This window comes from Anolis carolinensis, chromosome 4 (genome assembly GCF_035594765.1).
Source record: "Anolis carolinensis isolate JA03-04 chromosome 4, rAnoCar3.1.pri, whole genome shotgun sequence".
In the NCBI taxonomy this organism is placed as follows: domain Eukaryota; kingdom Metazoa; phylum Chordata; class Lepidosauria; order Squamata; family Dactyloidae; genus Anolis; species Anolis carolinensis.
In genome coordinates, this window is record NC_085844.1 from 48,003,135 (window position 1) to 48,147,313 (window position 144,179).

The window sequence follows — 144,179 nt, forward strand, 5'->3', positions numbered from 1 at the left end:
TGTTACAGTTTTTCAAAGAATATCACATAGAGTCTCAACAAATTCAACATGGAGACATACAGACTTTGAGCATGATAAGGAATGCAATATCTTTAGCTGGGAAAGCCATTTTGTCTCTGTGTGTGGCTATCTATGACAGGCAAGGGAAGAGAAGCTTTCTCCAGAATCTGTTAAAGAGAAATGGGGAGAGCAGAATATAAACCTGCCTCACAAGGCCTCCCCAGCATGTCAGAGAAGCACAGATCTTTAACTTTGGGCACCAAAATAGAAATAATAAGAAATGAGGAAGCTAGTGGAAGAAAGTAATTGTTGGATGCACTTTGGGAAGAATAGGGACCACCATCCAGAACAATAACAAGACAAATAGAGTTGAACACATGAAACCTTTTATTTAAAGCAACATGCATATATTCAAAGCAATACGCCAATATGCACACTGGCAACTGGCATAGTTAAAGCAACGGTATTCCCCGTAGTAACCTATGGATGTGAGAGCTGGACCATAAGGAAGGCTGAGCGAAGGAAGATAGATGCTTTTGAACTTTGGTGCTGGAGGAAAATCCTGAGAGTTCATTGGACGGCAAGAAGATCAAACCAGTCCATGCTCCAGGAAATAATGCCTGGCTGCTCACTGGAGGGTAGGATATTAGAGGCAAAGATGAAGCTCTCTCTGGAGAACATAGTATTATATATTTTTAAAAAACACCACAGACACTGTTTGCAGCTACTGTGAAACAGATTGAAGAGTGAGCTTTTGGAAGAAATGAAGGTTTGTGTTACTTAGAGACTTAACACTGAAGGGACAGTTGAGTCTGTGGTGCTAAAACATTTTCATATTCCAAATCAACAGACCCCAGACATTTGTTTGCATAACTCGCTTTAAGTTTCATTCCAAAGAAATGTGGCTTTTGTTTCCTCTTTTGTGTCCATCTGTTCACAGAAGGAGCTCAGCAGGAATCTGGCAGGAAGCCATTATTTAAAGTGCTGAATGGAATGCAAATAAATAGCTTACAGGAGTTTCTAACAACTTTATGATTCCATCCCGCTTACTGAGCATAAGATGCTGCTTCAGCAATTAAATCTATTGGTTGCTCCATCACTACCGAATCACCTTTTTAGGGCCAGGATGGGGCAGCCTTAGTGGATCTGGCAGCTAAATTTTGGGCCCCTGATCTTTTCATAAGCCACACCTGATCAGACAAATCTTCCAAAACCACACCAAAGCAGAAAGGAAAATCTCCCATGGAAGCTGAAGGCTTGATCTCTATTTTTTTAGATGTTTGTAGGTGTGATTCCAAGAGCTTTTCCAGATTACAGTGCAGTTTACAGGGTGTAGGTGCCATTTTCACATATATTTAATGTAAGCTAGTAGGACTAATTCATGCCAAAATAAAACATTGGATGCCTATGTCTAACAGTTCAACAAACTGAAATTCTTGTCCCACGAGCATTACATCTTCTGCTTCAAACAAGAGCTGTATCCTCATATCAAATAAAAAAGGATCAAGAATGAATGTATTATAAATTATCTCTAGTAAAACAAGGCAACACTATAAGTGACAAAGAAAAATTAAAGAGGAAAGAAACTCTGTCATAGTCATAATATATTTTAGAAAAGAAAATGTTGAATAATTGAGACAAATGACTCCAGAAATCCTTTCCTTATGTGGAATGCATAAAACTATGCATAGATTTCTTAGCTATTATTAAATAACAGAAGTGCTGTGAAATAGCATATGTTTCCTGGAATTATTGTTTGTTTGTTATGTGTTAGTTTTTTAACTTTATATTCAGACTTTAGAAATTGGACTACAAAATCTAGAATGCTTTATCCAGCATGGTCAGGAGGATTCTAAGATCTGTGGGTGGAAAAGTAGTATTTCCAATTCTATTTGTATCTCATTTTTCCGCAAAACAGTTTCAGATGTATAGACTCACTGTAAGCTTGAATTATTCACATTTGATTTCTACTTTAATTTTAACTCTTACACAAATATGGAGCAGTAGGAAGAAACACTTAAGGCGGTATTCCTTCACCTACAAATTACAGGAAAGGAGCTTCCACTTGAACATGAGGATGAACTTCCTGCCTGTAATTGCTGTTCAGCAGGGGAACTCTCTGCCTCAGAGTACAGTGAAAGCTCCTTCCTTGGAGGCTTTTAAGCAGAGGCTGGATGGCCATCTGTCAGGGGTGTTTTGATTGTGCTTTTCCTGCATGACAGGGTGTTGAACTAGATGGCCCATGTGGTCTCTTCTAACCATATTATTCTATTATTCAACTTTGTACTGTTGCAACAAATTCCTATACAACATCCCGAGAAGTAGGCTCCGTTTAACATTTTACAGGTGTATCAATCGTGCTGTGAAAGTCAAGTGTCATAAAGTTGTTTTATATTAAACAACAAATGAAGAAAACATGAGGAGAAAATGAAATGAGGAAGAAAATCCAGGGAAAGAACAGCCTGCTTTCCCTTTCCACTCCAGTCAAGTCTACTTACCATAGGTATTGTTTACTAGTATTCTTTACTTATTCTATCTAGCCAGATCATACTAGACTATATACTTGAAACTTTTGAAGAGATGAAGCTCTTTTTTGCAAAGTGTCATGTCTAGTTTGTTGTTTGTTATTTGTAGAGAATGTTGTCAAACTCCAAAACATCTAACTTGAATCAAGTACATTCTGTCAGGTAACTGAGATAAAGTGATTGTAAAACAGCTACCTTTATCTCAGTGGTTTTCAACATGGGGTCCCCAGATGTTTTTGGCTTTCAATTCCCAGAAATCCTATGTTCTTGATATCTTCTTCAACCATAGGTATTTCACAATAGGTCCATGAAATGAAATCTGAAGTGAAGGAGAATAAAAAACTATCAGGGCACATCAAATTGTATTTGTTGACCCTATTATCGGAATGATCACTGCCTGGCCCTTCAGAATAAAATATTCTTATGAAACTGTAGTCATTAAAGAAATAACAATTACCAAGATGCAGTGTTGTTAATCTTGGCTGTGAGTCATTGGCCATTATCTATGGCATCACAATTTGAAAATCAAAATGAAATAAAGCAAATAAGAGTTTGTGTAAAGCACCGAATGTTCTTTTGAAGTTTTAAAAGTCAGTATAGCATTTGTATTTCATTCTAGATGTTATTAAGGAATACAGTGGCCTGTGAATTGCTTATGGTGCTGTGTAAAAAAAGTAGCTGTCTGTGGAGATAGTCAGTGTTCTCTCACATTTATCTTTGTTTACTCTTTCTGGTTTCAAATATATTGAACTCCCAAGACAGAGGACAATTGCATGCCTTTTCCTAAATAATAGTGTTGAAGACTCACTTTGTTCATTTCTCTCATCTCTGCATAGTGGGCAATAGGTATAGATTTCATGAAAGAAACATGTGTATATTATAAGTGAAAGTATATACATATATATACTATAGTTGTCTGTTGTACTACACAAATCCACATGCATGACCACAGAATCTTCAAACTTGATCTAATAGGTCCAAAACTACTTTGGATTTCTATTTTTCCCCTCCAGAATGCAATTTATGAACTGATTTTGACCAAAATTGAAACATTTACATTGACATCCCAGGCTTGGCAGGGGGTTGGACTGGATGGCCCATGCGGTCTCTTCCAACTCTACTATTCTATGATTCTACGATTTTCCTGCAAATTCATGATCAATCATGTCAACTTAGGTTTTTCTCTATTTTGCAGGGAGGCAAATTTCTGATTTGGGTTTATGGCTTAGGTGTTCCCAACACCAGAGTGTGACGATTTTCCAGCTGTTGCTCCAAAATTGACTTCAGAAATGCCATGCATGACGTAAGGCTGGTTCCAAACATTAGTGCTTTTTTGTAGTCTCATTATTCTATGGGCTGACCCTAGACTCACCATTCTTTGTCTTCCATCTTATAGTTTGAGCTATATTACAATTTCTCTCTATTATTCCCCTGCCTTGACAACTCAGGAAAGTTTGTGTTGCATAATCCTTCCCTTCTGCGCAGGTGAGTAAGACAGGCAAACATGTACCATCACCCCTCTACTTCCACCTTCTCCACTTCCATCTCTAGAATTTCACACGCAGGTTTCTTGGTGAATGCAGGCAGTCCTCCAAATGGAATCTTGGGGTGAAAGCCCCTGCCTACTGCAAGCCTTTAGTGTGGTCTTTAGTGTGGCAGTAGTAGTGAGAGACTTCCTTTCTCCCTTTTCCCTACACTTTCATCTTTTCTTTTCAGCTAGAGAAGCTGCTATTTTCCCATGCTCCCACTAGATGAGGAAGTGCAGCCCAATAGATTTCCTTCCTTGGACCTTTTCCATCCACGTCTAGCTTTGACACTGCCTCTCACTGTTACTCTGCTTTCTCCAACTACCTCTTCCTTTCTTATTCACTCTTCCCCTTTGTCTCGTATCTTCCCCAGAGCTTTCTGCCTCATCTCCCTAAGCCTGTCTGTCACCGGCTTTCATGCTTGCATCTCTGGACCTCTCAGTAGACACACATCTTCTTTGCCATCCATCACCTTTCACCTTCTTCATTTCCTTGTTATCATCCTCACTTGCTCCTTGCTATGATCCTTCCTCCTCTGATCAGTTTTTCTTTCCCTCTTTCTAACTGCCAGCTTTTTCCTTCTGTCCCTTTTTAAACTCTTTGCCATTCAAATCCATTACTTCTCATTTTCCTGGAGTCTCACTTTCATTTTTGAGGGGCTGGGAAGACAAGGGAAAAGCCATGGGTTTTATTTCTGGATTCTGTTCCTCTCACTATAAACTCATGCCCTTCTGAAAGCAGTAGCCCTTTCATACTGCCATGAGCCCTCCACATTAGCTGGGGGTTAGGAGACCAGGACCCACACAAAAGTAGAAAAATCACTAATGAAAATGCTTTTTTTTAACCTGAGAGAAAATATCTCATTGAATCTTAGGTCTTTCAGCCTGACTCTATGGTCAACTTCCATTGGAACACCTACAGATTCCTAGAGAAAACATATTAATAAAATCTGTAATCAAATTTGCAAAACTCAAATCCACAAATGTGTATGGCTGACTGTACACTACTATATATGTGATTATACTTTACCTGCCATGGCCGTGTCTTATGGAGTTCTGAGGTTTGTAATTTGGTCATAAGGGTGCCCTGCTAGTGAATTCTGAATGCTCCTTCCTCCATTGCAAATCTCAGAGCTCCAGTCTGGAGTAATCAGATTCCCCTCTTTTCCCCACACTATCATATTTAGTCCATTTTGCATGGTGGTGGCACAGTGTGTTAAACACAGTGTGTTAAAGTGCTGAGCTGCTGAACTTGCAGACCAAAAGGTCCCAGGTTCAAATCCCGAGGGGAGCGGAATGAGCGCCCGCTGTTAGCCCCAGCTCCTGCCAACCTAGCTGTTTGAAAACATACCAATGTGAGTAGATCAATAGGTACCGCTCCAGCGGGAAGGTAACGGAGCTCCATGTAATCATGCCGGCCACATGACCTTGGAGGTGTCTATGGACAACGCCGGCTCTTCGGCTTAGAAATGGAGATGAGCACCAACCCCCAGAGTCAGTCACAACTGGACTTAACATCAGGGGAAAACCTTTACCTTTACCTCTGCATGGAATTTGGTGTTAAAAGAAATCAATGACATTTAAAGATTAAATCACAAGGAAAATAATCAACTATTTATTTATTATTTATTTCCAGCATTTATATCCCGTACTTCTCACCCGAAGGGACTTAGGGCGGCTTACAACAGTTGCCTACAACAATGCCTACAACAAATTATAAATCAAAAATAGTACATACAATCAATTAAAAATTATTAAAATATAATTTAAAAATTTAAAACATAATTAGATCAATTCGTCCAGAAACCTCATGCTTCAGCCTTAAATCGGACCATGTCAACTTTGCCATTTATTCATTAAAAGCCTGAGCACATAACCATGTTTTTACAGCTTTTCTGAAGCCCAGAAGGGTTTGGGCTTGTTGAACATCTCTGGGGAGAGTGTTCCACAGCCAGGGAGCCACCACCGAGAAGGCCCTGTCCCTTGTTCCCACCAGCCTCACTTGCGAGGTAGGTGGGACCGAGAGCAGGGCCTCACCAGATGATCTTAGGGATCTTGCTGGCTCATAGGAGGAGATATGTTCGGATAAGTAGATTGGGCCAGAACCGTTTAGGGCTTTATAGGTCAAGACCAGCACTTTGAATTGGGCTCGGTAGCATATCAGCAGCCAGTGGAGCTGGCTTAGCAGGGGGGTGGTACGCTCCCTGTATGCTGCCCCGGTTATTAATCTGGCTGCCACCCATTGTACTAATTGAAGCTTCTGGGCCGTCTTCAAAGGCAACCCCACGTAGAGAGCGTTGCAGTAATCCAAATGGGATGTAACCAGAGCGTGGACCACCGTGGCCAAATCAGACTTCCCAAGGTATGGGCACAGCTGGTGCACAAGTCTTAGTTTTGCGAATGCTCCCCTGGCCACCGCTGAGACCTGGGGCTCCAGGCTCAGCAGTGAGTCCAGGAGAACACCCAGACTGCGAACCTGTGTCTTCAGGGGGACCCCGTCCAACACAGGCTGTAACCCTATACCCTGTTCAGCCCTACGACTGACCAGGAGGACCTCTGTCTTGTCTGGATTCAATTTCAATTTGTTCGCCCTCATCCAGTCCAACACAGCGGCCAAGCACCGGTTCAGGACCTACACAGCCTCCTTAGTGATGGGTGGGAAGGAGTGACAGAGCTGGACATCATCTGCGTACAGATGACACCACACCCATGATCAAGTCAATGCCTAGAAAATTTCCTAGTGGTATATATACACAGGTTAATTGCCCTACCTGACTCAACACTGTGACAAGGTAATCATTACACTTGAATGAATAGTATGCTAGCTCTTAGGAGGAGGTATAGGTTGGGGAAAATGTGATGCTGCAAGGTCTCCCAGTCTCTCCTAAAAATGATACTTGCCCAAGCATTTAAAACAAACAGATGTTCTATTTAACTTTGGTAAAAATCAAGGATTCATAGTGAAAAAGTTGTAAAATATAATTTGAAAACTTTTTTTGAGAAAGCTCAAATGATGACACCTTTTCCTCCAGATCTACAGTTGTAAATATCTATTACTAAGGTGTGTAATCTAATGTGATCTATATATATTTCTTGTGATTTGTTGCTTTCTGGGCCATTTGTTTCCAGCTCCTAAATCATAACTTTCAGAGTTGAATACATAAATGTATTTTCAAAGTGAGAAACTGAAAACAACTTTCATATCAAAGAGAGGCAGCTGTCAATTTACCTCAGCATATATTTCCTCTTATAAAAAATGAGTCTGAGACTGTGACAAATATTTGTTGATTAAAGAACCACACAAAGAATGGCAAGTACATCTAATAGTCTTTTGTTCTTTTAAAATATAAGGTGCCTTGAGAATGCTGGCAGTTTTATATTTGGAACATACCGTCTGTTTGTTTCTTTATATATATATATATTTCTAATGAATACCAATACATTTAAAAACTGTACTAGATGGACTCGTAATTTGATATAGAACATGTCCATCCCATGATTTTTCCTTCAAATATGTGCTAGGCAACCAAAAGTGTTTCCAAAGGAGCAAGACCTGCAATGTTGCTCATTTCCAATGGGAAGCAAGTAAAATGCACTGCTGGCAATGAAGTTGAACTACTAAGCATGTGACCTGCCCTTCAAAAGCAATGGCCTCCATGCCATCGGGATCATGATTCCACTCCAAGCTATAGTCTGAATTTTAAAAGACCAGTCTGAAGTGCTAGCCCAAACTTCAAAATAGGTTCAGCATGTAGAACAGCCTCTTCAACTCTGACTAAAATTTGAAACAGATTCCCTGTCTCATTAAAATGTACCCACTTCGTTAAAGACCAACCCAGAATACTGTGTCGAATTTTGGGCATCACAATTTAAGGGAGATGTTGACAAGCTGGAATGTGTCCAGAGGAGGGCAACTAAATTGAGCAAAGGTCTGGGGAACAAGCACTATGAGGAGTGGCTTAAAGAGCTGGATATGTTTATCCTGCAGAAGAGAAGGCTGAGAGGAGACATGATAGCCATGTATATATATATATATATGTGAGGGGAAGTCATAGGGAGGCGGGAGCAAGCTTGTTTTCTGCTGCCTTGGAGACTAGGATGTGGAACAATGATTTCAAATTATAGGAAAGGAGATTCCACCTGAACATTAGGAATAACTTTTTAACTGTGAGAGCTGTTCAGCAGTGGAACTCTCTCCCCCGGAGTGTGGTGGAGGCTCCAGAGGCTTTTAAACAGAGGCTGGATGGCCATCTGTCAGGGGTGCTTTGAATGTGATTTTCTTGCTTCTTGGGAGGGGGTTGGACTGGATGGCCCAAGAGGTCTCTTCCAACTTTGTGATTCTATTATTTTGACTGACTGCAAAAGATACCATAGCCTGAATATGTGCATCATTTTATCGCCCTGCATTCTCTCTCGCCCCCAACCCCCCAGTAGTTTACCACTGAATATGAGTAAAAAAACAAACAAACACTTATTTCCATGTTTTCTTCACCTGAAGGACACATAATGACATTCAGAAGTACAGAACAAGTGACAGTGAATTAATTTAGGAGATTAGAAGAAGAAAAACAACAACAATGGAATGCAGGATCTCCTTGACAACAAGAACCATTTGAAAAAGGCAGAGTGATCTTAACACTTCATATAAAAAACAACAACATAATACATCAAATTCACACCTAAATTGGGATAAGAAGAGTTAGTTGTGTATTCTTTATTTGCTGTCAAGTCAACTTTGACTCATGATGGTCTTATCATTAAGAGACCTTTAAGATGCCTGGTCAGCAGTTGTCCTGTTGCAGTCTTGTAAATTAAGGGCTGTGACCAGGGCCAGCCTTAGGTAATTTTCAAGTGTAAGCGAACAGAATTTTGCCCCCCCCCACCAATCACTGAAAAATAAAAGTGTTGGATAAGCGAAAATGTTGGATAATAAGGAGGGATTAAGGAAAAGCCTATTAAACATCCCATTACATTATGATTTTACAAATTAATCACCAAAACATCATGTTTTACAACAAACTAGCTGTGCTCAGCCATGCGTTCCTGTGGCGTATGTAGAGGGTGGATGGCCATCTGTCAAGAGTGCTTGGATTGTGTCCTGGATGGTAGAAGGGTTGGACTGGATGGCCCTTTGGGGTCTCTCCAAACTCTTGGATTGTATGGTTGTATTATATTATTACTGTTTTTACTATCTTTATGATTATTATCATTATTATGTAGAGGTTGGATGGCCATCTGTTAGGAGTGTTTGGATTGGTAGAAGGAAGTTGAACTGGATGATCCTTAGGGGTCTCTCCTAACCTTAGGATTCCATGATATTGTTATTATTATTGTTATTATTATTATTATTATTATTATTATTATTATTTACAGGCTAGATGGCCATCTGTTGGTTGTGCTTGGATTGTGTCCTCTATTGCAGAAATTGTTTAGGCTGGATGGGGTTTAGGGGCCTGTCATAACTGTATGATTGTCTGCTGGGATTATTGTTATTGGATGGGCATCTGCAAGGAGTGTTTGGATTGTGTCCTCCATGGGAGAATTTGTTGGACTGGATGGTCTTTAGGGGTCTGTCTTAACTGTTTGATTCTGTGATGCGATGTTGATTATTATTATTATCATTATTATTATTATTGTTATTATTATTATTATGGAGAGGCTGAATGGACATCTGTCAGGAGTGTTTGGATTGTGTCCTCTTGTATGGTTGAAGGAAGTTGAACTGGATGTTTCTGAGGGGTGTCTCCAAACTTTAGGATGTTATGATATTATAGAGGTTGGATGGCCATCTGTGAGGAGTGCTTGAATTGTGTCCTGTTTTATGGTAGAAGGAAGTTGAAGTGGTTGTTGCTGAGGGGTCTCTGTGGACCCTTGGATTTTATGATATTAGAGCGGTTGGATGGCCATCTGTCTGGACTGTTTGAATTGTGTCCTGTTTTATGGTAGGAAGAACTTGAGTGGGAAAGGAAGCGGGTGGGTGTTCCAGCGGTGGCGGCGCAGCATTTTAAAATCTTTGGCATTCCCCTTTGGGGGTGAGCTCCGCCACCACCATTAGGCCATTTTCCCCCCTCCCCCCTCCAGGGTCAATAGGTGTCCAAAGTCAAGGAGGGAAAAAAGCGGCGGTTTCGCCATTCTCCTTCTTTCCTTCCTGATACCTCTTCAGATGTGAAACCCACCTAGCTCTTGGCTGTTTGTGTGAAGAGAAGGAGAGAAGAAACCGCCGCTTTTGTCTTCCTCCTTCCCTCCTTGTTGGTAGCTTCGCAGGTGGGGAAGGCACCTCGCTCATGCCCGTTTGCCGGATCTGTAGGATAGTGAAAAGCGTGCAGGGAAGTTGTGAGATGGAGAGCAGCGGTGTGCAGGGGATGTGGCCAAGATGGTGGTGGTAGCGGTAGCCGGTGAATGAGGGTGCGAGGGAGCATGGAGGAGGGGGGTGGGGTGGGTGAGTTTTGCACGCTGGACCTGTCCTGCACAAGCGCACATGGTTTTTGTGGGTTTCTGGGTTTGTGTAGCGGCAGCGGCAGCGGCGACCATTGGGTTGCTCCCCATGGAACAAGGAAGCATTTTGTAATCTCGCAAAATCTCGCGAGAATACAAAATACTTGCTTGTTCTGCGGTGAGCGACCCAATGGTCGCCGCCGCTGCCGGAAAGTTTGGGGTGGGGGGCACAGTTTCGGGTGGGGGACGCGTGGCCCTAGGTTGGCTTACATCCTGAAAAAACCTAGGGCTCCTCCTGACTGGGATATAGGGCAGTGTGGACTCAGATAACCCAGTTCAAAGAAGGTATTTTGGGTTATTCAGCCTTGATATTCTGGTTGATATGGCTGTGTGGAAGAGCCCTGAGGGTCCTTCCACACAGCTACATAACCCAGAATATCAAGGCAGATAATCCACATTATCTGCTTTGAACTGGATTATATAGAAGTGTGGGCTCAGATAACCCAGATCAAGGCAGATATTGTGGGTAATTCTGCTTTGATATTCTGGGTTATAGTTATTTATTTATTTACAGCATTTATATTCTGCCCTTCTCACCCCGAAGGGGACTCAGGGCGGATCACATTGCACACATAAAGGCAAACATTCAATGCCATAACATAGAACAGAAACAGAGACAAGACGCAGGCACGGGCTGCCCTCGAACTCATGACCTCTTGGTCAGAGTGATTTGTTGCAGCTGGCTTGCTTTCCAGCCTGCGCCACAGCCCATGTGGAAGAGCCCCAAGGGTCCTTAGGAATCAAAAGGCCACCAAAAGGGAATCTGGCCCCCGGTTTTAAAAAAAAACCTTCTAAAATCAGGACAGTAAAGAAAGAACAACACTCTGAAAACAGGGGAAATCCAGACAGGAAACAATCAGGGCCAACTGACAACTCCCAACCAAGGATGCCCCCAGGGAGGCAGCAGCCAGGCTTTGAAGCTGCAAGGCCATTAAATGCTAATCAAGCTGGCCAATTGCAACATTCACACTAGCCTCAAACAGACAAGAGCTCTTTCTCCCACCCTGGACTTTCCACAGATATATAAACCCCATTTACCTAGCTTCCAACAGACCTCCCAACCTCTGAGGATACCTGCCATAGGTGTGGGTTTACCGTCAGAAGAGAAAGCTTCTGGAACATGGGCAGGCAGCCTGGAGACCTGCCTCAAAGGCGAAGGCCAGGCCGCGGCCACAGAGGCAAGCCAGGCTGCGGAGGCAGGAAGGCCATGCCTGGGCAGAGGTGCCTCAACGGTGCTTCCTAGGCGCCCCCTAGAGGATGGGGCCTTCAGCAATTGCTTACTTTGCCTGACTGTGACTACCATTACTAAATTAATTCATCTGTAATGTTCTCTTGCTCTTTTCATAATGCCTCCCACTATATCAAGTACTGTCATATTCTCTAATGAAGCACATAACCTCTTCATGTATCCAAAGCAGAATTGCCCCATTTTTGTCATCTTGGCTTCTAGTATAAGTTCAAATCTGATTTCAATTCCATATATCTTTAAATAATATTATATGGTAGCCATAAACTGGCATGATTTTATATGGCCCCAAAAGTCATCTTCAGTTTTCTTCTCTTCTTTTGTACAATTCATTTGATTTAGAAAAGTTTGAGTCAACTCATTTTTAGGTACCATATTATTTCCAATCCCTTCAGTATGCAGTTGTGACAATATGAAATTGTCATTTCTAAGACCACCACCATACAAATTCTCAGAAGACATTGTCTTTAAATTAAAATTCTGCTAGGCTCTCTGTAGAGTTGTGCAGTCTTTTGACAGGGCAGCTAACAATCATGCCAACCTTATAAATAAGGCTGTGAAAAGAAAGGAATTAAGCCTGCAATTCTTTTTAGGTGGGAGTGAGTTGCATAGAACACAGTGAGATACTGGTAATCCTACTAAAAACCAACTGTTTTCTACAGTACTTCAGTGGAACAAAGCCATCAATGGAAGGTAATTCTGAATAGTCATGTATGGGATTGCATTGTTAGCCAATTAATTGTATGATTTTTAGTGAGTAAACCTATACTGATGATTTAACCATGTGTTTACATGGAATCTCTCCTACACAAGAATATTGCAAGATGTATCCCCCCATGATAAATATGATAAATATATTTATATACATTTTCATTTGTATTTGTTTCACTTGTGCTATCAGTATGCAAGAAGCTGTAGACTACTATGTTACTACTGACAGTTTATCTATACACTTAAAAAAAGCTATACCAAGAATTCTTTGACTGTTCTTTAGACTGTGATATTCCATTCCAGAACAGAGTTGAGCCAAATCATTCTGATTCAGAGTTCATTCATATGGCTAAATTAGTCCATTTTACTTTTTTATTTGGGATTTTGCCAAATGGTTTCTATTGCTTTAGTACTAAAGCGGAAGACTAAGGACATTATCAGTTGAAGTCAAACCACATTAATTCTACAGTTTAAATGTACTTGTAGCTTTAGGATATGTAAAACAAGGGTTTGTTCATAATTTCACAATAAAACTTACTTTTATACATCCGGAGCTATAGTCTTTCCCTTACTTTGGACTGTCCTTATACTGTCTGCCTTTGTGCTTCCACCCACAAATGTGCTTGAAGGGATAAAGTCAATTATGTTTGTTTATCTGGAACATTTATTTAGTTCACATACAGGCTGCTAACTAGTGGAGTGCTTATTACTCTGGTAGACAGAATTCACTGGAGCTCTTAACAATTCACAATGATGGCCAAATCCATTAAAGAGTGGCACTTGCATATTGTCTCTGCTTCAGTTAGGAAACAATGTCTCTGGTTGCTGAGCAGTCCTGGCTCCATCCTACTTGAGAATGAAGTAATAATACGAAGAGTCATTATCTTTGATTGACAGCTTTCCTTAATTAAGTCTGCAAGGACATTTAGGGACACGGCATCACAAGCAACAGCAAAAGCCCTGGTAGCTTTTAAGGCAAGCTTGTGCAATTCCTTTGAAATACCCCACACCTGTGATTTTAATTGAAACGTATCAATCCCATATTTCTTTTTTGTGTTTTATGCAGTCTCTATGATATTGTTCATTATGTGGCATTATGCACTGTTCCTTCACCAAGGCAATATAATATGATGAATTCTGGATCAGAGTATTTTGGAAGAATAAATTACATTCCACTCAAAAAATTCATTTAGAGTACTTTTGAAGTGTGACGGCGCGAGTGGCGCCATCTATATGTTGGAACTATAAGTTTCAAGATTTGAATTGTTGTATCATGCCTGATTTTGCCCTTACCCTGTAAATGTAGTTGGATTGGTTATTTATATCTGTCAATCAATGTTGTTTGTACCTGTTACATTGCTCACTCAGCAAAACTGTTTGGCTCCACCTCTTCCTGGAGTAGGACTGTGTTTCCTCCTTTTCATTCCATCAGCAAGTCCTCTATCGGATGGACGTGAAAGAGAGGCTTGGCTCAAAAAGCCCTTCAAAAGTTACCTCTCAGCACCAATTCTGAGGTTCTTACCCTTGGGACTCACACTTCATGTTCAGGGCCAACCTGAACAACGTTGAGGAGTCTCAAGCGCCTTCACATCAGTCCTTTGGCAACAGAGGAAGACTCTTGTCTTCAGATATAGGCCATTGGACTGAGGCTGAGTTTGCTCCGGCATTCACAGCCAGAGAAAGAGGGATCTGGACAAGCTTCATGGACTTAAACAATCAAAGACTGTAATGTATATTTTCTTTTACCCCCTTTGTGAAGAATAAACCCAGTTTTTGAGTTAACTTCAGTGTTTTGGTCCTTGGGAGTTCCAGTTTCCCTAAAGGAGGGCAAGAAGCAATCCCCTGGGGAAAGATGTCACGTCCATGCCTCTTTCACTAAGAGTACAGCCCCAGGCGCGACGGCACAGTGCTGAGAGGAGCCTTCTTTTCCAGAAGTACTGAGAGAGGAGCCTTCTTTTCCAGAACTGCTGAAAGAAGCCTTCCAGAAGTGCTAAGAAGGGGAAAGAAGGAGTGGAAGGGCCTTGAATTTGCCAAGCCCATAGTCTCCTAAAGATAAAGAAGTCAAAAGAAGCCTGCCTTTGCCTCCAGAGGGAAGCCCTGCCTTCACAAAATTGAGACATTTGCAAGCTTTCCCGCTCTTTTTGCATCTCAAGCCACCAGCAAATTGCTACATTCAGCTCTTGCAGCTGCAGAAAGTTCAAGCCTTCTGCAAAGTTGATACATTTTGCTAGTTTTCCCGCCCTTTTTGCATCTGAAGCAAGCCTTTGCAAATTGAGACATTTGCAGCAAGATCAAGCTTTCTGCAAAGTGGATACATTTGCTAGAAGCCTAGCCTTTGCAAAATTGAGACATTTACAAGCTTTCCCGCTCTTTTGCATCTCAAGCCACCAGCAAATTGCTACATTCAGCTCTTGCAGCTGCAGCAAGTTCAAGCCTTCTGCAAAGTTGATACATTTTGCTAGTTTTCCCGCCCTTTTTGCATCTGAAGCAAGCCTTTGCAAATTGAGACATTTGCAGCAAGATCAAGCTTTCTGCAAAGTGGATACATTTTGCTAGAAGCCAAGCCTTTGCAAAATTGAAACATTGGCTAGGTTTCCCGCCTTTTCTGTTTCCCAAGCTAGCCAGCTAATTGCTACATTCAGCTCTTCAACTGCAGCAAAATCCAGGTTTCTGCAAAGTAGATACATTTCTCCAGAAGCCAGCCTTTACAGCAACCAAGCCTCTTCCAGAAACCAGTTTGCAAAGCAATAAATTCCAACCTTCTGCAGTTCCTGCCATTTTCTTCAAAGCCTGCTGCAAGTTTATGAAAGCCCAAGCTTAACTTCTCAGTTAAGCAGCTGTTTTAATTGTCTTGTTTAAAATATTGCATTGCCCTTTTGTGTGCCTTTAATTGTATAGTTATATAGTATTGCATTTTGTACTGTTTGAAACTTGGGATAAGTTTCCTTTTGAATTACAGAATGTCAAGTCATAGCAATGAGATTTTGCAGACAAGGGTCAAATCCCCCCTTGTAGAAGGTGCAGAAGAAAGGGTTCAAGGCTCCCCATGTGTAAGCCTTAGATCCAGTCTGCTCAAGATTCCATCTAATGCTAGCCTTAAATCCAAGCATTCATCTAGGCATAGCAGTTCCTCCCAATCCACACACTCATTCATCAGTACTTCTTCCAAAGCAGCCCACTACAACAGAGAGGCTGTCCGTTTGAAAATTAGAAAAGAGGTTTTAGAAGCAGAGGCGTCTGCAGAAATGGCTAGGCAAGACTTTGCCTTCAATGAAGAGGAACTCCTCCTTCAACAGGCTAAAGCCAAGCAGAAACTGCTTCTAGCACAGGCCAGGGCCCAGAGAGAAATAGAGCTTGCAATGGCTGAAGCCAAGCAAGATGAACTGCAACGGGATCTAGATCTGCTTCAAGTAAAAAGAGACACAGCACAAAAGATAGTCAGAGCTAACATTCTAGCCAAAGCTCTATCACAGGAACTAACCCAAGAAAACCTTAGTTTCCTGCCAACACAAGAGCCTACAGCAAAGGTTTCAGCACATCTGCAACTGGAATCACCTGTAGTGCAGAGTCATATCTCCTTTCGCCACCTTGAAGATCGCTCACCTGTTCCAGTGTTTGCAACTTCAAGGCCAGCCCATTCCTCAGAAGTACAGCAAAGCACGGCCGGGAGAGTGCCATCTCTGTCAGAGTCCATCCCTGTACTTAGGCCTCAGAGATACCACCTGTCTACTTGGGAACGAAAGGATGACATCTTTCAACAACATCCAGATGTCCATTCAGATTGGCAAGGCATGGCCGGGAGTGAACCACCACATTCATCCCTGCATATCAAGTCAATTCTCCCATCGCTGAAGATGAAGGCTTCAGAGGTGCTGCCTGCCAGCAATCTGCTGAACCCAGCATCGCCTACCATCGCGAAAAGATGTGTTCAACCGAAGAACATTGAGTTTGTCACGCCACATCACACTCCTCAGATGTACCCTTACACACTGGAGTCTCAATTGGGTTCCCTCTTGAGAAATCCAAGAAGAGACATCAGAGACAAAGGCGTCCAGAAATTCACTGACCGACCGGATGACTACCTTCTGTGGAAAATCACCTTCATGAGGGCCATTCGAGATTTCAAGCTAGAAGCAGATGAAGAACTGTCCCTTCTTATGGCGTGGCTTGGACCCAGCTCAGCCGAGCAAGTAAAAAGACTTTACGCTGCTCATGTAGCAGACCCCCAAAGAGCTTTGTCCACAGCGTGGTCTCGCTTGGACCAGCGCTTCGGTGCGAGCACTGAGATAGAAGCATCCCTCATGGATCGACTCAACAGGTTCCCATCACTGAAGATGAAAGATTGCAAACAGCTTTGGGACTTTAGTGATCTTTTACTAGAGCTAGCTTCAGCCAAAGGAAATCCAGAGCTGCCAGGTTTAGCATGTCTGGACCAGCACACGTCGCAGAGTGCCATCCTCTGCAAACTTCCTTTTCCTCTTCGAGAAGCTTGGGGGAAACAGGTGTTCAAGTACAAAGAGGAGAATGCAAATGTATACCCGCCCTTCACCTTTTTGGTGGATTTCGTCACTAGAGCAGCCCGTGAGAGGAATGACCCTCAAACAGGTCTTCTCGCTTTGTACCAAGACCTAAAGCCTGAAAAGACCTCCAAAGAAGACAAAGCCCAGGGCAAAGATCTTAGTAGGAACCTAAGTGTCAAGATGACAGACACAACTCCTGCAACTTCTGCTCAACCAGTCAGCAACAACACCATATCCTGTCCCATTCATCAAAGGCCACACAGCCTAGCTGAATGCAGAGAGTTCGCAAAGAAGCCTTACAAAGAACGACTCCAAATAGTTCAAAAGGCCAAGGTGTGCTTTAGATGCTGCGGCGCCACTATTCACTTCTCCAAAGACTGCAAAGAAAAGGTTAAATGCCAACACTGCAACAGCATCAAGCATTGCTCTGCAATGCACAACTTCGATTCCCCTCAATTCAAAGCAAAGTCAAATTCTCCTGCCAAAGAAGAAACCAAAGAAGACCAAAAGCCTACAGAACCTCAGGTAGCCCTCAAGGCTCCTGCGGTTGCCTGCACCAAGCTTTGTCAAAATAGCCACAAGCCCAGGATTTGCCACCCAATCTGCCTGGCAGAGGTGTATCCAGACAAGCAGCCGTGGAATAAGAAAAGGGTCTACGTCGCCTTGGATGCCCAAAGTGACGCATCTCTTGCAACCCCAGAGTTCTTCGACATGTTCGACCTTCATACCGAGACAATAGAATACACCATATCCACTTGTTCTGGAAAGAATAAGATGAATGGCAGAGTTGCAACAAAGTTCAAAATCTCGCCTGTCGGACAAAAGGTCAGGTACGATCTTCCTGACCTTATAGAATGCAGCCTGATTCCCAGGAACAAAGAACAGATAGCCACGAAAGAGGTGGTACAAGCCCATCCTCATCTCAAAGGTATTCAAGATCTAATTCCAGCTTTGGACTTGGAAACAGACATCGTCATGCTTATCGGTGCAGATTGTCCCACACTGTTCCGTGTTAGCAACCAGATTGAAGGTCCTAAGGGATCACCCATGGCCCAGCAGTTGCCTTTAGGATGGACGGTGTTAGGCCCAGTCTGCCTGAACAAGATGTTCCAGCCTGTCACTAAAAGGCCTTCACTAATGCAAGGATGTGCCAGCCACATCTCAGTTTGCTGCCAGGGAGTAATGCCCGATTACTCTTCCATCTTTGAAGTCACAGAGAGAGATGAGCAAACAGCCTTCTCTAAAAATGAACAGAAGTTTCTTGAGATGATGAACAACCAAGTCACTCAAGACCCTGAAGGTAATTGGATAGCACCTTTACCTTTCAAGCCGGTAAGACCATCTCTACCCAACAACAGAGATGTTGCCCATCATCATCTCCTGTCCTTAAGAAGAAGGATGCTAAAGGATCCGAAGGTGAAGACCCAGATCACCCAGTTTGTGGAAGACCTCTTCAAAAGCAACTACGCTGAACCAGCCAGCATGTGTGTGAAGAGAGAAGAGCAGTGGTTCCTGCCGTACCACAAAGTGACTCATCCTCAGAAACCTGACGAAGTCCATATTGTTTTTGACGCTAGTGCAGATGGCCAAGACTTATCAAGGCAAGGTTTAAATCCAGCCAAGTTTGAAAGATTTTCAAAATGGACTAGACTTCAGGCAGCCATTGCCAGGCTCATACATTACATCACTACAAAAAACAGTGGTGCAATTCAGCCCCAAGATCTTTCGAAAGCCTCAACAGTCATCCTGAGATCCACTCAAAGACAGTGTTTTTCAGAAGAAATAGCTTGTCTAGAAAGAAAAGCATCCTTGCCCAAAAATAGTTGTTTAAAGGACTTGAACCCCTTCCTGGACAATGAGGGTCTCTTTAGGGTTGGAGGTAGACTAAAAAGAGCAAAGATTAGATCCTGTGTTAAAAATCCTGTTATTTTGCCACACCATAGCCACATAGCTCTGCTGTTGACACAGCATTTCCACACAAAAGTCAAACACCAAGGAAGGACATTTGCTGAATCTGCCCTAAGAAACAATGGGTTTTGGTTTGTTAAGTGCCAACGTAAAGGTTGGGGATTTGATGTTACTTGAACAAAGGATGCTCCTAGATACCAATGGGCTAAGGGTATTGTGTCAAAATTATATCCTAGCTCTGACAATAGAGTGCGCAAGGCCCAGGTTAAGGTCGTCTCTAAGGAAAAGGTTTTTTTTGTTTGACAGGCCTATTAGCGACATGGTCGTATTATTTTCACAAGACATACAGTCAAAGTTATTAGAGTTAAAGGTATTTAACTCCATTTTGTTTAGATTTCCGAAAGTCCGGAAATCTAGGCCGGGAGTGTGACGGCGCGAGTGGCGCCATCTATATGTTGGAACTATAAGTTTCAAGATTTGAATTGTTGTATCATGCCTGATTTTGCCCTTACCCTGTAAATGTAGTTGGATTGGTTATTTATATCTGTCAATCAATGTTGTTTGTACCTGTTACATTGCTCACTCAGCAAAACTGTTTGGCTCCACCTCTTCCTGGAGTAGGACTGTGTTTCCTCCTTTTCATTCCATCAGCAAGTCCTCTATCGGATGGACGTGAAAGAGAGGCTTGGCTCAAAAAGCCCTTCAAAAGTTACCTCTCAGCACCAATTCTGAGGTTCTTACCCTTGGGACTCACACTTCATGTTCAGGGCCAACCTGAACAACGTTGAGGAGTCTCAAGCGCCTTCACATCAGTCCTTTGGCAACAGAGGAAGACTCTTGTCTTCAGATATAGGCCATTGGACTGAGGCTGAGTTTGCTCCGGCATTCACAGCCAGAGAAAGAGGGATCTGGACAAGCTTCATGGACTTAAACAATCAAAGACTGTAATGTATATTTTCTTTTACCCCCTTTGTGAAGAATAAACCCAGTTTTTGAGTTAACTTCAGTGTTTTGGTCCTTGGGAGTTCCAGTTTCCCTAAAGGAGGGCAAGAAGCAATCCCCTGGGGAAAGATGTCACGTCCATGCCTCTTTCACTAAGAGTACAGCCCCAGGCGCGACGGCACATGAAGCACCACATAGAACTTGAAATATGAACAGACATTGGGTCAGAAAAGACATGAACCAATGAATAATACATGTGTTTGGTTACTACGGACTTCAGTATCAGCCAAATCCATAACAACTAGAGGATTTGTGAACATGTTGATTGTTCCTCTCTCAACACCTTCCTATTAATGACTCATATGCCTGTAATGGCCACTAAAAACACTGGGGGAAACTTGTTTTGTTGCTGTTGTTTTTAAAAGATTCAGAGAGTGACAAGCTAGTCTGCCTAACCTTAATACCAAGAGAAATATTACAATATAGGAGTCTGCAAGCATTTTGACAACAATGCCGTGATTAGTAAGAGCCAAGATATGTCTGTCAAGGACAAACTACCTTACACTTTTAAAAAATCGGATCATGAATTTAGTAGATGATAGAAATGCTGTGGAGGTCATTTATCTGGATTTCAGTAAAACATTTGATAAGATCTCCCGCAATATTTGAGTATTGTCAATTTAGACTCTGAATATATAAAAACACTCTACTAAACTGTTTGCCTGTTCTTGAGTTTTTCCCCTTTTGGTGGCTATTAGTTTCTGATAGGTTCAGGTGAACACTGAGATTATCTGAGTTACATATTTTGAGAGATTTAGGATATCGGGAAGTAAAAAAAAGAGGACACTTTCTTGCTGTTGTTCTTGTAGTCATCATAAGTGATGAATTTGGCTTTTCCATCTTAAAGAATAATCTTGAGTTTCAGTTCTAGAGAAAATTGGTGTATAAATAAAGATAATAAATATATATACAGTACGAAAAAATATAGCACACCATCTATTGAATTAAGAAACATTCCAATGTTTGTTGTGACTTTTCTTTTTCTGTCTATGTATATAGATTGCAGCACATCAACATAGATTTGGAATAAGAAGCAAATAATATCTTTTATACATTTTGCTTTGTTCTGCAACTACTGTAGGATGAAGATTATTGCCTTTAGCTATCCAACCTCAGTAAGGTCAGATATTCATTCCCTAATATAAGTCAAATATCCTGGCACGATATTATATCCTGAGGCCCTTCCTAATCTCATATCTACATTTGCTTTCAAAATATGAAAGAAGTTACAGCAAGCATGTCAAAGAATAAGGATCATTAGAGTCTTCCCTGAAAGAATGAAATAGAAATGCACAAAATATAGTATTGCTGCTAGACTAAAATAACAGCAAATGTCAGAGAACAGAAATCTCATCTTCCCACTTAATTATAACACCGAGAGTTGACTTCCATTGCTAGTAAGGGTAAAGGTTTCCCCTGACGTTAAGTCCAGTCATATCTGACTCTGGGGGTTGGTGCTCATCTCCATTTCTAAGCCGAAGAGCCGGCGTTGACACTTCTAAGGTCACATGACCGGCATGACTGCATGGAGTGCCGTTACCTTCCCGCCCGAGCGGTACCTATTGATCTACTCACATTGGCATGTTTTTGAACTGCTATAGACCTTAAAATGATCAGATGCCACCTAATCCAAACCAACCAGGGAAACTTTCTCACTGAATGAGCAGACAAATATAGGAGTGCACTGTTGAATGCCCTTTGCTTATTTCTCTCAAACGCCGAAATGGACAAATGGAAGAAAAATCTATGATGCTATTTCAAGAAAGTTGGGGGGGGGGGGAGCATGCAGTCTACTCATTCTTGGAGTTCAGTGTGCTTGGTGCCATTCATGCTGCTTCCTGGTCAATATTGTAAACTTGCATTTGGTTACTTCAGAATGATTCTTTAGATTTTTTTTTACAGTTGTTGCCATTATGTTAGACTTTAATGCTTTCCCTGAAAGAACAGGAAAAGCATAGAGGAAATCACAGATCTTATATAGCTAGGAAGTAAGACCAGTTCAAGACCTTTTTGATGGTAAGAGCAGTTTGAAAGTTGAATATGTTGCCTCAAAGTGTGGTGAAGTCTCCTTCTCTAGAGGTTCTGGAAGTCTCTTTTAACTTATGATTCTAAGGATGGTTGGGAAACTTCAGCAATTTCATCACCTTTGTTTTGGTGTGAAAGCTCTGCTGCTGTAGTCCCAGCTTTGTGCTACAGAACATCAAGATCCCATTGCAGAACTTAGTCACAAGACTCCATTTCCAGGGCAACAACCAGTCCTTTTCAGACCCAAGGATGTGGGTGGTTTGGGGCTAGTAGTCTCCAAACTTTGGTCCTCCAGATGTTTTGGACTTCAGCGCTAGTAATTCCTGCTGGCTAAACTTCACGGGGTTTCTGGGCATTGAACTTTAAAAAACCTGGAGGGCCAAAGTCTGGGAATCATTCCCTCTATCTGTGTTCCAAATAGATTGAATGATGCTAGAGCTTCAAAACCTGTAACCTCAAACATGCTGCCACCACTTTATTCTCCATAGCTAGAAAATGAAGCTGGGGCAACTGGTAAACATTATTGAATCTTATGAAGGATTTGAAGAGATCCTCAGGTGCCTCATGCCAGCAGTATTTTGGTTCTGACAGAATCACAAGACAAACAACATCTGTTTGTGGCACCTGCAGCAATACAGGGGCACTGGCCACTAACAGCAATTCAGAATTTGCTTCATCACTAAGATTTATCAGGAAGGCTGTCTTCTGTTTGTATATCCACCATGTCACAGATGGAAACCAGGACACATGTGGCCAAACAACATCAAGATGGCAAAGTTATTAATGAGAAAGAACAGTCTGAAGTGCTCTTTTTTTACCAGTAAGGGCAAGATTCCTCCTTCCATTCCCTGCTCCTGAGTTAACCACATGCAAACTCCTTTTTTACTTTGAACTCAGTTTGAAATAACTGAAGTAAGCTGAGGATAAAGGGGACAAGTAGAATGGAGAGAGAGAAACCAAGACAGTTTAAATAGATCTAAAAATTGGGAGCACAGATGATTAATTGGGACACTACATGCCAAATTGGGATGGTTGGAGGGTATGTGTTCAGTCCTTCTCTTCTCAACACAGATAAAACTACAGTAAATGTTCCCAATCTCCTAAACAATACAGAAAAGGTCAGGTATGCCCTTTTGTCAGCAAATTCACTAGTTAGTCACACAATGTTATTTTTAGTGGAAATGTGAGATGTAAAAACATTTTAGAAGAAATGTAGGATGTCAAACAGAAGCAATCCAGGAGCAACAATTTGGGATCTGCCGGGCTGTGGCGCAGCTGTTGAGCAGCTGCCTTAAATCACTCTGACCATGAGGTCATGAGTTCGAGGCCAGCCCGTGGCGGGGTGAGCACCCGTCAATTAAAAATAAAAAATAGCCCCTGCTCGTTGCTGACCTAGCAATCCGAAAGATAGTTGCATCTATCAAGTAGGAGATAAGGTACCACTTATAAAGTGGGGAGGCAAGATTAACTAATTTACGACCTGGAATGAGGAAGAGCCGTCAGTGTGGATGATGAAGCAGCTGCTCCCCCCTGTGGCCAGAATCGAACATCCCCTCAGAAGAAGGTTACCTTGCCTCTGCGTGTGTCTCTCAGTCTCTGTTTGATGTGTTTATGGGCATTGAATGATTGCCCTATGTGTGTTATAATGTGATCCGCCCTGAGTCCCCTTCGGGGTGAGAAGGGCGGAATATAAATACTGTAAATAAATAAATAAATAAATCTGCGGGGATAGAAACAGTATGCATGTAGTTTGTCATATGAATCTAGATCACAGCTCCCACCATTCTGCATCACTGACTCCAATGACTAAGGAAAATGTTTGAAAGACCAAAGAAAAATAGGATCTCTATGCTGTCTTTGTTCTCTATGAATGTAATTTCTCATTAATTAATTTCCTTCTAATATGAAGCAATGATTAATTTTAGCAATTTTTTTCTTGCTGGGAGAAATTATTTGAAAACTGTAATGTTGTATGTGGCTGTTTCATTAAAAAAAAACCACTTCCAGTGTTTTCTGCAGAAAACAATCATTTACACATATTGCACATCATAAGTATTGGACACATGAGTTGTGGATTTTTCTTGTGAGTTTCCTGGTGCTTAAAAATGTTTTGTTCAGTGTTAAAAACTATTTTTAATATTATTTCCACCTCTACTGTCTCCACAGGATGATTCACAATCCTTCCTATCCAACATCAGAGAAGGGGATTGGGCCATGGCATAGGGAGGTCAGGCAAGGCTTTGGATCTGTAGGCACCATACCTTCCTAGCCTTTGATCTCTCCAATATCCGTCTCCATCAAAGATGCCCATTAAGTGGGAAAAAGACCACAAATCTCAAGCTGACGACAGCAGCCTGAAAAAAAAATCATATAACAGGAGATAGTCCTTAGATTTTCCTGGTCCTAAACCATTTTAGAACTTTAAACTTACTGTCATCTTAAATTATACCCTAAAATAAACCAATTAAATCACAAATTGGGAAAAATATCCAAGGTTATTATGAAATACCACCTCATCAGATTCTTATTAAAAGCCCACAGTCATTTTTGGCCACTAATATTTTGAAAAATATGAACACACTGTGATATGGAGAATACTTAGATAGTGATGAAAGAGACTCATACTACAGTAACTTCTTACATAAGTTGCACACTATGAGATACGGTATTTGTTAGCATCACTGTGTTCAACAGAACTTTGTTCCAATTTTAGTGTATTTATGATGTGCAGTGGGGGTGTGAGGTGTCCTCTTTCATTAAATCATACAGCAAAGAAAAAGACAACTTATTATCTTGAGAAAAAATGTCATTTTTTCACAAAGGAAAAAAAAACCCAGAATAGTTCAAAATGCAAAATATGGCTTGAAGTGCCCTCTAGTGGCGATTTAAAGATCTTGCACTTTCCCATTGTTGAAAATAAGGTTATGAAACAACTGGACTTTATATAAAACAACTTGTAAGGAGGCAACCAACTCATGAACAATGTTTTATTAATTCACTGCATATGATAAGACAGCATGTTCAGATAAAAGGAAAGCCACAGTTTGAATTGCCATATTTCACAGCAAGTAGAGAAATGTATGAAAAATTGGCTGCCACTATTGCTTGTCTCAATAGTTGAAGTACACACAATGTGAGAAATAATACCATTTTCTACAGAACATAAGATGGCTGTAATTGCACTTATATCCTGGTCATGGGCTTCTCATGGGGATTTTGTTAGCCATGATGAAGACAAACTGTACAACTGTGTAGGTCTTTTGATCTGATAAAATATATTGTGGTTTTATAGGACACAGCTACACTGACTACTTAGGTTGGTTCCGAACTGGAATAGCAGAAACCAGTTTTACTGTGAAGATGGCTAGATTGATTTCTATGGAACCTGTTCAAGGACCAAATGGCGATGACACGGCCACAGAGGGTGGCCTCAAATTATTTCCAGGACCTGTAGTATCTGCAGGTTGACAACTGTTGAGAATGCAGGGTTTTCTTCCAACTTCCACAGGAATGTGCCTGTGCAAATCAGTGGAGCACTTTGGGTGGCTGCCCAGCAATTAGTATTCTGTAGAATTGCTTTCGCTGTACACTTAAGTACAGTACTCCATTTTAGTACACCATCCATCTTTGCTTACTGTTTAAAGAGCTTAAAATATGCAGCAGTGCACTTTTGCAGCATGGATTGTATAGCCGCTACACTCTGAATGTCGCATTAAATAGTCAGTGTATATGTGGCCATAGAAACCACAAGCCCACGTCACACTTCATATACTACTTATGTAAAGTGAAGAACTGCTGAAAGGGGTTGTATCCTAACCTTCCAAGAATCAGCATAGATATGGGGAAAACCTTTCATGCACATGTCTATGCATAAACATTTACAGGTCTGGAGTTCTGATGGTATCAGGTTGCAGAACCCAGAGATGCCTCCAGACATGGGGCGAAGAACATGTAGTCTACCAAATATTGCTGAATAGCAACTTCCACCAGGCCTAGGAAGTACAGCCAATGGTGAGAAATTACTGGAACCATAGTCCAGCAATATCTGGCGAACTACAAATATTGGCACCACTGCCAGATATGGCTAGAAACAATTACTAGTATTATACTGCCAACATTCATCTGAAGCATATACTTTTGTCTCAAAATACAAATAAATGGTGTTCAACATTTGTAAAACATCATTTTTTGCTGAAACAAATGTAAAGAAAGTGTGGATATTGAAGCAAGAGCAGTTTCCATCGTTATTTGTATTGTACGATCTAATCTTGCATTTCTGGTTTCTCTTTCTTGCAAATAACATTGGGAGAAGGTTGTGGTTTTCAGATGATCATTTGAACTAGAACAGGTCTATAGCAGTCTCGAAGATATGTAGACAGGGGCGGTTCACCCCCTAGGCCAACTAGGCATTTGCCTGTGGCGCCATCTTGTTGGGGGTGCCGTTCAGGCAAATCCTGGCTCCAGAAGGAAGGCCTCGCCAGGAAGGCGTTCTGCGCTTCTCTCTTCAGCAAAGCACCCAGGAATGTTTTCCTTCTCGCCAGGAAGACATTCCTGGGCGCTTTGCTGAGGAGAGAAGCAGGCGCCGCTTTTCTCCTCAGCAAAGCCCCAGGAACATCTTCCTGGCGAGAAGGCAAACGTTCCTGGGCACTTTGCAGAAGAGAGAAGCGGGCACCGCTTTTCTCCCCAGCAAAGCCCCAGGAACATCTTCCTGGCGAGAAGGCAATCATTCCTGGGTGCTTTGCTGAAGAGAGAAGCGGGCGCCGCTTTTCTCCTCAGCAAAATGCCGAGGAATGTCTTCCATCCTGCACTGTGCGGCCCCGCCTCCCGCCCCACGTAGCCCCGCCTCTCGGGGGGGGGGCGCCAAAATTCCATTTGCCTACTCCAGAAAATTACTTAAGGACAGCCCTGTATGTAGAACATAGTCAGCAGCCAAGAATATAAATAATAACATCATTCTGGAAACTATTAGGAAAAAAGGTGCCATTGGATCTTATCCAAGTAGGCCACAAGCTGAAAGGCAAGGAGATCTTGAACACTTTAGTCAACAAAAGAATAATCTGGAAATGAGATCTTTACCAGCCAGGACGGGATGAAGAATAGATGGAATATTTATTCCCTTAATATTTGTATTCCTACTGAACAGAAAACTGGATAAAGAGAAAATCGAAAATATTGTGACAGAACTGGCAAGTAGCATGAACAAAACAAAGCATGCTAGAGAATGACTGGCATGGGCAAGATGGCTTTTATGTTGACTGTGTCAGCGAACATACTTCATTTGGCAACTGCAAACAATTCATCCAAGAACTCTGTTGTGTAAGCTTTAGATATTTTGTAGCTCATCTAATCGAATTGCATTTGGTGACTCTTCCATTGTCAGGCATATGGGACACTGCCAGAAGATTTGGTCTCTATATCAAAAGCAGGATGCAGTGTGACCAGTACTATATATAAGGTAGGAAACAAGGGAGAAAATGCACACAATATTCTGTAAGGTTTAAAATAAGTAAAACTTACATTTATTGTTTTAGTAAATCCATCTTGCATAGAAAAGTAGATAAAAATACTTTATATTTGGTACAAAAGCTCTTAAATGCTGGCTTTTCTGCAAGCTATCATGAGTAATATAATAATAATAATAATAATAATAATAATAATAATAATAATAATAATAATAATAATAACTTTATTTTTATACCCCGCCCCAGCTCCCCGAAGGGACTCGGGGCGGCTTACATGGGGCCTTGCCCGATAAAACAATCAAATATCAAAACACAGCAATAAAACAATTATCCAATAAAAACATCAATTACAGTAAAAACAATAGTTAAAATCAACATAAAACATACAATATTAACACAGGAGACTAATTCATAAAACCCAGGCAAAGTGCAGAATGTGCCGAAATGGGGAAGGTAATTTCACAGTTGTAATGGACAAAAGTGCAATATAGTAAGGACATTTGTGGCTTTCTTCCTTTCTAGACAAATGATCATAAAACACTAACTTTTGAGAAGAAAGGGAAAGTTACTTCTGTTGGGAGGGAAGAAACAGGAAAGAACTTTGCTACACAGGTAAATAATAACTGAAAAAGATGAGCCGACATGCAATCTGGAACCCCATCAATCTCTCAATATTGATGCCTCTTTGATTTCAACATGAACACAATGTTCAAGGGTTCACTGTAGCTTGTTGTTAGAATCACTCTGACCAGGAGGTCATGAGTTCGAGGACCGCACGGAGCCTATGTTTGTCTTGTCTTTGTTCTATGTTAAAAGGCATTGAATGTTTGCCTATATGTGTAATGTGATCCGCCCTGAGTCCCCTTCGGGGTGAGAAGGGTGGAATATAAATGCTGTAAATAAATGAATAAATAATACTCAAGTCCTCCTATATACAATAGTATAGTAAAATGGTGTCCCTTATATAAAATGGGAAAATCAAGGTTTGCTTCTGGAATTTTTGCTTTGAATAAATTTGAAGCCATTGATGGTTGTATTTGTGGATAATGGAATCCATGCCTAACTGAACCTGCTTCCATGTAATCTATGCATATTGCACAATATCCCTGCAATGAAATTGAGCAATTTAAAATGACTCCAGCCACGTTAACTCAGGGAATGCCTTGCTGCAGCATAACATTGGTCAACTTTAATATTTTAAATGGGGGGGGGGGCGCTTCGTCATTTGATAACAGCAACACTTTTAATTCACTGTGAGAATTAGCACCATCTACTTCTGCATCTTTTCATACAATTTTGAACACAACCTGATTACTTCTCCTTCAAGGAATTTCCCCCAAAGGGAAAGTACCTATCAGACTAAACCCCCAGAACCCCCCAGGGTTCATTCACAGGACTGTTATTCCACTATAGGTGCCATAACTGTATGCTGCAAAATCCTGAGGTTCGGAGTTCTTTAGGTAAAGGTAAAGTTTTTTGCCCTGACATTAAGTCCAGTCGTGTCCGACTCTGGGGGTTGGTGCTCATCTCCATTTCTCAGCCAAAGAGCTGGCATCCATAGACACCTCCAAGGTCATGTGGCCAGCATGACTGCATGGAGCGCCGTTACCTTCCTGTCGAAGCAGTGCCTATTGATCTACTCACATTTGCATGTTTTTGAACTGCTAGGTTCCCAAAAAAGGGAAACACTAAAGAATGCTCAAACTTTAGTACAGTGGTACTTACTTCAAATGCCAGTAAGGCAATGCAAGGTAGAATCCAGCAAAACATGGAGTGAGAGTTGCCAGATGTACAAACTGGGCTTAGAAAAGGCAGAGGAATGAGAGACCAAATTGCCCATATCAGCTGGATAATGGAGGAAGCCAGGGAGTTTCAGAAAAACATCTATTTCTGTTTTATTCTAAAGCCTTTGACTGTGTGGATTATAATAAACTATGGCATGTGCTTGGTGGTATGGGGATACCAAGTCACCTTGTCTGTCTCCTGAGAAATCTGTATAAAGACCAAGTAGCCACAGTAAGCACAGACCACATAACAACAGACTGGTTCAAGATTGGAAAAGGAGTACAGCAGGGCTGTATACTCTCACCCTACCAATTCAACTTGTATGCAGAACACATCATGCGACTTGATGAACCCAAGGCTGGAGTTTAAACTGCTGGAAGAAACATTAACCACCTTAGATATGCAGATGATACTACTTTGATGGCTGAAAGTGAGGAAGAGCTGAGAAGCCTTCTAACCAAGGTGAAAGAAGAAAGTGCAAATACTGGGTTGCAGTTAAACATAAAAAACCCAAGATTGTGGCAACCAGACTGATTGATAACTGGCAAATAGAGGGAGAAAACGTGGAGGACAGACTTTGTATTTCTAGGCACAAAGATTACTGCAGACACAGACTGCAGCCAGGAAATCAGAAAGCGCTTGCTTCTTGGGAGGAGAGCAATGACCAATCTTGATAAAACAGTGAAGAATAGACACATCACACTGGTAACAAAGGTCTGTATAGTTCAAGCAATTGTATTCTCCGTAGTAACCTATGGATGCGAGCGATGGACCATAAGGAAGGCTGGGCAAAGGATGACAAACGCTTTTGAACTGTGGTGTTATAGGTAAATTGTGAGAGTGACTTGGAGAGTGCCTGCATGAAGATCAAACCAGTCTATATTTTTTGATGTGTGTGTTTATATTGTAAGCCTCCCTGAGTCCCCTGATGGATGAGAAGGGCAGGGTAGAAGTGATGTAATAAATACATAAATAAATAATATTCCAGGAAATAACGCCGGCTGCTCACTGGAGGGAAGGATATTAGAGGCAAAGATGGAGACACATCATGAGAAGACAGGAAAGCTTGGAGAAGTTAATGATACTGGGAAAAGTGGAAGGAAAAAGGAAGAGGGGCAGACCAAGGGCAAGATGGATGGATGGTATCCTTGAAGTAACTAGCTTGGCCTTGAAGGAGCTGGGGGTGGCGACGGCTGAGAGCGAGCTCTGGCGTGGGCTGGTCCATGAGGTCACGAAGAGTCGGAAACGACTGAACGAATGAACAACAGGTTGGTAGAAGCTGTAGCTGACAGCGGGAGCTTACTCCGCTCCCAAATTCGAACCGCCGACCTTTCGTCAGCAAGTTCAGCAGCACAACGGTTTTACCCACTGCGCCGCCGGTGGCTCCTCGGGGTTCTTTAACACAACACAATTAAAGCATTGGGATTCCGTTACCATGGCTATATCCTATCCCAGATTAGGAATTGTGGGACTTAAAGTCCAAAACACGCATAAGGTCGACGTTTGCCCATGCCTGGTCCAGGTTTTTGGTGTGCTGCAATTCACCGAGGGAGCCCTTCCACTTCCGCATAAACTGGGAATACACTCTGGCCTGTTTCTCTATGGTTCCGCCTTCTTTATTCCCTCCTCTCCGCCTGCTTTTCCGGCCTGTGACTTACCCAGCGTGCACCGCGGCGGAAGACAGTGACGACAATAACAAACAGCGGCGAGCAGGGCGGCGCGTCAAGAGCGAGCGAGCGGGGCCTCGCCGCACCTCGGAGTCTGCGGCTCCTGTCTCCTCCGCCTTCCCGGAACCGGGCCCTTCGGAGGGAGCCGCTGTCGAGGGAGGGGAGGAGCTCCCCGGCCCGGGATGGTGCGCGGCGGGGGCAGCGGCGCTGCTGCCCGGCTGTTGCCGCTGCTGCTGTGGGGTTTGTGGCCTCCCTCAGGTAAGGCGCCGCTGCGGGGCCAGAGAAGGAAGAAAAGCAGGAAGGCAGGCGGCGTGGACGGTGGGTGCGGAGGGCCCGAAGGAAAGGCCTTCCGCGTGAGACTCGCTGATCCCCAACTCCCGGTCCTTTAGGTACTTCAACTCCCAGCAGCCTCAGACTTTTCAGGGTCGGGGATTCCGGGAGTTGAAGCAGAAAACTCCCTTGATTTGGAGAATCGTTGGTGGAGAATCGCCCGGAGGGCCCAAGTTTGCCCATGCCTGCTCTAATATCATCTTTCTCCTTCTCTTGTGTGTCTTCTCTTCTCGTTTTTTCTCTGTGTAGGAAAAACTTCTACTCCTGGCAGTCATAGACCCTTCAGGCAATGCCAAGGATTCTATGAGCTGAACTGGGAACTCATGGAGGGCCAGCGTTTGAGGCACTGGTTCTCAACCTGTGGGTCCCCAGGTGTTTTGGACTTCAACTCCCAGAAATCCTAACAGCTGGTAAACTGGCTGGGATTTCTGGGAGTTGTAGACCAAAACACCTGGGGACCCACAGGTTGAGAACCACTGGTTTGAGGAATCACTGGCCTCAAAACTCTTATGTTTCTTCTCAAAGTGTAAGGATGAAGGGGCCTCTCCCTGTGAGGCAGAAGCCCAAACCTGTGACCTCCAAATCTTGGTCCTCTTTTAAGCAGTTTGGACTTCAACTCCCAACAGCCTCTGGCCAGTGGTTAAGGATTCTGGGAATTGGAGTGGAAAAATTCCTGAAGCACCACAGTTTGGGGAATCAGAGATCAAGGCCCCTTTCCCATCTGAATAAAATCCCACATTCTCTGCTTTGAACTGGAATATATGGCATTGTGGACTCATGTAACCCATTTCAAAGCAGAGAATGTGGGATTTTCTGGGTTATATGGCTGTGTGGAAGGGCCCCTAGAATCTCTTGGTGCTTTTCCTTCCCTTGTGTGTCTTTCCTTCTCTTCCTCTCAATGTGTGGAAATGAAGGTGTCTCTCCATGTGGGGGTATAATCCAAACTGCCGAGCCCCCCAATCCTATAGGTATTTTGGAATTCAACTCCCAACAGCTTCAGACACTTCGGTCAATGGTCAGGGATTCTGTGAGTTGAAGTTGAAAAGTTGTGGAGGACTAGAGTTTGGGGATCACTGGTTTTGAATATCTTCTCTCTAATCCTCCAGGGATTTTGGACTTCAACTCCCAGCAGCCTCAAAACCTTTGGCCAGTGGAATTCCTTCCTTTGTATCATCTCTTGTGTGTTCTCAGAGGGGTGCAGGATCCCTTCTAAAACTTTTAGCTACAAGCCGGATGACTCAGCCCAGCTGCACTTTTGTTGCCCGCCCACAAGACTTTGTTATGAAAAGGAGCACTGTGGTTGTTTTTTTTCAGGTGGTGGCTGCTACTGTTGTTGTTCTTTCTTTCCTTCCTTCCTCACCCAGTGCTAGAAGTTTCAAAAGGCATTGCTGTTCAGTGCTGTTTGGTGTTCCCCACCAAACTTTCCTTGCCTCAAAGTTTAACCCTTTTGCATTCAGGACTAAATGTAAATAACAACTTATCTGTGGTTCACGGTGTGCTTCATCTCAGGGTGGTTTTGGTGACATTGGCACTGCAGTTTGGAATGTGGTTGAATTGTGTCACTAGGTGATTTTTCTTTTTCTACTGCATGCATATCATTATATAGTGGGAGATTAGGAGATCATTTTACTAAAGCTTAGCTGTTGACAACAGAATATACCATCCCTTTGGTTTTCCCATAGGTACAAGAGTATTCATCATCTGCTTGTACATATTTGAGGGAATTAAGGGAAATTAAACATCACAAAACAAGTCTGACTCATGACCTTACCAGTTAATCTCTAAATCTCTATTTAACACCTCTTTGTCATATTTGCATACTTGCTAACATAATCCTGTTTGACTTGGTTGGATCTGCTTGGGGAAAAATTTGGATTGAGTGTTGTAAATTACGCAGGACATGTTATTAGAAGTACCTATAATAAATAACTACATCATTGCTAAACACACACACACACACAACAATGAGTAATGTTCAGAAAAAAATGTAGCAGCTACATGAGGATTTCCCAGTGTGAGTGCCATTCTAATTGGTTTGTTTTTAAGATTTCCCCTAAACCCTGACTTGAAAAAAATGTGTTTTGTTTTGTATTTTTGTGTTGTCAAAGGCTTTCATGGCTGGGATCACAGGGTTGTTGTATGTTTTCCGGGCTGTATGGCCATGTTCCAGTATTTGTATTGTATTTTTAAATTATTTTTCAGTAAATATGTTTTATGAAGAGAAACTTTCCCTACCAAACTAATAATCAAGTTTACTTTTCTGATTTAGTCATTTCTGGAATATTGCTTGAATTAGTTTTGTGGTGACTGTTGTATAAGCCCCATTTCCAGTAGGGGTAGGACATTCTGTTTGCATTTTTAAATAAATGATAATTTCTCTCACCCCATGCATATTCCTTCTGTATTCCCCCATATCATAAGCACTTTGCATTACAGAATTTTATCTATCTATATGGTTAAAATCTACATTACATCTGCAGTATGTTTTATTTGTTAAAAAGACCTATGATATGCAAATCTCTACAACGTAATGTCTTCAGGTGACATAGGCTAATATACACAGTAGTTGTGTAATTATTGGTCACTGTCGTTGAACTAGCAATTAATGAATGTTGTAGTATGTTTACAGCTATCTAGGGCAAAGGGTAGCATTTAAGTAATTATGTGTATTTCTATTTTTGTGATGGCAGTGGCTTGTGATTGTAATAAATTTTGCTGTATTTTAATTAGATGTACGAGCTCAAAATAACATGACAGTTACGCTAATATAGTTTACAGAAAAAGAAAATGCTCTAGCTTTGATATTGCCACTATTACATTATTTTATGACCAAGTATATGGCATGGAATTGTTTCACTTGCTAAAGAGTTCATTGTTATATAACATTTCTCTTTAGTTAGTGTATTGTTACTTTTGTGATTAGCTTAAGGATTTTAATATGTGATGACTGTTCCCTATTCATGTTGGGTGATCTGTATTCCATGTGTATGCATGCTGTTTCTTTCATGATATGTGACAGTAACATACCTCATAAATATTAATGTATTCTCTGTGATACTTTCTTTCAGTAAGTTAATGTTTTTACCCAGGGCACATTTTTATGTTGATCTATATAACTGCTTTGAGAATTTTCTGAAAAACTCTCAACATAAACTAAAAGTTGGAGTCCTGTGCTTATTCAACTGAAAGTAAATCCCCCTGGACTTCATGAGATATCCCATATTAGATGCTATGTAACTTTAAACGGTGTATGAAGTTAAAATATAATTGAAAGATGCAAAAGTGACTTTTGGGGTTACATTCAATCTTAATTCTACTGAATCTAAACCATGTTGTCATAGGAAAGAATAGCATCTATGGCAGGAAATTCCAGGATAATCATAAGAGGATAATGGAATGTAGTTCTGTATTATTGGCGAATCTCCTTAAGTTCACTCCAATCAATAGGATCTCCACCTCCTCTTGTGTAATAATATTTCAGTCTGTAAGGGGTACTGTGGGAGGAAGGGGAAATGAATAAATCTGTTTTGATCAGCCTGGTTGCATGCAACTTAATTTGCATTTAACCTCCATGTTTAACAATCCCATCATTAGTGATAGCATTTTTCACTAGTATAGAAAATCAACTTATTGAGCATTTAAATTTTTTATTATGCTCACTACAGTGTTGTCTATAGGCTTCAAAGATCACTGATGGGAAGGTATTAAGATTAATCAATTCCTAATGTAGAAAAATTTTGAACTTGATTTTGTCGTTTCACTCTCATCTGATGAACTATATACGCCTTACCTGATAGAGCACAGACTTGTGGAATCTCCTTTAATATGTGTTCCTATTCAGCAAACTAATATTAATAAAACATATATTATATTTACTTGAGTGTAATGTGCCATCAAATACATCAGTTTTGAAGATGCACCTAAAAGAAAACTGGTTGAAAATGCTACATCGATGGTACCTCACCCCAAAGAAATTAAGTATGTTGTATAAAGGTTCAGACAACAAATGTTGGAAATGTAAGATTAAAGAAGGGACATACTATCATTGTTGGTGGTCTTGCAAAAAGATAACGATATTTTGGAATATGATACATAAGGAATGCCAGAAAATATTACAAATTAAGTACAAAATGAAACCCGAAATATATTTATTGGGGATGTTCGAGTCTAATCTTGTTGGTAATCTTAATAAAGAAAAACTACTAACATTCCTTACGACAGCTGCAAGAATGGTTTTAGCTAAAATGTAGAAACTAGAACATATTCCGGATAAAGAGGATTGTGTAAATAAGGTATTGGAGATAAAAGACATGGACAGACTAACATACCTATTAAAAAAGAATCCAGGCAGAGGAGTAAAAATGACTGATTGGTCAACAGTGGAAGATTATATCAATGTGAACTATCAAGTATAAAAAGAGATGTGGTAACTTAAACTTGAAAACCAAAAGGGAAAGAGATTTTGTTATTCTTAAGAAAAAATACTAAGAACATAAAACAAATGGAAGAAGAACGGAAGTCAATGTGTAAATATAGCCCCTTCCCCCCTCTTTTTTCTTTTTTTCCCTTCTCTCTCTACTTAGTCCTATCTTTTTTCCCTACTTTCCTATTCAAAGATTTTTGTTTCCCCACTTTCGCTGTATAAAACTTTAAGACCTTAATAAAAACTATTTAATTTTTTTTGAAGATGCATGTTACTAAAATTGATTTGTCCTCAAATGTAATGCACCCAACAGTGCATGCATAGTGTGCCAGGGAGGTAGGCAGTATGAATGAGGCCATTTGAGAAGCCATGCCCCTCCATCAGGCTGAGGCTTGCCAGCCTCATGCAGTTCCCAACTTGCTTCACTTACACAAGCCTTAAAAACCTCCCCCTTGATTTTGAAGGCCTTGTGAATGAGGCCAGTTGGGAACCATATGGGACTGAGGGGCGGGGGGGGGGGGCAGCAAGCAAAAGACCCCAAGAGCCGCCCAGGAGACAGAATCTGCAGCTAAGCAGCAAGAATGTCTGAGTTACCATCTGAGTACTTCTCGGCCTGGTAGCATGGAGCCCTGAGGCTGCTGCCACTACTAAGAACAGCCTCTTTGCTCCCTGTCTGGCCCCTGGGGTTCTGAGGACCTCCTGGCATTTTTACGCATGTGGGTTTAAGTGTGGGACTATTTTGCACCAATGTAAAGCAATGTAGCCAAAAACACTGAGACTTGAGTAAATTTGGTACTTTGTTATTATTGAAACATGCAAGCTATTTGTTTCAGTGTTATATGACTTGTTTCTTATGGCTTATATGACAGGTATTAGGTACCTGTTACAGTAGAGTCTCACTTATCCAACACTCGATTATCCAACATTCTGGATTATCCAACGCATTTTTGTAGTCAATGTTTTCAATATATCGTGATATTTTGGTGCTAAATTCGTAAATACAGTAATTACTACATAACATTACTGTGTATTGAACTACTTTTTCTGTCAAATTTGTTGTATAACATGATGTTTTGGTCTTCATTTGTAAAATCATAAGCTAACTTGATGTTTAATAGGCTTTTCCTTAATGCCTCCTTATTATCCAACATATTCGCTTATCCAACGTTCTGCCGGCCCGTTTATGTTGGATAAGTGAGACTCTACTGTATGTACATAAAAAAGTCAGCATTGTTTTTGCATTAGAGTATAACTCTGGAAAACAGGGTGGGTGGAATCCCACTGGGTGACTGACCTTCAGTGAATCACACACTCTCTGCCCTCAAAAAACTCATGCATGATAAGTTCACCTTAGGGTTGCCATAAGTCAGAAACTGCTTGAAGACACATAACAGCATTCGTACATGGATGGTAAAAAAAAAAATCCAAGGTAATGTACTTGACAATGTTTTAGTACCTACCTAGGGTTTTTCTAGTTCTTCATTTTTCCTTGCCACTACTTAGTCATGCTCTCAGAGCAGGAAAGGCACTGTGAAAGAAATCAAAAGAAAGCTTGGGACATGTAACTCTCTGAAAGCAATCAAACATAATGCTGAAAGGTAAAATAATTTCATTAGAAGGACACAATCTGCAAACATGATCCAGTCATTTTCAGTTTTAAAAATAGTTTGCCCCAAAGATGTGTCAGAAAGTATGTTGTCCTGTAATTTTTAATTTTGCTTAAAGGATGACTTGGAGGACTGTTGTTAGCTGCTGTTAAATTGACTTCAACATATGGTGACTTTATGAATGAGAGACCCCAGGTCATGCTGTAATCAGGGCTGCGGCTTCCTGGATTGAATCTATCTACCTATAATGACATTTTCACTTTTCCTACTACTTTCTACCTTACTGAGCCTTGTCTCTTCTCATGAGTTGTGTTTTCTCATGATCTGCCCGAAGTACAATAGTTTAAGTTTAGCCATCTTAGCTCTAGGAAGAATTCAGACTCAATTTGCTCTAGGACTCGTTTACTTCTCTTTTTCGCAGTTGAGGGTACCCACAGAATTCTCATTCAGCACCACATTTTTGGATGAGTTGATCCTCTTTCTGCTAGCTTTTTGCACTGTCTAGCTTTCACAAGTGTGCATTGAAAATGAAATTACATTGTCATAATCTTGATTTTGGTATTCATCAAAATCTGACCATCCCTTAATATTCCAATCTCTTCTGTAAATATTCTTACTTTTCCTCCATTTTAGGAACATGGGCTTTGGAGCCAGGTATTGTAGATCTTAATTTCCATCAGCCCTAGCCTATTGGGGTACTGGTGAGGCATGGAAGACAGAAGTGGGAAACTATGGTGTGACTATAGGTCATTTTTCCTGATGGATTTCATTGCTATGTTGTTGCTTCAAATTTATTTAACATTTTTACATGTTTTAGCAGTAAGAACAAACCATTACATTTAGTGATTATGTTTGTGATTTGGGAAAACTTGAAAATGAACAACATGTAAGGCAGTGGTTCTCAACCTGTGGGTCCCCAGGTATTTTGGCCTACAACTTCCAGAAATCCCAGCCAGTTTACCGGCTGTTAGGATTTCTGGGAGGTGAAGGCCAAAAACATCTGGGTAACCCAGGTTGAGAACCACTGATCCAAGGGAACTTAACTTTATAAAAATAAATCTTGGTGGTTGTGTCATGGGGAGTCTGTTGGCTGTAAATAGGAAGCTTGTGGGTTCCATAAATCATTTGGATCATACTTTATTTTTCCCTGGTGTAGTATTTTACAGACATCTATAAAGGTCAAAGATGCAATTACTTTTAGTAAAGAATAGAAGAGCATATACTTTAATTAAGCATTTAATTGTATGGCACATGCATTAAAGGAAAACCAAAATTTACTTAGAATAATATAATAGTATAACTGGATTATGCATTAGCTGCATTCTAGATGTTTTATTATGCAGACTTTTAAAGATACTTCGTTTAAACTTCATGGACTTGTAGCATTATGTCATTGGGCATTATGTAAACACAAAGGACTTAACATTCATAACCATAGATGTACAATGATGCCATGGCACTGTTGTAAAACTAAATTGTACGATCTCTAGCATCTTAGGACTATAGGAAAGTGACTTATCCTAGGTCAAACCTTTGGGCTGTATTGAAAGTTGCAGCTAGTGGCAATTCTCCTTTATTTCAGGTAGCTTTCCTAGCTCTTTGGAATTTCTGGGGATACATTTTCTTGTATCTCATTGAAATACCTACTAGGTCGGTTCTTGCTTAATTACAGAATTCAGGTGAAATAAGGTATTATGAAGTGATAACAGCGTGGGTTTATTATTCCTAACTTTTATTTGTCAGTAATTATTATTATTTTTTTACTATTTAAGGCAAAGAAGTGAAAATACGTTTCACCAGCAGGATATGGCATAATTCAGATATAGCACTTCAGAAGTGGCTTTATTTTAAAAGGAATATATTTATTCATTGTCTTGTGATATCTTTAAGAGGACTGGCATACCTACATAGTTATAAATATTGAATATTTTATGCTTCCTTGGCAGCAATATGTAAAATATGATAATAACTAGGAAAAGAAGATGCAGTACAGCAATGATGGGCTTTTCTTCAGTGTACCAAGCAGCTGTCACCACCCACAAGTCATAACGTGGCTCCAATATTAGCCATACATGGTGGGCACAGTTGACATGTGACAGTGGGATCATCAAAATGATGTCACCAACATCACTTTGCACATAATATACAAGTATGTATTCTACAAGGAACTCACCCCACCACAGACTTCTCATTCTATTGGGAACTGTAGAGACCCAGCTCAGCATGGCCAGTAATTAGGCCAGAAGGATTAGGGGAAATCCAACTCAAAATAGAGAAACAAGTTGTCCAGGAACACCTGGCCGCTCTAAATGAATTCAAGTCCCCAGTGCCAGATCAACTACATCCAAGAGTATTGAAGGAACTAACAGAAGTTATTTCAGAACCACTGGCAATCATCTTTGAGAGCTCTTGGAGAACGGGAAAAGTCCCAGCAGATTGGAGGAGGGCGAATGTGGTCCCTATCTTCAAGAAGGGAAAAAAGAACGACCCAAACAATTACCGTCCGGTCAGCCTCACATCGATACCAGGCAAGATTCTGGAAAAGATAGTTAAGGAAGTGGTCTGTGAACACTTAGAAACAAATGCGGTCATCGCTAATAGTCAACACAGATTTATCAAAAACAAGTCATGCCAGACTAATCTGATCTCTTTTTTCGATAGAGTTACAAGATGGGTCGATACAGGGAACGCTGTGGATGTAGCGTATCTGGATTTCAGTAAGGCCTTCGACAAAGTCCCCCATGACCTACTGGCAAACAAAGTAGTAAAATGTGGGCTAGATAAAATTACAGTTAGGTGGATCTGTAATTGGTTTAGTGAACGAACCCAAAGGGTGCTCACCAATGCGTTGTCTTCATCATGGAAAGAAGTGACAAGTGGAGTGCCGCAGGGTTCCATCCTGGGTCTGGTTCTGTTCAACATCTTTATTAACGACTCAGATGAAGGGTTAGAAGGCACGATCATTAAGATTGCAGATGACACCAAACTGGGAGGAATAGCTAATACTCCAGAAGACAGGAGCAGAATCCAAAACGATCTTGACAGATTAGAGAGATGGACTGAAACTAACAAAATGAAGTTCAACAGGGACAAATGCAAGATACTTCACTTCGGCAGAAAAAATGGAAATCAAAGATACAGAATGGGGGACGCCTGGCTTGACAGCAGTGTGTGCAAAAAAGACCTTGGAGTCCTTGTGGACAACAAGTTAAACTTGAGCCAACAATGTGATGCCGCAGCTAAAAAAGCCAATGGGATTTTGGCCTGCATCAATAGGAGTATAGCGTCTAGATCCAGGGACGTCATGCTACCCCTCTATTCTGCCTTGGTCAGACCACACCTGGAGTACTGTGTCCAATTCTGGGCACCGCAGCTGAAGGGAGATGTTGACAAGGCTGAGAGGAGACATGATAGACATGACTTGCTTTTATGACTTGCTGTTATTGTCTGATTATTGGTTTTATTGTTTTGTTTTATTGTTCTGTTTGGGCTTGGCCCCATGTAAGCCGCCCCGAGTCCCTTCGGGGAGATGGGGCGGGGTATAAGAATAAAATTATTATTATTATTATTATTATTACTATTATTATTACTATTATTATTATTATTATGTACAAATATGTGAGGGGAAGTCATAGGGAGGAGGGAGAGAGCTTGTTTGCTGCTGCCCTGCAGACTAGAATGTGGAACAATGGCTTTAAACTACAGGAAAGGAGATTCTACCTGAACATCCTCACCATGAACTTCCTCACCGTGAGAGCTGTTTGGCAATGGGACTCTCTGCCCCAGACTGTCACAAATAAACAGCTCAAGGGGAGGTCACAGGGGCTTACATGTCTTTACACTAATGCACAGAGCATGGGAAATAAGCAAGACGAACTCCAACTTTTAACACAGCACCACACGTACGACGTCATAGGCATCACTGAAACCTGGTGGGATGACTCCCATCACTGGAATGTAGCCATTGAGGGCTATAACCTCTTTCACAGAAATAGAACAAAGGGGAGAGGAGGGGGAGTAGCTTTATATGTCAAAAACAGTTACGTTGCAGAAGAAATGCAAGACTGTAATCTGGGAAACCAGCTTGAAAGCATCTGGATAAGAATCAAGGGAACCGGGACTCAAAAAGATCTCGTCGTGGGTGTCTACTACAGACCTCCGAACCAGGATATAGAACTTGATGAAGCCTTTTGTCAACAGCTGACCAAACAGGCACAAAGAAAAGATATAGTAGTCATGGGCGACTTCAACTATCCTGATATCTGCTGGAAAACAAACTCGGCCAAGAGCACAAAGTCCAACAAATTCCTCACTTGCCTTGCAGACAATTTTATGGTCCAGAAGGTAGAGGAGACAACAAGGGGATCAGCAACTCTTGATGTAATCTTAACAAATGTGGAAGACCTGATCAATACAGTAGAAGTCGTCGGATCCTTAGGGGCAAGTGACCATGTGCTCCTGCAGTTTGTGATACAATGGAAGGCTGAAACTAAGACAAGTCAAACATGCATTCTGGACTTTAAGAGAGCTGACTTCCAAAAAATGAAGGAAATACTGAGCAGCATTCCATGGATGCCAATATTAAAAGACAAGGGAGTTAATGATGGATGGGAATTTTTTAAAAGTGAAATACTCAAGGCGCAAATGCAAACAGTGCCAACAAAGAAAAAAAATATGGCACATGCGAAGAAGCCAGAATGGATGTCCAAAGAACTTCTAACTGAGCTAAAACTCAAAAGTGACATGCACAAGAAGTGGAAAAGGGGAGAAATCACCAAAGAAGAATTCAAACGTATAGCCAACTCCTCTAGGGAAAAGGTTCGCAAGGCTAAAGCGCAAAATGAGCTCAGGCTTGCCAGGGACATTAAAAACAACAAAAAAGGCTTTTTTGCTTATGTTGGTAGAAAAAGGAAGGAAGGCGATAGGGCCTCTGCGAGGAGAAGATGGGGTGATGGCGACGGGGGACAGGGAAAAGGCAGAACTGCTTAATACCTTCTTTGCCTCGGTCTTCTCACAAAAAGAAAGCCATCTTCAACCTCAGCAACATGAAATGGACGAAGCATTTGGGGAAATCCAACCCCAAATAGGGAAACAAGTTGTCCAGGAACACCTGGCCACTCTAAACGAATTCAAGTCGCCAGGGCCAGATCAACTACATCCAAGAGTACTGAAGGAACTAGCGGAAGTTATTTCAGAACCACTGGCGATCATATTTGAGAGTTCTTGGAGAACGGGAGAAGTCCCAGCAGATTGGAGGAGGGCGAATGTGGTCCCTATCTTCAAGAAGGGGAAAAAGAACGATCCAAACAATTACCGTCCGGTCAGCCTCACATCGATACCAGGCAAGATTCTGGAAAAGATAGTTAAGGAAGTGGTCTGCGAACACTTAGAAACAGATGCAGTCATTGCTAATAGTCAACACGGATTTACCAAAAACAAGTCATGCCAGACTAATCTGATCTCTTTTTTCGACAAAGTTACGAGTTGGGTCGATACAGGGAATGCCGTAGATGTAGCGTACCTGGATTTCAGTAAGGCCTTCGACAAAGTCCCTCACAACCTTCTGGCAAACAAACTAGTAAAATGTGGGCTAGACAAAACTACGGTTAGGTGGATCTGTAATTGGCTAAGCGAACGAACCCAAAGGGTGCTCACCAATGTGTCGTCTTCATCTTGGAAAGAAGTCACGAGTGGAGTGCCGCAGGGTTCTGTCCTGGGCCCGGTTCTGTTCAACATCTTTATTAATGACTTAGACGAAGGGTTAGAAGGCACAGTCATCAAGTTTGCAGATGACACCAACTGGGAGGGATAGCCAACACTCCAGAAGAAAGGAGCAGAATTCAAAACGATCTTGACAGACTAGAGAGATGGGCCGAAACTAACAAAATTAAGTTCAACAGGGACAAATGCAAGATACTTCACTTCGGCAGAAAAAATGGAAATCAAAGATACAGAATGGGGGACACCTGGCTAGACAGCAGTACATGTGAAAAAGATCTTGGAGTCCTTGTGGACAACAAGTTAAACATGAGCCAGCAATGTGATGCGGCTGCTAAGAAAGCCAATGGGATTTTGGCCTGCATCAATAGGGGAATAGCGTCTAGATCCAGGGAAGTCATGCTCCCCCTCTACTCTGTCTTGGTCAGACCACACCTGGAATACTGTGTCCAATTTTGGGCACCACAGTTGAAGGGAGATGTTGACAAGCTGGAGAGCGTCCAGAGGAGGCAACTAAAATGATCAAAGGTCTGGAGAACAAGCCCTATGAGGAGAGGCTTAAAGAACTGGGCATGTTTAGCCTGCAGAAGAGAAGGGTGAGAGGAGATATGATAGCCATGTACAAATATGTGAGGGGAAGCCATAGGGAGGAGGGAGCAAACTTGTTTTCTGCTGCCCTGCAGACTAGGACACGGAACAATGGCTTCAAACTACAGGAAAGGAGATTCCACCTGAACATCAGAACTTCCTCACTGTGAGGGCTGTTCGGCAGTGGAACTCTCTCCCCCAGACTGTGGTGGAGGCTCCTTCTTTGGAGGCTTTTAAACAGAGGCTGGATGGCCATCTGTCGGGGTGCTTTGAATGCGATTTCCTGCTTCTTGGCAGGGGGTTGGACTAGATGGCCCATGAGGTCTCTTCCAACTCTACTATTCTATGATTCTATGGTGGAGGCTCCTTCTTTGGAAACTTTTAAGCAGAGGCTGGATGGCCATATGTCGGGGGTGCTTTGAATGCGATTTCCTGCTTCTTGGCGGAGGGTTGAACTAGATGGCCCATGAGGTCTCTTCCAACTCTATGATTCTATGATTCTAATCAAGGATGATGAGCATTACAACCAAAATATCTGATGGTCACTAAAAGAAAATGTCATGATGGGTTGCATAGGTTCAGCCATAACCTGTACAAATTTCCACAGTTGATGAACATATGATATAGCTCTAAAATTACTCTGTGTGGAGATGCAACTTTCTGGAAATTTCCAGATTTACTTCAGGTTCCAGAATGGGTCTCTAGTTGAGACTCTGCAGGATAAGGAATTTGACAGAGGTACATTCTTAACTCGAAGAGAACAGTGCAGCTTAGACCAGTGGTCTTCATTCTGAGGGCATTGGAGTCTGTGTATATAGTCTCTCATCTACTAGCCATCTAGAACACAACACATAGCTTAAAACGTCATTCTTCATTAAACAGATTGCAACATCAGCATTGCATTGGAATGGAAGTTGCCACACTGCTTACAGGATTTATTTGCATTTGAAAGTTGTATGTCAGAAGATTACCTTGTGTAGTTTGCTCCATCACTTAATCCTTATACTTGTCTTAAATAAAATTGCATGTTTAGTTTCTACCTTAATTTAAGATAAAAATGCGACACTCATACAAAGGGAGATAACAGCTTTTAGTGGCTGCAGTTCTGTACTTTTTGGAATCTCTAGTATACTATTGGTGGTATGACCTATGAGGTTAACAAGAAAAATAATGCAGAGGAGGTGGCTGCTTCAGTAGATCTTGGCATTATGTGGTTATTGAGAATGGATCATTGAGAGAGGTCTTATCCATTGGGTACAGTTCCTTTCTGCATAGTTCAGTTGAGCAATTGCGTAATTGTGCATAGAGTCTTTGAATTATAGAGTTGGACTTCATGGGTATAGAGCCCAAACCCTACTTCATCATCATCATCATCATCATTTAATTACTTATTAATCGCCCTCTATCCAAGATGCTCTAGGCGATTTACAAGCTAAATTGTAAAGGATAAAAATACATACATACAAATATTGATAAAATTAACATAGATCAAAAGCTCTAGTAAAAAGCCATGTCTTAAGTGCTAGGGTAAAAAGCCCTAACTTAATATTTAATGCAGGATCTCCATTTAAAGCAGACCTACACAACCAGTGGCCTTCCAGATGTTTTCAGTTCCAGTTCCCAGAATTCCTGATCTTTGGACAAGCTGACTAGGGCTTCTAGGAGTAAGGAGTCCAAGACATCTGGAGGGTGACAGGTTGTGCAGGCCTGATCCAAAATATACATGGCAGGTAACTATCCAGTCTCTTCTTGAAGACATCCAGAGGAGAAGACCTCCACCATCCCTCAAGGCAATTGGTTCCATTGCCAAAGTGGACTCAATGGCAAGAAGTTACTTCTAATGTTCTATCGAAATCTACCATCTTGTAATTTAGAAGCAATTAGACCTAATTCTGTTCTTTGAGGCAGCAGAAAACAAGTCTCCATCCTCCTTTCTGTGACAGCATTTGAGATATTTAAAGAGTGTGGTTACAGTATGTCATTCCTGTTTTCTCTTCATCAAGCACAACATGTCCAGGTCTTGCAATCTTTCTTTATATGTTTTGGTCACCTATCATCCTTGTTGTCTTTTTCTCAACCTGATCTAACTTGTCTAGATACTTATCAAATAACTATCAATATAGGTTAAATTAATATTCACAATTTTTCCTGCACCAACACACTGCTAGTGCGTATTCAATTTATGATCAAGAATACATTTGGAGAGTTATCTCTTCACAAAAATGTTAAGAGACGTTCCAGTAGAACAGGCCTGCACAACCTGTAGTTACTTTGGACTTCAGCTCCCAGAATTCCTGATCATTGAATAAGCTGTCTAGATCTTCTGAAAGTTGAAGTACCAAATACTTGGAGGATCACAGGTTGTGCAGGCCAGTTCTATTGGAACATTTCTTAACAATCAAAGATGTACTGAATTTCCATCTTTTACTAATTTCTATTATTGTTCCATGCATCCAGGGTGTGACAATACAAAGAAAAGTACACAGGCTGCCCTCCACAGTTATGAATTGGATTTTTTCGGATTTGGTTATTTGCAGATTTCTTTAAAATATTCTTTTTGTAATCTCTGCGTCCTCCAGTGTGATTCTATAGTCAGCCTCTGACTGATGGTCATCATAGTCATGCTGGAAAACATAGATATCCCTGGAGAGGTGTACTCTAGGCTTTTTAAAGTGGGGTTTTTGTTTGTTTGTTTTTTTGCATTTTTCCACTTTTGCAGGGTCTTGCACCCATAATACCAGTAAATGTGGAGAGCTGATGGTAATGTGTTTAATCATTATGGTTTCACTTAGGAACCTCACAATCCTCTGTGACAGGGAATATGACTATAATTCTACATACAATAGTATTCCAAATGCGGGTGTACAGTACATTATATAAAAGGCATCATGATATTCAAACATTTTAGTCTCTTTTAAAATAATCTCTACATTTTATTTTTTCACTCCTGCTGTACATATTTCTATTTTTATTGAGAGACCCACTTCTCACTCCATATCTTTTAACAGATAATTTAAATCCCAATAATGAATATTAAAGTATGTGGAGTTTTTTTATACCAGTGAATGACTATACAGTAGAGTCTCACTTATCCAACACTCGCTTATCCAACATTCTGGATTGTCCAACGCATTTTTGTAGTCAATGTTTTCAATATATCATGATATTTTGGTGCTAAATTCATAAATACAGTAATTACTACATAGTATCACTGCGTATTGAACTACTTTTTCTGTCAAATTTGTTGTATAACATGATGTTTTGGTGCTTAATTTGTAAAATCATAAACTAATTTGATGTTTAATAGGCTTTTCCTTAATGCCTCCTTATTATCCAACATATTCGCTTATCTAACGTTCTGCCGGCCCGTTTATGTTGGATAAGTGAGACTCTACTGTATATAGTTGCATTAAATTTCATTCACCATGTTGTTATGAACCTAGTCTTTTTTTCACATGTCTTTATGACTAGCTCATGTAATATCACAGAGTTCTTCCCCCCGCTGGGAAAATTGTCAGTTTATTTCTGTTTATTCCCCACACTGATTTTGTGACTGACGGTGCATATACACTGTAGAATGAGTATAGCTTGACACTACTCATGTTTTGGCTCAATGCTATGGAATTATAGGAGTTGTAGTTGATAGTTGCCTCATCAAACTATATTCCCATGATTCCATAACCTGAACCATGGAAGTTAAAGCAGGGTTAAATTGTATTCATTTTAGATACATTCCTCATCATTTGCTATGTTGACTACGGCTTGTGGGATATACAGTCCACCGAGCTGTGAAGAGCTGCAATTTCTCCTTTTCAACATGGCTGTATGTCTGCTTTCCTCTCCCCTTCAATAAGCTTTGATTTTTCTGCTCTGGATTCTTGGCGCATAGCTGCCAAGTGAGGTGGACCTTGTATAAAGCTAAAATATTGTTTTTATATTGTGGTGTCTTAACTCTAAAGATTACACTGTGATTGGTTGCAGTTAGGATGCTGTTCCCTAATATGAACTGTGGGCAGATTAAGCAGAGACATATGTGTTGTCCTTAAATGTCTTCAGGGGGTGTATATTAATCATCACAGCTGTTATGTTGACATATTGTCATGCCAGCAGAGTACACAGGATCTAGACTAGGGAAGGCTAGTATGCCAGCGAGACTTGCCACCTTTTTTTATCCAAGATTTGGCCCATTTTTGTTTATTTCCACTTTGTAATAATGACAGTGCAACCACTGTACATTCACTGTACCCCAAATTTTGTAGTCACATCATTAGATGATATAACTACAACCATGTTTCATCATGCTGACTTAATTCCAGAACAGAATTGTACTGTTCATCTTTTTGTATCTTTTATCACAGCCTTAGACACCATGAGTCATTTAAAGAGTGAAGTTTAAACATTTGGTAGAATGAAAGTCAGGTAGTATTTGATGAGATTAATGATTTGCATATATAGCAGAAATATGTAATGTAATTAACTATAATTCAAAAGTTGCACTGTCTGAAATGGAATGATATTTATATACTCTAAATATAGAGTAGATATAAATAGTAAAGTTCTAATATGAACTGTGGTGTGTGCAATCTATAAAATATAGATTGTGAAATGGGTATTAAATGCTGCAGAGATAAACATGCTTTCAGCTGTGTGTGTTCTATGATCATAGTTGTGCAGGGGAAGGGGGACTTTTAAAAAAGAAGTGAATTCCTTAAATATCACACATTTTAATTAAATAGTCCAGACAATTCCAATTCCCTATACTAAAGAAGCATATAGTTGAATTTTTGATGAGATATTACTTCAGCGCCTAGGTCCTTTCATTAATTAGAGAAGCAGGGCAAATGGGATAGCTGTACTTAATTTAGGTAACTTACAAATTGCATGCTTGTTTCAAAAATGTGATCTTAACACAATTTGGCATATACAGTTTGGCTTATATGTACTAATAATATGCAAATCAGTCTAATTTTCTTACATATTATTGTGATAGCCCACAAAACAATAAACTGAGTAGGATCAAATATTTTGATTGCTAAATTTGTCTGAAACAGGTATGCCATCTACAGAGTTACGCATAAGTAATACTTTTAGCTGCCTTTGCTTGAAATTGTTTGCTTAATTAGTTCTCTATGAATTGTGCTAGATAGATACAGTATTCTGGAAATAATTTTCCCCACTCCAAGAAGAGCTACATTAAGTTCCTGTTTTCAGTATTAAATGGATCAATCAGTGGTCAGGATCTTCTTTCTGCCAGATAACTGTGTGCAGGAAATTGTTGACATTGGCATGTATGAGCAAGTGGATTTATTTTACAAGGTTAAGTTTGCTATACGTTCGTTGATAAAATGGTTACAGTATTGTACAAACATAAATCTCACTTCAGGCTTCTGCCCTGTAGTTTTCTTCACTGTTACTTAGTCTTCACTACCTAAAGTGTTTGGGTATTTTTCAGATATTCATCCAAAACTACTATCCAAAGTGGCTAGGGCTGATTGGTGCTTAAATTCAAAATGCCCGGAGAGCACTGGTATATCTACTGCAATTACCCCGTGGCTTGCTTAGTATTTCTTTTGTTCTGAGGAACAGACTTTACCATGGGCTCTACATCCGTTTGCTTTAGTTAGTGTTTTTGAAACAAAGTGTCATGCATGTTTCAATTTTCATTGTTAAAGACCTCCCTGTTGCATAAATACTAACAACTTCCTTTCTTTTTTCTCTCTCTGCAGCTCTTTAATTGCTGTATTTATTAGAAGCATCATTTTCTTGCCAAAGCCAAATGACAGAAATACATTATTTTGTAGTCCACCTGTTTCTAAAGACAGTGGTATCTCCATGCAGTGCCTGAAGGTAAGATTTCTTGTCTGGGGAAATAATAATAATAATACTTTATTTATATTCCACCCTATCTCCCTGAGTGGATTCAGGGCGGTTAACTACAGATATTGGCAAACATTCAATGCCGTAAGAAGCTGAACAAAGACAAGAATAACTAACTCCCCAAATCCTGAAAACAAATCCACCTCTGCATCAAAAATAACACATTATCAAAAATTAAACGGAAAACACAATCAATATACGATTTCACAACTAAGACTTAGGGAGACAAAACAGGAATCTAAACAAAACAAGATAAAGTTTAATTTTTTTTTAAAAAAAAATTGCAGACAGCAGCTAGAGTACTGCTGCTGTATGGTGACTTTTCATGATATTCTATGCCTCCTCTTCTTTAGGCTTAAAAGCATAAAGTTTTTATTTTTAAAAAAGGAGAGTAAGGAAGGGACCATTTCTATCTCTTTGGGGAGAGAATTCCAGAGGCGGGGGATGATCATGGAGAAGACCCCCTCTCATTCCCACCAATTGTGCTTGAGATGGGGATGGGACCGAGAGCAGGGCCTCCTCCGCTGATCATAGTGTTTGAGAAGGTTTGTATGTGGAAATGCAGTTTACCAAATAGTCTGGGCCCGAACTGTTTAGTGCTTTAAAGGTAATAACCATCATTTTGTATTTAGCCCGAAAGCAGACAGACAGCCAGTGGAACTGCCGCAACATGGGGGTGGTTCTCTTCTTGCATGGTGCCCCAGTTAGTAATTTGGCTGCTGATCTCGGGACCAGATTAAGCTTCCAAACTATCTTCAAAGGCAGCCCCACGCAGAGAGCGCTACAGAAGTCCAAATGGAATGTAACTAGGGTGTGGACTACCATGGCCAGATCTGGTGTCTAAAGGTATGGGGGCAGCTGGCACACAAATTTTAATTATGCGAAGGCACTCCTGGCCCCTGCCAGCACTTGAGCCTCCAGGGTCAGCAATGAATCCAGTATCACCCACAAGCTATGAACCTGTGTCTTCAGGAGGAGTGTAACCCCATTCCAGGCAGTATCCCTATACCCTGATCTGCCTTCCGACTGACCAGGAGCATCTCTGTCTTGTCTGGATTTAATATCAATTTGTTGGCCCTCATCCAATCCATTACTGATAACAGGCACCAGTTTAAGATAAGGACAGCATCCTTGGCTTTAGGTGGAAAAGAGTAATAGAGTTGGATATCATCTGCATATATTTGACACTGAACTTCAAAACTCCAGATTATCTAACTCAGCAGTTTCATGTAGATGTTAAACAGCCTGGGGGCCACTGGCCAGGGGTCAAAAAGGAATCCCCCTGCTCCACCTTCTGGGTCTGGCCTTCCAGAAAGAACTGAGGCCACTGTAAAACAGTGCTTTCTAGCCCCATCCCACAGAGATGGTTAAGAAGGTTACCATGGTCAATGGTATCAAACTCCATTGGGAGGTCCAGGAGAACCAACAGGGACACGCTCCCCCCATCTAGCTCTCTTCATAGATCATCTACCAAGGTGACTATTGCCATCTGTGTTCCGTAGCTGGGCCTGAAACCAGATTGAAATGGATCCAGATGATTGGTTTCATCCAAGAAACTTTGGAGCTGAGAGAACACCACCTTCTCTAAAACCTTGCCCATAAAGGGGAGATTTGAAACATCAGGCTGTACAAATTGAAAAGAATCCATTAAATTAGGACAGACAGATGCCTCAGTTACATCCACGGAGACTGTATTAATACTGGCATCTTAAGTTGGAATGGATTTGAGCGACGTTATCTGCAAAGAACCTAGCAAATTCTTCACAATGAGCTGTCAATTGGTCAGGGATCCCTGGCAGAGCAGGGTTTAAAAGTCCTCTGACTGCTCAAAACAGCTCTCTTGGACAGTTCTTTTCAGATGCAATGTTGCCGGCAATGAAAAAAATATTTTTGTGTCGCCTTCATTGCCACGGAGTAGGATCTCAAATACGCTTTAGTCTGTGCTCAATCAAATTTGCTACAAGTTCTCCTCCAATGCTGCTCTAGTCTCCGTTTCACTTGTTTCATTGCCACCAACTCCCTGGAGTACTAGGGTGCTGATTTGGCTCTGCTTTCTGAGAGAAGACATTTCGGAGCAATTGTGTCAACTGCCCTGACGACCTCCATATTCCAGAGGTCTGCCAGGGCTTTGACAGAATCAAAGGTGGCAGGAAAATCTCTAAGAGCCATCAGGAATCCATCTGGATCCATAAGCCTCCTGAGGTGGATCCTCCTAATCAGTCCTCCACCCCTGCAGAGGTTTAGAGCCGAGTGAGTCTAAACCTGACCAGGTAATGATTTTATTTATTTAATTATTTCCATCATTTGTATGCCGCCCTTCTCACCTGAAGGGACTCAGGGCGGCTCACAATACAGTAGAAAAATAAAACATAGCAATTAAAACAATCCAATAAATACATTTAAAACAGTATAATAAAATACTTAATCCATTCGTCCACATAAACCTTGCACGTAAACCTTAGTCCGGACCGAGTTAAAGCCATCATAATTCATTCATTAAACGCTTGTTCGCAAAACCAGGTTTTTACCTTTTTTCTGAAACTCAGAAGGGATGGAGCCTGCCGGATGTCACTGGGGAGGGAGTTCCACAGCTGAGGAGCCACCACCGAGAAGGCCCTGTCCCTCGTTCCCACCAGCCGCACTTGTGAGGCAGGTGGGACCGAGAGCAGGGCCTCCCCAGACGATCTTAAAGTTCTCATGGGCTCATAGGAGGAGATACGTTCGGATAGGTAAGTTGGACCGGAACCGTTTAGGGCTTTGTAGGCCAAAACCAGCACTTTGAATTGGGCTCGGTAGCATATTGGCAGCCAGTGGAGCTGACGCAACAGAGGAGTGGTGTGCTCCCTGTACGCCGCTCCAGTTATAAGCCTGGCTGCCGCTCGTTGTACTAATTGAAGCTTCCGGGCCGTCTTCAAAGGCAGCCCCATGTAGAGCGCGTTGCAGTAGTCCAAACGAGCTGTAACCAGAGCGTGGACCACCGTGGCCAAGTCAGACCTCCCAAGGAACGGGCGCAGCTGGCGCACAAGTCTGAGTTGTGCAAAGGCTCTCCTGGCCACCGCCGAGACCTGGGGTTTCAGGCTCAGCGATGAGTCCAGGAGAACCCCCAGACTGCAAACCTGTGTCTTCAGGGGGAGTGCGACCCCGTCCAACACAGGCTGTAACCCTATTCCCTGTTCAGCCTTACGACTGACCAGGAGGACCTCTGTCTTGTCTGGATTCAATTTCAATTTGTTAGCCCTCATCCAGTCCGACACAGCGGCCAGACACCAGTTCAGGACCTGGACAGCCTCCTTAGTGACAGGTGGGAAGGAGTGACAGAGCTGGACATCATCTGCGTACAGATGACACCGCACCCCGAAACTCCGGATGATCTCTCCCAGCGGCTTCATGTATATGTTGAACAACATGGGGGACAGTACTGACCCCTGCGGGACCCCACAAGTCAATGGTTGTGGGGGCGAGCAGGTGTCCCCCAAGGACACCATCTGGGACCGACCCTCCAGGAAGGACCGAAGCCACTGCAGAACAGTACCTCCAAGCCCCATCCCGGCAAGGCGCCCCAGAAGGATACCGTGATCGACGGTATCGAAGGCCGCTGAGAGGTCCAGCAGAACCAGCAGGGACACATTCCCCCTGTCCAGTTCCCGGCGTAGATCATCAACTAAGGCGACCAAGGCTGTCTTTGTCATGATGGGTCCATGACAAAGGAACTGTAGACAGTTCTTCCACTATACCGTCACCCTAATCTCATCCCAAACTGAAGACCAGATCTAAAGTGTGTCCAGCACTATGAGTGGGCCAGAAACCATTTGGGACAGACACGTGACTGTCATGGGGGCCATGAATTTCTGAGCCGCTCCTGATAGGAAGGTCTCAGCATAGATGTTAAAATCTTGACACCACCCCAGCTAGCTCAGATAGGGAGACTGTTGAGCAGCGAGGTGGATGGTACACCAACAGAATCCCTGTTCTATCCTGGCCACTCAGCCTTAGGTAAACACATTCAAATGTATCAACTGTGGGACGGGGCACCTAGTCAGGTGGATGGAATGCTGATAGACCACTGCAACTTCTCCTCCCTACCTCCTGGGTCTTGCCTGCTGCTGCACACAGAAACCTGGTGGACAAATTTGGGAGAGATTTACCCCCTTACACCCTCGTTTAACCAGGTCTCTGTGATGCAGGCCAAGTCGGTATGTTCATCCAGAATCAAATCCTGGATGGCGCCTTTTTTCCTTTCACCGACCTGACATTAAGCAGCAGGACTTTTTTTAAAAAAATAAATTTTTATTGAAAAAGAAAAAAAACTTTTATATACATAAAAGTGGGGGAACAATATAGGTATAGGAAAGTAGGAAACCAGCAGAAAGAAAAGAAAAAAAAGGGGGGGGGGGTAAGGTTAGGAAGAGGGGTATTTGGTGACTTCCGTTCTTCCTCCTCCTGTAAGATAGTAGTTTAGCACTGTCATTGTAAAAACTAAATACAAGTTCTTCCCCACTCGTAGCTTTAATATTTCTTAAGATAGTTTTCTAAAGATGACCAATCCGTCTTCTTTAATCCACTACCATGGTTTTATTTTAATAAAAATGTTAATTTGTCCATATCTTTTATTTCCATTATTTTAATGATCCAATCATTTGTTTCAGGAATAGTATCTAACTTCTAACTTCTGGCAAAAACTAGTCTTGCCGCTGTTGTTAAAAAAGTAAAAAAATTATCTAAATTTCGATCTGCGAATAATTCTAGATCAAACATACCCAGAAGGTAACATTCCGATTTCATTGGAAAAGATTTTTTAAAATTTTTTTTGACATTTGGCATGGATATTTTTCCAAAAATTCAATGTTTTTTTGCATGTCCACCATAAATAGAAGAATGTACCTTCATTTGCCTAGGACTTTCAACCTGGGTGGCCTGCCGCCTTGGTTACTTAGACTATTTGAGGGGGAAAGATTTCAAGATGAAACCTCTAATAATTGAGCCGAAATTAGAAACGTAGGAAGGTCAATAATGCTGGAAGAATGGGAGAGAATATGGAAAAAGAAACTCAATTACACCTATGCCTATGATCTACAGGAGAACTGGATCGAGATGATGTGTCATTGGCACTTGACACCAGAACGTATTGCCAAAATTTCCAAAGATAAAAACAGTAAGTGTTGAAAGTGTGGGAAAGTAGAGGGAACCCATTTCCACATGTGGTGGAGATGTGGAAAGGCAAAAGCCTTCTGGAAAGAAATATATCGTGCCTGTCAAAAGATACTAAAAGTGAACCTGCCACTATCACCAGAACTCTTCCTATTGGGAAGGACAAACTTAGACTGGAGCAAAAATGAAGACAAAATTTTTACATACCTAACTACAGCCACAAGAATAATATATGTGAGAACTTGGAAACAGAAAATCACACCAAATAAAGACGAATGGATAAAGAAAATAATAGATACCATGAATATGGATCAGCTAACCTATTTATTTTCTAAGACACACAACAGACCAACAAAGACAACGAACTGGACACCAGTAAAAGAATGGATGTCAAAGGAGAAAATACCAATATTGATTTAAGCAAGATGAAAGGACACGTATCACTGCTAATAAAAAGAAGAAAAACATTCAAGGACTGAAATAATAATGAAGACATTATGGAGAAGAATGGAAGTTGAAAAAAAATTCCGTCCTCCCCTCCATTCTATTTCCCCCTTTCCTAATCCCCCTCTCACCCCCTCCTCCTATCTCGCACCCCCCTGCCTCCCCCTTCACTTATCCCATCCCCCAAACGCCAAACCCTATCCCTTCCCTGAGCCCACCTAGTTTGAGGCCTCTTTTTTATTTCTTTTAAGAAAAATCTTAATAAAGACTATTAAAAAAAAAGAATTGAGCTAAAATGATTGCTTTTATAGGATTTGGGGTTAAGTTCCCACCATAAGTTTTCATATGTTAAAATGTATACTCTGTCACCTTTTCATGTATAAATTAAAAAAAGATTTAGTCAAACAATCAGCTTTAAAAAACTGGGCTGACTTAGCCATGAGTTGTATGACTACTGTGCCTTAAATCTTCCATATTCTCCTCTGCAACATTGCTTCTGTCCTTGTTGAATGTCTGGGTGGGAAAATAGTGACAGCCTGGGGCAGCTGGCCACTTGAGGTTTCTTGATGTTTTCCCTTCCCTGTGGAATGCCACTCAAGTTATCCATGGGACATATCAAAGTCCACAGCTCATCCCCTTAACCTGCCCTCGATTTATGCATGAGGCCGACTTATACAATAGAGATCTATGGTATAGTTAATGCAGCCATTTAAATTCTAGTCCCTTCCATAATTTTTGACTGCCAAATGCTTGATTACTGACTGCTGGCTGGGGTCAAAACTCATCTGAAGGAGCACTGATTAAAGAAAATACATGTAATGATTTTTTTTATCCTTCAATATCTTGGTGATGCTAACTGGCCCATAAAAGCATTTTCTTGTAAGGTTGACAACATGATTTAAATAGAAAGATTACATTTGTGCTGTAGAGTGTGGCTCTCTGTAAGCATGTTTATCTGAACAGGCTTAAAGAGCCCTTCACAGACCTCCATGCTCACTGTGTTTGCATATGTATATTTCTAAAAGGCAGTTGGAAGCACAAGGGTATGTAGGAACATGCAAAATGCAGTCACATCCCTTCTTCCATTTTACCTTTGCCACTTCCAGATATGTAGTGTAAACTGATAAGGTGATACACATGCACCTCATCAGATTAATCTTCTGTTCTATGAGCTACCATAGTGCCTGCTCATCATGATTTTTAGATCCTTAAATAAAATATCTTGATTGTTTCCTAAGCTTTGATACTGTGATCATGTGATACTGATTGTGTGTGCATTAATAAAACAAGTATGTAACCTCTTATCCTAGTTCCTACATAATCACGAAGTCAAAGGTACACACTTCAGGAACCTGAAGAAGTGACCATGAAGTTATATGTATTTCTGGTGAATACTGGGACGACCCTTACCTTTGACACAGAACTTGCAGTACAGAAGTAAGAACAATCCATCCTTTTATACTGTGAGGACTCTGTTAATTAACTGATCATAGCAAAGCTATATGTGTTTGTGTTTTAGTGTGTACTATGTCTCACAATCAAATCAAAACTATGTATTTGTTTTCCGTAATGCTTCAGAAAAACTAGACAAATTTATCATTTCTGCTGCTATTTAGGTGATACATTGCATACCTTGGGAAAGGCCTTTCTCTTCACCTTTGCTTGGTGTTTTTTCCTCTCTGCTAGTACAGTAGTTCTCTAAAGTAAGGAAGATGATGATTTATTTATGGCAGGATAAATAATACAGGGACAATATATGTTGGTTATCTCTTGTTATACAGCTATGATGTCAGAATGGCACATGGGTGGATAATGGCAATAAGCCATGTTGCTAATATACAATTGCAGTAAAAATTCAAAGACTAGAGAATTCAAATTGGGACTATAATGTTTATTTCTTAAAAGTAAAATTATTTTGTATGTGCTACTGAATTATCAGTGAAAAATGCTATTTTTTAAAAAACATTTTCCATAGTGTGGCAGACCTTAAACAAGCAATCCAGACCAAGTACAAGATTGCCATTCAACATCAAGTACTGGTTGTCAATGGAGGAGAGTGCATGGCAGCTGACAGGAAAGTCTGTAGTTACAGTGCTGGAACGGTAAATATCAATCCTGTTTCTATTCTTTCTTTTAAAAAAAAATCTTGAATGAAAAGGAAATAACAGGGTATTTTTTAACACAGGACACAAATCCAATTTTTCTCTTCAACAAAGAAATGATTCTGTGTGAACGTCCTCCAGCTATCCCCAAAACGACATTTTCAGCAGAAAATGAGATGGAACTAAAAGTTGAAGAATCTCTTATGATGCCTGCAGTTTTTCACACGGTAGCTTCCCGGACACAGCTTGCTGTGGTAAGCAGTTTCAGAGGTTTAACAACTCTAGTGTGTTAATGCATTGGAATCTCACAAGCTACTTTCATAGACAGCGCGAGCATGATTTTATACAAACAAATGTTGTTTTTATTTAAGTTTTGAGATATATATATATATATATATATATATATATATATATATATATATATCAGCTTTGTATTAATCAGCTTTTAATGGTTGTTGAATGTAATGACAAACTGGAGTATTATAGGAGGGAAGGACCATGAGGTGGGCAGAAAATGTGGCCCCACAGAATTCTTCTGTTTGTTACTTTCTAAATCATAATTTGCTTTTTGAAGCTGAAATGACACATGAAGTGCTTTATCAAAAAAAGACAATGTTTTAATTTTTGTAGAAGTGTGTGGGTTAAGGGACATAACATGTCAATGCAATCCATTCAGAAAATGGCAGATGCTTAGGTTTTGCAAACACTACTTCAGTTGTTATATGATTGAATTAGGCTTAGGTCTTTGGACTGTACTAGGACATATTCTTATCAGCAGATTCATAGGTGCTCATACATGTACACAAATAAGAGACAATCCAAAAATGAAAATCACAGAGAAATATATAAGTACTTTGGGCATTGTTATGGGCCACATGCACAGAGACTTGAAATCACAAGCTTTTCATATCTAAAAAAGTGGATTTAAAAATAAAATAAAATGCAGTTCCATTAACAGCTTTCTTTTTTAATACGGTAGAGTCTCACTTATCCAGCATTCGCTTATCCAACGTTCTGGATTATCCAACGCATTTTTGTAGTCATTGTTTTCAATACATCGTGATATTTTGGTGCTAAATTTGTAAATGCAGTAATTACTACATAGCATGACTGCGTATTGAACTACTTTTTCTGTCAAATTTGTTGTATAACATGATGTTTTGGTGCTTAATTTGTAAAGTCATAACCTAATTTGGTGTTTAATAGGCTTCTCCTTAATCTCTCCTTATTATCCAACATATTCACTTATCCAACGTTGTGCCGGCCCGTTTATGTTGGATAAGTGAGACTCTACTGTAAATGATTTTTATTAAGGGATTTTACAATAAAGATAAAAAGAAAAAAATTGGGGTAAAAGAATTAGGGTGGGTGGAAAAATAAGGGATAAAATTGGTAAGAGGGAGAGGATCTGGCTATGTGGAATGTGGGAGGGAAGGTCATGGGGGGTATGGAAAGAGAGGGGGGAAGGGGAGGGAAGATAGTTTAACTTCTTCTTCCATTAACAGTTTTCAGATTGAGTCATCTTACTAATTTGCTAGGTGTTCAGACAAGAGTATGAAGTATGGATTATCATGAAAGTATAGTCAGCCCTCCATGTTTGCAGGCTTGACTTTTGCTGCTTTGATTATTCACAGATTTGATTTGTAAAAAATTCTCTAGGAATCTGTAGGTCGTCTAGTGCAATTCTGTGGTCAACTTCTATCAGAAACTAACCGTAGAGTAGTGCTCAATGACCTACAGATTCCTAGTGAGGTGTCCCTTCAGGTAAGAAGAAAAAAGTGTTGGGATTTATGTGCCACTAACCCCAGAGAATGTGGGGGGCTGACTGCATTTTGCAATAATTATAGTAGGTAAAGGTAAAGGTTTTCCCCTGACGTTAAGTCCAGTCGTGACCTACTCTGGGGGTTGGTGCTCATCTCCAAGGTCATGTGGCTGGCATGATTGCATGGAGCGCCGTTACCTTCCCGCCGGAGCGGTACCTATTGATCTACTCACATTTGCATGTTTTCGAACTGCTAGGTTGGCCGTTATAATTATAGTAGCACTAGTAAAAAAATAATAATTAATTAATTAGTAAAAATATAATTAATTAGTAAAAAATTAATTATAATTATAATTATAGTAGCACTAGTAAAAACAACAATAAAATCAACAAAATTTCTCACCAATCTCTTTCTGTTGTTAGAGATGGGGAACAATATATTGAAATACAGCAACAAATATACACATAACACAGCTAAAACATGAACATCAGTTAAAATACACAATCAGTTAAATGCGCATAACATCAGTCTAAACTAATCTTCAGTATTAAAACACGCAATTCATAATTTTAAAATGTGCAATTTAAAAACAATTTGAGTAGGCCTGATGGAAGAGTTTGGTCTTCAGTGCTGTTTTAAATGCAGACAGCCTATTCAGCTGTCAACATTTCTTCCAGCAGGTCATCTTAGAATTTGGGGGGCAGCATAAGAAGTTGCTGTCCTGGTTAAGGTTGACTGATATAAATGTCTGCCAGAAGACCTGTGTATAGGGTAGTTTATACAGGTTGTTCCCTGACTAGAATTGAAATGGCAGCCAGTAGAATAATTTTAATGTATTTATAATATGACCACCTCTAGAAGTCCCACTAACCAATCTGGCTGCCATCTTTGTGCTAATTGAAGTTTCTAGCTTTGTATAAAGTACTCAATGTAAAAGTTCGTAGAAGTTCAGCCTTGGGATTACCAGTGTGTGATTTACCATCTATAGGTGCTCTAACTCTAGGGATGGCTCAACTGACACATCAGACAAAACTTATAGTAAGCGTTCCTAATAGTCATCTATTCTGTCATGTGGAGTGACAAGTTCAGAATCAGGGGGAGTGTAACTCCTTCTAAGACGAGTTGACACACATCCAACCCCTAGTCAGAAGCTTTAACAGTAAAAACTTCGGTTTCTTCTGGTTTCAGTTTTGATTTGTTTTTCCTCCTCCAGCTAGTTGCCTACAAGATAAATGAGGAAAGACTAATTGCTAATGCAGAGACAGTAGAAGACAGTGAGACCTGTTTTGGTAAAGGCTGGAGAGCAAATGCAGAGACATGGGAATATTTGAATAGAATGGAACAGCTGAACAAAGGGAAAGAGTTGTAATATAGATTTATTTGCCAAAACATAAAAATGAGTTTCTTTTTGTCTTTGGACTAGAGCTTCAAGGTTCTGCAGGTTGTTTTTCATGATTTAGTTACATATGCATTTATTTTATTTAAGTTATTGATAAACTGTTAAGCGTCATAAGATTGTCCCAAAATAAAGATGCACAAACAGTTGTAAAACAAATAGCATGTCTTGTAGATAATTGTATTCTTTTAAAAACTAACATGACATAGCTAAAAAAGAGCAGTACTAAAAAAAAGAAACCTCGAATTTAAATGTCTGATCATTCTTTGATATTTACTATGTTATTTTGGTACAGGAAATGTATGAAATTGCCAAGAAACTTTGTTCCTTCTGTGAAGGTCTAGTCCATGATGAACATCTTCAGCATCAAGGCTGGGCTGCCATAATGGCAAACTTGGAAGATTGTACATATTCTTACCAAAAACTGCTTTTCAAATTTGAAAATGTCTATTCAAGTTATCTGCAATCCATAGATGATATCAAGCTGAAACTTACACAGTAAGTTTGCCTTCAGATACAATCTCTTTATTGAAAACTAAGGATTGTTACATCTTGGAGCTTACAGTAAATTTTCTTTCCAAATGTCACAAATGTTACATGATTGATAACAATAGCTCTATTATACAGAAATCAAATTGTAGAATTAAGGTTACATTTCCAGATCACTGAAGTCAATGACCTAATGAAAGCTGCTAGTTTTAACTAGAGTACATTCTTCAAATTGGTAAGATTTACATAGATTTTGTCTTATAATGCAGCAGTTGATTATGTTGATCAACTATATTTGTATGCAGCAATTTTATCTAGGTCAGTATGTACAAAGGATTGTAGTATATAAAGTGCAATTTTTTTCTCCTGTTTTACTTTTCTCAGAATGAAATTAGTATAATCATTAAGTGGGTGTTTGTCAGCTAAGTTTGTGAATGAATACTTTGAAAGCTTTTTGCTTGCTGGATCAAATTACATAAGACTATCATTTATGTGTCTACTCAGACATTCTGTTGAATACATTGACTCTTACAAGATTGCTGGTGTCATGATTTAATTTCAAAGCTTTCTACTTAAAGTGTACACATTAAGTGTTAAAGGACTTTGTGATTAAGGTATTTGGAGAGTATATACAGTGTGTGTGTGTGTGTGTATATCGCTGTCATGTTCCTTTGTTTTTACTTAAAGGATTTTTTCTTGTTCTTTCTCCAAGCTTAGGGGCTGCTGTTTCTATTATGGCAAAGATTCCACTGCTGGAGTGCCTCACCAGACACAGCTACAGGGAATGTTTAGAACGACTGGATTCTTCTGCTGAACAGGGAGGGGCTGAAAGTGAAGACACAGAGAACGAGAAATCAGCTGAAGCTATGCTTTCCCCTGAAATGCTTAACATGAACAAACGATCGGTGCTAGCATCATTTTGCAAATCAGTAGAATATCCAGCGGTAGATGGTAGAGTTTCTGAAAAAGTGAATGAAAATAGGGAAAGTAGTCAAAATCCCTCAGTTCAGGACAGTGACACTTCAGTGGAGCTTAAAGAGAATGATCTACCTTCATTCAACGTCTCCCTTTTAGATTGGATTAATGTTCAAGATAGACCTAATGATGTGGAATCTTTGGTTAGGAAATGTTTTGATTCTATGAGCAGAGTAAGTGATTATTTCAAATAATGCCATTTTATTTTGATATTTTTAACTGCCTTAAAATATTTGTGGTTAGATATGTTTTCTTGCATGAAACAAAGATTCCTTGTGTTTGCAGATCAAAAACTTCCCCTCAGGTAGTCTTCTGTTATAGGAAGGGACATTTATTTTTATTTGTTTACCCCTGAAAACCTTACAGCGGGTTCCCTAACAAGTCTTTGGTGGATCCAGGGGAAAGAGTGAATTTTCAAACGGTGTCTTTTATGAACAGAGTTCTACTCAGAGATAAAACTTGGAGGTCTGACACAGACTTTCTGGTAGTCACAGTTGTATTTTCTTTCTTAAATCTTTTCAAAGAATATAGGAAAGACTAATATTTTTGATGTGTTCTACTAAAAGTTGAAACTGGTATTGTTCACAAACAAAAGGTTTTAAGCCTAAGATTGTTTAGGCTTAAGGAAGGAAGGAAGATCTTCCAGTCAGAGGTTGTCATTTCCCTCTTCCTGGTGTGTGATTATCTTAGAGTCTACATATAGCCACTTGTTTCCTCAAGAAAATAGAAGCAAGTATACGTCTACCAATGATTTGACAACATTGCCATAGTGTGCCTAGTCCAAATACACTAGATTACATTCTTATTCCTTCCTTTAGACAGAAAGGCTCATTGCCGTTATGAAAGGGCATTTGGTCTAGCAGAAGCTGCTGATGATGTGGGTGCAGGGATGCAGTTTGCATTAAGGGACAGGGCCGTTTTGGTGGTGGCTCCCCAGCCGTGGAACACCCTCCCCAGAGATATACGACAATCCCCAACCCTTTTGAGCTTTAGAAGAGCCCTAAAAACATGGCTATGTGCTCAGGCCTTTAACGAATAAAAGACAAAGACGACCTGGACTGATTTATGGCTAAAGCATGAGGATCGTGGATGAACAGATTTAACCATATGTATTATATTTTATATTGTATTGGTTTTTTTAATGGATTTTATATATTGTTATGATTTTAACTATGTGTCGGCATCAAATTGTTGCCAATTGTGTAAGCCGCCCTGAGTCCCTTCGGGTGAGAAGGGCGGGATATAAATGTAAATAAATAAATAATAAAAATAAATTTACTGAAATAACTTCCATAATATTCCAGGCAGGTACTTTCAAGAAAGATTTCCAGGAGTATAAGGATTGCTGGGGGAAAGAGTAGATTAGTAAAAACCTGTCTTCTATCTGCAGGGAGGTTTCTTATATTTGAAAGGAGTTTTGCTTCTGGGATGTCACGATTCAAGTCCTTTACTTTATGGAATTTTTTTATCGTGTCAGAAGCGAACATTCTGCAAGTCACTTGTGGTGCGAGATAATTGGCCATCTATAGAGGTGTTGCCCAGGGAACACCTGGATGTGTTACCATCCTGCTAGGAGACTTCTCTCATATCCCCGGATGAGAAGCTAGAGCTGACAGACGGGAGCTCACTCTATCTCATGGATTTGAACTATCAACCTTTAGGTCCACAGTTCAGCCAGCACAAAGGTTTAACTCTGCACCACCGTGGCTCTACTTTATGGAATAATAGCCTCCTTAAAAATGTCTGTAAAATACTATTTTTTACTCACTTTTGTTGCTCTACCTGTTATGGCGAAGGTACATGATATAATGGCAAACTTTTATTCATACATTTTCTTTAAATACAGGGAGAAGGAGAGGGCAAGGTTCCCAATTTGGACGTTACCATTCTCATTGTATAGCATGAGGTCTTCTCCATGGATAACTATTTTTCTTCCATATACTGTCTGCTCTTTTACATTTCTCAAAATGTACTCATGCCTTTTATGACTTTCAGCTGGATCCAAGGATTATCCAACCATTTTTGGCAGACTGTCGACAAACAATTGCCAAATTAGATAATCAGAACATGAAAGCCATTAAGGGTCTTGAAGACAGGCTTTATGCATTGGACCAGATGATAGCTAGCTGTAGCAGGCTGGTAAATGAACAAAAAGAACTTGCTCAGGTAATGCAAGAGTTTCAATATTTTTTGTTGTGATAATATACTGTCTTGTATAGTGAGGTCAGGCAATTGACATACCAGCTTTCTTTTATATTGACCTTCTTGAGGGTACATTCACTGCCCCAAAAGCACTTTCCATTAATATCCCCCCCCCAAGAAAAAAAAAATAGAATGTAGCTAGAAATCCACATCTAGTTTTGAAAAATGTGGTACATAGAGTGACATTAAATAAATTCCAGGAAAGCTTACCTTTGAGTGTCCTCACAACAGTTGTGAGTGGCCAAGCAGGGAAGGGTCTTGAGTATGCTGACTGTTTGGCATTCCCTTAATAGCAATGATGACAGAGCTTAGTAGAATGTAAAGGGAGACACTATCTCACACAAAAAGATTATTCTTAAGAGATCATTCATGCCAAATGGAAAAGTGGAAGGGTCATGCCATTTGCAGGTGATGTGGATAGTTCACTTGATGCTTTGCTTTGGCCAGAAAAAGTACATGGTTAAGGTCCTCACAAATAGTTTCAGGGGAATAGTGTTCAGCCACTGGACTTCGCTTTGTCCCATCTAGATTACACTTTGTAACACAGTTTTGTACCTGGGTTCTTAATCTTGCAACCATTTTGCTATGGTTTTTCAATGAGTATCTCATTGAGTCTCAACCAATTCATCATAGTTTGTGGCAGCCACAAAAACAAAGTTTCTGGAGTGTAACAATTTCAAAGTTAGTACTGCACAGTTAAACAGGAATAACATTTTCGAACCAGGAACAGATTTTTCCCAATTTTGTTACATAGTGTAATGTTAAGATTTCACCTTTTAATATCACATTTTCCATAGTTCTGTATTGCTAGGCAACAAACTATATTTAATCCGAGTATTTGGATATCAACTGTTCTGATGGTAAACACAGATGAGCAAACTAGATAAACTGAATTCAAATAGCAGTTTTCATTGCTTGGAAAAACACTTAAGTATTCTTAAGTATAATAAATACTTTTGAAGAAGGGACTACAAAAATGACTTGCAGAACTGATTCATCTGTAAGATCTTTCCAGTTTATTTTGGCAAGATTGAATTACTGCATGCGTTAATTGATTGAAATCAATGAAACAATAGGTTGTATATATATGATGGAATATATACATGACCACTCTAAGTCCCCCTGGGGGAGAAGAGCGGTATATAAATTAATTAAATAAATAAATAAAATATATAGTGGCTTCTAGGCTTATGCATTTTGCATATCCATTTCTAGGCTTATCCATTTCTGCTCCTCGAATTTGGGGGAGGGGGCGGTTCTATTTTCACGTGCCTCGCAAAAACAGGCGACTGGCCAGCCGAACAGCAGTTTTCGGCCGGCAGCCGAAAAATGTGGCTAGATCCGACCCATTGGTGGCAAAAGGGGGGTTCACGGACTCCCCTTCCTATTATTTTCCAAGCTATTGGGATAAAAATTGCCACACTTGGAGGACACATCTACCACTGCTGTCCCACCAAGTCTCATAATGTTTGGGTCACCCCCTGATTTTTAGGATTTTTTTTCTTTATAGGCTGGTAGAGCCTGGCTTGGTGGTGTTTTGTAATTGCTGTTACAATTCCTTTGAATAGTATTAACAACAATAATCTTTTATGTCCTGATGGAAGTTGTTAAAGAGAGGATGGGCTTTGTTGGCTTGGAAAAGCTTCCACAAAAGCACAATAGTTTTGTTATTATTATTACTACTAGGTGACAACAGCCAAATTATTATTAAATGAAATTAAGAAGGCAGAGAGGACATATAGACAACAGAGAGAACTTGTTTACAAAGGAATGAAATTATAGGTATTAGTGTTAAGTTTAGGTAGGTAGTAGTTTTCTGAGAATGAGGCTTTGCTCTTTGCTGGAAATATTACTATTAATAATGTATCTTTTAAAAGTTTTTTTTTTCTGAAGGAGGGGAGGGAGGAGAAAACACATAAGGAGAGGAGAGAATAGAAGAAGCCAAAGGAGCCACGCTAATACTATTTTTAAAGAAAAGCACACCCACCCACCCAAGATATTCTCTTTCTTTTCGCCCAGGTCCCCAAACACTCACACCCACCTACTCACACTTTCCAACTCCTAGTCGCACTAAATAAAAAAAAATTGAGAAAATAAATGAAAATCAAAAGATTCAATGCTAAAAGCCAAGCTCAGTCAAACAAAAAGCTAGAGCAGAGCTGCAAGTGAGCAGCAAGGCAAGGCAAAATAGGCAAGACAGCTGGACTCAAGCAGCACCACTCAGAGCCAGGATGCAACTGAGCAATGGAGGCATCTGCTCCATGAAATAGACACAGCTTGCATTAGACACGTCACAGCATTCTTCTACTCCAATTGGGCCAACAAGCATGGCTCGTAGGAAAACCACATGCAAGCACGTGACACCGCGTGCTCTCGAATAGATGTCAGGTAGCAGCGCCCAGCAGCTACATGGACTGTTTTGGGTGAAAAAAATATGGTGTCTGTGCCCTTGCCGTTACAGGCTTCCAGCCAGGCCGAAGAATCCGAGGACAAACTGCCAAAATGAATCCGTGCACAAGTCTATCAGCTTATACTAACCAGTGAAATAAAATACTATGGACAGACCTCAGAGAAGTTTTCTAGTTGTGCTATTTCATAACTTTACAGAGTAGTAGACAAAATGACAATACCAATCTCATCTAAAGAGGTTTTTGCTGAGCCACCTGTAAAGATTTCTTTTCCCTTTTAAACTACTTTTAAAATGTCCATCCGAAAAATATATAGAGAAAATAGTCTCTTTTTTTAGATTTTTCCCTATTTTGTTCAAATAATTTGGAGCTGAGATAAATGTAAAAACTGATTATAATTTTAAAAGTGGCAGAAAGTTTAATCCTTGAAGCAAACTCAATGGAAAGAAATTGCTGGTGGCCAGACTAACAAATACAGCTGAGGCTTGGAAAATATAATTCTTCCTGAGTCAGTTTAAGATTAGAGATCTTCAAGTTTAAGATTAGTGAATACTTGCATGCAGTCCCGAAGATTGCTTTGGCAGCCTTCAACATTCCCTAGAGGCCTCCATTTTGACAATAAAATAAAGTGAAGTTCCTTTCTTGAAGCAGTTCACCTTTAAATCGTTTGCAGACCCTTCTGAAGTGTTTATAATTGAAATGTAGACAGAAACAGAATCTTTAGAAAAATATGATATTTCCCTTCAAAGAGGGTAGAATGCACCCATACTTATTTTTACCACGGTTTAGTATTGATGTGGATCCACGTGGTGATACATGTTAAGTTGAAAACCACTTGACTCCAACTCCAGCAGCAGCAACTCCAACACCATTCCAGTCCATGTTTTTCAAGACCACATTTAGTGCTACACACAAGTCCTGCTTCATTCTGGCCTCTGCTCTTCTGTCGTAAAATTTCTTTCAAATCAAAAACATTATATTCTTCAATTTGTTAAGTAGCAAAATCTGGTATTCAAAACAGCAGAATTCTTTCCTACTTACTGTTGCTGTTAGGATTTCTTCTCACTCACAAGGTGTCTTATCTTTCAGTTTGATAGTTTGACTGTGTATATTGGGGTGTACATGTGTTTAGAGAAGAATAGATAATCTCCTGGTGTACCATTCTGCTTCTAAGCACTTCTTAAGCTGTCTTTGGAGATCTAGCAGTGTTATTGTTATGCTACAATATTTCAGTATTTATGCCGAGACTGCTCTGTGTTGAACAGCTCAGGACTTTGTGTCCTCCATAGATCTGTTGCAGGTAATAGTGCTACAGGCCAAACATTAGATCTAGTTTTATTTGCGAGATGGGATGATGGTGAAGGGAGTATTCATATTTCCATTTCATGGTCAGATCACTACCTGATGGGGTTTAGACTCATTTGGACTAGGAGCCTCTGTCAGAGTGGAGGATCGAATACGGTGTTTTGTTTTGTGTTTTAACATTGTAAGCTGCCTTGAATCCAATGTCATAAGAAAGGTGGGATAAAATTAAACTGCTAGATGAAGGCATACACTTCTTAATGCTTTCTTTCAAGAGGTCATAACTAATTATATTGTTTGGTTTTTTTTATTGTATTTGATTTTATAAAGTACTCTGCAAACATTGATGAAATGTATTGCCTCTATAAGAAAATACACTTCTGAATAAACATTCATAAGGTTTTGCTATAATCTAACAAATGGCAAAGTATGATATGGAAATCCAGAAAGATAGCTCTGCCTAGTTCTAGAGTCATTATATCGCAGTTTTAAAAAATTCATTTCCTAAGAAGTTTCAAATATAGCATGAGCCCTATTTAAATATACTTTGCCATAGGCTGTGCTGTCTGTGTGGAGTGGGAGGTTCTTCATACCTGCTGGTTCTGTTTCAGCTTTTGCATGTTTGCAGCCAGTCTGAAACATCAATGAACTGAGTGGCGACATCTGCCTAGGGATATCTGTGCTTCGTCATTGAGATATGTGTTGATTCTCCATAAATAGGACCTATGTGTGATGAGTAGCTCCAGTTATGTTGAACATTTGTACACACTCAGTTGAATGACTGTTTTCTAGGCATCCTTTTACACAGAGCAAATGTGTATATGGTTTTTGTGTTCTGTATTGCACAAAGAGATTTTGTTACAGGAGTGGGGCCATAGGGTATATGGTCCTTCTACCATCTCATGTTGTAGATCTAAAAGTACAGCAGAGTTTCTAACACTGTTCTTTGGATCTGACTAAAGTTAATTTTATAATATAATACTAAAATATTAATTGGGGGCAAAGAACTGTGAAATTAATGGGTTTGTAAGCTGTTTTGTTTTTTTAGCTCAAATGTAGATAATTGCTTTAAATAAATAAAATAAACTGTACGTTTAGGACATACCCTGTTTAGTTCATGATTGAAATAATTTGGGAAAATTAGATTGAATAATCAATCAGAGGGGAAAAACATTGACATTAGTGACTACTCTGTTTTTAGAAAAAAAAATATGTGTCCATATTAAGATATCTTACTATTATTTTTGCATCACATCTTAACTGTTATGGTCAGTAGGTGGCAATATATCACAAGGCTACTGTCACTCAGCTCCTAAATCTAATATAAACAAATGTATGAAGTTACCTCATTCTGGATTACTGCAACCCACGGCTCCTGAAAATCTGGAGAAACATTCTTTTTTTAATCCTGGTATCTGATTTTTTTTAACCTGGGGGTGACCATTGGACCCTCTACATGCAAATCACAAGCTTAAAGCAATGTCATCTGTCTGCTTCATAGTTTCACATTACAGTTTCTGAAGGACTGACTTCCCTGAAAGTTAACCTAAAATTGTGTGAAATGATTTCTTTGGCATAGAAAATAGGAAGTTTTTGTCTTAATTTCTCATCACATGAATGTTTTTATTCTATTTTCTCATAGGGATTTTTGGCTAATCAGAAGAGAGCAGAAAACCTGAAAGATCCTTCGGTGTTACCTGATTTATGCTTGAGTCATGCAAATCAATTGATGATTATGTTAACTAACCACAGAAAACTTTTAGATATTAAACAGAAATGTACTACTGCCAAACAAGAACTTGCAAATAATCTACAAGTACGGCTAAAGTAAGTAATCCTTCTGCAATACTTACCTTTTTGGTGGGCAGCAGGAAGGTGTCTAGTCAACTGATAGAAATTAAAACAACTGTAGTTACCTTTCGTTTCTTTAATATGGTTTGCTAGACAATTGAATTGGTAGAAGATGGAGCTTAGTAATGGATGCAGAATTTAGCTTCTGTTCATGCCAGACCTTTCAAAAATCTATAGAAGAATCATGAATTATGTGGAATAAACAAGTGCATACATCTTTGTGGAGCTGTTTTGTATAACTACGAGGGTTGAATGAAAAGTAATGCCTCCACCTTCGTTACTTGGGTTTGGATGGGACTATTTTAATCAAGCAGAGAAATAATCCTTAGAATGTGCTCTTTAACTACCACTATTCACTTTTCCACATAATCACCAGACAATTGTATACATTTCTGCCAACGATGAACACGTTTTTTGAAGCCATCGCAGAAGAAGTCGACACTCTTGTTTCCGCAACCACCGTCTCACAGTACCCATTGTGCAAAGATCTTCGATAGCCAAGCAAAGCAATAATGTGACCCACACGTTCTTGTGAAATGCCAATTATGCTTGAAATTTCTCTCTGAGGGATACGACGATCGTCCTGAATCAATCTGTCAACCTTTTGCTTGTGGAACTCTGTGGTTGCTGTCACAGGACATCCAACTCTTTGTTTGTCACGCAAGTCAGATGTTCCCAGCTCAACATCTTTAAACTTACGATGCACAGTACTCACATCAACACAATCACTATAAACAGCCTACATTCTCTGATGAGTCTCCTTTGGGGTGATACCTTCTGCTGTCAAGAATTCAATGACTACACGTTGCTTAAGTCGCATTGACCGACTGTCTGTGCAGGGTTCCATACTTCGCACTTTAACAACACAGCTGTTCAATGCTAAGGCTTCCTGCCAAATGGAGCTGTAGAGGAGTCTCTACTGAACAAGCCAGTACCTGCCGCATACCAGTACTGCCATCTGTTGAGTTGCGAAGTGGAGGCATTACTTCTCATTCAACCCTCGTAATATTTCGTATTATGTCTTTGGCCAAGATGTGAAACAAGTGAAAATAATGTTCAGTTGTTATTGAATGTTACTTTTTTATTTCATAAATAAGCACAACAGTGTTAAGCAGAGCTTGAAACATTTGGGAGAAAGCCTTTCTTCATTAAATTAGTCCATTATGTTACAGTGAAATTTTATACTCCATAGGTGGTGCTGCTTTGTAATGCTTCATGCTGACCAGGATGGAGAGAAACTGCAGGCCTTGCTTCGTCTTGTGACAGAGCTGCTAGAAAGAGTAAAGATTGTAGAGAAGCTTAGTAATGTCCCACAGATGTATTGTTTGGCTGTTGTTGAAGTTGTAAGGAGAAAAATGTTTGTAAAACACTACAGGGAGGTAAGTAGCCTGAATTCAAATGTTAGACCCTCGTAGGGAAAATACACTACCTATTTATGTAAACATAGATGTGTGCACATGTCTTTCACATAATATATTTTCCTTATAGTGGGCTGGTGCTTTGATAAAAGACGGGAAACATCTTTATGACGCTGAAAAGGCCAAAAGGGAATCTTTTGGGAAATTGTTTAGTAAGTATTTATTTTAGTGCCCCTCTTTCTGTGTTGCAGTGGCACAAATATTTGTGTAATATTAAAGAACCATTTTATACTTTTGGCCCAGCATATAGAGGGTTTTTTAAAAAAAAAAAAAAGTTGTAGTGTATGGTGATTGCTTCCTCATCCTTGAACCACTGGTGTGTTCTGTTACTGTGACCTTTTTCTTCAGGCCACTTTCCTTCTGTCAGACTTCAGCTGGAAGAAAAATGTCTGCAGTTATGGAAGCAGTGGAAGGCAAAAGGGAGTGAAAGTGTTCACCTGATTGCCCCTTTGATTTGGGGAAAACCCACACTCCCCCACTGTACAATTTATATATGGAAGCATATTTGATTCCCAGTTATGTTTACTGTATTGAACAACCTAACCTCTGTGTCAAGGATGCAGTAAAAAAATTGACCCTGCAAAGGGTTATTTAAAATGAAGGTGATAGCCATTCAAAGCCATTACATTACAAAGTAATGCTAGTTATAATGTGAAAAGATCAAGTTATTTCCCCCCTGTGCTTTAAGATTCATAACATTGCTTAAGTTTTGGTAAGGTATTATTTTTAAAATACTTACATTCTGATTATAAGGTCAAGAATGCCTTTTCTTCTTTGCAGTCTTCTAGTTTTTTTCCTTGCTGAAAAGTTGTTCAGACACTAATTGAAGTGAAATGAGTACTCCCTTCATATATTGAATTGTTAATACATTTCTTTGGCATATTTAAAGACTGTCTTACATATATGAATGTAAAAGTAATGTTAATTCTTTGCACAGGGAAATCTTTTCTAAGAAATCGTTTGTTCAGGGGACTTGAAGCATGGCCTCCATCCTTTTGTGTGAGTATAGCTTTTTTAAATACAGTGTTCCCTCACTACTTCATGGTTCACTTTTCGTGGATTCACTGTTTTACGGTTTTTCAATAAACTCTAAAAGAATATTATAAATCATAAAAAATTACAATTTACAGCCTAAGGAAGGGAAGAAGGAGAAGCTGAAGGGAGAGAAAATGAGCCCAAGCGGCAACGGGAGGAAAAGGAGGTGATTTATCAACACACGATTGGTTGATAAAGACTTCAAATAGTGTATAACTACTAAAATAATGTATAAATATTAAAATTAATATAGCGTCCCTACTTCGCGGATTTTCACTTATTGCGGGTGGTCGTGGAACGTAACACCTGCGATAAGTGAGGGAACACTGTACTCCTAACTTCTGATGGAGGAAACAAGTGTTTATATACTGGTCAAAAGCCAGTATGTGTACAAGTATAAGTAAGCTTGTAATGCAAAGCAGCTTAAACATTTATTTGGTTGAATTGTTCTAAAAGTAATATAATTTACATGGAGTTAAACAGTATCAAATTTATAAAAAAAAAAGTCAGCAGCAATGTTACAAGAAGATGGCATTAGTAAATTTGTATCATTGTCTCTCTGCCAACTTCGTTATCCTGTAACAAAGGCTGAAAATCTCCAAGGGTTATGGGTGTTGGATCACTTTCTACTAGGATCTTGGAGAGGCTCTTCTTTACCTTCACCCTCAGTTTGTACCTTGAGAAGTCCCTACAGCATGCAGCTGGCCACCATATTAGTCAATTATCTGGGCTGGGGGTGAACTAGGACTATTTTAGGCTCAGGTGTCAAAATTGAAAGTGATTTACTTTCACTTCTCAGTTTGAAAAGGGCCCTCTAGATCTAAAACAGACCTGGTTCCCCTTAAAAGGGTTTGAAATACTCACACATTTTAGATACTGCTGTGAATGTGACTGTCCACAAAAATGGATCCAGGTCTGCATGTGAATAACACATTACCAGCTCTGCCTTTAGCTGATTTTCAGGGAGTGAGCCCCCTAAACTTGCAGATTTACCTCTAGGTGAACACGTCATCGGATCCCCCTTTCTAAAATGAAAACACATCAGATATGTTATTTAGTGTTTCTTCTTAGGCCATTAGGTTTAATTCTCTGGCCATTTTGGTTTCCATTCTCTACAAATGTTCTAGCTATCGCATACTTTCTTAGATATGCCAGCCAGAAATGTTCAAAATATTAAAAGTACAGTTGCACAAAGATTATATAAACATCTTGCAATAATAGCTGTCTTATTCTCCTCTTTTCAAATAGAATTTTCTTCTGCTCAATGTTGACAGTTTTCATTAAACTACCCAACATGGCCCAAAGATTTGTTTCAAATCCCATGAGTGTTTATTTTTTTCTCTTTGATATGCATCATTTTACGCTTAAGCAAATTGTACTCAGTGTTAAAATATTTTCCTCAGCTTATTGTCATCTTAATGATATCAGTTTCTGACAGTGTTGCTAATCTGTTGTTGCAGTTCTTCCTCTGAGATACTTTATGCTAACTCTCTATAAATAGTTAGCAACTACTTAAAAACATTTCCCAAAATGCACTATGCACTGTAAGGGCTGTGGAGGACATTTCCACCATGTTTAGATGTCCCATGGATTCCCAAAATATTCCACATTGTTCACTAGGGGAAAGAGGGACCATTGCCACCATATTTTGTACACACACTCAGGCCCAATTTAGGTCCAGGAGATTTTTTGAAATCCAAATCATGGCAAAACATGTCTCCTACAGGTATTTGGGGGCATTTTTTGGAGCAAGTTCAGCCCTTTAAGGTCTTATAGAGGGCTAATGACACACACGGCAGTATGCTATTTGCTGATTCAAAAATAAGATGAAAGTATATTTTAAAATTATGTACTTAATAGGCTATATAATTTTCACAAACCATAGCCATTGAGGTCTAATTGTATATCTTAAACGTTCAAACATTTCTCTTTATATTATACTTACATCATATTTAGATATAATACTTATTTTATTCCAGACCCGGAAACCTCGCAGGTTTGATGGCGAACTTCCAGATATTTCTTTATCTGATCTGCAATTTCTGCAGTCCTTTTGTCCTTCAGAAGTACAACCATTGCTCAGGTAAGATGGATTAGGGTATGCAGAGAAATCTGGATCTGCTGTTGGAGCTGGATTTTTGCAAGATTTTCGTACTCCCAGTAAATGAAAACCAGTAAGCAAAATTACAAGCAAAGTTAATTTAATAATACTTAATAAAAATAAGTAAATGGATACTGTTGATGTTATGCTAACTCTTCCATTTCTCAGTATTCCTTGCTTAAAAGAAAATTTACTTTTAGAATAGTGTGTTAGAGACAAAGTAACATGTTAAAATAAGATAGTGTGGTATAGATTTGAATGTAGGACTACAACTCTGGGAAATCAGAATTTGAATTCCTGATTTGCCATTAAAACCTTACACTGATACAGTCTTCAAACAGCTTCTCTACACATTTGACTTACAAGCAAAACAACTTGAGTTTTTTGAGTCTTCACTCAGCCAATCTTTTGCTTTGACATGCGAGCCGAGATTGATTTATGAGCTATTGCAAGAGTACACCACGTACTGTCTTAAGCAGGGCTTTAAGGCAGCAGCCAGGAAAGCTCCTTGCTCTTGTCCTTGTGGTTATTTCTGCAATCCCAGGGCTTTGGGAGACTGTAGGAAAGCTGAGGGGCCAGAAATCTATCATTAGTAAACTTCCATCCTGATTAAAATTGCACAGATATCAGTCATTCTAATTGATCAGTGCAGAAGAATTTTACTGAAGTTTACCACTCATATCAGGAAAAGGAAACTTAGTTATTGGCTTATAACCTTCCAATCCTCCTCCAATCCCGAGAGCTTCTTTTCCCTTCCCAACACTTACCTCACTAATTTTAGAAAAAAATTGCAAGGGAGGAAGAAGGAAACCTCCTTGGAGGTTTTTATTGAAACGCCCTGCAAGTGAAAGTGAGGAAAGTGTGATGAAAAGGGCAAATATCAGAGAAAAAGAAGATTAGGTGAAGGGTGATCTTGAGTAAATCCAGTTTATTCTTTACATTCTCTTTTATTATGTGTTATTATTTTTGTATATATCATTTGTTATTTGTAAAGTCCATTTTTTTCTTATTTGAAAGCACGTAACAAAAAGTTGTAGTGGTTTTGGGAGATTTGGAATAGATTAATAGTGTTTCAGTTCAATTCAATGGGTAAATTTGATTTGAAATAATATTTTAAGTTAAGAGCTCAGTCACAGAACAAATTAAACTCACAAGTGAAGGTATCACTGTTGAGTGTTAATTCCAAGTGGGAATCCAGATTTTACATTGACAAACAAGTATATCCTAATTGCATAGCTTAATAATAATTTTAACATTTTCAAAATTATTTTGACTTAAAAGATTGAAATTAATACTCCAGGATTTTATTCATAAAGACCAGTGTGAATTTCTGTCACAAAGACAATTACAATAAGATCCCCATAACAGTTATCAGCTGTTCACATAACACTTCTGCTGCAGATGTGGGGTCATATATTGGTGATAATACTAGAATTATTTTAGATACTTTGGAATTCTGAAATGATACAATGAGAACAAGTAACATAGGTTTTTTTTCTAGATGCAGGAAAAGATTTTGATTATTTGAACTAGGTTTTCTTATTTTAGGCGTTTTGGAACAGATTTTGGTAGTAATTTTATTAAATAGGCTAAACTGTTTCATAACTTACAAAATGTCCAAAGAATGGTTAATGGAGAATTAACAAAACCATATGATATACAAAAGGAAACAAATCAAGGTTACTAATAGTCTCTACTCTTATTTATTTTGGTCTTGGAAGTTTTGAATAGAGCTATAAGACAGGACAAGAAAATTATTGGTATAAAAATAAAACAAGAAATACACAGTTCAATGATTTGATCATTGAGTTGGATAATAATTTGAAATGTACAGAGCCATTATTGAAAAGCTTAGTAGAGCTACCAGGATTTAAGGTTAATAATCAAAAGACAGCAATGTTGACAAAAAGAAGGAGAAAGATGACCTATTAACATTGATCAAAAAGTAAGATGCTAAGACTGAGAAGAAAATTTAAAAACTTGGTATTAGTCTTTACATTTCAAAATCTGAATAAATGCAATAGACCCACTTATTTTGTGTGGGACCCATTCCAAGATCCTTCATGTAATATAATTTTTTTTGCTTAATTTGGAGTCCTATTTTTCTTACCTGAAACATACAATAGCTTTCCATCCAAAGCATTTGACATAATTGCTGTGGAGGACCTAGAAAATACCTTGTGAAAGTGTTCTCCTTAGGCCTCCAATATGATTCTTTTGGTGGAACCTCTGGAGGAAGACCATAGAATTGCACTTCTTTTAGCATTTACTAGGAATTCCAGATTGATTATATGGTATTCAAAGCTCCTAATGTATAAATGAAACCACATCCAAGTAGGTCTATTGTATTCTTAAGACTAACACGGTTTTCGGTAATCATGAAGCAGTATCCATAAAAAAATTAAAAGAAATGCATGATCATTCAAAACTTCAATTTATGGGATCAGGTCTAGACGATTTATTTTTATGAGCGGGTACTTACTGTATATACTCGTGTATAAGCCAACCTGAATATAAGCCGAAGCACCTAATTTTACCACAAAAAACTGGGAAAACTTATTGACTTTAATTATAAGCCTAGGGTGGGAAATGCAGCAGCTACTAGTAAATTTCAAAATAAAAATAGATACCAATAAAATTACATTAATTGAGGCATCTGTAGGTTAAATGTTTTTAAATATTTACCGTATTTTAAAGAAAAAAAAAGTAAACTAGCTCTGTAAGTAGAAAAAGAGGGTCAACAAAAACAATATGGTATCAACAATAACTTAATAATAATAATAATAATAATAATAATCATAATCATAATCATAATCATAATACTTCATCCCACCCTATCACCCCATGGGGACTCAGACCAGCTTTCAACATAGTAACAGGCAAAGATTCAATGCCTATATAAACAATGCAGAGCTAGATATAGATATATACTAATTTCACATATGCATTTTCCCCTGCAATGTTTGCAAGCCCTATATATCTATATTCATATCTCTCTAGACATGTCTATATATTTGTGTGTGCATTTCCCCCCAGTAATATTTGCATGCCCGGCCAAGTTGCAAGCTGAAATTCTCAAACCATTTTAAACATGTGCAAGAGGAAATTAAATTTACCACATACATATTTGCAATTGTAACTTACAACGTAATCTGTACTTTGATTAATTTAATTCATATGACGTGTTTACTATTTTTAAGGGTTCCCATACTTTGTGATTTTGAACCTCTCCACCAGCATGTACTTGCTCTACATAACCTGGTCAAAGCAGCACAAAGTTTGGATGAAATGTCACAAACCATTACAGATCTGCTGAATGAACAAAAGGTATCCTTGGGCTATGGCTATGACTGTATGGAAAGATAAAAACTATAGGATGCCAGTCCTAAGCACAGTTACCTGACAGTAGGCTATGTTGTGAGATGGACTCAGTGAGGACTGTTTTTGTGAATATATTTTGAATTGGAGTGTTAAATTATTTGTTTTCAGGTAGAATATTTGAATCACAACTCAGACTAGTGTGTAGCAGTAATAGGAATATTGTTTTTAATTAATTAATATTAATTAATCAGAGAACCTTTAAGGTGGTATGTTGTAGCTATATTGCAAATAATGCATTTTTTCCTCTAGAATGTGAATGATTAATTGTCACAAGAAATTACCTTTTAAAATAGTATTCACAGTGTCCTTTTATAATTATGCACAGTTTATATACATTGGTTAGGATTCAAAGACAAGTTCCATAATCCTCATCTTAAATATTTGGAACCAGAAGTGTTTTGAATTTCATATTTAGGATTTCAGAATTCCTTTATTTCATATATGTACATTGGAAATGGGACCTAAATCTAAACGTGAAATGGATTTATGCTTCATATACAGTTTATACACATAGCCTGGAGGTAATTTTATATGCAATATTTTATATAATTTTTTGCATGTAACAAAGTTAATGTACATTGAGCCATCTGAAAACAAAGGTGTCACTATTTCAGCCACCCATGTGGACAATGTTGGAATTTCGAGGATTTCAGAATTTCATATAAGGGATGCTCTTCTTATATATAAGGGTGTGTGTATGTGACTGTACAAAAGATAGATAATGGGGTGTAGTGATCTGACTTTTGGACAATGATTCAGAAAAGCACAGTGCAAATCACCACTCAATCATGGAAACTGACTGAGTGAGCTTGGGCAAATTACACTTTTGTAACCTTATACAAATGGCAAATTCTCTTTGAACAAATCTTGCCAAGAAAACCTCATGGTAGGTTTGCCTTGGGGTTATTGTTAGTCAGAAATAAGTTGAAGGGAGAGTGATAAAAAACAACTATAACAACAAATAAGGCTGGTGAGGATGCATTTTATTTATTTCCCCATAAACCTCACACTAGACTGCATGTCATGCAGTTATTTGAGATGATTTTTAACTTGAAAATTAAATTTTTTTGGAAAAGAATGAGTGCTCAAGTCACAAATGCAGCATGTATTGTATTTAAGATATTCGAGATGAGTACTACATTTGAATATTTATCTTAGTATTGCAATATTACTTTTTGTTGCTTGAGTTACTACAGGCGGACCCTAAGTTATGAACAAGATAGGTAGGTTTGTTCTTAAGTTGAATTGGTATGTAAGTTGGAATAGCTACATTTTTAAGTATAACTCCAGCCATATATATACATGTTGGATAGCATAGGGAAGAATTAACATTTTTTGGTGTTTGTTTTTCTGTCTTTGCCCCTGTTCAGAAGATTTCACCTTACTTTCTGTCCTTGTGGTAATTGGATTTTGAAAAAAATATCTTGCTGTGGAAACAAGGATTGGGAAGAAGCTTCAGTGGAGACACCTTTTCCCTGTGATAATTCTTTCAGAAGTGAATTTCCCTTCCGAGGCGTAGATTTCTCTTACTTCCTGTTGTCTCACTCCTGTTCTTAACTAAGAGTTGTTTATAAGTTAGATGTTTGTAACTCAGGGACTGCCTGTATTTGCTAATATTTTGTGAGATAATTCTTAGACTGTGCAAAGTTGATGTGATTGATATCTAGGACAGTGCACACCTTATTCTGATGTCAGCCCCCCTTCAGTCCAGGAAAAGACTTTCTCAATGGTCAAAGCATTCCTAAATATATTCTTGCTTATGAGGATGCAATACCCAGTGCAAATAGTGCCCTGTTTCTGAGCTCTATGTTTCAGTCTTAAGACGCACCCATCTTCAGATAAATTGAGGCAGATTTTTCATGGAAGAAGAGGGAACAAGAAATTCCTCTTGTCCAACATACTTGTGCCCATATTCAGCTAGATACGATCCAGTTGTATCAACAAGAGGCTCATGATTTTATTGCGTGAACTTATCATTTGTACCTGATTCATTGTGTTGTTTATTATTATATTAGTAATTTCATTGTTAATCAGGGGTGTTTTTTAGAAAGTTAATTTTTTCATCTGTTGTATAGTTGTAGTTTTAATAGGCATTTATCTCCTTTTTGGTATTGTTTTTGTGTGTGCTTCTATGGGGTTGGTTGATAAACTGATTATACAATCCATGGTTGACTAATAGTAACTTTCCTTGATAAGGTATATTTTTCCTATTACTGTTGAAGATGATGGGATGACAGAGTTGCATCATGGCACTTAATTTGGATCAGATTATTCCACGTCTACCTAGTAATGTCTGAATTGACATCATAATTTCTAGTTGGACTCTGAATCCCATTAGCCGTGAGGGGGTGCATTTTTAAAGGAAATGAAATTCCACTGGATCCTCCACTTAATTGCTATTTGGATCTTAAACCTGTACACTTCACTTCTGATCTGTTTATGTCTTTTCTCTCACACATGATTTTGTTTAAATACATGGGCAAACTGTCTTTCATGAGCTACAGCTGTATCCTAAATCTACATTAGGAAAATACCATTTAAACACTACTGTCAAACGTCTTGTCAAGTGGTGGCCCTCCTTTGCCTTCATAAAACTTTCTACATTTCTTCTAATAAGGAGCACAGACTTACTGGAATTGTAAGTTTCAAGATGACTTTGTCTTCCAGCCCCTTCAACAGTAGCTTGGAGTGCTTTGAATATTGGATTACTTACTAAAGTACTTAGGATTCCTCATCACAACCTTATTTGAAGAGATGCTTGACAGATTTTTTCTTACTTCATTCTCAAATGTCTCTGTTTTACCAATGCTGAATGGACTTCAAGAATCAGTAGCATATGTCTCAAAGCATCTGTTGTGAATCCCTATGCTTGTCACCTCATCAGGGGTCCTTTGATTATTTTTACAGCAACTTTTAGGAAGAACTACATGTGGAGAGACTGAAATGGGGAAAGGAGGATTTAAATATTTTGCTTTAACATACGTATTCATTATGGAGCTATGTGTATATATCACCCAGCATTTACTATACAGGCAATTCCTGGGTTACAGACAAGATAGTTTATGTACGTTTGTTCTTAAATTGAATTTATATGTAAGTTGAAGCAGTATATTTTTAAGTGTAACTCCAGTCATTTAAAAATGTTTTGGACAGCATAGGGAAAGGTTAACATCCATGTAGTGTTACTTTTGCTGTCAATGCCCCTGTTCAGAAGTTTTCACTTCACATTTTGTCTCTGTGATAATTGGATGTTGAAAAATGTGGCTTGTTGTGGAAACAAGGATTGGTTATAAAAAGCTTCAGTTGAAGCACCTTTTCTCCATGATAACGCTTTCAGGAGTGAATTGCCCTTCCTAGGAGTAGATTTACTTTCATTCTCTGTTGTCTCTCCCCTTGTTGTAACTAAAAGTTGTATGTAAGTTTAATGATTGTAACTAATGCACTCCCTGTTGTCTATTTTGTAACTCAGGCATTGTCTGTAATATTTGGGAAATATCCAATCATTCCTCATATTTCTTCCTGTCAATGCTATATTGCAGTTACAGTTTAGGGATGCATATCATTTACAAATTGAGCATGCCTTATTCAGAATTTTGAAACTCAAAAGTTTTCTGAAATCCGAAATTATCTACATGTGCAGGTAAGATAGTGACACCTTTGCTTTCTGATGGTTTACTTCATGCACAACATTATTAAAATATTGTATACAAGTACAATATAATGTGTATATGAAATATAAATGTATTTCATTTCTATACTTGAGTCGCATCTCAAAGGTTATGTACATGCATGCAATTGCAGCTATTCCAAAATCTGAAAAAAAAATCTGAAATCCAGAACTGTTCTGGCCCCAAGCATTTCAAGTAAGGGATACACTTATCTGTAATACTTCATTAGAATCTGCCTGTTTGTGATGTACATGGCATGTTAGACTTATAGCTTATAAGCCATTTCAAGCAATTAATCATGAGGCCTTGTGGGTATCCGCACCTCTAAGAGGAATAAAATGTTTCAAGAACACCATGGCACATGTGAATCTTTCTGTATTTGGTTTGGGGCCTATATTGGAACGGTTATGAAATGATTGCATTTTAACTTTGACCTTTTTATACCTTTAGGCTTCCAACAGTCAAGCCTCGCCACAATCTGTGACTACACCAAGGATGGAAAGTACAACAGGAATAACAATGGCTACCTCTCCTAAAACTCCTCCACTACTCAGTCTTCAAGGACCTCTGTGCCCTCCTGTATGTCCTCCAGGTCCTTTGGAAGAATTGTCTCCAGACAGTATTGATGCTCATACATTTGATTTTGAAACAATTGCCCATCCAGGCATAGATCAATCCCTTAAGCAAGGGTCTTTAGACTTGGACTCACTGGCTGAAAGTCCTGAGTCTGATTTCATGTCAGCAGTGAATGAATTTGTAATAGAAGAAAATCCAATATCTCCAAATGTAATAAGTGATCCTCAAAGTCCAGAGATGATGGTAGAGTCTCTCTATTCTTCAGTTATCAATGCAATAGATAGTAGGAGGATGCAAGATACAAATATATGTACAAAGGAGGAAACCTTAGAAAATTCTGCTGTAAATGTTTATGTGGAGAAATGTAGAGATGTTGCCCAGGAGTCTCGGCTAAATTTAATAAACATCAAAGAAGATCTTTGTCACTTCAGAACATTTGTAGAAAAAGAACAATATCAGTTTTCCAGTTCCTTAAAATGTACTTCTATAGAAATAAGAGATATTCTAGAAAAGGTAAAACTTTCTCTTGAAAAAACACTAAAAGATAAGCATCAAAAAGAACTGCAATCTTTAAAAACTGAATATGAAAGTAGATTGAATACTTTAGTTGAAGATGGTAAAGAGAACCTAAAAAAGATAACAAAATTAAAGTGTGATTTAAAAAGTCTCGAAGATGTTTTGCATGATAAAGATAATGAATTTGCAGTGATAAAGAATGAAAAGGAAGCAGTTGTGATTTTACAGAATCAAAAAGATCAAAAACTACTTGAATTGGAAAATCAAATGAAGAATCAGACTTGTGAAATTAAAGAACTAAGGGAGTCTCGTGATAGAGTTTCAGAAAGTCTGAAAAAACTTAATTTTGAAAATGATGAAAAAATGCAGGTGTTACAGGAAGAATTTCAGACTTTGGAAAAAGATCACTTAAAGGAATTAGAATCCAATTTAGTTGTCAGACACACGCAAGAACTTGAAGAATTAATGGCCAAACACAACGATACTTTAGAAAAGTTGAAAAAAGAAAATTGTCATAGAGTGGAACAAATGCAGAAATCTCATGCTACTGATGTCCATGCAAAAGAACAACAGGTTGAAGAATTGAAGGCCAAAGTCTCTGAACTCTCTGATTTGAGGTGTAAATTAGAAGTTGAACTTGCTCTGAAAGAAGCAGAAACAGATGAAATGAAACTACTTGTAGAAGAGAGCAAAAATCAGCAGCAGGATAATCTGAAAAATCTTGTTGACAAGGAAACCGAAATGTTAAGAAACGAGATAGATAGATTGAACCATATCATTCAAGTTAATAATGATGAATATCAGGTGGGTTTGGCAGAGCTAAGAACTCTAATGACAATTGAAAAGGATCAGTGCATTTCAGAATTAATTGACAGGCATGAGGAAGAAACAAATTTGCTTAGAACTGAATTGAGCAAAGTAACATGTTTGCATGAAAAAGCTTTTGAAGCAGAAAAAAGGTTGGAAGATCAACTAACAGAATTGCAGGGTAAGCTGGAATTGGAAGTGAGTACCCTAGCGCAACAGAAAGAAGAAAATCTAACTTTGTACGAACAGCAGAAGAAATACGAAGCAACTATCAATAAGCTTGAAGAGGAAAAAGAGCTGCTAGTCACTAACCATGAGGAAGAAAGAAAGTTACTTCTACAGAAGCTCACTTGTGAAAAAGAAGATGCTGTACAAAATGCCCGTAAAGAATTCGAATTGCAGCGGGAAGCAGTCGAAAATGAGCTTTTGAAAAAAATCCAGCAACTTGAGATGCAAGTTAATCAGAGGTACTGTATGAATTAATGTTGCATTCAAATGTTTGAAATAAAATCAACTATTCAGAATATATCTTGCAGTCAGTTGAGTAAGTGCACTCTCAAGCTATGGTCCCCATACTTTCACTAGTCCCATACTTTCCTATGGATATTGTAAGCATATTCCATAACCAATTAAATCTTTTTCAATTGTTTATAATTGGAGCATGTGAATTCTCCATTGTCCACTCTGTAAGGGCTAGTCCATTCAAGCCCACTTAGGGGATTGCCAGTTTGTAACTTTAAAAAGCTAGGGCTCCCTGTGAAATGTCTATATTTGAAAAGTTACCATGACTTAGGCCCTGGAAATTACCTTCTCTGATTCAGAATACTATTCGGTAAAAACTGAAAGGAACAATTTCAAACAAATGACACTTTCTCTATGTGCATATTCAGTCCCAACAGTTTGAATTGACTATGCAAAATTGAAAAAAGAGCAATGTAATAGTAATACCTACACAAAAGTGTGTACCAATAGTCTCCATAGTACTATGGTTATTTTCCTTTTGAAGCATCTTGCTACAGGTTGCTTTAGATAGGTTTTTCCTTCACTTTCGCTTAAAATAGACACTTTAAATAAACAATGTCAACCATTAATTGTCAGGCCAATCATTTCTACTTCTGTGGTTTGTTTTTTTGGAGTTGTGTTATTTTGGCAGAGTGTGCTAAGAGATTAGAAAGTTTTAACATATTGACTGCTAAGAATTTTTAAAATTAAAATGTTACTTTTAGTTTGGAGGTAAGGGATGTTTTCACAGTTATGATATAGTATACATAGTTTTTGGAAAGATTATTTTGGTCTGCTTGAAATGAAAAGAATTATAATGGAGCATGCTTTATGGTTGATGATGATTGGGCATTATTACACATTTTCTGAAAGGTACAGAACAGCAAACTGTCAATCACAATTCTTATTTCCTGGGCACCAGTTCCAGATTCAGCTTTTGGTTCCCTATTTTCATCTGTCAATTTTTCCTGCCTTGTTGGCTAAAAATTTTTCCTTTCTCTCCTTTCACTTCTTGTCAGTTTAGGTTCAACTGCTTTCCTTTCTTTTTTCTATTATTCTGCCTCTTAATTAATTCTTTAAAAACAACAACAACAACATTCCATTTCTTTTCTGATATTTTTTCCCTTTATTGAATGGCTTCAGAAACTATTGAGCATGCAACGAAAAAGAAAGGGGCAAAGATGGTATGGAGAAAATAAGATATGCAGAGACCCAGTGAAAACTCATTCTGAGAGTGCTTAGTTGAATACTTTCAAATACCCTTCTGAGTGTGCTTCCAGAGAGAAATCTTCCAGTTCTTTTGCTTCCCTGCAGGCCTCTAACCAGGGGTTTATAGCATTAATTCAGTTTGACACCTCTTTAACTGCTGTGGTTCGTGCTATGGAATCCTAGAAGTTTGTAGTTAGGTGAGGTGCCAGCACTCTTTGACAGATAAGAGTAAATACTACAATTCCCAAGATTCCATAGCATGGATCCATTTCCCCGAAGGGACTCGGGGAGGCTCACATAGGACCAAGCCCAGCAATACACAGTAAAATACAATCACATAGAAACATTTAAAACATATAAACATAAAATCATAAAACATATCATACATTAAAACATACTCAAGCAATAGCTAATTGTCAGGCGCAGTGAACATATTCCACTGGGAGTAAGACAAATGTTGTCTGTGTACAATACCTTATAAACATCGACTGATTGAATTGGAAGAAGTGCAGTAACTGGGTCTAGGTGGAGGTAAGGGACAGTCATCAGTTTATGCCAATTTAATCAAATGCATATTTAAATAGCCAGGTTTTCAGATGTTTACGGAATGTGGCCAGGGTGGGGGCTAGTATAATTTCTTTTGGGAGGGAGTTCCAGAGCTGGGGGGGCACTGCCGAGAAGGCCCTCTCCCTCATCCCCACCAGCCATATTTGAGATGGCAGAAGCGAGAGGAGGGCCTCCCCAGCAAATTTCAGAGACTGCGCAAGATCATAGTAGGAAATGTGATCACAAAGATAAGTAGAAGTATAGGATTCAGAAAATCTAAAATAAAGGATAAAAGAAGTGTCAATAGCAAGGGGGGGGGGTTAATTCAGGGAGAAACATTGTCAAAGAAAGTTAGAGACAACTGTCAGGTTGTGTTACCACAGTTCCCAGTGATTCTAGCAGTTTGTCTAAGAGGCTGTCATTTCAGAGAGATCCCTTGTTGGAGTAGGCATGCAAAAACAGGGAATACTTAGAGGCCAGAGTGCTACAGTTGAAAGGCAAGGCAAGGTGGATGGGAGTCTAAAGCATTCCCTTGAATAGTGCAACTCAGGATAATTTTTGCAGACATTCCAAGACTTGAAGTGATTTATATTTCTGCTCAGATTCACCAAGCAGATTTTTCTGGCATGATACCCAAAATTTCATCTAAACATGGGGGTACAATGGAGGAATTGTCAGAAATAATAGGCATGCAGTACATGTTAAGACAATTAATGACTAAAAATAGATAATGAGTTTCAGAGGAAGACAAAGGCAATCCCTCTCAGAATAAATCTTGCCAAGAAAACCCCATGATAAATTCACTTTAAGATTATCTCCAGTCAAAAATGACTTGAAAGCACAAAACAAGGTAATCAGTTCCAGTCACTGACATTAGCATTTCATTCAAATACTTTGAATTTTTGGAATCATCAGTAAGTGAGACATCTAACAAATTTGTTGTCTAATTCTGATTTTCAAAACATATATTAAGTTCAATTTATTTATGTAAATAGAATGTAAATGCATATGATATAATTAATGTATATTTGAATAATACCATTATAATTTTTATCAAAAGAGATTTAAACTGAATGTCTCCAAACTTGTAAGTAAAGGGGTCTACAGATTACAGTGTAAATACTAAAGCTAGGATTACAGGAAACAAAGAAGAAGCATTTGCAGAAAGTGCTCCACAATTACCTTTTGAGGAGGATTTATTTATACAGTCTAATTATTCAAGTGTGCCAAACTTTGGTGGTGAATTAGAGCAAGGAAAGATAACTGCAAGGCAGTGGTGGTGATAATTCTTAGTCCAACATAGAAACTGACTTCCTGGATTGTTCAGTCCTAATGATATCAAACCAGTGCTTATATAAATAATGGAGTCTTTGAACTAAAATGATTTGCAATATTTGGTGGTCCGTTTCATATAATTTCTGAAAACAACAGGGAGGAGGGAGCCTCAAAGCTTGGCAAAACATTAAGGGAGCCAGATTTTATCAGTTACTAGAGAGGATGGAATTAAGCCTGCAATATACCTGAGGTCTACTGCAGGGCTCCTGGAGAAGATGGGATTATTGCTGCATCTTTTTCTCTCTCCCTAGGCAGCAGCAGCAGTATGCACCCATTTCTTTTTGGAAAGTTTGCTAGGCTCTTTCTCCAGAGAGGGCCCAGCAGCACTTGCATGGGGCAGGCATTGAAGAGTCTCTGAGTTCCTCTTGGAGCATGATGGGAGTTGAAGTTTTCTCTCTCTCTCTGTTTCTCAGCCAATAAAAAGCCTGTTAGTGTCCATTCTCTTACTGTCTGTGAATGGACACAGCTGGCGACTACAATTCCTAGAACCCTCTCTTGCAGTTTGTCTTGTTTTAAAAAATGTTATGTTTAAAACTTAAAATAATTATAAAAAATAATTAGATTGGTGAATTGTTTTGAAACTTGGCAGGCCTGCACTTGTAAATGGGGTCCAAAACTGAAATTGGTTTCATGCAGATAGGTCTTAAAATGACTGAGGTTTGAGCCTCTAAATTTTCCCATTGTAGCCAATAGGCCTAATCTTAGCCAAATGAAAACGGCAAGCCCCTTCCTGATTCAAGTAACTTCGGTAAAGAGAATGAGGGCTTAGCTGACAATGGATACTCAAGCAGCGTGCCTTTACTTTAGACTGAAGATTTGTAGAACAAGATTACAAATTGGTCCAGAAAGATCAAAGAAACAGATCGAATTCAGAGTAGTATCAATGTTAGAGAAACCACTTCCAAGACTCACAGCAATTCAACTTCTGGGTAAATTTAGAGATTTGATTCAATTGGGGTCTACTGAAATTTTTGTTGAATCTCAATAGGTTTACTCTTTCAACAGCCGGACAGTGCAGGAATTATTAGTCCCCTTAGGCAGCGCAGCAATAGCTGCTTTACTCAGAGATGCAATAGCACCAGCAGAGGATGACATCATGTTAAAAGACTTTAAAGAGAAAAGGTATATATAGTGTTCTTAGAAAGACACAAGCTTCAAAAGCTTTGGGTAGTTAGTATTTGCTAGAACAGCACTTGTTTGGGTGAAGAATATGCATCTTAATGAAAAATCATGTTCCTTAAAGAAAAGTATGCTCTCATTTCTGGAAGATACATCTCAACACTCGGCCTCCTTTGCTTCAAAGTCTGTTGTAGGGATATCAAACTCACCAGGGGCCACATCAGCCTTATGGGTTTAAAAGGCTATTTTAAATGCATTTATTATATTTTAATATGTTTTTACTACACTGTACTCTTTAATTATTTTTAAACTTTTGTATTGCTCTTTTTAAGCTTGAGTAAAGTGTGGGATTGTTCTCTGCCTTGAATCCCCGTGGGGAGAAAAGTGTGATATAAATGAAGTTAATAATAGTAGTAATAATTAGCTTGTAAATTAGTTCTTAATTGTAAAGACAGTTCTTCAAAAGTCACTAGTTACAATTGCACCCTTTTACCTCAACAATTTATATAACTGTGGGTGCTTTCTGCATTTGTGAACTGTATGCAAAAACAAAACAGAAAGTAAAAAAAAAAGTGTTATTCTTCATGGTGGGTTATGTTGTGGGTACAGGTATGGCTTTCTTTGTTTCTTGTCCTTGCATTTTCCTCGACTGATCCCAAGGCAACTTGCAAAACAATTTTTTAAAAAACAAAAAAAAATATAATGGTTAAGCAATTGCAATATTAAAATACATTTTAAAACAATCTTAAAACAGAGCTGTTAAGGCTGGTCAATTCTACTGGGATTTTCTTAAGGTTTTTTTTGTTTTTGTTTTTTTGCCATGGTGGTTGGTTTAACATTAATCTCAAGCTTGGCTCAAGTTTTACATATGTTATCAGTTCATGGCCTTTACCACGATCTGTCCCTGTTTTGTAAAGACAGTGGTGCTTCTCTTATCTTCTGCTTCAGATTATGCAGTCCACTTGATTTCCATATTGTGTTGACCGTGTATACAATCATCACTTAGGTTGCTTGAATAATGTTTGTGATGAATAACATGTCATCCTCACAAAATTCAATCAGTTGCTCTCCTAGGCCAAATTTTCCTACAGTCTTTGATTCTTCTGTTTCCTGCATTTGTATTCCAATTGACTGTAATTATTAAGAAGAGGTTTTTTTTTTCTGTGTGCTCAATTTGTTCCCAAACTTTAGCACATAATCTTTCAATTACTTCTGGTAGCTAGTGATGTAAGGGAGTGACATCCTTCCTGTTACTGACTCAAGTCAGCAAACATTTCAACCAGGTGAAGTTCCGCTCTAGTGCCACATTGAGCACACAGTAGTAATTCAGACAGAATGTAAGTAAGTCATGTGTTTTGGCCAGAACAGACACTCCAGATCTGTCATTAGATTCCTGACCATGGCTTCTATTTACCTGAGTCAGTTCAAGGATGATGGAAAGGAAGTTCAAATCCCAACCGTTTTTTGAAGGGCATACATTTGTCATCATTGTTTTGAAGGGACAATCTTGGCTTCCCTTTGGAATACAAGTGATTTAGAGATTGTAGGAATAGTTATCTTGGAAATGTATGAATTAAAAAATTATTTGTAATTCTGATACACTTGCCAAACTCTGCTTGTCGTGATGTTACTGCTGCCCCTGCTAGAATTTGGAGCAGCATTTGACCAAGAACCGGAAGGCTAGAACTACCAGGAAGCTCTTGAAATATATTATCTCTAGATGATTAAGCATCATAGTAAATCTAGTCCAAGACAGTATTAATAAGTAAAAGCTAAAACTTAAGATACGTTTTGAGGATGCAAGGAAGAAGACAGTTGATTGTTCGGAGACAAATGTAATGAAATTATGAATTCAGAGGAGTCAGGACAAACTACTCAAGACTGATGTGGATATATTCAAGCTAGAAAACTGTCTGGAAATATAAGCCAGGTGAGAACCTTAGACTAATACAACATTTTCCCCTCTGGCTAACAAGTTGCTTAACTCCAGACTAGTAAACTAAACCATAACTATTCACGGTTCAGAGCAGTACTTCTTAAGCTATATGGTGGTGGTCAGTTTGATATATTGGCCCTATAGCCTGCATTGGGTCGGAAGTCACTCCTTTATGTCCACATGATGTTCAGAGATTCCCTAATTGAGTAAAACCAGTTAACCCTGTTTTATCCTGCATTATGAGTAGTTGGAGAATGCTCCCAAGTTTCACTGAAACTCCAAAGCAGCCTTATACTTCAGAATCAATGTGGATAGCAGGATCAATTCTAATTCAAACTGATCCCTGTTTCTGTGCTTCACAGAGCATGGGAAATAGGACAGATTGATCCCTTGTCCAGATAGCTCCTGACTGTCACCTAGCAGCTTTAGTGATATAATCAGCAAAAGTGCCCATGGGACCAGAGAAAAGGAGGGTGGATCTCCTTTTTTCCTCTCTCTGCTCAGATGGGCACCTTTGCTGTTGTCAGCAAAGACACCTGACAGGGGCTCTCTGGAGTTCATAACAGCTGCAATAGATGATGTCTAAAGCAAGATGACCAGTGGAGTCAAGCTAGTTTTGACCTGACTGGATAATCTGGATTCCATTCCACTGCTGCTGTGGGGCACAGACAGGCTGAGCCAAAGTATTACTATGTAGATGTGTCCAATCACCGGGAAGGGGGGGGCATTATCTCAGGAGGCATGTTTTCTGGTCATTCTGCTTAGTATGTTTGGTCAGCTCTGTACAGCATAGGGTTATCTTCCTTGGTATCCTCTGCTATCTGTATCTGAAGTGATCTATGAATTTATGCTTATTTTATACCAACTTGATCCTTTCTTTAGGAGTCAGAACTACATTTTTTTCTCTCTGCTTTTTAAAGCTTTTCCCCCCCTTCTTCCTGGGTTGCACACTTCAGTTGGGTTTGTTTTTTACTTTATAGATATACTGATGGTAGTTTTGGGAATTTTACATTAGGTTTGTCTTTATTATATAAAACACTAAGAATTCAGATTGTAGTTTCTTGTTGCTAGGGTATGAATTTATGAAGTCTCATCCATATTAAGAATAATATGTTTCTTAGGTCAGCAAAAGCACAAGCAATGATGTTGCTGAAATCAAATAGTGTAGAGAAGAGTTAGATATAGAACTTTTTCAAATTTTAGACTACTTGAAGTACATGTTCTGTTGTTGGAGTCAAGCAGTTTGTGGGAACAGCCACAACAGCTTGTGGTGAGATCAGTGGTAAACTTATTTATTATGCAATGCTTTCGATACTAAATAAATAAATAAATGGTGTCAGGTTGTTTCATTATATTTTCCATTGTAAATGTAATTTTCCTTTTGAAACTGGTTACATTGTGAAAATCTGTAATAAGGTGCAGAGTAGAACTACCCTTAAACAGTAAGCTTTGTGATTACAGTTAAATGGTTGCAACAAATTGTGAATAATTTTATTGTAATAATTGTCTTTGTTGTGCTTTAAGAAAAAGGTTACCTAGCAATAATAAGAATAAGAATAATAACAATAATAGTAACAACAACAACTTTATTTTTAACCAACCTTATCTTCTCGAAGGGACTCAAAGCGGTTTCCAAAAATAAAAACTGAAAATATTCAATGCCATGTCCTATGGCAAAAAATAGAAATAAAACACAAAACCAACAAACAGTTAAAAATAAACCAATATAACAACCTAGGCTAAAACATGTATTCAATTGACCTCATAAATAATACCACAAGCTGATAAAACCTTTATAAGAGTGTAAAATATACACATATAAAAATGTGGCTCTCCCATGAGTTAAGGTAATATAATCACTGTCAGCATTATCAGACCTGATAAAACAATAAAATCATCTTCCTGTCCAAAGACTAATGTGCAAAGGTGTTTTTAATTGCTTCTTAAAGGAGAGGAGTGAGGGGGCTGTCCTAATTTCCATAGGGAGGGAGTTCCAGAGGGAAGGAGTGATCACGGAGAAGGCCCCCCTCTCGTCCCCACCAACTGTACTTGAGACAGGGGTGGGACTAAGAGCAGAGCCCCCTCCTCTGACCACAGTGTCCGTGTTGGTAAAGATTTCTTTTTCAAAATGGCATTTTATTCTTACTTCCTTAATTGTTTTATTTCTGAAAACTGAATCTGCTGAATTATCTTTCCTCCTATATACATTGTGCTGTTTCTTCAATTTCAAAAACAGACCTGGGAGTGCATTAAAATCATTATTAGTAGACATTATGGTGTGGTTTGACATGCCATCCTAGTAACCTATTTACATAACTTTGCTGACTAATGTTTGTTTTGATTTGTACAAGATATTTGCTGCTGTTCTGGCTACAAAGTAAAATCAGGATTTTTAGCCCTTCTTCTGGGTCATGAACATGCAGCTTTCTTTTACAGCTTCTGAACACCAGAGGAGTCACTAGTAGTAGAGAATGTATATTGTTGCAGGCTAGGAATTTTGCACTACTTTTCCCCCTTTTTTTAATTGTTTTTTTTTCCTTATCTCACATCCAGTTTTTTAAATTTTATGCAGTTTGTAGGCTACAACTGGCAGCTAATGTTAGCCAGTACGCTGTACTTCTTAACTATACCATGACACACACATGAGGTAAAATGCTTTAAAGGTTTAGATCAGGGGTCCCCAAACTAAGGCCCGGGGGCCAGATGCGGCCCATCGAAGCTATTTATCTGGCCCTCACGGCACAAGGACAGAAGGGGTTTGGACTAAATGACCCAAGGGGTCTCTTCTTCTCTTACAACCCTTATTATTATTATTATTATTATTATTATTATTATTATTATTATTATTATTTTGTATGACACAGCAAACAAGATAGATATGCTGGATTTCGTATCACAAAATCGCATTATTATTATTATTATTATTATTATTATTATTATTATTATTATTATTAACATTGAGGCTGGGTGGCCATCTGTCAGGGGTGCTTTGCTTGTGCTTTCCAGTGCACAAGGGCAGAAGGGGATTGGACTAAATGGCCCAAGGGGTCTCTTCCTACCCTCTTTATTATTATTATTATTATTATTATTATTATTAATAATAATAATAATAATAATTAACATTGAGGCTGGGTGGCCATCTGTCAGGGGTGCTTTGCTTGTGCTTTCAGTGCACAAGGGCAGAAGGGGATTGGACTAAATGGCCCAAGGGGTCTCTTCCAACCCTCTTTATTATTATTATTAATAATAATAATAATAATAATTAACATTGAGGCTGGGTGGCCATCTGTCAGGAGTGCACAAAGGCAGAAGGGGGTTGGACTCAATGGCCCAAAGGTTCTCTTCCAACCTTCTTTATTATTATTATTATTATTATTATTATTATTGCTCGGTGGCCAACTATAGTCCGGCCCTCCAACAGTCTGAAGGATCGTGAACTGGCCCCCTGTTTCAAAAGTTTGGGGACCCCTGGTTTAGATCTTTTGCCTTTATTGTTATTTGAACTGCATCAGACTTTCATTATATTGTGAATATTTTCCTTTTTCCTCTCCCAAGTTCGACTGAATCATCTGCATCTAGCTTGGTTTCAGAGCTTCAAGAAAAGCTTCAGGAGGAAAAAGTGAAGTTTTTGGAGCAGCTTGAAGAACATGAGAAAAGAAAAAATGAGGAAATGCAAAACATCCGAACATCACTCACTGCAGAACAGCAGGTAGTGTAAGCTGCTCTGTGATGTCAGATTAGATACATTTGTTGGGGGCTGCTTTACAATGACTGAGATTCTTTGTTTTGGGTAACTTGCACAATAGTTAATCATTCCTCATTTTTTCCCCAAAGTCCTTTGATGCTATCCTTTACTTGCTAGTTGTAGATTTTTAGGCTGGTACTAATTTTCTTAGCCAGTATGTTTTTATAAAAGGCACAATGAATCAATTTCTTCTGTCACATAATTTTAATTCATTTTCGTGCTGTTTGTAGATAATTTCTTTACATTTTATATTATATTTATTGAAGTTTCTGCAGCTATTTGAGGTGTGCAGGGAGCTTAATTGTTTTTTATTTTAAAAATCTAGTATGGGTAAAATTTGAAAATTTCCTATTCCACTGAAACCCGAAAGATTATATGGTGTTCCAAAACCAGATCCATGGACCTGCTTCTCTGGGATTTTTTGTTTTTGTTTTGGCGTGACACATACTGACATTTTGTCATTCTTTTGTCTGATTCAAAATCATGTATCAAAGAGAAATACAGTAGAGTCTCACTTATCCAACATAAACGGGCCAGCAGAATGTTGGATAAGCGAATATGTTGGATAATAAGGAGGGATTAAGAAAAAGCCTATTAAACATCAAATTACATTATGATTTTACAAATTAAACACCAAAACATCATGTTTGACAACAAATTTGACAGAAAAAGCAGTTCAATACACAGCAATGTTATGTAGTGATTACTATATTTACGAATTTAGCACCAAAACATCACAATGTATTGAAAAGATTGACTACAAAAACATTGACTACTGAAAGGCAGACTGCATTGGATAATCCAGAACGTTGGATAATCGAATGTTGGATAAGTGAGACTCTACTGTATTAGCAAATTGGATTTCAGGCCCATCTCTGTCCCCTTGTTTTCAAGGGAGCTTAACAATCTTTTTACTACTATTAATGTAATATCTTGAGGTATAAGGTATTTGCAATACATATTACACTTTAGCCTATTAAATTAATGGGTTGCCTTAATGATAGGTGTCTTGGACAGACATACATGCCGTCATAGATTGTGTTTTGGACTTTTCTATTGAATGTTATGGAATTCCTATAGACCAGCTCAAGGATATTTGCAAGTGGAATGGTACAGTAGAGTCTCACTTATCCAACATAAACGGGCCGGCAGAACGTTGGATAAGCAAATACGTTGGATAATAAGGAGGGATTAAGGAAAAGACCACCAAAACATCATGTTTAACAACAAATTTGACAGAAAAAGTAGTTCAATACACAGTAATGCTATGTAGTAATTATTGTATTTATGAATTTAGCACCAAAATATCACAATGTATTGAAAACATTGACTACAAAAATGTGTTGGATAATCCAGAATGTTGGATAAGCGAGACTCTACTGTATATAGATCTAACAAATGAATATATAAAAGTATGTCAAGAGTAATGTTGAACACATTCCAGAGTTTGGATGCTATTTTAAATGCATTTGAGATGATTGAGGATATGATTGTGAAGAAAATTGTTGGTGAGGAGTCTTCTCTCATTGTATCTTCTTATACATTGCCTTACCTAAAAATCCTTTTTCTGTCTTTCAGACTACCTTTAATACTGTTTTGACAAGAGAAAAAATGAAAAAAGAAAACATAATAAATGACCTAAGTGATAAATTAAAAGTGATAAAACAACAACAAGAAAGGGACAAAGGTAACCTTGAGATGTAAAATGGTTTCCAGTTTAATTCCATATAACATCTTTGCAGTATATTAACATGATAGCTATGAATTGCTATTCACTTTTTTCTTAGATCTGATTGAAACCCTCTCTGAAGACCGAGCTCGTTTACTTGAAGAGAAGAAGAAACTTGAGGAAGAAGTTAATAAACTGAGATGTAATTTTGCTCCACCAACTTATGTGCCACCTCCTTCGGAACTTTCTGGAGCTTGTGCAGCTGATTCTTCAGCAGAACCTGAGCGATTGACTTCAGAAGCAGCCGAAGAAGGAAGAATGGATTCCACTTTGGAGACCAGCATGATGGCTGTCAAGTAAGTAGCTGTTGGAATGAATATATATCAAAATGTTGGTGACTAAATAAAGCAGTTGATTTAAAATAGTGGTTCCCAACATTTGGTCCACCAGGTGTTTTGGATTTCAGCTCCCACAATTCATAACAGCTGGCAAGCCTGCTGGGATTTCTGGGAGTTGAAGTCCAAAACAACTAGAGGTCCAAATATTGGGAATCACTGATTTATAAGTATGCTCATGCTTGAAATGTATCTCTCAATTTTCATCCCTTCAGACTGCAAATATTTACTTACATCATTGCTTTTGTGTGTAATATTTGCCTTAAAAGTTCAGAAGATTTGCCCCTTGATCATTATCTCCTAATTTGTTTGATAGGCCATAAACAGTAATATTTTCTGAAGCATGGAACTTGAATCAGGACCAATACCTGAGCACTACCATTTGAGATGATTCCCAACTAAAAATGTATTATTAAATAAAAATAATAAAACTTTATTTGTATCCCGTCCCATCTCCCCTCTGGGAACTCAGGACAGCTCACAACAAAGATGGCAGCTATTCAATGCCTAAAATACATAATAAATAAACCAATTCAATTCAAATAACAAATTTCCATTCTTTCAGCTTTGTTTTATTTTTAGAATAAGTGTGTTATTTTAATGAGGAAGGCAACATCCCTTTTCAGTGGAAGAAATTACAACCTCAGCTGACCTTTCTGTGATGTATTCTGGCCACATTTAAATACTGAGTTAGATTGCAGTGATGACTTTTCCCCCCTCAGAAATCCTTTTTCTATCCAGTGATCAGAAAGTTTTGTTGTGTATTTGTGTACTGCACATACAGTTGTGCACCACTCAATTGCTACCCATTTGTACAGCATAAAATGCTACCATCTCAGGATATGATAGAACATTGGGAGATGATAAAAAATCTTGTATTGAGTCAAAAATAGTAAAACAAAAATCATGTTGTGGAAAATCAACTGTATCAAAATTAATTGCTGAATTGGTGTTGGAATTCATTATAAAGTATTTTGTTCAAGCAATTTAAATAACATGAAGGAGGGGGGTTGCAGGTTTTGAAGACATTCTGATAAACGAAGGCAGCCCTTATTTTGTCATCTATTGTTTCAGGAGTGTCAAGCTAATTTTTATTGAGGGCCACATCATCCTTATGGTTGCCTTCAAAGGGTTGTTGAATCTATAGACAGATAATATATAACTTTTTTATATATATATTATGGTCAGAGCTCTCGTTTTTACCCATTTTGAGTCCCTGGATGTTATTGAATGACATCTCCCATTGCTTTTGATTATCTGCCATTCAGACAAGGATAATGGGTATTGTAACCCAAAATTATTTGTGGCTCTGAGGTTGGGGAAATGTTAAAGGACATTTTAACATTAGACATGCTATCCTCAAGCTTTGTCTCTAAATTCAAAACCCACTATCCTGACTAAACAGAACAAATTGCAGCCTTACAGATGTTACTGTATTGCTATTCCCATCAGCTCTGGTCATGATGTCTAATTGTGAGGAATACAGAAATTTTAGTCCAATATCTGGAGGGCCACATAAGATGACATGGCAGGCCTGATTTCGGCTGCTGGTTTGACACATGTGGTTTATACAATGGAACATATATAGTATATTCATTAAACTGGAAAAACATAGAATGTCAAGATTAACGTAGTATTACAGACAATCATAACATAAAACTATTTGGTTAGCCAGGGTTTTTTAAAGAAATCTGTGCATTTTATTAACATCTTGTTTGTTTTTAGTGAAAATGCACAAATGTTGTCTGAAGAAAAACAGAGGATAATGATGTTAGAAAAAGTGAGTACATTTCCCCTACTACCAGTCTACTTCTTAAGCATTACTACGTGGTAATTGCCATATTACTGTTGCTGTCCTCCTAGTAGATGCTTAGTTCTTTGACTGCCAATCTGATACTATGCTATTTCAGTCAGAACAATTGATTTCATTCACTACCCCTCTCAAAATTGGAAGTATGCATGTAGTAAGCTTTAAATGTCAAATCTACAGTTTAAAAGATATCAAGCAACAAGACTGAATGTTCTTTCGGCCAATGTAACCAGTTGTGTTTAGATATTGAGCCTCATGAACATATCTCATGCGGTCAGCGAGTTAGAAGTAAATCGAGACAAAGAAATTCTTGGTCTTTTTCTCCATCCTCAGGGGAGAGGAAGCAGCAGATATTTGTCCTCAGACAAATAAATTAACATTATTAAAGTGCACATGTCTGTGTTAGACCCAATGACAATATTTTATTTTCATCTTACTGTCCCAGTTGGCTGCTGCATTTGTTGGTGGAAGAAAATAAAACCCTGACTTCAGTGACTTTAAAATTGTATTTCTAAGTTATAGAAATATTCCTCTCAAGAAAAAAAATATCTGAGGGCCATATTTCAGTTTCAACATCAGATCTTATGAAAGTCACACCTGTTGTGAGCAGCTGTGTTTTTTTTACACTATATCAAAAGCTGATTTTTCAAGGAGAAAGCATTACAGAAGCCTGTGTAATTTGGTACAGCTGACTTTATCATCTTAGTGTTTCTGTATGGAGAGATAAATGTGTATTGGATTTCAGGCTTTTCTTGCTTTTTTAAAGAAAAGAACCAGTATTTATGTTTATTCAGAGCTGAGTACTCTTGAATTGAATATAAAATAGTGAAATTATGTGTATGAAGGTATTATACCATATTTACTCTAATATAATGCCCACCTTTTTTGGCTAAATTACATATCCAAAAGGGAGGTACATATTAGATTTGATGATGTGTTAGTCGTGCACCTAAACCCCTCCATCAGGGGAAACCAAGCCCCTCCATCAGGCCAAGGCTGACAAACTCACTAGCCTCAGCCTGATGGAGGAGGAGCAGCTTCCCAACTAGCCTCATTCATGGAGCCTTCAAAAACTCCCTCTTGGCTTTGAAGGTGTCATGAATGAGGCCTTAATTGGGAAGTTGCTGCCCCTCCACCAGGTTGAGGCTGGTGAGTTTGTCAGCTTTGGCCTGATGGAGAGGCATAGCTTCCCCTTGCCAGTCACTCATTCCAAGGCAAGCAGCAGAACAGCCGGCAGGCAAGGGAAACTGCATTACATTCAACAACTTTTTTTTTTTTGCAGTGCCCACCTTCAAAATTGAGGTGCACATTACAATTGATGGTGCATTATACTTGAGTAAATACAGGTATTCATTTGTGCTGTATATTTTTTAAATATATGTATATATTAAAGCATTGTAATGGTCTTGTACTACTTTGTTTGACAGACTCTGCAGCTGAAAGAAGAAGAAAACAAGAGGCTTAATCAAAGATTGGTAAATACAGATATTTATATGGATTATTCAAATTCTGTTTTAGAAAGTCAGATTCGTTTAATTAAGATGTATAAGGCCAGAATACTAGTAGTCCTTTGCTATCCTAGGACAAAATCCATTGTTACGCAAGTAAACTGACTTGTAGGCACACAAGAACTCTGTGATGGCTATATTTTTTTTCTCTGCAATTTATCTTAAAGTTACTATTTCTGAAAAGCCTGGTGTTTTACATCAAAATAGAATCTGTGAAAAACAAATTGAGGATTAAAGAAAAGATTCCTAAAAATAATCAAAAACCTGGAATTTTATCAAGGTAGATTTTCAACAGTTAGTTCATACATATTATAGAAATGGTGGTTGTTGCTGTTCTGTGATGGCTTGGGAAGAGCCCTTTATTTCTGGTGTTGCATATTTGTCATTTAGTATTTATTTCACATTATTAAATTCAAAAGATGTACAAAATGCCACTAATTCAAAAATTTATCTATATATATAAAAATGTAATGTTCGTTTTCCCCTTAACTTAAACAACAAAACTACATGACCAAATCCCACCAAATTTGGCAACAAAAGACATAGTCATCCATTCTGTGTTTTTCAATTAAAAAAACCCAAAAAATATAAAGTGGAAATAAAGGGGATTAGAAGTGGCCAAGGTGTCCCAGGCGCCTCACCCATCGCTTCATTCCCTTTCCGTGCAAGCAGCAGAGAAAGAAGGGAGCCAGAAAGATTCTGTGATGTAATATTGGATTACATTGCATTGCATTGGGAGGAAAGAGAGAGTCTGGAGAGAGAGGGGGGGAAGAGAAAAAGAGAAAACCTGGCGTGGAGGGAAGGACTCTGGAGCCGAACACAAGGATAAAAAGAGAAAAGGAGAGAGAGAGAGAAGCTCCCGCTGTCTTTGCGAGTGAGGGCGGGCGCTTCAAAGGCTTCCTCCCCTCAGCAAGCAGCTGAGAAAGAAGGGAGCCAGAAAGATTCTGTGATGTTATATTGAATTACATTGATTTCCATTGCATTGCATTATATTTATAAAACCCTCCCCGATGATCCATTCAAATTTTGGACTTCAACTCCCACAATCCCAAAATGCCTACCTGCTGTTAGGAATTGTAGGAGTTGAAGTCCAAAAGACCTGGAGGGCCCAATAAGATGGTGCAAGCCCCTATCGTTTCACATAACATTATAATATAGACCAGCCATGGACAAACTTAGGCCCTCTTGGTGTTTTGGACTTCAACTCCCACAAACGGGCCCTCTTGGTGTTTCGGACTTCAACTCCAACAATTCCTAACAGCCGGAATTATGGGAGTTGATGCACATGCCAGATAATTACAGATAAAATAGACACAAATATATGCACCAAATATGACTCCCACCATTAAAAAAAAAACAGGACAGTACATAAAGTACAACACTCTGAAAACGGGGGAATTCCTGACAGGATACAATCAGGGCCAGCTAACACCTCTCAACAAAGAATTCCCCCAGGGATCAAGCAGCCAGGCTTTGAAGCTACAAGGCCATTACATGCTAATCAAGGTGACTAATTACAGCTTTCATACCTGCCACACCGAGACTATTCATTGTATTCCAGCTCACCAAATAAGGATTCCCATAGGAAGAAAACGGCCAGGGTTTGAGGCTGCAAGGCTATTCACTGCTATTCCACCTGGCCAACTAATGATTCCCATAAGCCACAGCAACGCGTGGCCGGGCAAAGCTAGTGGACTAATAAAGTAGTTGGGTATCAACTAGCATAAGATATTTTAGCCTTAAGATCAAGTTTTCACTAGACACTTGACTTTTTAAAAATGAATGTTCTGTCCTTATAATGGAGATCTCATTCAAGGGACTGGGAATCTGTTTCAAATTGAATAGCTTCTCCACTTTAAAAAAGTGGGGATCCTGCCAAAAAGAGAAATCCATATGGATCATTAATACCAACAACTTCAGTTCTGAGATTACGTCATAAATTGTATTTCAACAGCTAACCCTTACACTTGGAGTAATGTGTCCCCTTTTCTATGCATGTTAGAAAGCATATAAGCTGGAAATAAGACTCTCAAAACAATTAACTAGTCTGGAACCATGAAATGTGGCTTTAATTTGAACTTGACAGAATAATGAACTGATTCATGACAAGATCCTTTTAATTTTATTTTCTGAATATATATATAATCTATCTGAGCAATAAATCAGACAAATTTATGTTCCTATTTATTTTGAGTTAGGAAACAGTGGTAATGAAAGATGTTTGAAGAATAATTTTAATTTCTGAATCTAACTAAAATCTGTTTGAGCAATAAATCAAAACTAATTTGGACACGGTCACATTTATGTTTTCATTTAATTTGAGTTAGGAAACAATGGTAATAAAAAAACAATGTAGAGATGCCTAAATAATACAGTGTTTACTAGTTTATACATATGGATAATTGGCATTCTGATGTATTCTGCAGTCCTTGTTTCAACTTCAAAAAATACTCTAATTGATACAAATATTTGATTTTTGAAGCTATTATATCTTCACTGGTTCCTGTTCCTTTCAACAACAAAATCAGCTTCCGTTTTCCTTTGCATCTTCCTATTCATCCTAAAAACCTGATCCAGAGGGAAAATAAACCTGGAGCAAGTTTAATGCCGCCGTAGGGGAAGGGGAATAAAAGTAGATTTTGCCAGCAATATATATGGAAGTCTATCACTGGCTCTGGATGTTTCTGTTTGCAGTTTGCCACCCCTTTAACTGCCATAGCTCGGTGCTAAGGAATCTTGGGAGTTGTAGTTTTACACAGTCTTTAACCTTCCATGCCAAACAACGCAGGTACCTCACCAAGCCACAAATGCCAGGATTCCATAACACTGAGCCATGTCAGTGGTATCAAAGTGCATTAATTATATCATATAGATACTCCCTAAATCAGAGAAGGCAACTATTTCGGAGCTGCTTTGTAGAGCCTTGTAGAGCTGCACCCACTGCAAAAAAAAAATAAAAATCCAATGTTTTGCCTCAAAATCCTCCCCACACATCCCCATCCCTGGTTCCTTCATTTTATAAAAAAAAATATCCTACAGTTGCATTGCAGATAGAATCATAGAGTTGGAAGAGATCACATGGGACATCTAACTAACAATGAGAATGAAAAACGGGTGGAAAGCAATACTTGATATTAGACATGCCACTTAGTGTTAGTTTGCACCCTTGGTAGGGCTGGAGTCCTAACTTTCCTTGAAAGGGGGAATAGCTCTTTAGTCTTTGTAGAATTCAAAATAATCACTATTCTTCTCAGTTGATCTGCAGGAAACAAATTTGCTGTACAACTTTACACTTAATTTGGCAAATGAGTGAGGTCACAAGAACATCACATTTTCATGTTTTAGAAATTTTATGCCATAGTCTTTTCTGTACTACATGCACGCACACGCTGTGTGTAGCCAGTAGCCACATTAAATGAAATTGCTATTTAGGCTTTCTACTATATTTTGCCTGTATTGGAAACGAATAGAGGCAAAGATGTTCGGGGATGAGGCTGAGGTCCCTTTGACAACCAACTATATCCATCTTACATCCTTTTACCAAAGAGCAAGCTCAGTGAAACTCGGGTATAAATCGGAGTAGAAATGTACAGCACTGCAATGTTAACAAGCTTTTAAAAAGAAAACAACTACCTTAGCTTTTGCACATATTTAGAAAAGAAATTATCTCTGTTAATTTTGGAAAACAAATGGATTTGTTAAAAATGGTTTCTTTTTCCTATGTAGTCATATAAAACTCTTTCAACATTAACGTAATATCCTAATCCTGGGTCAAGTTAGTATAACGGTTTCCATTTTGTAGACAGAATGAACAAATAGACACTACATGGTTTGACTGAACTAGAATATGACAACCTAGAGAAACAGGAGCAGGTTTTTTGTGCCTGGTACAGATGAGGAAAAAAGTAGAAGGCTGAATGGGCACTAAATTGAAGAGAGAGACTCCTGAGTAGGAAAAAGAGATGGAGGGAAGAAGAGTAGTCAGAAAGAGAAAATACATTTGAGGAAATCAACTAACGGTGTTCTAACCTGTGTGAAAGTGGTACAGGCTGATCAAGTTATGATGCAGAGGAAAGGGGAAAATAACAAGTGGAAGAAGAGAAATAGCACCTGGGTGGACTAAGGTTTTGAACCTAGGAGAAGCTGGGTATTTTAATAGAAGAGAATGTGTGTCCTTATTTCTACTGTAGCTCCATAGATGGATACAAAGGACACCCTGGGAGTATGCATTTCAGGGCATTTTAAATGGAATTTTAGTTGTTGTTTTTTAAATCCACACACTGAAGTTTTATGTTTAGGCACTAGGTGACAGACTTTTCTTAGCCACAAGGAACAGAACGAGCGGCAGTCCTGTGTGTTCATTTCTTTACACACACTTTCAGGCATACGGATTTTTGTCAAGCATCTGGATCTTTGGATTCAGTCTGATGTGTCAAAGGGGAAAGGCTTAACAGATGATAAAATAACTTCCTTACTGATTTAATATGACTTCTGGTCTTTGGAAACACTTTTGGAAACCTTTCTTGGAATTTATGTTGAAAGCAGGACAAATGTTAATAAGTTCTTTATAGTGGTTGAACCTAAAATTTCCATAAAATTGACATTAATCAAAATTTTAATGTGGAGAAAGTGTTTTGTTTAGAGCAGTGGTTACTAACCTTTTTTTTTTTACCAGGGACCACTTTGATTTTTTTTTGTTAGCACAGACCACAAGGTTCAAGAATAATAAACTGTAGGTAAGGTTTTCCCCTGAAATTAAGTCCAGTCATGTCTGACTCTGGGGGTTGGTGCTCACCTCCATTTCTAAACCGAAGAGTCGGGGTTGTCCATAGGTCATGTAGCTGGCATGACTACATGGAACGCCGTTACCTTCTTGCCGGAGTAGTATCTATTGATCTACTCACATTTGCATGTTTTCAAACTGCTAGGTTGGCAGAAGCTGGAGCTAATAGCGGGAGCTCATCCCGCTCCCCAGATTTGAACCAGAGACCTTTTGGTCAGCAAGTTCAGCAGCTCAGCAGTTTAACCTGCTTCATCACCGGGGGCTCTGGTGTTAATCTAATAAACTGTGTTAATCAAAAAATAAACTTTAATCAAACTTTTAACATATTTGTTAAGCTTAATAGTAACATGAATTAAGAGTACGTTATAATATAAAAATAACATTTTAAATAGAAAATTAAATTCCGTTTGCGTCAATGTGAAGGAAGCCCCGATGAGCCAGGGAGAAAGAGGCTGCCTTCCCTTCCTCCTCTACTTTGCGGCGAGTGACTGGTGAGGTAGCCAGCTCTGGCAAGGCAATGATTTTGGCAAGCTGAGGAGGAAGACTCCGCAGTCCCCAGGCACCTTTGCTGGCTGCAGGAGCCAAGGGGGTCACTCCTCCACTTGTATGGCCACCTTCGCCTCTTTCTCCTTGGCTCCTAGAGCCAGCTGGAAGCCCTGCCCCCTGCCCTTCACACACAGGCATACAGAGGACTGCACCAACAGAAGAAGAGGGGGTCATGGTAGGCAGAGTGATGTGGAACGCAGCACCTCATTGCTGCCGCCCTGCCGGACATAGGTCCACCTCACACACTTGGGCTCCTTCCCCCTCCCCCCTCCCAAAAGAATGTGTGTGACTGACTGATGCTGAGTGGTGTGAGTACATGACATGTAGCGTCAATCACTTGCCCTGCCCCCAGCCTCCCACGCTCACCTGATGTCCTACTCACTATAGCAACGGATATATTAAAATGAATTAAGGCTTAACATTTTAAATGTTATATGGACCAGTTCGCGGGCCACTGGTTGGGAACCACTAGTATAGAGCTTGCATTTTGTTCTTCTGGAGTTCTCATGTACCAAATAGTTGTTGAGTATTACAGTTCAGTGACTGTTTTATTGCATGGAAATGATCTTTCCATCTATAGATGGATATGGATGTCATTTTTTTCAACATCTAGCCCAGTGATACACATCTTAAATGTAATCCAATCCATAATATAGTTCCTTTACAGATAGTTGTGGTACCTTTCCTACTGAATTATTTTTAAAAATCAGCAGTCTTAAGGCTGATTATAAGAGTACGTACTCCCAGATCCCACTGAACAAAGAATATATTTACTGGATCAGTCAAATTTTTTTGATTCTGCAAAACAGTGGCTGAGAAGTGTCATTTTTCTAGGATCCTGTGGTGAAAGAAGTATCTGTGCTTTCTCCCTCCTTTTCCTTATTTAGCCCATATTTGATAGTCTTGAAATTGAGCAGTCAAAACCACACATGTACACTCAAGAGTTGCACAAATGCTCATCTTACTAAGTTCCATTTAGCATTCACACAAGTAACTGTGGGATTGAACATGTCTTAGAGTCATACTGCAGTGCTCAAACTACTAGGGCACACTGGTTCCCAGACTAACTTTAAGAAGGTACAATAAGTACTAAAAAAGCAAGAAATAATACGTAGTTTTGTTCAACCTATACTTGAAATGAAAATAATAATGCTTTTCTCATTTTTGCAGATGTCTCAAAGTATGTCTTCACTATCCCTAAGACATTCTGAAAAAATCGCTATCAGAGAGTAAGTATAATAATAATAAACGTGATTTATATCCCACACTATCTCCCCAAGGGAACTCAAGTATATGTGTGGCTATACATTTAGATTACAATGATTGCAAACACTACTTGCCTAAACCTGCATAGATCTCATTAATGCTGTCTTTTCCACATATATAGACATCCACCACCTTTTTTGTTGTGTTGTAAAATCTGGAGTTTCTGCATACAGGACTCCTGTGCTTACTAGAATGTTTAAGCCTCTGTTTTTGAAATAAATGCATTCTTGGGCATTACTTTTTTGTAAAGAGCATTTTATACTAGAGGCAGAAATAACATGGAAAAATAGAGAAGGGTTCCTCCAGTACAAAAATGTCAATTCTATATGTTTCCACTTCTTCCCCAAAAGTTAACAATATGTGTTCATGAAATGAAACAGCCAGGAAGATCAGCTTTGTGTTAGTAAACAAAATCATTTCAATTGTTCTAGAGACCACTTGAAAGTTTCTGCCAATATATATCCAGGAATAATTGGTTCTTTTTTCAACTTCCACTTTTTTATGATTTCCATTCTGGTGGCTAAACTTAAAAGACGTATATTTTAATATGTTTTTTGGGGGAGAGAGGTAATATCATCTTTTCTCTCTGTTCATGTATGAACAGTAAGAAATTCTGGTGGTAGCTGCTATTTACTTTGCCTGTTTTAGGCCCACACAGATACAGTCTAAAGTCGTATTCTGTTTTACTTGAAGATGGTTGTTCTCCTTCGGTTTTTCTTTATCATCTTCATTTAAATGCTGCTAAAATAGTCCCAACTGCACAGAGGACAAAAAAGGAAAGGGGATCTAGGCAGACAGAAAATATTTTTCACAAGAAACTTCTGTCGTCAGTGGTATTTGTGTTTTCTGCTACCCTTTTCTTTATTTATATTGTTATCTAGCACTTTCTTTCAAAGAGTAAATGCATATCCTCTCTTGCACCTCTAATTTTCTCTTTAAAATGATCCTGTGAAATAGATGAGGCTTGACATATAGCCACTGGCCAGTAGCCACCACCGTTGACCTTCATGGCTGTGTGTGGATTTAAACTTTGATCTCTCTAGACTTAGTCTAACAACACTGGCTCTTTTCTTTCTTGCTTTTTTTTAAAGAACTAGAGCCCATTATGTGATTCATTATAACAATTGTCTAAGTATTTGATGAGTTTCTGCAGTTAATCTGTTGCATAAAGAAAATGTGTGTAGTCCTTCAAAAGTACATTGGTAATTAACATAAAGCCCGTGGATGAATATCCATAGAATTGTACATCTCCTACTGATTTTTGTTCCTTTGATTCAGTTTCCAGGTTGGCGATTTGGTTCTCATTATTTTGGATGAACGTCATGACAACTATGTATTATTCACAGTTAGCCCAACTTTGTATTTCTTACATTCAGAATCTCTTACAGCACTGGATCTCAAACCAGGTGAGTGTGGTAAGTGTCATAACCCTGAAGAGACTGTTCTAATCATTTCAAAACTTAATCACATATTAAAATGTGCTGTTTATCCACATTTGTATGTATGTATGAATATTCATTTATATTGCTCTGATAAATTCCAAAGTGAGAACCACATAAGGCAATTTGGCTAGATTTGTGATAAATCTTAATGAAGCTATCCAAATCTAAGCAGTGTCCTGAAGAAGTGTTAGCAAATTTAGTTTAGAGAGGGACACACACAGAGAATTTGATGTATTTCTCCCCAAACTACCTATGAAAAGAAAGCATCACATGAGGTTGAGAAATTTTGAGTGCTATATGCCCAGCTACCTCTTTGTGTTCCATACCCACCAGCACCATTTGTACTGTGATACACACACACACACATGTTCTGAAATATTGCATGTTTCTTGTCTAAAGACACTTCTGTGACATAAGCCTCTTTTATAAAAATGCCCCTTCTGCCAGAAAAGTCATGGGAGAGAAGTAAGGCAAATCATAACCTTAAAAACCGCTGCTTGTGTCATTTCTGCAGTTTTACCTGGGGGGAGGGAGGTCTAATTAAAGGCAGTATTACACAATTGCCCACTGTATAGGGCAGGGGTGTCAAAATTCATTTTAATCAAGGGCCACATCAGCCCTTTCAAAAAACCACTGAATCTATGGATAGAAAATCCATAGATATAGTTGGCCAACTATAATTTTTGTACATAGTGGTTGGTGATCTTTAGTTTTTGGATCCCCAGATGTTATTGAATGACAATCCCCAACACTTGATTATCCCCATGCAAACTGGGGGTTATGGGAATTGCGAGCCAATAGCCCTTGTGCCTTACTGTATATTGTAACTGCTAAAATAAAATGCAGACTGCATTGTAGTAAGTGGTCTGTTATTTGCTCTCCTCCACACATAGAATGAATACGGTATCCCTATTTCACAGATTTTCACTTATTGCGGGTGGTCCTGGAACGTAACCCCCGCGATAAGTGAGGAAACACTGTACTCATTACAACTCAGATCTTTTGGCTGACGAAAGCAGAGGATTCTCCCTTGACAGTTCCCTACTTCTGCTGCATAGTCTGAAAATCGCATTGTGCCAACGTAACAGGCCATTGTGATGTATAAAGCATGATCAGGATTCCAGGCTATGTATCCAATAATATGAGAATAGTGTCAAGTGTATGAGTGATAATGTTGTTGTTATTATTCTATCAGATAATTAATATTGGCTTTTGTGGTTGTTAGAAGTATGCCATTGTTATATAGTTTTGTAACAAGAAGGACAATAGTTTGTATATCATGAGTAACAAACACTTTTTTTTCTAGCTTCAGGCACAACTCGAAGGCCCTGGGTTTTAGGGAAAGTAATGGAAAAAGAATATTGTCAGGCAAAAAAGGTAAGCTTCAAAGGTCTGAAACAGAATTCCTCTGTATTTCTTTGACTTTTAATTATAATTTTTCATAGGAGCATTACTAAAAGTAATTTAGTTCTTTCAGTCACCAGTCAGCTTTATAGTCCAGTCCAAGTTACCTTTTTTACCCAAGCCTGGGATAGCATTTTAAAAATTAACACATGGACATGTTAGTGTAAAGCTCATTTATGTGTAATGTAATGTGTTATCTTTCAATTGTTTTTATAGAAAAATTGCATCAAATCCTCAAATCTGGCCACAAAGACAATGTTTTGGAAATAATAAGGAAATGTTTTCTGCTGCACCCAGAAAGTAATGGCTTATAACAGTCTGTAATTTGCTTCCCAAATAGAACATTGCTGTGTCATTTTTCCAAAAATAATATCCTACAGACAAAGTTACTTCTGAAACAGTACTTAAAAGTTCTGATTGTCCCTAGTATTTTTTTCAAGAAAATGCTCTTGATCAGCTTCTAATTCTAAAGCAGTGGTCCTCAACCTGTGGGTCCCCAGATGTTTTGACCTTCAACTCCCAGAAATCCTAACAGCTGATAAACTAGCTGAGATTTCTGGGAGCTGTAGGCCAAAACACCTGGGGACCCACAGATTGAGAACCACTGCTCTAAAGCAACTTCAAAGATGAAAAGCAGTCTAAGTATTGAGTTTATAATAAATCATCAAGTAAATCAATGCACTAAGCCATTGTGACCAGTCTAAAGGAGACTTGAAATTACTTAAAAGTATGCTGACTTGGATGATGTAGTTGAGATGGCTTCGATTTCAACCATGGGCACAGTGCAGCCCCTCCAAGGCTGTTTTTGGAGCTCTCAGCCTCTCCAGACTTCCCTCTCTCTGGCCTAAATGCCAGTTCGCCCTTTAAAGGGGCTCTCGGGATTGATTAAAATAATAAAAAATACAGATTTTTCCAGAAGCATACTTCATTTATGTTTATAAATAGTATTTTTCAGTTCATACAATCAAAGGATATTGACAAGAGTATCACTTCATGGGCTTTTTGTGGTGTATGATACGTCTTGGAGAAAATGGCTGAATGAGGGGGTTAATGGGAGAGCTTTCTTCAAGGGGCTAAGAATCCTTCACAATTAAAAGAAGTGGTGACCATCCTATTTAAGTCTGTCTTTAAGACATAACGCCATCTCTGTTACTCTGGGCCAACCTTCATCATCCCATAATTGAACTTGGATATCTGGTGATGCCTTAGCTCCCAGTGTTCATAAATGAGGTAGATAATTATTTGCCTGGCTTCAGATTTGGTAATGGAAAATATACTGCTTTGGGTCCTTTGGTGTCATCCAAGTCAGCATAAATAGAAATGCAAATTGGCAGCAATGTACTGTTGAGTGGCCTTCATTGATGAATTACTTTAAAATTCCCTTCAGAATTTAAAAGTGATTTTGGATGTAGACATTGATCACAAGGTTTTTGTAACAAAATTCCAAGATCAGTATAAATAATTACAAAATGATGAGCTCAGCGAGGATTAAAGTTTGATAGTAATGCATGACAGTTAAGGACATTGCTATAAATTGCATACTAAAAGAATTTGAAATGTCGTGTTTGGCAATCCAACTTCTTAAAAATCTGTCTTAGTTGACAATTTAGGTAGCATTTGAAATAATCCTCTTTGTTGTTGTTGTTTTTTTTAGGCACAAAACAGATTTAAAGTTCCTCTTGGTACAAAATTCTACAGAGTAAAAGCAGTGCCATGGAACAAGAAAGTATAACACTATCATGGAAATTCAGCCCATTGCCACTTTTCTTTCTGGCTTGGCCTTCAGGTCTCATTTGTCACTCCAAGCAGCAGGCCATCTTTTTATACTAAGGTCATACAACAATGCTCCACTATGGGATACTTTTTCTTTTTAATGTGTTACATTTGAGAATCAAACATTTCATCACAACATCTGGCCTAACTGTTCCAGTTTTTTTTACCCAAATAACTGTAGAAGTGTGGACCAAATGAGTTCATTTTCTGAAAGGGCAAATCTTGTTCATCATGGCTTATTTATTAGCCATGTTAATTGCCTGTTAAATATACATTAGTTCATATTAGGTGTTAAATGTTAGCTATCATTACCAGCATATGTCCTTTGTGAAATCATTATCAAAGTACCTGCACTCTTTAACAGATTCTTTATAATATGTATAAAATACATCAGCTATCTAAAAGAGGAGTGTTCATTGCATGCAGATAATCATAATTTTCTTCAACATGAGATTGCCTCAGTAGATGAAAAGGTAACTTGCTTCATGGCATTAAAAAGCCTTTTAATATAAATGGCAGAGAAAAGGGAAAAAAAGTATCTTCTTAGACTGATATGATTCATATCAGTCCTCGGTAAAACTCCAGTCTTCAAAGCATTTTGAAGGATTGATCACAGATTTTGAAGGGAAGTAGGTGTGTTCTTGTATTTAAATAAAATGCCGGAGCCTTCCCAATTCACAGAGAGTCTTGTATTAATCTATTTAGAAAAATCATATTGATGAAATTGTATTTCGTGACTGAGGTTCAGGAAAGAGAAGAATCCATTGTACATTAACTATAAAAAGGCCATTTAAGTAACAAATTATTGTATTGTAAAAGACATGTAGAATTTAAAAACAATAAAGATTTGAACCTGTAAATGTCTCAATGGTCTGCATGCTTTTTAAATGCCAGTGTAGTGCATTTCTATCCAAATTGTTCTTGTAAATTTGAAATTAAAATGTATAAGGCAATTTGTATTAATATAAAAATGCTTGTATTATTCCAAAAGAACTACATTCTGAAAATTTCAGTGTATGGTTGAGCTCATAATTTAAATGACAGTTTTACGTTTGCACAGCAAAACATCTAAGTAAAATGGTTCAAATAAATTGCTTGTGACAAGGCAAATTGTGGCTTTGTTCTAACCATTTTTCTTCTCTTTTGATGGTGGAATCTGATAATGATGTTGATGAAGAATCTGGTTACAATTCTTATTGTAACCACACTATCTGATTAACTATGATCTATCCAACCTGGAAGAAGTTGGTTTGCTCTGTATATACTTTGTAAAGTTTAATGATTTTTGTGTTTTTACTCTTGTTCTTAGACTGCATGATTTCTTTTGGCCTCTCATGAGTTGATACATAAATACTGAGCTGGATAATCCTTTCTATCCATGTGCTTGAAAACTCTCTTTTTCTATTTTCTAAGCTGCACAGGGAATCTACTTGGATAGTAGCAGCTGCCATGTACAGAAACTCTGTCTCAGCTCATGAAGGACCAGGACAAATTATCCCAGTTCAAGTTCAACCCATTTCATCTGCCTTGACTGCCTAATCTATTTTGGACTTTAAACCACTTTCCTTTGACATTAAACGGAGGTTGATTTAAGACCTCATACCATCACATTTTGTTTTCATATCCTGGTTCCTTGAGAATTCTCTTTCCCTTGCTATATAGTCTTTGAAGTTTATAGAAAATTTCATTCTTGTATGTATATTGTGTACCTATTGGAGAGAGCACTTTTCCAATCGTTTAAGTAGTATATTCCTGGATTTTAAATTACTCTCAGAATGCGACATATGTTCTTGTAAATGTTTATCCTGAAAAGAGAATTTGGTTCCTAGCTTACACAGACCTCTCAGAAATACTTTAAGAATATTACATCATACAGTTATAATATAAATAACTGGTGATGACCTTGGTTTTTCAGAAATATTTTTCATGTGTTTCATTTTATAATCTTCGTGTGTATCTAAAATGGAAATTCTGTCAAACAAACCCCTAACATATTCTGTAATGATTCTGAGCAGTCATTTGAAAAATATTTAGTTTACATACTTGCTGGATATTGCCGCCTGACTAGCCTGTGAAGGTATGACTACTATGTACTGCCACCTTGTTTCATCTTCCTCAACAACAACAAAACTATGTCTTCATAATTTGAATAAAGACCACACGGAAAGTGAGGAGAGGGTATAAAATTACCCAAAAGTGTATTTCTAGTTCAATGTCTCATTTATGTACATTCTTTTCATTCCTATAAGTATTTTGTAAATCCTGATATAAAAGTAATAGTAAGCTTTCTTTTATACTGGACTAAAATTATAGTTAAGTGCCCAACATCAATGCTTTTCATTTTAAATTAGAAGAATCATACAATAGTAATAATACAATAGTAATTTATGTGCCTAATTCTGCAAGCTCAATTTCCTTTATGATTCATAGTTTAGAGCAGAATATATGAAATCAGACTACTATTGTACTAGATAGGTTGTGAAGGGAAGTCTTGACAATTATGGCACTAGTACCAAGCCAATTGTCAATTCCTCATACTAGTTTCAAGGCCAAGAAGATGAACCTCCAAATTCTTGAGTTAAGATGTATGTATGTGTTATAGCTTCAATATGGGGCCTGCTTTGAATCACATAGCATCTGTCTTGGTGTGGTGAACCACTGGTATTGTGTGGGTCCCCACACAAAAGGAGACATCTGTTCTGTATGGTATGTGTTGTCTCACATTCCAGGAGAAAAAACATTGGCAACAATGTGGAGTAAATGGAACATTTAATCCACCTATTACATAAGTGAAAATGAAAAGAACATGAACAGCATTTGTTGCAAAATTTTCATGTGCAGTACATGCATATTGTGCTGGGCATTTGTACAAGGATTATGTTTTAAATGGCATCAGTTCGCTTACAGTTGGTTTTCTTTCTAAATTTTGGAATAATTTTTCAAAAGTTTGGTAGTTTATTTGAATCCAAAGTTACTAAAAACATATAAATGTAATTTGTTAATGAAAGACGGTAGTGACAAGATTAGAAGTGCAATTTCTTGGTTTGTGCATATATGAATGTATGACTTCTTTAAACTGAAATCTAAATAATACCTCTGCTTTATCATACCAAAACAAAGGACAGAATTTCACCCACCAAAACATAGGTGACACTTAATTTTATGGTAACTTGTACTTATTATTATTATTATTGAGATGAATAACAACAATAATAATCTTTATTTATATACCGCCCTATCTCCTCAGGGGCCACCGCCAAGACGCAACACTTGGAGGGCCATCATATTCGGATCGCCTAAGTCAATAAAAATATAATGGTGCCTTAATGAGGGCCAAACGTGGCTTTACTGTTTAATTTTAATGAATCCCATTGGAATATTATTTCATAAAATTCTGTCTGCAGATTACTGACTTGCTGATTTCTGTAACATTGCATGTCAGATTCTGAAAAATGAAATATAATCAAAGGTATGAAGGCATACTGCTATGGTAAAAAGGAAACATTCAAAACAAAATATCTAAGTGATTGCTGTAGTATATTCTTGAGGAAATGGCATCTAACCATTGTGAAAAGAACATAAAATGTTAAAATTTATTAGAAAAATTGAGTATTTTTACTCTTACCATTTTTGGGTGGTTGTATGTTTTCCAGGCTGTATGGCCATGTTCCAGAATTATTATCTCCTGACGTTTCGCCCACATCTATGGCAGGCATCCTCAGAAGTCGTGAGGACCTCACATAATTTTATGTTTCCCTGGGTGCCCTAGAAGCTCTCATTGGCCCTTAGCATGTCCTCCTCAACATTTTTGGGCAAGTAAATTTCAAAGAGCACTAGGAAATTTAGTTCTCCCAAAGCTAGATATGCAGAGACAGAGTTTGCTTACAGTGTTAAGGGGTCTCCCTATTAGGGAAGTAAATTGCAATGCATGTCCATTGCATTCCAAGACCCGCAGAAGGAAGGTCTCAATAGGACAATCAAAAAAGAAACCTTCTCAATGAAAATCAGAATAAATGCATCAACCTTATAATTGCTTCCACTTCTGATTCCTAAATATGCTGTATAATGAATTCTGAAGACCCTAATGATAAAAGAGAACAAACTACTCTTGGTAAGAATGTTAACATCTCTTCTTTGCATATTAATTTCTTGCCATAGTAGTTTACCTCTCACCAGAGGTTCTAGCCATTGCTGAACTGATTCCAAAGCAGCTAAGAAAATCTTAATACTAGATTCCTCTGTAGGTGGAGTGCAGTTCAAATCTTAGGAAGATACTCCACACAACAAGACATTTGTTGGACATGACATTGCTAAGTTGTTTAGTCTCTAGCTTGCTTCATGTCTACATTTTTTTATGTTTGGCGGAGGATTCTTTGAGGAGCCAAGGAAGCAGTCCTGGTTGAGCTGAAGATAAAAGATGTCCACAGCTAAGAAAGAGGAGTACATGGAGATCAAATCTTTCTTTTGTTTTTCATACCAGCATAAACTACCATTTTATTGTGTATCATCAGCAAAAATATCAAGACTAAAGACCTAGTTGGCCTCATCCAAGAAACGGGGGGGGGGGGGGAGTAAAATAGATCAGCAAGTCTGATCAGAAAGTCAGCTTTCCCTCATCATGAGTTTACAAACACAGTATCTGTAACTGGCCATGTATTGACATGTCCCCTTAGGGCAGGCAACACTTCAGGTAAAACCAGATATAGTGATGGATGTCACTGCAAAATCAAGTGATGGAAACAAGTGCTTTCTAGGTCCCAATGAACCCTGTAGCCATGGTGCAAAGAAGTGCTGGATGCAGTTGCCGATGTCTGTTCTGCAGTTGGATGCAGAGCAGGTAGGTGGACCTTTATGCATTTATCCTCCTTGGTCACAGATGGAGCAGTTAGGTAATTACTTCCAATAATATAAAAATAATACTATTTAGTGTCTATAACAATATGCTAATATATAGTAATGAAAGAATTACAACTTAATAGAATATTTAAAAGAAAACAATAGCGGTAATATTTAATTTTCTATTTGTTATTAGTATAAAATACCTTGTTCCCGCCAATTGCACCAAAATGTTTCCTGGTGCAGAAATTATTTTCCTACTCTGCAAAAAATGGGCACAGCTACACAACCGAGTAGTGCCTGCTTGGGCAACAGCCATTCCTAACTGCCCATTGCCAGCTCTCCACCATAGTTGGTTCTTTATCTGGGGCTTTACCCTGTTTGTTTAGCTTGCCAACCATCACTAACTGTGAGAATATACAAGTGAAAAGCTATCAGGAGAAATGGTTGGAGAGGAGAAATGGTAAGATGTCCTGAGCCTAGATTAGATTTGTTTTGGCAAACACCACTATGATGGATAATGATATAACACAATACAAATATTTCTGTTTGTCAGTAGATGTGCTGTATACAGAAGGTGGACTGGAATTGCACAGACTCAAGGGACTGCTTGGTTTGAAATGTTTTTAAAAGATTTACAAGAGGCAGTGGCATAATGATTTGACTGTTAATGGGATTCAGGCTCACCTTCCATTTGATTTTCCTGCAAATAACCAATAGAATTCAATAATGATATGAATTAGATAGCCAGTACTGTGTGGTAGTTAGTGTTGTACTTGAACTTGGGAAAATCAGATTTCAGTCCCCATTGAGCTATGAAACACACTTGGTGGCCTTGGACCAGTTATTCTTTCTCTTGGCCTGACCCAAATCAAAGACTTGTTTGGGAAGAAAAATGAAGAGGATGAGAATTGTGTGTTGCCTTGAGCTTATTGATGACAAGGTGGGATTTATATGTAACTATTAAACAAGGCAAATGACAGAGCACTCAAGGTTGTCAAGTGCTGTGAAAAAGGATCTAAGTTCACAGTAATTCTCTTAAGAACTACAGAATTTTTGTCTCCAACCAAACCAATGCCTTATATGGAGAAGTGGATGGTAATTATTTCTGATTGTTGTATTCACAGACTTGCAGATTTAACCATAGAAGCATGGTTCGTAATTGAGACAGGAATGTTATAGTGATAACGGTGTTCAGCCACTGTTCATAGAATTCAATGCATTCAGAAAACAATCTTTTTACATATAAAAAGCAGGATAATATCAGGCTGGCTCTACTGGATGCATTTTGACAGCACTTTAATTGCCATTTCTCAATGCTATGGAATCCTGGAATTTGTAGTTTGGTGAGCCACTAGCACTTTTAGGGAGAGAAGGCTAAAGAAGTTGAAAAACTATAACTCCTATAATCCCATAGCATTGTCCTAAGGCAGTTAAAGTGCTGTCAGGCTGCATTAATTCTATAATGTCGCTGCACCTTGAGACAGGGTTCGAAACAAACTTATTTCCTGCTTCTTAGCACGGGGTTGGACTGGATGGCCCATGAGGTCTCTTCCAACTCTACTATTCTATGATTCTATGATTCTAGTCATTCTTAACATTAATGAAAAGCTTGTACTGCTTTCTCTAAAAGTTTTCTCATAAATACATTGAAATCATGTGTTTTTCCCAATGGCATTAGGGTTCAACATCTGCCAACAACTTGATTTTGTAAGAGTTCCTTGCCATTCAAAAACACAAGAATATTTAATATGTGTTTCAAGATTTATTCCATGTGAGTGTAGGATTTATTAATAGGCAGTGGTGGTTTCATAATTATCACTTTGTTATTAGCTTTACAGTACCTTTTTATTTTCTTGCCTGTCTTTGCAATAGGCTTAGGCTTTGTCGATCAAAGAATTGAGGACTCATAATTTGACTTGGCAACATTGTCTTAGGTTTTGCTTGCCTTTAGCATTAATCTCTGAATTTATGGACCAATTGATTTTCAAGAATGATGAGCAATTTCTTTTGCCCATGCATCATGTTCTGTGACTCAGAAAGACACAAATCTCGAGGCAAATTACTCAGCTGTCTTTTCTGGATAGTCACCTCACCAGTTGAGGAAGGACTTCAGGGGGGCGGGGGTTGTATTGAATTTCGTGTACGATGTCGCCTATTTCCATGAGGATTTATCTCCTCCTTTGCTTCACAATTCATTCTGCAAGCACAGTCCTAGAGCACCGAGTAGGAGGCATAGGCGTCAGAGCTCTCCAAAATTCTTTCTGACATATTGAGAAGGAAATGTTTAAGTAACCTAAATCAGAGTGTATAAGCACTTGTTACTTTTTCCTTTCTAATACCTTAGCATTTACAGTTCATTCTGACTATAACCCTCCTTGTGACTTACATGAGTTGTACTCATAAGAGCACTCCAGACTCCATTCTGACACCATCTAAGAGATGGCACAGTCTTTCTTCCTATGTTATCTTTATATATAGAATGCGTTTAATTTCAGTGACAGAGCAATCACGTTAAAATGATATGTGGGGGGAGTATAGCAGGATATGGCACTTATTGAGATGGAAAATTCATAGCCTTAAAAGGAAGCACGTCATGCATTACGTAAAAACTCATCCTCTCAAGCTAAACTATTTCTGAAGGAGGAATAGCAGGAATGAACTCACTGCATTATGGGATATGTTCATTATAACTATCTTAAAATTTATTATGGCTAAAAATAGTCATTATAAATTTAAATATACATGTTACATAGACTTAACATGGGTGTTAAAGAATTTTCTTACTTTGGAATAGCTAGGTCATATATATATCAAATGCATAATGGTCCCTAGTCCACATGAGCAGCTGAGATGGTGATGTTTCTCTTTTCCTGAAGGTTCAAGTTATACAAACTTTGTTTCATGCATAAAATTATTTAACATTTTACCATTTTTAAGTTTTACAACTTTCACTCCTTGCATTTTGGCCCAGCTTGCCCTTGTTCAATTTTTTAAAATTCTTTTTTATATTCTGCTTTATAATATTGTTGTTATTATGTTTCGTTTCACTATGTCATTGTATAAGCATTTTTATTGGATGTTGTCATGTGTCCTGTATGTATTTTATCTTGTTTTATTGTAATTGCTTGGGCTTGGCCCCATGTTAGCCGCGCCGAGTCCCTTGGGGGAGATGGAGACGGGGTATAAATATAAAGTTATTATTAAAGTTATTAAAATATGTTGTATAAAATTCCCGTCAGGTTATATGTGTGAGGTATATTTTGTGTTTAGACTTGGCCTCCATGTCTGCGATATCTGATTATGTATATACAAATATATATTTTAAAAAACAGGATCCAAAATATGGGGCCCTTTTGCTCCTAAGCATTTCAAATAAAGGATTTTCAACTTGTGTCTCAATTCTGTTTCATCCAGCATATTATCACGTATTGCATCAGTTTGGTTGTATCCTCTCTGTTAACACTGTTTCCAGTGTTCTTATGTATGATGTCACATTTCTCCTGTAAGCAAGTATTCCTCAGCTTTGTTTGTCCATTTCTTGCTGATGGCAGGAAATGGACAAAATTTTTGCACCTATCAATACTTGCCTTGTCTTCTGTAGAGACCATTGTTTTTGGAAAAAAAGGGAAGTGAATTACTTTTCATCACAGCTTTTGTTGTTGTTGTTGTCTTTATTTATACCCCGCCTCCCCCCCCCCCCCCCGTGGTGACTCAAGGCGGTTAACACACCACAGCAGACAAGTTTAAAAGGTGCAATACAAAAGTTAAAAAATAATAATAATTAAATAACAGTGTGGTTAAAAACAGATTTTAAATATGGTAAATAGCTGAAATAGCCTTTAAAATTCATACCCCCAGCAACTCAATGTTTAAATAAGCTACAACCCCTTTCCCCTTACTTCATAATATCCAAAACTAGATATTTTCTCCCAAAGACAGAAACTGGTTTGTTTCCAATTTTTGGTTATTCTTGCAGTTCCCAGAGGATTTCAGGATAGAAAATAGATCCCTTTCCTTGAGGACCTACTAAAATCCTTCCTCCATGTCATAACTACTGCATTTGCTCTCCTACTTCTTTTTTCGTGTCAGGAGTGACTTGAGATACTACTTCTCATAATGATACTTGAATCCCTCCTCTAGTAGACTTTGCAATGAATGTCAGCTATTTGTTTCATGACTTAAGCAGCATCTAGGAGTTTCAGGAGTTGAGTTGCATACTGGATGGCAACTTCTTTCCACAAATCTCCATGAGCTTGGAGTACTCCAAAGCTATTTCTGGAATGGGTTTAAATGTTAGCTAACTATTCTTCAGCCAAATCAAGGCTCTAATGCCATTTATACCAATGGTAGAACCTGCCTCCCCTTTAATTAGCACATATAATGGGAAATATTTCCAACAAATAATTATCTCATATGTGGTGGGGTTACAGAAAAATTCAGAACTATTACAGTAAAATCATAAATGCAATGGAGGAAATAATAGGGCAAAAATTAAAGTGTGATAAAGCTAGATTCATTTCTCTCACTATAGAGACAAAGGAAGATAACCATAAATGGACAGAAATCCTAAAATATATGATAGCCGCAATATAGGCTATGATAGCCCAAGGATGGAGAGACAATACAAGATGAGATTTGGAAACTTAGTGGTCTTATCTCTCAGAATACATAATCTATGATTTTATTAAAGGAAAAGCAAATATATTAATAGTTATACAAGACTGGTATAGGAAATGGCCTATTCTAACCAACAAAACAGATGGAGGACTTTAAACCAGGTTTTCCACATGGTTACATCTATTCAGTGACAGGAGAGGGGAAAATTGGGGGGAAGGCATGGGAAATGAGTGATACACATACAAGGAATATATAAAGCATCAATTAAGGTAAAGTGACTTTGGAACAATGTATATTGCGATAAGACTTGTATGGCAAAAGTTTGTTAATTGAATGGATGTATCAATAAAGAAATAAAAATTAAGCTCTAATGAAGGTGTTCAGATCAGCTTTATGTACTGACGCATTCACCAGCAATGCCTGCTTAGCAATTGTTTTAACAATATTCCGTATTTATTTATTTTTTAAAAAATGCATATAGAATTTTAAAGGGGAGAGTAGAGCTAGGAAAGGCTTTACTACATTTCCCAGATCCCCCAGCTAGCATCACCACAAAAAGCAAAAAAAAAAAAAAAAACATTCCAGGAGCAAGTCACAACTAAACATTCACTCCTATATGATACTCTAATCCTGTTTTTAGACATGGGGAGAAAGTATGACATGGCAAATTGGCACTATTGAAGAGATGTGTGATATCAAAGATATTCAACACAGTATTATCTATGATCGCCCATCTATAGTGAAACAGTAGGTGTGTGTGATAATGTCCTTTGACTGCCATGGCATCAAGTCTGTAACCCTGGGTTTTGCAACTTAGAGAGCAGCATTCCGACTTCTCAGCCAGAGAACTCTTGGGCCTCATTAAACTACAAACACCACAATTCCATAGAATACTGCCATGGCAGTTAAAGTGGAATATAGTATTATAGTAATGCAGTGCTAACTGATTTTTTTTTTCATTTTTTGCAATGCTAGAAGAGTTTTAAGGAGTGAAGGAAATTTTCATGAAGAGAGAAGCAAGTTCATATGGCAGGCATTGTGCTCTCTCTCTCTCTCTCTCACACACACACACACACACACACACACTGCATTGCTACAACCATTTTCAAAGCAATAGCAAATGTCTTGGGAAAGGGGAAGATGATTCATTTCCTTTTTAGAAATAGGAGATCCAGTAAAACAGTAAACATACTGTTGCATTTCACATCCAGTTTTTTAGACAGACTGAACAAATCTTCTAACCCACCCCCCTTGGAAATGTTTCTTATATTTGTTAGTGCATAGCTGAAATGCCTTCAACAGAACCCTCTGCTCTGTTCGCAATCCTTTATTGCTCCTTCAGATGTTTTGAACTTTAGTTCCCACAATTCCTAACAGCTGGTAAACTGGCTGGGATTTCTGGGAGCTGAAGTCCAAAACACCTGGAGGAACGGGGTTTTAGAAACACTGCTTTCTGGAGATTGTTATGGCAGAAAGAGAACCACCTTATTTCCAACATTTCTGAAGCACTTGAGCCTGATACAGACAAAGATATTGGGGTCACTTTTGGTTTGGGGCTGCTAATCTTTGATCTTTGGAAATGCAAAGAGTCACACCTAGCAAAATGAATATTCAGTTAGAATTGTTGTGAAGCCTGCTGACTCATGGCCAAGCTTGTTAGTTTTGCCAGAGAATAGTTAAACAACTTGCAATGAAATAAGATTGTAGTGTTATTGTACTTACAGACCAATCACATTTTCCTGACATGTAGCAGTTGTCTGAGTGTCATAATAAAAGAAGCTTTATTTCCATTCCATGCCTAATTTCCTGAATATTTTTCTTTGTCAATGGAACTTTGTGTACATTCCTTGAATATGTGCCTTTTATAGCCAGAATCCAACTATTTCTCTGAGTCCTTCTACGTCAGTGGTTCCCAATCTTTTTCTTTTTTTTACCAGGGACCAGTCTCCAACATTATTACTAAAAGGGTTATGAATTAGTTATTGGTCAACTTAAGATTCGGTTTGGTTATTTGGGGTGCTGATTCAGAAAATTGCATTGGATAGACCACATCTCTAGTTTCTGATACAAAATATATGGCATCTGCTCTCCCACAGAAAACCATATTCAATAATCTAGAGCTGATGTGGTCTATTCAATGCAATTTTCTGAATCAGCACCTCAAAAAAAAACCCCAGGAACAGGCCTAAAAGCGAAGACTCCAAGGCACCCCCACTTCCAGGCACCACATGGAATGGCTCTACTCAGGGGGAAGGAGGAGGAGGAGAAGCAGCAGTCGGGAGGCTTGTCGTGCCTTTTGTGAGTAGTCAGCCTCTTCCTTCCCGAAATCCCCATTGCCTCGGCACTATAAGAGGGTTTTGTGAGACCAGTTGCTCTCATTGCAACAGTGTAGTAACTTTGAGGCCGCGGACCATATTTCAGTTCTTGAGGACCACTGATGGTCTACGGACTACAGGTTGGGGACCACTGTTCTAGATAGAGTTAATTATATAGTGCATAAAATACTCTTGCTGGAATGTCATTAAAATATCAGTTAATGTGTCCTCCTGTTGTTGCATTGTAACTTTGACAGACACTTTCCAGAATACCGTCCATTTTTTATTTGCATATGTACTCTGTCTATTGAATTTCAAGTGCAGGATGATCACATACAGTTAAAACTTAAAATCTTTTTTGAGCCGAAACCCCAACATAGATAGTATTCTCATTCTGTTCAATCAAAATTTAACTTTTCACTCTTGAAAAGCACTACAAGTTTGATACAGATGCTAGCTTGTATTACCCTTCTGTCTCTAGAACGGCCTTGTCTTTTAACAAGAAACCTGATATGGTTTTATTTCATTTACTTCTTTTAGGAAATAAACTCCCCAAAATTAGGCTTTCCTTTTCCTTTTTTCCTTTCTTGCCTTTTGCAAAAATGGTAGTCTTCTAGCATTATGGGAAGAAATTCAATGGAATCAGTATTTGATTACTTTTTAAATATAGCGGCTTGCTACACATATTAAAAAGATGAAAAGAAAGCATGGTTTTTGACTTCTGTATAGTAAATGATTCCCTCATCCTTAAACATATGCACAATGTAATGTCACCACCCTGCTGGTCTGATATGCAGTTTTAATGGCAACACTCTGATGACTAGGGATCCAGCCTGTGCTGGATGGGGTTACATTCCCCCTGAAGACACAGGTCTGTGGTTTTGGGGGTGGGTGCTATGGTTTTTAGCATTGAATATGTTTTTTATAGATTTTAGCTGTGAAACTTTTAATACCATTGATATTTAATTCTGTTTTAATATTTCTATATTTGTAGATTTTAAATTGTATTGAACTTCTTTTACTGTCACTTTGTTAGGGCAACCACAATTCTAAAGTTTGATGCAGGGGCAGTTAAATTAACTTGGAGGGCCACATCTGGCCTGTGGGCCTTAGTTTGAGTAGCTAGTAGGTCAGCCTTCCCATATCCTAGTAGACCTCAATGGAGCCAGCAAGACAGCAATGACAAAGCAATAATATGAAGCAAGAGCAAAAACAGCAGCAGCAAGATATTTTTAAAAAGAGACAAAAAAATCCTGAATATAAATTGTAGCTATGAAGAAGAGAGCATGTCTGGGAACAGGAAGACATATATATGGGCCATCAAGCTAGGTGCTATCTTGAAGTCCCGGGATATATTATCTGTCTGATGGTAGTCATGCTACCAAATTCTTCTAAACTGGCCCCTGCTCTCCATCAGCTACCACATCTCTGTGTCATTAGATAGGCAATGTGGAAATGGTTTTTTTCCAGGAAGGTGATGCAGAAAGAGAGTAATTATGAGAGAAGAAAACCTAAACAAACGGAAAGTAACAACTCCTCTGCTTAAAAGCCTCCAAAGAAGGAGCCTCCACCACACTCCAGGGCAGAGAGTTCCACTGCTGAACAGCTCTCACAGTGAGGAAGTTCTTCCTGATGTTCAGGTGGAATCTCCTTTCCTGTAGTTTGAAGCCATTGTTCCGCATCCTAGTCTGCAGGGCAGCAGAAAACAAGCTTGCTCCCTCCTCCCTATGACCCCCTCACATATTTATACATGGCTATCATTCAAGCCCGGTTCTTCATTGACACCCCTGAAGCCGCTGCTTCAGGCGCAACCCTTCGTGGGCGCGGCGGCGGTGACCATTGGGTAGCTCACCACGGAACAAGGAAGTATTTTGTAAGCTCGCGAGATCTTGCTTGTTCCGCGGGGAGCAACCCAATGGTCGCCGCCAGTAAGTTTGGGGTGGGGGATGCAGTTTCAGGTGAGGGGCGCATGGCCCTAGGTTGGCTTACATCCTGAAAAAACCTAGGGCCGTTCCTTGGCTCCTGTCATCAAAGTCTAACTGTTGTGGGACTGTTGTATTGAAAGAGAGGCCAGGTACTTAAGTTGATTGAAAAAGATATCTTTACTAACTATCCTTTACAGTACATATAGAAAACAAAACAACATAAAAAAATACACAAAGAAGTGGTTTTTGGCAGTCCGCACATAAAGTGCATGCACAATACCTAACACTATACAGATCCCGCTAGGCAACCTCACTCACCAAGAGATGCAACAAAAGCAAAACCTTCCCATCACATGCACCAGCTGTGGCATGTTCCACTTTTTCACACAAAAACTAGTCAACTATATCTGCTCCAAATGTAAACAGATGACTCTGATGGAGCAGAGGATCCAACAACTCGAGGATCGTATTAAGACCCTTAAGGACATTCAGGAACTCGAGCTCTTCTTGGACACTGCACAACATGCTGTTCTAGATACACAACTGCATCACACCAACAACATGATGAGGAACTTTATGGGGAGATCTATTCGAATGTGGACAAACCTCAGGCTAGGAAGGAGGTCACCCATAGAAAGAGACACATGACCAGGCAGCCTCCGCAGAATACTTCTGCTCAGCTTGACTTACACAACAGATTCCAAATTCTTACACCACTAACATCTGATCAGGAAACACATCTTGTGGAGGACCACAGATACTTAGATGAAGTCAGGATGAAGGACTTGATGAAGCCTTCTGTCAACAGCTGACCAAACAGGCACAAAGAAGAGATATAGTAGTCATGGGCAATTTCAACTATCCCGATATCTGCTGGAAAACAAACTCAGCCAAGAGTACAAAGTTGAACAAATTTCTCACTTGCCTTGTAGACAATTTTATGATCCAGAAGGTAGAAGAGGCAACAAGGGGATCGGCTACTCTTGATCTAATTTTAACAAATGTGGAAGACTGATCAATAGAGTCGAAGTGGTTGGATCCTTAGGGGCAAGTGACTGTGTGCTCCTGCAGTTTGCCATACAAAGGAAGGCTGAAACTAAGACAAGTCAAACATGCATTCTGGGCTTTAAGAGAGCTGACTTCCAAAAAATGAAGAAAATACTGAGCAGCATTCCATGGATGCAAGGGAGTTAAGGATGGATGGGAGTTTTTTAAAAAGTGAAATACTCAAGGCGCAAATGCAAACAGTGCCAACAAAGAAGAAAAAATAAGACAAGTGTGAAGAAGCCAGAATGGATGTCCAAAGAACTTCTAACCGGGCTAAGACTCATAAGAGACATGCACAAGAAGTGGAAAAGGGGAGAAATCACCAAAAAAGAATTCAAACGTATAGCCAACTCCTGTAGGGAAAAGGTTCGCAAGACTAAAGTACAAAATGAGCTCAGGCTTGCCAGGGATATTAAAAACAAATAAAAAGGCTTTTTTGCTTACGTTGGTAGAAAAAGGAAGAACCAGGAGGCAATAGGGCCTCTGCAAGGAGAAGATGGGGTGATGGCGACAAGGGACAGGGAAAAGGCAGAACTACTTAATGCCTTCTTTGCCTCAGTCTTCTCACAAAAAGAAAGCCGTCTTCAACCTCAGCAACATGGAATGGACAAAGGATTAGGGGAAATCCAACCCCAAATAGGGAAACAAGTTGTCCAGGAACACCTGGCCTCTCTAAACGAATTCAAATCCCCAGGGCCAGATCAGCTACATCCAAGAGTATTGAAGGAACTAGTGGAAGTTATTTTGGAACCACTAGCAATCATTTGTGAGAGTTCTTGGAGAACAGGAGAAGTCCCAGCAGAATGTGGTCCCTATCTTCAAGAAGGGAAAAAAGGACGACCCACACAATTGCAGTCCGGTTAGCCTCACATCGATACCAGGCAAGATTCTGGAAAAGATAATTAAGGAAGTGGTCTGCAAACACTTAGAAACAAATGGGGTCATTGCTAATAGTCAACAAGGATTTACCAAAAACAAATCAGGCCAGACTAATCTGATCTCTTTTTTTTTTTGATAAAGTTACAAGCTGGGTAGATGCAGGGAATGCCGTGGATATAGCGTACCTGGATTTCAGTAAGGCATTCGACAAGGTCCCCCATGACCTTCTGGAAACAAGTTAGTCAAATGTGGGCTAGGCAAAACTATGGTTAGGTGGATCTGTAGTTGGCTAAGCGAACAAACCCAAAGGGTATTCACGAATGCATGTTCTTCATCTTGGAAAGACGTCATGAGTGGAGTGCCGCAGGGTTCCATCCTGGGCCCGGTTCTGTTCAACATCTTTATTAACGACTTGAACGAAGGGTTAGAAGGCATGATCATCAATTTTGCAGATGACACCAAACTGGGAGGGATAGCTAACACTCCAGAAGACAGGAGCAGAATCCAAAACAATCTTAACAGATTAGAGAGATGGGCCGAAACTAACAAAATGAAGTTCAATAGGGAGAAATGCAAGATACTTCACTTCAGCAGAAAAAATGAAATGCAAAGATACAGAATGGGGGACGATGCCTGGCTTGATAGCAGTACGTGTGAAAAAGATCTTGGAGTCCTCATGGACAACAAGTTAAACATGAGCCAACAATGTGATGTGGCTGCTAAAAAAGCTAACGGGATTTTGACCTGCATCAACAGGAGTATAGTGTCTAGATCCAGAGAAGTCATACTACCCCTCTATTCTGCCTTGGTCAGACCACACCTGGAATACTGTGTCCAATTCTGGGCACCGCAATTGAAGGGAGATGTTGCCAAGCTGGAATGTGTCCAAAGAAGGGCGACTAAAATGATCAAGGATCTGGAGAACAAGCCCTGTGAGGAGCAGCTTAAAGAACTGGGCATGTTTAGCCTGCAGAAGAGAAGGCTGAGAGGAGACAGTTCAAGGAGGCTTGCAATAAATTCTACACAGCAGGAGTCTGGATCTCACCATACTTGATTATCCTCTTGATAAACTGAGATGTCCTGATATAGTACCGATAGATGATGATTTCCATCCACAGTACATTCCAGGGTGAGGCATATTTACAGTGGGAATAAAAAAACACTGGCTATGATGGATCTAAACAGCAGTGAGCCCCATAACTATTGTAAATCAACATTGCAGCTTTACTTTCTGAACAAAGCCATGCAACCATCTGAGAGCCAAGCTTTTGAGAGCAGCATCAAAGAGGCAACTCATCATTTCTTGTTCACATTCCAGAGACATTCAAAACAGTTATAAAAAAAATCTACCAAGAATTATAATGTGTTGACATTTTTTTGACCTGAGTATGTTCGTTTCTTTATGTGTATGCATGTGCCTTCCAGTCACCTGTCAATTTATACCAACCCCATGAATTTCACAGGGTTTTCTTAAGCAAAGAATAGGCAGAGATGGCTTTGCTAGTTTCTTCCTCTGAAATACAGCTTCTTGTATTCATTGGTGATCCTCCATCCAAGTACTAATCGGAACTGACCCTGCTTAGCTTTCAAGTTCAGGTGGGTTGTGGTGTCTTTAGAGTATTTAGGCTCTATGGGATGGTTGGTACAATGCTCAAATCTTTGCTGATTGAATACCACATGGATGATAACTTTTTCCAGATAACTATTTCTGGCTAAAGATTAACTTTGTTCACAAAGCAGTCATCTACCATGAGTAAAATGATGTTCATGATAGTTTCCACTTCAGTCTGAAATTGGGAGATATCCAATTTCCTGCAACCTGGAATGGGTTCATTGCTGCACTTAAATGAACATCATCAGTTGCCACTGAATGTATTTCAAATAAAAAGCAAATTTTGAGAGTATTTAATAATAAATACAACATTAATGTAAAACGACCATATAGTTTTTTCTTTGTAAAAGATAATGGTAACTTATGGGGATTCATATTGTGGAGTGATAAAAAAAATGCAGAAGAAGAAATGGCTGGGCCATGGATGCTGACCTCATGTAGTTCTTGATGGAAGCAATACTGTTTCTAAATTGCTTTTTGAATAGATAAAGTAGGAACCGTGCTTAATATCTCCTTTAGGAACCACGGTGGCACAATGGGTTAAACTCTTGTAACAGCAGAACTGCTGACTTGAAGGTTGACAGTTCAAATCCGTGAACTGCTGCACTTGCAAGATGATGGGGTGAGCTCTTATCTGTCAGCTGTAGCTTTCAGGGACATATGAGAAGCCTCCCAGTGAACACATCCAGTCATCCCCTGGGCAACATCTCTGTAGACAGCCAATTCTTTCACACCAGAAGTGACTTGCAGTATGTTCTCAAGTAACTTCTGACATGATTTTAAAAATCTCCTTTAAAATAATCCTTAAATGGCACCCTCCCTCTACCCCCTTCAAAAGGCCATACAACTTTTTTATTGCATGTTCACAAAGTACATATTTTCGGTTGTGCCTAGCAGCTTCCTAGCCAGTAGGATTGTGAAGCTACTCTGAATTTTAGTCCACACTTTAAAAAGTTGTCCAGTTTCTGAACCCAACCCTAGTCAGTTTGGCACCCTGGAGGACTCTCAGGGATAATTTCTAAGTCTGATTTATGTATGATAAATTCAGAATACAAGTTAAACAGATAGGGTGATAAAAGGAAGCCTTGCTTGACCCTTTTGCTAATTGAAATCCATTCTGTTTTTCTGTTATGTTATGTTCTTATGGCAGTTTCTTGTCCTGAGTAAATGTTATGTAACAGGAGAATCAAATATTGTGGTACATCTCTTCTTTATGTGTTATTTAAAAAATAATACAATAATAATTATTATTTTATTTTTATACCCTGCCCCCATTTCCCTGAAAGGACTCAGGGCGGCTTACATGGGGCCAAGCCCAAAAATGTAATCTAATCTTCATATTCAAAGGCTTTGGTATAATATGTAAAGCACAGATTGATTTTCTTCTGCAATTCTTTGGTCTGCTCCATTATTCAGTGTAAGCTTGTAAGATGATCCCTAATGTGCTTCCTTTCCTGAACCCTGGCTAGACATCAGGAAAGTCTCACTTCATATATGGTATAGTAGAATTTTAAGTATCGTGTTGCTTGTATGAGAAATTAATGCAATGTTCTTGTGGTTACTGTAATCCTTGATGTCCCCTTTCTTGAGGACTGAAGACGGTTTCAAATCTGTGGCTTCGCTAACATCTTACTTTTTCATCCATACATTCTTCTTGACAGAGAATTTAGATTTTTCTTTTCTCTTCCTGATTACAAATAAACCATCTTTGTACATTCTTCAAAATGAACATATACTTTATGGTATAGAGCAGGCATGGACAAACTTCGATCTACGGAATTGTGGGAGTTGAAGTCCAAAAAACCAGGAGGGCTGAATTTTGCCCATGCCTGGTTAAAGTCATAATACAGTTAATATTTTATTTAAATGAAGTCACATGCTCCAACTCCCTCTTCTGTTTTGTTTTAAATATTGTTATGAAAATAGACTAAGATTAGTCTGTGAAGAATCCACATAAAATCCACACATTCCAGTCTCTTAAACAGAAATACAGTGAAGGATTACTTTAATATGTAAAATCTATTACTAAAGTCTTCCAGTTTTGTGGGATGTTTTGGGGAAAATATCTTTTGCACATCAGTTTTCCATTGATACTGTTTATATTACATGCTTTCATGAATAAGCTGTTACATTTCATTTGTGAATAAAGTAGTTTTTCTCCCCTTTTAAGTGTAGCTTAATCTAAACACAATTTAAATAAAGTTAGAACTGTTCCAAAAATGGAATTATTTTAATAAAGGAATGATGGCCCTTGTGAAAAACATGCAATTCAGTTCTTGTGACTAATTCCTACAAATGAAGAAAATTTGCAATGGGGAAATAAGTTGGGATCTGCTCTTTAAATTCTTTTAGAAAGGATGTTTTCCAACAGGATATCAATGTACAACAAGACATTTTTACTAATTTTATTTTGAAGAGGAAGGTCCAAAATTGAGACACTTCTTCAGGGAAAACTAATCTATTTGGTCGTATTTTAGGACCTCTATAGTCAAATTGATTTGCACTGAAGTCCCATATATGTTTACTCAGACATAAGCTCCATCATGTTACGTAATACTTGTTTCCAGGGTTTAGGTTTTTTCTTCTTCAATTCTATATAACCTTTGCTTATTCCAGAAGAGAGAAAGACCCATTTTACATTTAAGTAGAATGCTGATGCCAAGTGTCATTCCATGTTTTGTGCAAGAAGGTCAAGATAATGTTGAAACAGCTGGAAGAATTGCTCAACTGATATGTTGAGGGTTACTTTCATGAAGTCTCAGTGCAAGGCTTTTGATTTGTATGATCTCACAGGAAGTGTTCAATCATTAAACCTAGAAAGCTGTCTGATACTGATGCAACCCATTTATCCATCTTACTTAGAATGTTCTCTGATGCATGAAAGGATTTCAGTCAGAGGTCTTCCTTGGTCCAAGAATTTGACATCTATAAACTGCAAATGTCTGAAGGAGCAGCACCTGCTTTCCTCCTAGCTCAGAAATGCCTTCTTGAATAACTAGGCACACTGTTAGATTGTCCTGGAAGCAGACCTCACCCATGAACAAAGCACATGAGATCCTCTCTACAATGATGTGTGTTGTGAGATGTTTCCTGATTATCAAGCTAAAATGTCTCCAGCTAATGCAACAAGAAAAGTATCTTTCAAAAAACAAAATAAAACAACGTGCAAGGAGGAGCAAGAGAGATGACAGCTATTTTTATTTGCATAACTAATGAACTTGTTTGGTCTTGCTTATCCCTGGTAGCTCTTATTCTTTCAATCAATTTTCCCATTAATATGATGTTCAAGACTCTAACCACTGAGAAAAGGACATGACACCATTAAAGTCTTTCCAGTTATATGTAATCACTAAACATGTTGCCAGTCATAGATATGCATGAAGAAACTTCAAACAGATTATGTCAAAGATGTCTGTTCAAAACATGTTCTTTTATTACTAGCATTCCTCTTTCTTTTGCCAACAGTGTCATATGGCAGCTAAAAAAGCTAATGGAATTTTGGACTGCATAAATAGGAATATAGTGTCTAGATCCAGGGAGTCATGCTACCCTTCTATTCTGCCTTGGTCAGACCACACCTGGAATCACACTGTGCCAAATTTTGGGCATGGCAATTGAAGGGAGATGCTGACAAGCTGGAATGGGTCCAGAGGGGGGCCACTAAAACGATCAAAAGTCTGGAGAACAAGCCCTATGAGGAGCGGCTTAAAGAGCTGGGCATGTTTAGCCTGCAGAAGAGAAGGCTGAGAGAAGACATTATAGCCGTGTATAAACATGGGAGAGGAAGTCATAGGGAGGAAGGAGCAGGCTTGTTTTCTGCTGCCCTGGAGACTAGGATGCATAACAATGGCTTCAAACTTCAGGAAAGGAGATTCCACCAGAACATTAGGAAGAACTTCCTGTGAAAGCTGTTCAACAGTGGAAGTCTCTGCCCTGGAGTGTGGTGGAGGCTCCTTCTTTGGAGTCTTTTAAATAGAGACTGGATGGCCATTTGTTGGGAGTTCTTTGAATGTGATTTTCCTGCTTCTTGGCAGGGGGTTGGACTGGATGGCCCACAAGATCTGTTCCAACTCTATGATTATATGATTCTATAATCTCTGTAGAATCTGGGAATCTGGGTCCTGGAAACAATGCGGTATTTCCTCTTGGGACAGCACAAATAGAAAGGCACATTTCATTCCAGGAAATACTGTGTTAAATAGGTCTTTCATGTACTTTTTCTTGTGTGGAGAGGCTCTCAATAGGTGGCAACATTTGAAAATACTGTTTCAGTGATGGCTCTCTAGCTCTGTAATGCTTGAGGTAAGGGAGCTTGGGAAGAACTGTTTCCCCCCCTGCTTCTAGTCTTGAAATTGTTGGTCAGGAGGGGTGCAAAAAAGAGAAAGAGCCCAGTAGACTCAAACAAAAGCAAACCACTTCAGCCTCCCCTACAACCTCATCTCACTCACTCCCCTGCCCCTCCCCCAAATGCTGTTTTGCCAGCTTCCGTGGTGAAACAGCAGGAATGTGGAGTGACTCTGACACCCCATGGGCAGCAGCGATATGAGAGAAGTGGCACCAAAGTGGCACTGAAGTCCTTCTCATGTCAGGAGGGAAGCATTCTATGACATTTCCACTCTTGTTGGGGGCAGGGCTTCAACAGGAAGTCCAGCGACATTGTGTGATGGGCAGTGTTCATCTGTAGCTGGACGGTACCTTTAGTGTCCTAGGATGAAGTCCATAGCTTGCATATTCTTCTCCATTAATAATATTTGCCATCTCAATCACACTTTGCTGTTCCTTGGCCTCATCCATCCTGGTTTGCAACTGTGAAATATTGGTTGGTATGTTATTGTACTACAGCTCCCTATAAAGAAGGGTGGTAAGAGAACCAAAGGTGCTGCTTCCTTGACGTAAAGACTGCATCCCATCAGTGCAGTTTCTTCTCCATTCAGTACAAAATAAGTAAGAGATAGGGTTGGAAATCCTCTGAACCAGAACAACTCTGGTGTGAAAGAATAAATCAAACCATCACAAAAGACTGATAACAAAGTGCATATTTTAGTATCAGTGTGTTTATTTATTTATGCACTGTGAACAACAGATTTCCTTTTAAAGTTTTTTTTAATAAAATACTATTTTGCCATGCTAGTGCAGATCTGTTGGTTTTGTATTCCATGCGCCAAATCCCAAATTACACGTGTACTCAGTAACCCATTTCTAGCATACAAGACATTTCACATACGTCTTTGTTTGCCCTAAATGCATGAAATGCAAGTGCTAATTACATCAATGCTTCTCATTGCCCCATGTCTAACCTCAACGGCTGTGGTCCAGTAAACATAATTATGTAAAATATGCTTCATGGCTCATGTACAGTTGTACGTAAGCTATCTACCAGATTGTTATTTTTTCACACACCAATAATGCCTGAAAGTCAAGTTCTAAGTCTCAAAATCCAAAACTGCTGCCTTTGTAGATCAAAATGCATAGTCCTCAGATCCTAATTATATTTCAAATACAGTTACAAAATGCTTCTGGGTCCAACTTGATTTGAAAGAGTGTTTTCCTGGTCATTCATTTACCACAAATGAAGGAGCCTTTGAGAAAAGAAAGTGTGAACTACAATGTCAGCCCTAATAAAATGTCAGCCCTAATAAAATGTAGTCGTGGACTACTTGGCTTTCACTTCTGCTTGGATGCTAATATTGCTAACAGTATAGTCTCCTTAAAATTAACTGTAATTGAGTTAAATGGGATTACCACCAGGTAAATGGGATAATCTGGCCACACTAGTTCATGCACTGCTAACCTCCTGATTACAGTACTGAAATGCATTCTCTATGGAGCTGTCTTCAAAAATGACTTGGAAGCTGCAGCTAAAACAAAATAGTTGTTCACAATACTTGATAGAGGCCCAAACATGTATGTACTCTGAAGTCAATCAAGGTGCTGGTAATGACACTGAAAACCCTAAATGGCTTGGGACCTTGGTATTCAAAGAAGTGCTTCTCTCTGTAGGTGTTAGCCCAGAATTTTAAAACTGTTGGAGGGGTTCCCTTTTGCATTCCACCAGTCAGTACTGTCTTAATACATGAGCACACTGGGCAATTGCATAGGGCCTCAAGCTAATCTATGCACAGACTAGAATTTAACAATAAATATCTGATATCAAATCTCCCACTAATTCAGTAGAAGGAGGAAAATTACTACTTAATTCATTGCTTTGCCAATTACTGTGAAATAAATAGGCTGGAAATTAAATGTTAAATCCAAAATTATCATTTTTGCCAAAAAATGGAAACCCATATCTTGGCAGATCAGGGGCCACAAAATTGAACAGGTCAATTACTTTCAATACTTTGGTATTTGCTATAGATCTAGCCCGTCGTGGCTCTCACAGCAACAAGCAGGAAGGGCTTTTGCATACACGAACATTGCAGCAATATATCATTTCTTCTACAGTAAGGGTATATCCCTGCTGCCCTCAAGGTTTTTGAGGTTAGGGTTGGTTTTCTGTGACTGTATGACTCCCCTATTTGGATTTCTGCTATCAATAAATAATTTCATACACCACATTTCAAGTTTCTCTGGAAACTAATGGGGCTTCCTAAATGTGTGCCTTATGCCATTCTATGCATTGAGACAGGTCATACCACTCTTGAAACCTTGGCATGGATGAGAGCTATAAAATTCTGGCTGCATATACATTTTCAAGCAGACCGCAACAGCTATATTCCCTCTCTGTTATCAGATTGTTTTATTTCAGAATGGTATTCTTTGATTCTTAGAAAGATCGAAGCAACTGGCCTGTCTTTGGAAACACCCTTAATGCTCACAAATACGGAAAGCCTGCAAGTCAGTCAAAAACAGACTTTTAGATCTTGACTTCCATAGTCTGACTCTTGCAGCAATGACAACTTGTTCCCCTGTCACATAATTAATTCCACGAAAGAGTGGAGTCATGGCAGCATATCTTCACATTTTGAGTAATCCCACCCAGAGGAGGGTTTTGGTGACTGCAAGATGTAATGTGTTGCCATCAGTTCTTTTGGATGGGAGATATAAAAAAGTGGAATGTTCCAAAAGGGTTTGTTCTTGTGACTTGTCTCTGTTGAAACATTTCATCATTCTTTGTTTGTTTGCCCGAAATATGATAATATACAGATGAAATACAGGAATTCATTTTTCTCAAAGTGTTCTCAATGGCAAGGGTGTTATAAAATTCCGTATCTTCTGAATAAGTATGATGCATTCTTTTGTGAGACTGTTGCAAATTTTATCCTTGAGATTAGTAACTTTTAAGTAACTTCTTTTATCTGTGATTTCCTCTGTTGTATATACCAGTATTGTATGCCAATTTTGATGTTGTATGCCAATAAAGGCTGTGAGAAATACTTGTAGCAGAGAGTTGGCCTGTCTGTCTGCATTTGTGTGAAAAATTTTACCATTTTTTTGCTTGTAATATTATGGAAACAAAATAATTAACGGATCTGCAGGAGGCAATTAATGGCTCAACAACAATTGTTGACAGTGTACATTTCCATTATCAGAAGCAAATCTTCCACTATTTGTGATTCAAGAATTCTGTGTGGTGAAGAGTTAGAGAAAATGTACGAAAGTGAAGTGATGAAAAAGAAACCGTAGACTTAAGTGGTATCAATAAATAAAAGTTCATTTTATCAAGAATTTACATTATTATTTCTGTGAGTGGTTGTGTAGATAGTGCACTGTTTTGCCCAGCAGCCTTTAATGCTTTAAGATGGCCCTGCCACCAGTGGAAACAACATGCTACCTTAAGATAAGACCTCCTCTAGAGTGGCATCCCCTGATGGAAAGCACTTCTTTTGAAGTCTCATCAATGACAATGTTAGTTTCCTTCCAGAGCTGAGCTGACTTAGCTTTTTATTAAAGCCACTTTAGATGGCTCATTCCTTCAGCTAGTCTTCATTTCTAAAAATATGTCTTTAGAATATTTATATTATTTGTATTAATTTAATTGTTTTAAATATTTAAAAAATCAACCAATCTTACTGTAAACCACCTAGAGTGCTTTTTGATGCAGAGTGAGCTACAAGAATTTTAACAAATGTAACCTTTGCTGAAAACTAATAGCTATGCTGTTGGCGCTTGGGAATTAAGGAGGTTTGCAAAGCACCAACAATTGCTCAAGGTACACTTCTTTCTCAGACCTTGCATCTCAATTATCTTCAGATTTTCCAAACCACATCCCACATTTTCGAGTTCCAAATTACTTGGCCTCCCTATCGCCGATGATGGTACATTTAGAATTTTAAAAAATCAAACTGTGTGCCAAGCTCATTTTGTATGAATTTGGGCCTTCATTCTTACTAACATGCATATTTGTTTTCGAAACCCCGGGATCCCAAAGAAGACCCCAAAACCTTCTTCCCCAGCATAATAACATCTGACAGTCAGCTAGATAGTTGTTTGTTGATCTATTGAGAACCACAGTTAAATGGGGACCATAGATTATAGACTAGAAGCATTTAGAGAAAGTTGTCCCATCTGTGGTTATATAATCAAAAAGCAAAACAACCCTCTCCCCCACCCACTGCCGCCACCCTCACCCCTTTCAATCTGTAGCGATACTGGCTGAGGGGTGTGCAGTCAGCCAGGGCAGATTATCAACAGTTCAGTTTGTACTTTTCTCTAGGGCTTTCACAAAGAAGAAAAAAGCTTTTTGATTCATTTTCCACAGACACTGTTGGAATCCTCTGATGTTTCCACTCATATGTTGAAAAGCATCAATAATTATTTATGCACTTGTATGTTCAACTCATGTGCTTGGATAGGGTGCCGTGGCTCTTCGTTTTCTCTTACCCTAAAAGCCTCCTACACCTGGCAGGTTTAAAGCCCTTGATGGGGTGGTTCCCTTGATTTTTAAAAAAGAGGGAAAGGGAGGAGTAAGAGGAGATCATTCAAACCAAAGCTCAGCTGCTCTGAGATTCTGAGGGAAGGAAACCATGGATGAAATCCATTTGCCAAGAGACCCCCATGATACGTTTGCCTTAAAGTTGTAACAAGCTTGAAATGACCTGAAGGCATATAATGACAGGACTATGCAATGCACTCTCTGTATGGATCTGCCATCAAAGAGGGTCTAGACATTTTCTCTTAATACAGGCTATGGCAATTATGACATTAGTAGGAGCTCCTTCTATTCTTTGCTATTGGCATTTGCTGCCTTCATTTCTAGACTAGATTTAAGGTGTTTTTACCATTTTGCACAATACACTAAAAATCTGTGTGTGTATACTTGTAAAAAATGGCCACCATTTAGATCAGTGTTTCTCAACCTGGGGTCCCCAGATTTTTTGGCCTTCAGCTCCGAGATACTCTAACAGCTGCTAAACTGGCTGGGATTTCTGGGAGTTGTAAGCCAAAAACATCTGGGGACCCAGGTTAAGAACCACTGATTTAGATAATTAGCTGAGACTCTGCATTCTTTATCAGTGAAATTCATTAGGCTAAGTACAAGAACGGGAGGTTTATGCATTTTTGGAATATCTTTTCTGTGGTGTATGCATTTTTGGACTATCTTAATAAAGGAAATGCTCACGGTTCCTTCTTTAATGGTCTTTAGGAGAATCTTAGAAACCTTTTAAATTAATACACACACTTTGTATTTTAAGGCCCGGGCTGTAGCGCAGGCTGGAGAGCAAGCCAGCTGCAACCAGCTGCAATGAATCACTCTGACCAGGAGGTCATGAATTCGAGGCCTGCTCGGAGCCTATGCTTGTCTTGTCTTTGTTCTATGTTAAAAGGCATTGAATGTTTGCCTATATGTGTAATGCGATCCGCCCTGAGTCCCCTTCGGGGTGAGAAGGGCGGAATATAAATGCTGTAAATAAATAAACAAATAAAATAAGGTGCTTCAGTAATTGCTCTATCTCCCATTGCTGCTTTTGAATTTTGCCATATTTTAATGTTATGTTAATGGTTTAAAAAATCCATATTGCTCCTATCCTATGACCATGCCATGAACTGGCATAGGAGGGTTAGAATCTGAGCTTTTCTATACGGCATTGTATACCATAATTTTGAGCCTACAAACTAAACAGCCATGTAAACGGAAGCCATGCACATGTTAAACATTAAAAACAGTGAGAGATTCCTCCAGCAGAATGGTTTCATGAGGAGGCTGCCCATGGTGTGAGAATGTATAGAAGAAGTGAAACTCATACAAACAACATTTGTCATTGTGTGCAAGTGAAATCCTGCATTCAACTGGAACTTGACTTGAAACAGGATGAAAGACTAACCACTGGGGAGATGCTATTAAGTGTTCTTGACTGTGTTACAATTTGTTTTGTTGTTTCCTTTGTGTGTCTAGTCTCAGTTCAGTTATCGCATGCCAGATGCGGAACAGCTTCCATTAAGCGGCGATCCTTCAGATGAGGTCACCAGATAGTTCTTCGCCTGTCTGGCTAGTTCTTGTGCTTCTGTTGACTCCACGGAGAAACATGGTGTGCAGAAAAGACAGTTAACTCACCTGCATAGTTCTAAAAGCAGAAGCAGCATGAACCTAGCAAATACATGACCTCATTCTTAGCAAAGCACACAGAAGAAGACATGGGTTAATGGAATGGATTGTCTGCTTGTATAACATAACATTCTGGTTGTGTTTTCTGACTCAAAGAAAACACTAAAAAAACCACTATATGTTGTTGCTTTTGCATACAAATCTGGGCTGATTCAGTTCATACAGTGGACAGTGCAATTTGTGCTCAATTCTGCTTCTTCCACTGAAACAGATGTCATTAAAAAAATTCAGAGGAATGAAGAAAAAAAATTGCTTATTTATTGATTTATCAGTTAAAATATTTATATCCTGCTATTTATAGCTCTCAAGATGGCCTAGAGCGTATAAAGCCATTCGTAACCAATTTTTACCAAGTAATAAGCTACCACAATTCATCTGAAATTTGAAGCTAATCATGGTCAGCTCTGGTTACTACTTGGATGTAAGTGTCATACCAGGTGCTATTACTTACATACCTACTTAGGTGATCCCTCATTGTCTGAGTATGATAGGTCATAATTCATAGGAAGGAAGTCTCTGATATTTCTTACCTAGAAAAACCCAATGACATCAATGGCATCACCATAAGTCAATAGATGACCTGAAGGCATGTACATATACATAGTAAGCAATTTTAGATATCAGTGATGTTTTAATTACTTCTAATTTATTTAAAAGAAATCAAAATAATTCACTGAAGCCAATACTAAGAGTTAAAGGAGGAAAACATCGACCATCTTCTGATGGTGATTCTCATTTTCCCCCTCATTCCTGAAATAAACAATGGAAAAATGATTTCATAACTTTGGAACACTCTGAGATCTCTCCCCCGCCATGACAGAAAACTTCAGGTTTTCTACTAATGCTGCACAGCTTGATCAGAAGACTGTAATTTTCTAGAAATTAATGCAGCTTGCACACAGACATTGACAACTGTGCAGGCTTCCTCATGTAGCAGAAATTACACAACATTCAGACCAAAACAAGTTGAAGCTTAAATCAATCTTAGTGTCTTTTCCTGACAAATAACATTTGGTTTGCACAATTCAGATTTGCAAAGGCTAGCTGACATCACATCATCAAGCCAGCAACCAAATGATCTGGCTATATACAATGCCAAAATCTGAGAATATCCTCTTAAATAACGAACAAGTTCTGAATGTTCTGTGGAAATCACATTGCCCTCAAATAAGGATAACCATGTATGCATTTGATATTGCTCATGTGCACTTTGCCTTTATCTGCATAACATTGAAGTTCTATAAAACACTGATGCTTGGGATAAACGCTATCTATATCACTCTGTGCTGTGGACTGAAAACACATACTGCAGCTTGATGGATCCTTTGGTCGAACTTATTATTTGTTATTTGTTTGACTTCCTGCTCAGTTTCAGGGCTCATCCTAGCTTCCTGTCCCATCATATATAGCAGGACTGGCCTTTTAGTCCTACTGTACAGCATCACAACTTTCTAGAGGAGATTGTCCTCCATGTGGAGGCTTTTCATTTTTTCTTGAAAACAGTTTAGAATTCAAAACTGCATGATGAGATGCCACAGATATAACAGGCCCTCTCTTTCAGAAAGCCGAATTCAGATAGTTCTCCTAAATGTCAAAGGAGACAAAAATTATGAGGATGGAATAGAAGCAGCTGGCATGCCTGAAAAGAGCTCAGTAATTTATGATGTTGTTTGCATGTTGGATTGATAACTTGACCTCTTTAATGAGATGTTCCAATGCTTTGAAGTGAAATAAAAAAGTTGAGCTGCACCTGTATAAATTATTTGCACTGTTTTAAGTATCAGATTATGGAAAACTTGGAAAATATGTTTTCTAGAATATGTTCCCAGAACCATATCTTAACATAACTATTAGAAAATAATTTTTCCTAGATCTAATATTCTCTCCAACCAGGAGCAAGATGGATGGATGATATCCTTGAAGTAACTGGCTTGACCTTGAAGGAGCTGTGGGTGGCAACGGCTGACAGGGAAGAGCTTTGGCGTGTGCTGGTCCATGAGGTCACAAATAGTCAGAAGCTACTGAATGTATAAACAACAGCAACATTCTCTCCAAAATATTGCAGATGAAGTCAAACACTTCACCCTACAGGTTAATATAGAACAGTGGTTCTCAACCTGGGGTCCTCAGATGTTTTTGGCTTTCAACTTCCAGAAATCCTAACACCTGATAAACTGGCTGGGACATCTGGGAGTTGTAGGCCAAAAACATCTGGGCATCTCAGGTTGAGAACCACTGATATAAAAGAAACAAGGTTTTAGGTGATTCAACAAGCCAAGAAAATGCAAAGAAGGTATCTAATAAAAATATAATAATAATAATAATAATAATAATAATAACAACAACAACAACAACAACAACAACAACAACAACAACAACAACAACATAATGTCATACATGTTTTTGAAAATGATAAAACTGTTTCATGGCTATCTAATCAAATACAATTTATGGAAAGAGAGCTTGGCTCCTAAATGAAATCTGTATCTGAACCTCTGGTCCACTGTTTCTCAAACTGTGCTCTTCCAGGTGTTTTGGATTTCAGCTCGCAGAAATCCCAGCAAGCTTACCAGTTGTTATGAATCATGGGAGATGAAGTCCAAGACATCTGGAGGAACACAGTTTGAGAAACTCTGCTCTAGTCTGTTAGAACAGTCAGGAAAGCCAGGATTAACTTCAAAATATTATATATACCCTTAATTTAAAAAATGTGTTCCTGGATATTACTTCTCTCACAGAAAACCTTTCCTTAGTGTCAGAAATTTCAATAAGGAAAAGCTAGTGTAAAAAGAAGTTTCTCAGAAGCATTGTTAACTGAAATATGCTAGTATTTAAGTCTTATATAGCTAAATAGGAATGTATTTCCTATATAAACATTGCGCTCAGAACAGAACTCTCAAATGAATCACTTAGATTTTTAAAAAACCCAAACAACTTTAGAACAAAAGAGGAACCTATGATGTTCCATCTCAGTGCCCTACTCATTCCCCAGTTCCCAAGTCCATAAATTATAAACACATCTCATTCAACCTCAATTAAGACAGAAAAAGGAGAAGATAAACAAATGGAATAATGAAGAATGTAGAATAACTGTAATTAATATGGCTTAACAAATTAAAACATCTTGGGTTTTCTTGTTATTCAGTGCAATGCAGAAAATCTGTTCTGCATAGATTCTTTCTTACAAAATAGAGGTTAGCGTTCCTCCCTTGTCCCTAGTGGTGGAGGGTGGCTTTCTTGTCATGGGTTGGTGTATCTGGTCCATTATTTAAATCAAATTTTAAAAGAACTGATGAAAAACCTTATATCCACCTCTCTCTGTCTAATACAATGCATGGGGTCTTCTGGTGAGTATCCCTGGTTTTCTGGCCTTAATCTGAGGGCCCTTCCACACAGCCATATAACACAGAATATCAAGGCAGAAAATCCACCAATATGCTTTGAACTGGGTTATTTGAGTCCATACTGCCATGTTTTGCAGTTTAAAGCAAAAAAAAAAAAGGGGGGGGATTTTATTCAGCTGTGTGGAAGGAGCCTGAGTTTGCCCCCACTTTAGGCAAAGTCAGGGGATTTTCCATAGTATCATGGGGCTTTGCAACAGACTGGACAGCTGGATTACATTATTTATTTATTTATTTATTTACAGTATGTATATTCCATTTCTGCCAGATCTCCTGACCATATGGACTGCTGTCAGCACAATGGGTGTGGATGCTACATCTCAATGTTCCCACCACTGCCACCCACCAGCCTCAGAAGTCCCTATGAGCAGTTGGCCATTGCAGTAGCATCTTCAGAAGCTGAATCTGCATAGCCACTGAAAAGAAGAGGGCCAATTTAGGCTTACCTTGTTGGTCATGTGGGCATCCCATTCTAACATCCAGAATAATCAGGCACTTGCATGGAGCTCTGTGGCCAGCAGTGAGCAGCAGCAGTTGTGACATGGAAATTGATATCCCAGTGGGGCCAATGAGGGCCCAGCCTATCTGGATTGCCTGGACTCTAGCCCCATATTCAGCATGTACATGTTGGATCTGAGGCTGTTCCAGGACAGATATAAAACAAAGGAACTTGCTTGGTGTAGACGCAACCTAATATAGGCACCTTTTACCTATGCGGTCAGTCCTTCTGTTCATAGAATCCAGTGTCCCACTGAAAGTAGCTAGTGGTGAGGCAATGGTGAAACAGGGCTGTGATGTCTTCTGGGAAGTTTTGTTTGGTTAGTGTGAGGGTGTCAGCTACTGGGACTTTGGTAGAAAGGAAAGGTGTTCTTACCATACATCAAGGGAACCACTGACCGCATAGGCAAACTGATGAAGAAGCACAACCTACAAACTATCTACAGACCCACAAAGAAAATCCAACAAATGCTACGGTCAACGAAGGACAAGAGGGATCCTCTCTCTTCTGCAGGAGTCTACCGGATACCATGCAGCTGTGGATAAGTATACATAGGGACCACCAAACGCAGCGCCCAAACAAGAGTCAAAGAACATGAAAGGCACTGCAGACTAATTCAACCAGAGAAATCAGCCATAGCAGAGCATTTGATGAACCAGCCTGGACACAGGATATTATTTGAGAACACAAAAATGCTGGACCATTCCAACAACTATCATGTCAGACTACACAGAGAAGCCATTGAAATCCACAAGCATGTGGACAACTTCAACAGAAAGGAAGAAACCATGAAAATGAACAAAATCTGGCTACCAGTATTACAAAACTCCAAAATCAAAACAGTAGATGGGAACCAACACTCTGAGGGCTTGACTGAACAAAGAATGCCCCCAGGCAAGAGACAAAACATTTCCAATGCTAATTAGGGTGATTAACTGAAACATTAATGCTGACTCCCAGTGACAAAGAACTCTTGCCACACCGTGGACTCTATATATTCTTTCCTTTCCTTACTTAGTTTATCCATACCTCACAACCTCTGAGGATGCCTGCCATAGATGTGGGCGAAACGTCAGGAGAGAATACTTCTGGAACATGGCCACACAGCCCAAAAAACATACAACAACCCTGTGATCCCGGCCATGAAAGCCTTCGACAACACGTTAGAAAGATTGTTCAACAGAAATGTAAAAAAATAAAATTAAACAACATTCTAATCTGTCACTCTATAAATTACTTTTGAGGAAAGAAGAACCCCAAAATGAAGTAATTTGAGAACAAGGAGGGATCAGAACTGAACTACTCCAACTAAAACAACACATACAAAGATGTCACACATTATAAAGTTTAGTATGGCTTTGATTTATTGTGACAACCAGCACTTGCAGATTAATTTCTCCATCAATTTGATTTTGCCAAATTTTCAATTTGGGATTGGAGATATTCTGATCTGATTGCCAAGACTGACCCATTTACATGTCAAAATCCAAGGGTGGGAAAAGTACGGACTATAGGCTACACCTGCCTCCCCACAACCCTTGCTCCCTGCAGATTCTCCTGGAATTTCCTCTTCAAAATTCTGGAAGCCAGGTTGTCTCTTTTTTATTTCTTGTTTTCACATAAGTTATCATTCCATCTCTTAGAGGCATTTTTGATTGTGGGAAGGGAGGCTCCCAACCAACGGCCAACCACAACCCTAAAAAATTAAAACTGAAAGTGGATATGTAGACTTTTGTATATGACACCAATATATTGCCATGATTATTCTTTAAATGTAGTGCTTACATTCTGTAGGATCCTGTGGTTCATAGTTTGGAAACCCCTCCCCCCCCCCCCCCCCAGCACAGCCTTTCTTTCTGAGAATTATGAACACTCTTCCCTAAATTGAAAATCCCAGGATTTCATAGAATGAAACTATTGCATTTTCTTCAGGATCAGAGTGATATAGTTGAGTTGAAGAAAGTGACATCTGCCAATGCCTAGTATGGTATTACTTCATCAAAATCCAACAAAGTTATTAATTATTGTCATAAACTAAAATATGAACTTCCTGGAACATGAAGACCTCTGAAGCTTAAGAATTATTTTTTGGAATGAAAACACTAGAAGACTTTTAACTATATGCCAAACTCAGAATTTAGAAATTATTTTTTTTCTCTTTAGCCCCCAAAAGATATTTTTGAAGCTCAAATTCTAAAATAAAATTGAAATTCTGCATCAAATTTGGATTCAAGAGAGTAAAACAAATATACTGTGTAATAAATAAGCATTAAGGAGACAGTGTTCCCCCCACCCAAAAAAAACAAAAAACAAAAAACTGTAAGTACTATAATGTAGGATTTCACCTTTGAAATGCTGGTACCCAAATGGGGTCAGGATCAGGGCTTGATGTAGCCAGTAATAAAGGGTGCTCTTTTATATCATGTTTTGCCAACACCAAATAGATTTCAGACAAGAATTTAGCTCTATTAGGCATTTAGGAAACATGATTCAGCCTTCTTGTTCTGTTCTGTTCA

At 38.8% G+C, this 144,179-nt stretch overlaps 1 protein-coding gene across 2 annotated transcripts; it reads left to right on the forward strand.

The window, feature by feature from the left end:
- The first annotated feature begins 30,989 nt into the window (after positions 1-30,989).
- On the forward strand, positions 30,990-112,184 carry rb1cc1 (RB1 inducible coiled-coil 1). 2 transcript variants are annotated; one of them, XM_062980370.1, is made up of 24 exons: positions 30,990-31,129; positions 49,264-49,384; positions 56,317-56,443; positions 56,982-57,108; positions 57,192-57,362; positions 60,563-60,765; positions 61,469-61,904; positions 63,727-63,897; positions 69,286-69,470; positions 70,687-70,873; positions 70,983-71,064; positions 71,850-71,911; positions 73,927-74,030; positions 77,249-77,375; positions 81,548-83,463; positions 93,198-93,351; positions 94,966-95,074; positions 95,175-95,412; positions 97,177-97,231; positions 98,689-98,736; positions 105,269-105,327; positions 106,643-106,779; positions 108,113-108,183; positions 109,865-112,184. In XM_062980370.1, the coding sequence occupies exons 3-24, from the start codon at positions 56,373-56,375 to the stop codon at positions 109,940-109,942; spliced, it is 4,791 nt and encodes a 1,596-aa protein (XP_062836440.1). In that variant the 5' UTR covers positions 30,990-31,129; positions 49,264-49,384; positions 56,317-56,372; the 3' UTR covers positions 109,943-112,184. The 2 variants fall into 2 exon arrangements, with proteins under 2 accessions (XP_062836440.1, XP_062836441.1); XM_062980371.1 differs by having other exon boundaries at positions 106,643-106,770.
- Positions 112,185-144,179: the final 31,995 nt, after the last annotated feature.

Coding starts and splice junctions, on each gene's coding strand:
- rb1cc1 (XM_062980370.1), top strand. CDS start 56,373: ATGAAGTTATATGTATTTCTGGTGAATACTGGGACGACCCTTACCTTT. Junction 95,075..95,174: donor ACAACAAGAAAGGGACAAAG/GTAACCTTGAGA, acceptor CTTTTTTCTTAG/ATCTGATTGAAACCCTCTCT. Junction 106,780..108,112: donor TCTCAAACCAGGTGAGTGTG/GTAAGTGTCATA, acceptor TTTTTTTTCTAG/CTTCAGGCACAACTCGAAGG.